At 44.3% G+C, this 135,087-nt stretch overlaps 3 protein-coding genes and 1 long non-coding RNA gene across 8 annotated transcripts; 3 read left to right on the top strand and 1 right to left on the bottom strand.

Moving 5' to 3' along the window:
• Positions 1 to 3,484: 3,484 nt before the first annotated feature.
• Positions 3,485 to 6,632, top strand: LOC127470731 (TLR adapter interacting with SLC15A4 on the lysosome-like). 2 transcript variants are annotated; one of them, XM_051786557.1, is made up of 2 exons: positions 3,485 to 3,688; positions 5,046 to 6,632. In XM_051786557.1, the coding sequence occupies exon 2, from the start codon at positions 5,093 to 5,095 to the stop codon at positions 6,026 to 6,028; it is 936 nt and encodes a 311-aa protein (XP_051642517.1). In that variant the 5' UTR covers positions 3,485 to 3,688; positions 5,046 to 5,092; the 3' UTR covers positions 6,029 to 6,632. The 2 variants fall into 2 exon arrangements, with proteins under 2 accessions (XP_051642517.1, XP_051642508.1); XM_051786548.1 differs by having other exon boundaries at positions 5,040 to 6,632.
• A 7,881-nt stretch (positions 6,633 to 14,513) lies between these two features.
• LOC127471429 (sodium/hydrogen exchanger 2-like) lies at positions 14,514 to 39,932 on the top strand. Its single transcript, XM_051788329.1, has 12 exons — positions 14,514 to 14,763; positions 15,916 to 16,379; positions 17,138 to 17,388; positions 20,241 to 20,458; positions 24,037 to 24,233; positions 27,508 to 27,597; positions 29,757 to 29,827; positions 30,955 to 31,119; positions 31,565 to 31,679; positions 32,917 to 33,051; positions 37,451 to 37,517; positions 38,354 to 39,932. The coding sequence occupies exons 1-12, from the start codon at positions 14,514 to 14,516 to the stop codon at positions 38,497 to 38,499; spliced, it is 2,169 nt and encodes a 722-aa protein (XP_051644289.1). The 3' UTR covers positions 38,500 to 39,932.
• Positions 39,933 to 45,844: 5,912 nt separating this feature from the next.
• Positions 45,845 to 112,779, top strand: LOC127470752 (transmembrane protein 182-like). Of its 4 annotated transcripts, XR_007904385.1 has the most exons (6): positions 45,848 to 46,137; positions 48,682 to 48,799; positions 50,673 to 50,771; positions 53,325 to 53,462; positions 60,948 to 61,399; positions 112,662 to 112,779. XR_007904385.1 is itself a non-coding variant. In XM_051786608.1 (5 exons), the coding sequence occupies exons 1-5, from the start codon at positions 45,985 to 45,987 to the stop codon at positions 56,348 to 56,350; spliced, it is 711 nt and encodes a 236-aa protein (XP_051642568.1). In that variant the 5' UTR covers positions 45,845 to 45,984; the 3' UTR covers positions 56,351 to 56,613. The 4 variants fall into 4 exon arrangements, 3 of the variants coding, with proteins under 3 accessions (XP_051642568.1, XP_051642576.1, XP_051642557.1); XM_051786608.1 differs by lacking the exons at positions 60,948 to 61,399; positions 112,662 to 112,779 and adding an exon at positions 56,148 to 56,613 and having other exon boundaries at positions 45,845 to 46,137; XM_051786616.1 differs by lacking the exons at positions 60,948 to 61,399; positions 112,662 to 112,779 and adding an exon at positions 59,527 to 60,296 and having other exon boundaries at positions 45,846 to 46,137.
• Positions 67,344 to 84,299, bottom strand: LOC127470816 (uncharacterized). The gene is made up of 4 exons (XR_007904401.1): positions 84,190 to 84,299; positions 83,720 to 83,811; positions 80,205 to 80,242; positions 67,344 to 68,632 (listed from the first exon to the last, which is right to left on the bottom strand). It is a non-coding gene; the product is annotated as an uncharacterized LOC127470816 (long non-coding RNA).
• Positions 112,780 to 135,087: the final 22,308 nt, after the last annotated feature.

The raw sequence follows: 135,087 nt of genomic DNA, 5'->3' as shown, positions 1-135,087 counted from the left end.
TAATAAACTTTTCTACCAATTCCTGTGGGATTTTATTAATTTCTCATATCCTCAGTCTCTGTGCCGTGGAAAGTTCTGGAATGTCTGATTATATCCCTCAGCTCATGTTGTACCCATTTCATGGAAGGGTTTGTGTTCCACCTTCTCTGTACCTACACATAATAACCCACTCCACAAATAAATCATATATTTTATTGTTTTTTCCCTGCAGAAGTACTCTGTGATTTATCCATATTACATGATCTTGGTAAAATGTTTTAGATTGAAAAGTTCGCTATGAAAATTTTGAAGTTTATCGTTAAAAATTTGGACTGAATGGGTAAACTTTTGGAAGTGCAAAAGGATTCTGAAAGTCCAAGTGATGAAGTAGAAATTGCTGTGTTACTGCAGGAGGTGAGCACAGTGCTGCTGTGAGTACTGAGTATCCAAATCCAGGTGTTTAGTACAAAATACATTTATTTAGTGTGTTGTATTCATGACCTATCAAAATTGGTCATATATTGCAATATACAGTAATTCCTTATATATGTTAATTATATATATAATATATATAATATATATATTATATATATACAATTATATATATAATATACTCACAATATAGCAATATATAGTGATTTCTTATATATGTTAATCATATATAATATATATACACACACAATATAGCAACATATAATATTTCTTTATGGTGATTCCTTCTCTCAGAAGTGGGCTTATTGAAGATATCATCAGGAACTTGGCGATGTCTTCATTTTAAGTCGCTTGGTGTTTCAAAATCCCTAAATAAAAGGAAACCGGCACATCATTAATACAACGTGAGCAGCACTAGAACTCCCAGTTCTGTTCTGAACCCTTTCCCCGGCACGCAGGGCAGGTTATTTTGTGTTTGTACAACCCGAAGTTATCAGGCACACGTTTTACAACCGGGAGCATCCATGGAATCCATGAGTTTATCCGTGCAATCCCTGCGCTCCAGGTCCTGCCCGGCCCCGCCGGGAGGGGCCGCAATGGCGCCCGCGGCCCCTCAGCGCCGCCGCCGCGCGCCGTTGCTGCGGCAACCGGCAGCCACTCAGCGGCCGGGCCAGGCCTGTCCCGCCTTCCCATTGGGGGAGAGCGCCGTCCGTCAGCGCGAATTCCCGCCCCCCCCAGGTACTTAAGCCTCGGGGGCCGCGGCGGTTGAGGGTGGTGGTGTGTGAGGGTTGGCGGCCGGTGGTGCTACCGGAGGTCTCCATTGCGGCCGCCGCTGCCTGTGCACCTCGGACCCTCCCCATGCCCTCTGCTCGCTGCCGTGTGGGGAAAATGGGCGGTTTTCTCTTAATAAAGCTCTACCCTGTGTCAGCAGCGCGGGGCTGAGCTCACCTGAGGGCGGGCAGGGGCTGCTCTGCGGAGGGTGCTGGAGGGCTCGGCTGGGCTGCCCAGGGGAAGTGCTGGCAGTTTAAATCCAAACTAAAGGACTTGGGGCAGCTGTGCTTGGAAAAAACAAACAAACAAAAAACAATTAAAACACTCAATGTCTGTTTCATGTTTTTATGCGTGTAAAATACACAGGCTGTGCTGAAAAACAGGACTTTGCTTACATGTTGTGTAATATAAGTGTGGTAACATACCATGCTGTAGTATTTATCTTGGGCGTCTGTATATATATATATGTCTTTTTCATATATTCCACAGCTGATGAACGCTGTAGTAGTTTTTTTACCTCTGTATTGTAACATCCTTGCCTTGCTGTTTCTCCCAACTGTGCTCAGCTTCTGAAATAACTTTGGTTCTGGTTTTATTTTTTGTCAATAAAAGGGCATTTCTTTTTGATGGAATTGATAGAAATGCATTGATTTCCTTGGATATTGGTGCATTTAACCCCTGAATCTCAGAATACTTTGAGTTGGAAGGGACCTTTAAAGCCCATCTCATTCTACCCCCTGCCATGGCAGGGACACCTTCACTAGACCAGGTTGCTGACACTGCAACTGGAATGGGAGGTGATTTGGTTTTAATCACACAAGGTGAGTTATATGACTTGGTTTCTTTGTCTCCGTTACTTTTGTGTTTTGTTGAAACAGCTGCACAAAAATTCCAGCTGCAGCTGGCACTCATTACAAGCTCAGCAAGGTTTTAAACTACTTGGAATTTGAACCACCCTGGTTCCTGCCCCCCAAGACTCTGAGCAGTGGCTCTGCTGAAGTCCCAACCATAGCTTCTGTGCAGAAATTAGTAATGTAAAATGATTAAATATGAAGTAATTTTAAATGGCTTTTAAATGGGAAATGGCTCTTATGTAAATTCAGTGAGAATAAAAATAGCTGTAATTCTGCCTCCACAAAAAGTGGGGTCTTTTTTGAAATAGAGGTGAAAAGGAAGGGAGTAATTTTAGAGACTCCCTTAGACCTAAATGGCCAGAGTTACTTCAGACCTTACATTAATGAATTTCTAAGGCACAACATGGCTTCCCACTGCCAGAGGGCAAAGTTAGGTGGAATATTGGGAAGGAATTCTTGGCTGGGAGAGTGGTGAGGCCCTGGTACAGGTTGTCCAGAGAAGCTGTGGCTGCCCCTGGATCCCTGGAAGTGTCCAAGGCCCAGCTGGACGGGGCTTGGAGCAACCTGGTCTAGTGGAAGGTGTCCCTGCTCATGGCAGGGAGTGGGACTAGATGATCTTTGAGGTCCTTCCATCCCCAACCATCTGGTATGAACATTATTTTACTACCAAAACATGTTGTGTGATGGGTTGCAGTCAATATGCTGCTGTAAGGTTATCTTGACACTCCAGTTTTATTCTACATTTGTGTCTTGCCCTTGCCATTAAACAGTGTAGTTTTAGGATCTTTTGTCTAGTACTTGGATGAGATTCAGCTTCTGATTTATTGGGGGGTTTTTGTCTTCTGAGTAAAAGGAAATTTAGAAAAGGCATCAACAGAAAACTGTGCAGACTGTGTATGGACTGGATGTTGTGCTGAGCAGTGAGATGGCTCAGTGCTTGACCTCAGCTTCAGCTTGAAAAGGACACACTAAAACCCCCATGGAGGAGCCTCAGACGTACCATTGAGCCAGTGGCAATTTTTGAGCCCAGAAAAAGTGGGTTTGGTCCAAGAGAGACATGATTGTCCACAGCTGTCCCATGGCTGTTGCTTTCACAGATCCTCATATTTGTGTGTTATAAACACGGCGTATTTCATCAAAATCTTGATGACATGAAGTTGTCAAATTCTTTCCCACCAGCAGGACGTCACAAGAGTCTAAATTTAGCTGTGTCTCCGAAGGGGAAGTGGTGTGAATAGCACAGTAAGTCAGCTGGGTGGTGGAGCAATGCTCAACTCAGCGTGTCAGTGGACACGTCTGGTGGAATTTGGTTCCACTTTCGACCAGCACAGCCCCTCTGATCCCTCCCTGTGCCCTATTACGGCAGTCCCAGCTCACTGGCATCACACCGCGGTCGGAAATCTCTCAACCCAGTTTCCAACATCCTCTTTGAGGCTGGGCCTCCCTTCGTGTTCAAACCCCGCGCCCTTTCCCGCTGGGATCGCTTCTGTTTTTACAAGGAACAAAAAATGGGGAAGCACATCATGTGTGTGTCAGGCTCTTTGCTCACAGAGAGCAGTGAAGGAGGAGTATGTAAGAGTCTGTCCTCCCCCAGCAGCTGGAGTGGGACAGCTCTGGGCTCGGGGAAATCACCTCAGACCCCGCTGGGCTTGGTAAGTTGGGCTTTTTGTGCCTTGCTTTTTCCCTTATGCTTTGGCCCAGAGGGCAGGAGCCACTTATTTCATTTGAAACAGAGCAGTTTTGTTAAAATTACCCTATTTCAGCTCTACATGAGCATTTTCAAAGCAATAAACCAAAATTTATTAGCAGGGAAGGAGCTGGGTACCTCGAGGTCTTACAGACCAGGGTAAGGACCTGGTTACACATCCTATGAGGAACACAGCATTCCAAATTCCAGTGACCTTCAGCAAGATTTAAATTGCCAAGTATTCTCCTCTTTTTGGAAAGTGGTTTCCTAAGTGCCTGAAGTGCTTCAGAATGTGTTGTCCAGCTTTTTGCATATGTAAATGATACAGTAGATAACCAGTGATGCTGATGTAGCCAAGTGTGCTGCCTTTGCTGTCTGCTTTGGCCTCAAAATTCCAGGGTTCCCTTCAGCTCCAGGGAGGGACTCGTGCCAGTCTAGCTAAAACAACCCCCCCAAAAGAAAAAAACACCATTTCAGACCATGAGCACACTATGGGGGTGTGAATGTACTTGAATTATGCAGAGATTCAAAAGATATTTGAAGGATAGAATGATTTTCTTGTGTTCATCTTTCCCATCCCTCCACAAGGGGAGTGGTGATGATCTTCTCCTTGGTGAGTTCAGATCTGACTTTAAAAGTGAAGGTTCCCATTGATTTTAACAGTAAGTGAATTGAAAAGGAATGATAAGGAATCATTAAATGTAGATTATTTTGAGACACTTTTCACTACTTATCACTTCACTGTCGGGGAAGACAAATTAACTGTGTCTTTTAAATTCATCACTAAGAGGGACTCTACACACCTCTGTCCAGCAGCTCTGTGAGCTGCATTTTGGGTGCATTTTTATTATACTTGCAGACCTCTCAGCATCTTTTGAAGCTCCTTGGTACATCACAGGAGGGCTCAAGTCAGAAACAACCTCCAAATCTGAATTTGCTCTTTATATCCTTCCTGTGTCACTTCTTTAGCTCTTAGAAATTGTTGTCTTTCAATGGAAAACATTGATTTGCAACTGATGATGGTGACACAGAGAAGTAAGATGAATTTGCTGATTTTTGCAGCTTGTAAGTACTAAGTGTCTCAAGTAGCCATGATGCAGGAGAGACCTGGAAACAGAATGGATGTCACAGATGAAAAGCTGTTTAATGCCTTCCCTTTATCTTCAGAATGATTTTTGTGGGCATGGTAAAGAAGTGAAAAGAGGAAAAGCATGTTTGCTAAAAATAAATACTCTCGAGAAAAAAATAAAGAGAAAAATCACAATATTTATTAAATATGTTGTTATTATTATTGTTATTCTCTGCCTGTCTTTCAGTCCCAGGGCTCCATGGAACTCTGGTGATCAGGCTGTTACTCCCACTTGTCCTCATGTTGGCAGAAGGCATCTTAATGAGGCTCATCTATAAAGAAAGCTGTCATCAAGATAAGCCTCAGAAATCCCCTGCATCCCAAAAGGCTAAAGAGGGAATCTGGAGACAGAAACTTGTAGACATCCCAAAAATCAAAGGCTTTGCTGATGGATGTGAGAAGCGGGATGAGATCTCTGCTCGAAGCAGCAAAACAGACCCCGGGAGCAGCCCTGGCTGGGGATCCAGAGAAAGGGAACCTGCAAAAGATCAGGAAATGCAGGTTAAAGGACCTGTATCCCCAGCTTTACACATCCCCAGGAGAGGCCAAAGCCTATACCAGCTGGATTTGTACAGATCCTGGCCATGCAATAGCATTTACCAGAACTACCCCGACCTGCAGATCGGGGGGGACCATGTGGGGGAACACACGTGTGACTCGGGCTGTGTCCTGGACCACGTCTGTGATGAACTTCCTGATGGCCCTGTCCTGCTGTCCATAGATATTCCCCTGGGCCAGTCCCCTCCCTGTGAGCATCCTGAAAAGCCCAGTGTGACATCCCTGTCTGGGCATGAAGCTGAAGCTGAAGCTGCAGAGAGGAGCATTGTGCTCTCTGAGGAGCCTCTTTCCAACTCCACGCTCAACAAGTACATGGAAACCAAGGTGGCAGAGCTCTACAAGCAGTTTTTTGAAGAAAGCCTGGCCAGGTGTGGCTCTGTAACAAACCTCCTGACTTGCAGCTGGCTGAGGAACAGCCTGGAGCAGATAAGCTTCCAGATCTCTCAGGAGCAGAACATAGAAGCCTCCAAGGCCAGAGGAGCCCTCCTGCACTCGCTGGCTTTGTTGAGTGGGCGAAACGCTCCCAACAGGAACAGCTCAGAGTTCAGCACCCCAAACCTGCAGATCTCCAACCCAGCGGGGGTGAAACGGAGCTGCAGGGTGCAGTTCCCATCCTGACTGAGCTGGGCTGAAGGGATGGATGGCATTAGGGTACGAATATTTCACTCCAGGGATGAGCTTGGGAAGTGGGAACATTTACACACTACACTTTTTCAAATCAGTGTTTAAAGGCTTAAACCGTAGGGGAAGTAAAAGGCACTGGTTTCTTTTTTCTAATACAGAATTTGAAATTAATTTCTCTCTAAAATACTAGTTAATCATGTTTTCATAGAATCATAAATTCATCAAGGTTGGAAACAACCACTAAGATCAAGTCCAACCATCAACCCAGCACCTCCACCATGGTCACCATGTCCTCAAGTGCCTCATCAACATATAAAACTGTTTAATTTTTGGCAAAATCAGCAAGCAAAAATGACTGCAGCATTCCTGAAACAGTAGTGCAAGGTTCCTGCATCTTTGGAAATTTAAATGCAGATTTTGATATGGAAATCCTGTTACTTTCAAACCCGTTTTCTTCCCTTTCTCTTACTTCTCAGTAAGCATGGAAATGAATCATTGTGTCACCATTGTAAAATGAGAAATGAATTGGACTGTTACCTGCCCTGCAGAAGTTTTTTTCTAGTAAAGAACGTTTTTTCTTGTTGTGTTTTGGGTTTTTTCGCCTGTGGTTTTGTTTGTTTGTTTTAATCCAGCATCTTTATTTGTTGGGAGTTTCTTAAAATCATCTCTGAGCTGAAAGAAAATACCAATAGGCTTGAAAGAACGTTGAGAAGATCTGAATTCACAAGGGATTCACCTTGAAGCTCCTAATTCAAATAATATAACTTATTAATTAGTGGCATTTACTGTAATAGAAGCTGTGTGATGGGGCTTAGAGTTAAAATTGGGCCTGTTTTGGTCTGTACAGGGATGGGAATTTGCAGAATAAAGGAATATGGACCCTTAATAATTAATTTCCCTCAGCTGCCTTCTCAAATCTCATTCCTGCTCTTGCTCTCATCTTGAAACCCTAACTTCCAGTTTTTCATGTTATTTTTTAAACAGCCTTCACCCTGAGGCAGACTTTGCCATGGTATCACTGTGGTAGGGTGGGCATTTTCAGATGGAGGAAAGAAAAGAGGGATGGCTGGAGTTTGGGTGGCAGGATTGAGAAGAAGCTGCTCCTGAGGGAAAAGTAAGAACTTCTCTCTCGTGAGTAAAATGACAGGCAAAGACAATTCCCACTGAGAAAATAATTCCATAAAATCAGACTCATACACATCCAAGACCTAACTGATCATTGCCTGATCAACAATTCCCATTTTCTACTAACTCTAATACTATATCTAGTCCTTGTTTTCCAAGAGGATGACAAGGAAAAGGATGACTTGCTTCACTATGGCTTGCCCTAATTCCACATGTGCCTCATGAATGCCCTTCTCAGCATTCCAAATCAAGTCAGGAGTCCTTAGAAAGAGGCCAGATGACTTCATTAAACTCCAGAGCAGTCCAGGGTGGGCAGAACTCCTAAGTTTTCCTTGAGAGAGAGAATAAATTAACTGAGGGTGAGAACATTCCGAAGGGCACCAGTAACCCAAGGGTTTGCAGCTCACTGGAGAAAAAAGTGCTCCCTGGCATTTGAACTGCCTTTGGTTCCCCCTGGGATCTGTTTATGGTTCAAACCAAAGTCTGGAAAGACATTAATTGCACAAGGTTCTTCCTCAGGAAATGAGAAAGTCAGAGGTTAATCCTGAGGCCCACCCAGGCCATGGTTGTTTTCTGTCCTTCCCGGGGCTGAGAAATGTGTTGGAGAAGCCCCACTTTGCTCTGCTGGTTCCCTCAGAGCCAGCCCTTGGTGTTCAAGTCAACAGATCATCATCAGCTGTTTCACTGGGAGAATCCCTGATGGATCTGCTGCTCCATTGCTGTGGCAGAGATGGAGCAGCAGAGAAGAACATGGACATCAAAAATGAGTGTTTGGCACAACCTGAGGTTACTGGGAAGCTCTGTCCATCCCATCCCTTCTCAGGGTCGGGTTCAGAGCTTGTTTTTTTAATTAGTTTTGTCAAATATGTGGACAATTTTAGCTGGAATGAAAAGAAAACAACACAACAGCAGCGTTTTGAGGAAAATTAAGTAATTTATGTGGCTGCTCAGCACAATGATCCGTGTTTTCACAGCGCAGTGAAGGTGTAGATAAATGCACTTGGTTAATGTAAAGCACCACAGACTGTATTTTTGTACTGATTTTATGTAGTTTTGTCCATGGGAAAATATCATCCATGTGCTCTTTCCACCCAACATTTGTGACTCTGGTTTAATCCAAAATTTAACTTCTCCAAATTAACTTCTCACAGAAAGAAAGATATCTGAGATGTCACTGCAGAGTACATTTTAGGAGCAAAATCTGGTCATTTCAGGAAAGATGAGACTAATTCATTTATTACTCACTCAAATACTATTTTTATTTACATTTTATTTTAATTGACATGTTGCAATCCATTATATGCCTTGGATTTATTTATATTTGAAAGATGCTGAGCCCCATTCTGAGTTTAACTCTGGTAAAACTCCATCAGCTGCACCAGAGCTGTGCCTGTTTTCACTAGCAGGAAAAATGCCTCAGTGAACTAAAACTCCTTAGAGAAAATCCCTGAAAAGGTGCTTTTCCAGCCCTCTGAAGGGCAGCAGCTGGATTTCATTCCAAAGGAAAGCAGGGCCATATTTTACAGGCCAGATTCTGCCTGGTGCTGATTTTTATCCATGTGCCAGAAAATCTGATATTGAAAGGGAAATGCTGGCAGGGAATTTTTACCTTTATATCCAGTTCTCATTCTGTGTTCCCACAGAGGAATATTCACCAGGTGCTGTGACACAGACCTTGGAATAAGCTGGACTCTTGAGTTAAATCTCTCCAGTTAACTGAGTCCTGTAGTCAGGATATTGTTCCCAGCCTGCTCCAGGTTGTGGGATTTAAGCCCCTATAGGAGGTGACTTCATCTGCCTGGAGCATAATTGGGATTTTTACACTCCAGATCAAGATTAACAATTTTTCTGAGATTTATTGAATAGTCAAATGGTGATATCTAGTGGTGGTTTCCTTTAGTACCTTTCAGGTCAGGATTTCCAGAGCTTTACAACCATTTTGCAACTGAATCTCAAAATCCACCTTTTTTTTTTGAAGGAAGGATTAATTCCCACAAAAAGGATGCCAGGTTTGCAGAACAACAGTTTCCATCAGCTGATGTTCTTCTATTCTGCAGGTTAAAATCTAGAAGGACTCAAAACCTGGAAGACCAAACCCTTCCCTTTGGGACTATAAAAAATGGAATATCAGATAATCAGAAAAATCTCAAACACTAAATACCTGCATTTTTCATTCATTTCTCTTTTAAATAGGAAAATGCCATTTGCTTGTCAACTTGGCATGAAACTAAGTGTGAGTGGCTTATTTTTTCACCCAAAATTTAAAATACTGAGCTGCTTTTAATGGGCTGAAATCTACTTTTTAGCAGCGTTCCTTCTCTCTCTCCTCAAGTTTATACATGACATTGCAATACTGATTTTTTCCTCTCTGTTTTGCTCCTGCTTTACATAAAGGTTTCCAAAATTCAGCTGTTTGATTGTAATTAACCTAATTTTCTTCCTCTTTAGGAGAAGACCCTCACAATTTAATCCCTTCCTGCTTTTCCTTTGCCTTAATTTATTTGTGGTAACTCTGTCAATCTGCTGGGAATATAAATCACTTGTGAGGGGCAGTGGTTGCTTGGTAAATGAGTGCCCAGGTGGCAACAAACCCTCCCACTCCCACATGTGACATCCTGGCTGCCTCCTATGAATCCTAAGAGGGCCAAACCCCTTCCTTCTTCCCTCCTGTTCCACATAGGGGTTGTGGATATTCCCTTTCACTTGAGGGAAGGCAAAAAGTCTGGAGGAATATTTGATGCTGTGGAGCAAACTGGAGCAAATTTGTCTCTGGAGCTGAATTACTGGAGCTTGCACAGAATGTGTTAGGAATCCTGTGTAAGTATGTCCATCAGGGCTTTATTTTCCTTGGGATGCTTGTTGGGGGCTCTCTTTAGGGAAAACATTTGTAGCTGTTGTTGCAATATTTAAATTGCAATTCCTTGGAAACAATCTGGCATCTCACCAACTTTTCCTGGGGCTTTTTTTGGCTGATGTTTAAGTGCTCAGAGAAGGTGAGCAAAGGGTTGAGCTTCCCTTGGGGAAGGGTGACTGCAGGGGGCCTGAGGAACTGGGACTTTAAAACCAGCTCCAGAAGACTGAGACTTGCAGGGGGTTCCCGTGTCTCACCACTGCTGCTCCTCCCCCAGGGGAAGTGCTAACAGCATCTTTCCTAAACACAGCCCTAGTTGTGTGACATGGAAATGTGGGCTCTGGACTCTGTGGAACTCTCAGTGGGAATGTTAATTCTGCAGGCTCAAAGATCTGGGGGGGTCACCTGGAGAAGAGAAGGCTCCAGGGACACCTGAGAGCCCCTTCCAGGGCCTAAAGGGGCTCCAGGAGAGCTGAGGAGGGACTTTGGGACAGGACAAAGGGTAATGGCTTCCCACTGCCAGAGGGAGGGTTAGATGGGATACAGGGAAGGAATTCTTGGCTGTGAGGGTGGTGAGACCCCAGCACAGATTGCCCAGAGAAGCTGTGGCTGCCCCATCCCTGGAAGTGTTTCCCTGCCTCTCATCCCTGTGTTGGAGCACCAAGGCTTTGCTTGCCTGGGCTCTGACTGACTATTTAGGGATCCTTGATCTTCCTCAAAAAATTTCTAATTTTGTGCAATAATTCAGTTTCTTAATCTGCTGTGTTGCTATTTTTTGTTCTCATTCCCATCTGTGATCACACACTTCTACTTTCCAGTGCCAAATTTGTGAGGCACACGAACCATTTATTCACTTGCTCTGCCTGTTGCTCAACTGTGTAAAGTTGGTGTTTCAATAATTAATGACTAATTTGAGAGGTAACAAAAGTTAACAAAGAAGAGCGAGAGAGAATCCAGACTCTCATTTTTGCTTTGTGTACATAAACTGTATTAGTGCTTTGTTTCAAATGAATGAATCTGTGAATGTAACGGAACAGGGAACAGGTCTGCAAAGCAATTTCCTGAAAATCTCAGCTTGATATTTTAAATTAACAAATTTTGTTCCTCTTTTCTGTTAGTCGAATCATAAAAAAACCCCCCAAACTTTCTTGGAATAGAAAGTGAAAACGTTCCTGTCGCACATGCAACGTTGGTGCAAACTGGGCTGTAAAATATTCCGTGTGGACACTTGTGCTGGTGGTGCTTGGAATGGAAACGGGCAGAGCTCCCTTTCCTTTGCTGCCCAGGCACTGCTCCAGCCCAGCCATTAAACATCAGGGACAGGTCACTGCTCACAGGCAAAGCCATGGCACTGAAAGGGCTTTGGGGCAGATTTATTGAATATCCTTATATAACAAATACACCCCAGGAAGTGGCCACCTGCTCATGTTTATTCCACAAGGAGAAACCAAAGCCTGCATCCAGCAGGACTTCAAGGAAAGCACAGACATCCAGAGGGGCGTGTGTGGGGCCAGAGTGGGTGTCCAGAGAGCAGCTCATAAGTGGAGACTGATCTCCACACTGAGCTGAAATCCATGGATTAAATATCCATGGTATCACTGGAAGGAGGCGTGAAGTGCTTGCTCCTCTGAGGAGGGAGTGTGTGCAAAGAGAAAGCCTTATTCTTTTGATTTATTCTCATTGATGTTGCATTTACTCAGGGTAATTTCGTTCAAATTCTCACTAAACCCAGATTTTTGAGAGAAGTCGCTGGTGTTACATTAAACCCCCATCCTGCCTGGGCTCTGGGGGGTTCACCCCCCCTCACTGCAGCACAGAGTTACTTCTCGGTGTCTTCATGGCCTGTGAGGTGCTGAGAAAACCCCCTGTTGCAGCTTTGGATTTTCAGGGTTTTTCCATTGCTGCTGCCCAGAATGGCTGTGGTTGTGATCCTGCCCAGAAAGGGAAGTGGGCTGAGGGGCGTGGAGGCTTTTCGGGTAAACTGGAAAAAAGGTTTACTTCTAAAATAGGGAAAAAAAAATATGGTAACACTGAAACATCATCTGGGTGCTCCCAAACATCATCTGGTGGATCTCTAAACTAATTAATAGAGTTCAGCAAGGCCCACTGAATGGTTTCCCAGGGAAAGCCAGGAGCTTCCACAGGGATAATCCACAGTGTTACCTGTGGGGCTGCCTGTGGTCAGGAATGAGTGTTCCCTGGGGGAAAAAGATGCAGAAATGTAACATTTTTATTGCAGCAGCCTGAATTTTGGTCACTGATCCCATATTACCCAATACTCTGTTCTCCTTTCAGTCTTCCTCATTCTACCAGGTGCCTGTCAGTACAGATGTGGAATCAGAACCCTAAAATGTGGCAAAGAGCATTACATTAGGGAAAAAATGAAAGCCTGTCCATAAACACTGGATCAAATGGTGCTCACATGAAAAAGTGGTTCAATAATGTCAATAACCATTACAAGAGGAACAACATTTGTGTTTTGTTATCACAGAACTTTTGGAAAAGATTTTGTCCTTGGCTTTTGGTTTATTCATAGCTAATGTGTGTAATGGACAGGGGCAAAAATAAGGATTTAAGGGAATCAACAAGGTTATTTGGATAGAACTTCAGGGTAAAATGATGCAAAAGGGAAAAAATGAGCATATTTTAATATTATCCTCTCTGCTGACCTTCCTCAGGTACTGTTCCAACTCTGTTGTTTTTTCTGGTTCCATTATCAAACAAATATTGATTCTACACACAAAACCATTTTCCAGAGCCCTGTCGAGCTCCCCTCTGTGGGTTTTTTTCCCCTCCAAGATCCAAAGGTTTAATTTTTGGCTTAAGGTAAATGTAGGTGAATATTCATTTTCTTGCCTTTTTTCCCAAACAAAAAAAATAAATGATTGTTTGGGGGTGGAGGGGAGTGGGAGGTTCTCAGAACTTTTTCCATGCCACCAAATAGAACAAGTCCTCAAACTCTTAAATTTAGCACCAAATATTTCAGCAGAAAGAGGAAATATGATGGCTTGGGATGTGAGCCCAGGCTCAGAGCTTTGGCTGCTCTTCGCTCTGGCTGAGTAATGTCTTAATTACTTCTTAATTACTGTTAAGAGCACTGTGTTCTCACTCCTTTAGAGTAACGAGTGATCCCTTCTGAGATACTGGGAAGAGATTCTTTCCTGTGAGGGTGGGGAGACCCTGGCACAGGTTGCCCAGAGAAGCTGTGGCTGCCCCATCCCTGGAAGTGTCCAAGGCCAGGTTGGACAGGGCTTGGAGCAACCTGGGCTAGTGGAAGGTGTCCCTGCCCATGGCAGGGGTGGGACTGGATGGGCTTTAAGGTCCCTTCCCACCCAAACCATTCTGTGATTCTGTGAATTCAAATGAACCACGATAAAGTAGAAAGAGGTCACTCCTGGAGGGTATCCCTGTCTTCCAAAATTTATCCTCCTCTTACTTCACAACTGGCATCAGGAACAGGGAGCTCCTGTGCTGCTGAGGCCCAGGAGCTGTGTCGGGGTGATGCTGGGCTGTGACTCCCACATGGAATTGGGTCACCAGCCTGTCTCTGGCAGCTCAATTTTGGTGTCATTTGGGTGGCTGAAGGGAACAAATAGGCCATCGATCCGTCTGGACACAGCCCCGGGCCCCTGTTTTAATTGCCTGTATTCTCTGCACTAAATTTATCCCTCTTGAAACATCATCAACCTAAAAGGAGCTTCACAGCAGAGGAATCTGACCCCATATGTTGGGTTTTTTTTCCTCTGTGTTATTAAAATCTATTAAACGCTGTTGCAAATAATTTTATTTTTCCATCTCTCCAACTATTCTAAGCAGCTCAGTTTTTGATGCCATTTTCAAGTGGTGAAGAGAGATGAAGAGAACTTTTCTTGTAAATCCCTCTTATAGGAAGAAGCTTTAAGCAATCTTTGAATCTTATTGGTCTCACACAGGTGACTTCCACCTGCATGGGTGACCTCCATCCCTGCAACTCTGTGTTTAGCACAACAAACTGGGTGGATTGCATGATTTACTGATGAAAACTGATTATCAGAAATGTTGCTGCTGTGTTTCCTCTGCAGAAATCCAGGGAGGCCCACGGTGAGATGGAGCTGTTTCTGGATGGGGCTTTTTTATGGGACCCATTCTGTCAGGTCTGGCTGCTCTGACAGTGAAGATTAATTTTGTTCCCCTCCAAGAAGGGTTTTTGAGAGACTGGGAGCCAAAAATGCCCAGAGTTAGGACTAACATGCCCCTTGTGCTGTTGGTCTGAGGGTTCACGAGGCTTTCCTTCAAGGAAGCATCTGCAGGAGGAGCCTCTATTTGGCCATGTCATTCCAAAGGGTGCGAATCTGAGTGGGATCTCCCAGCTGGAAGCTGATGGACCAGGGAAGGGAGTCTGGGAGGTGGAGCATTTGCTCCTCCCTTTGCAGCCACCCACATGATGTGTGTGTGTCCAGCAGCATTCCCAGCTACTCACCCACTGGAGCCACCAACTGGGAGCAGCCAGAGGCTCCCAGGGAGATGGAGGAGCAGGGAGCAGCCGCTGTCCTGGCTGGGTCCTTGCTCTCCTGCCTTCTCCAGGCCCCTGGGGTGGGAGCCCTGCAGGAGCCGCTGCTGGAGGACGTGACCCTGGAGAACATCAGCTGGGCAGCCGAGGAGGCCCCGGGGAATGAGTCCTCGGAGCACACGTTCTTCTCCCTGGATTATCAGCACGTCCAGGTGCCCTTCGAGATCACCCTCTGGATCATGTTGGCATCCCTGGCCAAGATAGGTGAGGGCTGGACAGGGGAAACAGGGATGGGATGGAGTGGGAAGGAGTGGCCTTGGCTTCAGATCCTCTCCAGTCTTGGAGCCTGAGATAATGTGCCCAGCCCATTAATGGGAAGTATTAATATTGTGTTTTGTATGTATAATTCTATCTATAACACTCTATATAATTTTATATATTATATGTTATTATATATTATATAATTCTGTCTATAATATTTTATATAATATATAATCCATTATATAATATTTTATATTTACAAAAAAAATTTAATATATGTTATGTATACTGATATGTATATTACTGTATTTATATTTACTGTAATTAATTATACAATAATATAATTACATAAATTATATATTATAATATTACTATAATGCAATAATAGCAATAAAATGATACATAGAAATAATATTACTAATATTACAATATATAATATAAAATGTATAATATCATATATCATCTATTATATATATTTTTGTTATATTTTTATATATTCATATAGTTATATTACATACATATGTGTATATACGTATATATATTTATATATACACAAATATATATTTATATATTTATATATATACACATATATATTTATATATATACACATATATATTTATATATATACACATATATATTTATATATACACACATATATATTTATATATACACACATATATATTTATATATTTATATATACACACATATATATTTATATATTTATATATACACACATATATATTTATATATTTATATATACACACATATATATTTATATATTTATATATACACACATATATATTTATATATTTATATATACACACATATATATTTATATATTTATATATACACACATATATATATAACATATATACATAAATATATATATTTATATTTATATATTTATATCTATTTTTATATATTAAATATATAAATATATATGTGTGTATATATAAATATATAAATATATATTATATATTCTCCATAGACCCATATATTTTGTTTTTTATATCTATTTCTGAGGGACTTCACCTTCACTGGGTGCACTTATTTCTGCTGCTCCAAGCTGTAATTTGCTGATGGTGGGAGAACGGGGAATTTCCTGACCCAGCGAGGTGGGACAACCCAAATTTTTCTCTCTCCATCCCCTCCCAGGGTTCCATCTCTACAACAAGCTGCCTTCTGTGGTTCCCGAGAGCTGCTTGTTGATCTTCGTAGGGCTCATCATGGGGGGGATCATTTACAGCCTGAACGACAGGTCCCCCCCGGTGATGGACAGCGACATCTTCTTCCTCTACCTGCTGCCCCCCATCGTGCTGGACGCCGGTTACTTCATGCCCAGCCGCCCCTTCTTCGAGAACATCGGCACCATCCTGCTCTACGCCGTGGTGGGCACCATATGGAACGTCTTTGGGATCGGCTTCTCCCTCTACGGCATCTGCCAGGTGAGGGCCTTCCGGCTGCAGGACGTGTCGCTGCTCCACAACCTGCTCTTCGGGAGCCTCATCGCCGCCGTGGACCCCGTGGCCGTGCTGGCCGTGTTCGAGGAGATCCACGTCAACGAGAAGCTGCACATCCTGGTCTTTGGGGAGTCCCTCCTCAACGACGCCGTGACAGTGGTGAGGAACAGCCTGGTTTGGGGTGTTTGGCGGTCCTTTAATGTTTGAAGGAAGGGTGGGCTGGGGCCGAGGGGTGGGGTGTGAGATCTCAGCCGGGAGAAAAGGAGACTTGGGGGGACCTTCTGTCTCTCTGCAGCTCCCTGACTGGAAGGAGGTCGGGCTCTGCTCCCAGGGAACAAGGGCCAGGACAAGAGGAAACAGCCTCGAGCTGTGCCAGGAGAGGTTTAGATTGGATATCAGGGAAAATTTCTTCATGGAAAAGGTGGTCAAGCGTAGGAACAGGCTGTTCTGGGCAGTGCTGCAGTCACCGTCCCTGAAAGCCTTCCAAAAATGTGTGGATGTGGCACTTGATTAAATAGTTTAGTGGTGAACATGGTGGTGGTGCTGGTTGATGGTTGGACTTGGTGATCTTGAAAATCTTTTCCAACCTTAAAGATTTTTTTGATTTGCTGAGGGAAAAGGCATCAACAGCCTCTTCTAGCAGAGGGCTCCCGGTCCAATTCTCTGTCTTGAGGTCCTGAGCAGCTTTCAGGTGAACACAGAAGCTTTCAGATGAAGAGCTCTTTGTATGTGTGGGGACAGGAACGCTCAGGAGTGTCACAGCAGGCTCCTGGTGGGACCCAGAACTCAGGGAAGGATGGTGACCCTGCACTGTCAGAAATCCCAGCAGTGTGTTTGGTGTCATGACCACGTGTGGCCACATCTGGTGAATGTCTCACTAACACTCATTTCTCTCTTTCATTTTCCCCCCCCCAAAGGTGCTCTACAAGCTCTTCCGGTCTTTCTGTGAGATGCCAACCATCAAAAGCGTGGATGTTTTCGCAGGAGTTGGGAAATTCTTTGTGGTTGGGCTGGGAGGGGTGCTGGTGGGGCTGAGTTTTGGGTTCACGGCCGCCTTCACCACGCGCTTCACCAAGGACATCCGCGTCATCGAGCCGCTCTTCGTCTTCCTCTACAGCTACCTGTCCTACCTCACCGCCGAGATGTTCCACCTCTCAGGGATTGTGGCGTGAGTACCTGTCCGGGAAAAAACATCTGTCCTGTCTGAAAATGTCCTTTCCCTGGCTGAAAAAAATATCAGACGAAGTTTTCAACTCTGCCGAGTTGGAAATCTGTGTGTGCTGGCCATCAAAGCCCGTGGCAGAGCCCTCTCCAAGTGCAGCTCCATTTCCCAAATTACACGTCAAATTGCAAGTCACCAGCAATCCTGCTGGTGGATTTATGCAGGTTATTGAGGAATGTTTGTTTGAGCTCCATGGTTTTTGTCTGGAAAGCCTGGATGTTCAAGCAGTGAGAGTTTGAGTAGGTTTGGCAGAGCCAGAAGAGGCTTTCTTGGCTTCTTTAGTTATTTTCCGTGTGGCCCAGTCAAAACCAACATGGGAAGGGTTACAAGGGTTTAGTCAGATCCTTGGAAAGGTTTGGTCGTGGTTTATAGCACGTCTGCTCTCACATCCCCCTCCATATCTGCATGTCCTGCCATCAGCCCACCCTGGGTGGTGCTCCCAGAGGATGCACAGCCTCTGCGGGCACAGAGCAGAGAGGGATGGGATGGGAGCTGTGCATTCCCTGTGAAGCCTGAAATATTCCTGCTCTTTGGGAGCAGAGGGCTCTAATGGAAACTTCTGACTTGGCACCAGAAGCTCAGACACAGCTCATGGACCTGCCTGGGCTCCTGAGGGTCTCATCTAGCACCTCCCTGTCTCCAGTAACGTTGGAAACCTGACCAATTTCAGTCAAAGTTGTCAGAGGTCACTCAATTAATTTATTTTTCTTTTTACTGGGTAGATCTTTCCATAAAATGAAGGATTTGGGGCCAGATCCTCCAGTTTTAAGAAACTAACTTTGTGCTTATCTTGTCATGCATTTCCGTGGTAGGGCAGGTGCTGAGATAAAAATTAGATATAATGACCCCAGTGTTCACCAAAATCTCACCTTGGGAAGCAGAGAGGGATGAAAACCAGAGTGATCCAGCCCTCCTGGTTTCTGTGGGCTGAAATCTGTTGTGTTTGGTTCTCCCACCAAAACTGAGTCAACTGGTGCTGAGGATCACAACCACCTAATATTCCCCCAAAGACTCTGAGCCTGCATCAGTAGCTGCAGTGTAAACAACTGTGCAGCTGAGAATAATGAAGATGAGAAGAAAATAATAAAATGAAGTGGGTTCTGAGCTCGGCACAGGAGGATCTGAGAGATCTATTTTAAAAACTAATGATGTTGCTTTGGATATAAACCATTCCCGTGTCTTGCAGATTTTGTTTCCTCAGCTGGTTAATAGGAGCAATATTCGAGTGTTCCTGCAAACAATTCTAGCTCTGGGAATAGGTAGGAAAAGCCTATTTATAGGAGTGCAAGACAGAACAGTGAAATAAATATGCTGCATAATCATCGTGGAGCAGAAAACATTCAATCCTAATGGTGTCTCCTTCCATCAATCACAATCTGCTGTACCCATTATGGAACCCATTTGCTGTTCTTTTGAATAATGCATTTTTTCTAAAACCAAACAATGGCAAAGGCAGCTGATTCCTGCCCTGTGCCCTTCTAATTGCCAAATTAGAAATGCCTCTCTTACATATCTGGAGTTCAAACAATTTGTCCCGTCGTGCCCAGGGAATACTGGATTATAAAAACCAGATTTTGGCACTTTGTTTCACTGGAAAATAATTTGATTGCCAAAAAAATCAATTCTGCATAGCCCAAAAAATATGAAAACTGTGACTGCAACCCAGTCTGGGAAACAGCTCTGCAAATGGGTTTTAGTTTGATTTTGGTTTTTTTTCTTTTCCCTTTTTTTTTCCCTTGCCCTGGTGGCAGTGTCCATCTTTGAGGCCCTGACAGATCAGGTTTATTCCCTCTCTGTGTCCCTGCTGTGACCCCATACCATTCTCCATTAGGCATTCCCAAACCACAGCTCTGGAAGTCACTTGCCCATAAATACTTGTTGAATTTCTTAGCTTCTGACTGGAACTGTTTTACTCACTATTTATTGAAGCAGATACAGAAACTGAAGAATTTATTGGTTTTTTTAGACTGTGGTTCAATCCCTGCTGCTCCTTCTGGCAAAGAGGGTCAGTCTAAATAGGATAAATCAAAAACAGACCAGTTTTGGAATATCTTTAAGCATTTGTACATTCCCTTAGGAGGTGAAAGATGTGAATTCAAACAACATTTGGTGAAAAAGGGATTTGAATCCTTGTCTCATGCTCAGGATCTCTTTCCACAGCAAGAGCCATCACAACTTTACAATTTTAAATGCAATAAAAATGTGGATGCCTTACAAAATAGCTGTGGAAATCAGATCTTGGAAATTTAGAGCCATTTTGTTATTGCTGCTACAACGTTTAGAATGAAATATTTTAGTCCAGGTTAAAATATAATAAAATGGAGCTTCGATGCTTCGAGCGCTCAATTGTTTTGACCTTCTAGGATTGCTGATCTGAAAATGTATTGATTTGGAAAGCTGATGAATCAGACTAACCACATGTTCCCTGGAACTTGAAGAACCAATTATCCATGAAAAATTACGAGGCAATTGCAAGGTCAGAGTTTGGCAAAGTGAAAGACCCGAGACCAGTGCGTGGTGATGGGAAGGGTTGGGTGTTGTTACTTGTGGGTGTTGGTGTGTGCTCTGATCAAAGGCAGAAGGTGATGAGTTTTTTGGCTGTTCAAAACCAGATTCAGGCAGTTTGGGCAACCTGTCTGAATTTTATCGTCCTGGTGGTGCTCTTGATGTCCTTCATGTAGGAAGTGAGATATCTGCAAACATCCAGGGCTTGATGAAAGGTATTTTTTTATAAATGACAATGAGTCAATTTTCAGTGCTTAAGGAGAAAAAGTTATTATTTGTTTTAACTTTCTCAGCATCATTGCCTGTGCCATGGGCATGAAGCGTTATGTGGAGGCCAACATCTCCCTGAAGTCCCACACCACAGTGAAATACTTCATGAAGATGTGGAGCAGCGTCAGTGACACCCTCATCTTCATCTTCCTCGGAGTTTCCACCATTGGAGAAAACCATGAGTGGAACTGGCCCTACATCTGCTTCACTGTCATTTTCTGCCTCGTTTGGAGAGCTCTAGGTAGGGCTAATAACACATTTTATTTTTTAATGTGTATTATTGTTTATGGGAGTGAAAAATGTGGTTTCATTAGAGAATGCTCCTGCCCCTCTGTCATCCTTTCCTCTTTGCTGTGCATGTGTGACTATCCCCGATGGGAATGCAAGGCCTGAACTGGGACATCTCAGCCAATGCTTCCCTCATCCATCCTACTCAATTCCAGGTCTTTCATTGTACTGCAGTTTCCTGCTCTGGGCACTCACTGGTGTTAAATAGAAGTGCTCGTGACATTTTATCAATATCTCTGTCTTTGATCCCTCTTCCACTGCCGTGATCTCCTCTTCCATTTCACTGCCTCTTGGTCCCTTGTTATCCTCACAACAGGAGGGAAATTGCAGGTACTTTGGGATCAGAGATACGTGTCATATTCTGCAAGGCAGAGATTGAAGGGATTTAATTAATAACAAGCTCATGTACAGCAGCATCTTTCCATGAGAAACTGCAGGAACCTTCCAGCAGCTGTCCCTGGAGATGCTGATCTGCTTTACAGAACAGCATCTACCCAGGTCACTGCTGGAGAGATGAGATCTGGGACGTAAAATGTGAGGATGCTTCTGCTCCTACTCAAGAGCTTCAGGTCAGGGCTGAGAATGGCAGAACTGGGGAACTGCTGAGGTTGGCAGGGACCTCTGGAGATCATCTGGTCCAACAACCCCTGCCTGTGGCAGGGACTGTGTCCAGATGGATTTTGAATATCTCCATGGATGGAGACTCCAGAGCCTCCCTTGGAAACCTGCTGGAGTGTTTGACCAACCTCAGAGCAATAGAGCCACCAAGACTTGGTGATAACAAGAAGAGAGAAAGGCATGAAAATAGTCTCCTGATGACTCTCTCAAGGGTTTCTCTAGCCTCAATTATAATGAAAACACAAATCCTGGTCCCAGAGTTCCCTGGGATCCCATTTTCATGCATTGTAAATCACCAGAAAAATGGATATTCTGTGTTTCTGTCATCCCCAGTTGTATTTTGAGCTGATTTGGTGTTTGGAGAGGCTGAACCTCCCTTCCTGTCACAGTGTGCTGTCACCTAATGAGTGCACAGTGGCTGTCTCCTCATTTATGGATATTTTTATATATTAACTGTATTTGTGGATATAACAGCACCCACTTTTGGCAGAGAATTTGAGAGCTAAAAGACATTCAACAGGATTTTGTTTACAAACCACTGAGTCAAACAGTGAACTCGAATTTTGACAGACACTTCAGGAAATTGTATAAATAGGATGTGCCATGATTAGCAAGACAGGGCAGAATGGGGTTTATTAGCTGTTAATCCGTGCCAAGGTTTGTTTTAATAACTGCACCATCCTTGGAAATGTGCTCATTAGTTATTTGTACATTCAAGTGTTTTATTACAACTGAGTGGTTTTGTCCTGAATTATTTGCTCAGACAAAAGGAGTTCTGAACGAGTTTGACTTTTTTAGCTCAAAAATTCTTCATTGCAAGACATAAGGAACACAATAATGCTACAAAAGCACCCCAAAATTTCTCTCTAAGCCCTTCTGAGTACAGCTCAAGTTATGTGGAACATTATAAGGGAAGGTTCAGGCTGCAGCCAGGAGAGAAAACCCTCCTGCTGGTCAAAATCCCACTGGGAATTAAATAAGAACACACAAACCATGGCTGGACATGGTCTGAATGGTCCCTGTCCTGCAGCACTTTCCTGGGGAGCTGCTGGGGAGCTGGGAGGGTGAGAACTGGGCAGGAGCTGCTCCAAGCTGGGCTGGGAAACTCCTGCCTTGGGGATGGTGGTGGAGATTGGACCTTGACCTTCTCAGAGCCATCCAGCAGCTCTGGATGAATTAATAATTAATTAATGTTTGGATATTTAGGAAAAATTTCTTCATTGAGAGCTGGTCAGGCATTGGAACAGGCTGCCCAGGGAAGTGTGGAATTATCATCCCTGGAAGTGCTCAAAATACCTGTGGATGTGGCACTTGGGGACATGGGTTAGTGGTGGCCTTGGCAGTGCTGGGGGAGTGGTTGGACCTGATGATCTTTGAGGGCTTTTCCAGCCTTAACAGTTCTAGAATTCTGTGATTCTGGAGGTGCTGGAGGCACTGATCCAAAAATGGGAGGTGCCACTGGAATTGTACTTGCAGGAACTGGGGGCTTTTGGGTGGGCAGGGCTGGGATTAGTGTGCAGATGGTACCTCAGTCCTTCACAGGACCCCCCCCAGTGCTCCTAAATATTTGAGAAATCATTCTGCTGAAGTTTAGGGAGTTACTTTGATATGAGAAAGATCATCTAAAAAGGAAAATACAGCCATTGCAGGACAGCACCAGTATTACCCAAGCCCTGGGGAGATTTCTACCTGCTCCTTCCCAAGGTGTATCTCCAGAAAAACATCCACTCTGCTCAGAGTGATTAATTGTATGTCATCTCTTGCAGCAAACTGGCCTTGAATTAGTTTAGGGCATGCTAATAATAATTTATGAGGAAAGATTAAATTAAGACAAAGGCCAGGATATCAGCTCAAGTAAATTTTGTTCCTTTAAATCATCAGCACTGCCTGAGCTCTGCAGTAGGTGCAGATGTGATGCAAGGAATGCTTTATTTTATTTATTTGGTTGGTTTTAAGTTTCAAAGAACTTTGATACTGAAGAACTGCTCTGGACACCAGCTCTGTGGAGCTCTGGACATGGGGGAGGTGTTCCAAGGTTCAGTTAATTGAGTTGTTCCCAAACATCCCCAGCTTTTGTTTTCTTCAAACTGGTCTGATGTGCACTCAAAGTTCAGATACTTTTAGCTGTAGGTGTGTGGGAAGATGTTTGATATGTACAAGTGCACTATTTTTATTTCTCTTACAAACCTCCTCTAGAAAAGCAACAGTGCTGTTGATACAGCTAATTCCTGACAAAATTCAGTGTCAGGCTGTGCCATCACTTCTCAAAATGGCCATTAATCTTTGGGAAATAAGATGTTTATCACATCCATTGGTATGGAAATCACGGCTGCCTGATTTAAGGCCTGACTTTTTGTACCTTTCTGCATCTGTTTGTGTATTTGCAAATGGCTTTAAATCACAGCAATTGCTGTGTCACCTCACACAGCCTTAAATTCATCCTGTATAAATCTTTGAGGGGAAGAAATAACATTAACACAGGTGGAATGTAGCTACTTATCCAAGCTACTGCTTGGAAACTTTTGGAAGGAGGAGGGTAACTTGCAGCTAAATTGTTGCTGATGGTTTTCCTCGAGAGCATTTATAACCCAAGCAATTCGGTCACTTGTTGTCACTAATTAGAATAAATCAATATTTCAGGACTGTGACCAGTCAATATTTGCAATCCCCTAAACCAGAAATATGTTGGGGATTAATTTTTATCTGGACAAATCAAATTTCAACCTGTTGGACCAGGCTGGAATTAAAATTCTCCAGTGGCATGTTGGTAACACACCCCCTGGGGCCCTGGGCAGTTCCTCCTGGTTGGTGTTTACCCATCCCAGGATATTTTACTGTGAAAAAGAAGATAATGAGTTTTATCCAGTTGTTCTGTTTGTTTGCTGTGCCTCAGTCTTCTCTCCTGCCTTCCAGGGGTTCTGGTGCTGACTTTCTTTGTGAACAGATTCCACGTGAACACCATCACCAGTAAGGACCAGTTCATCATCGCCTACGGGGGGCTCCGGGGGGCCATTTGCTTCTCTTTGGTTTTCTTGCTCCCTGAATTTCACAGAAAGAAGCTCTTCATTGCAGCAACCACCGTCGTCATCCTCTTCACTGTGTTTGTGCAGGTAAAACTAACACTTTGAATGAATTCCGACTTGGGACCCCTCCAGGGGGACCATGGAGAAGGTTCCTCTCCCTCAGGTTGGGGTTGTAAGGAGTTCTGGGGCTCCGGGGCTGAGTCTGTAAGGAATTCTGGTGCTCCAGGGCTCGGGAGGAGCAGCAGCAGCCTCGGCATTGCTGTGACATCTAGTGGTAAAACCATTCCTGCAGCCTTTGTGGGATGAGGAGCTTGGATGTCTCTTCTCTGCCCAGCAGAGTCTCCAAGGGCTTCTCTGAAATACACCTGGCAAAGGGGGGGAAACGATTTCCAACACATTTAAAGGAGGATGTGGTGGAAAAATTGGGGTCCTCTCATCCTGAAGTGAACCAGGCTGACATTTATCCCAAAAATTAAGTGTGGGTCTCCATAGGGCTGAAACAAGTGAGATAAGGGGGGTCTGGGACAGTTGCTGTGCAGAAAAACTCCCTGTGGGCTCCTGGTCAAGGACATGAGGTCCATGTGGAGCTGCTGACCCGGGTCTGCCCTTCTCCTGCCCTGGGATGGAGGGAACAGAGGGGTTTCTGGAGCTTTGGGAGATGGTGGCTCGTGGTGACAACTAATGAGTGGTTCTGTGGCTCGGCATCACCCTGAGAGCAAATTCCTTCCACTTGGGCTCACTGAAGCCCTCAGTGGATGTACTGGGCCCTGGGGCAATGTGGAGGGTTGGGATTAACTCTCTGCTTCCCCACATCCACCTGAGCTCATCCTGAGCTGAAAAAGTGGTTGAGGAGGGGGACGTGCTGATGGGTTTGGAACTGGGACCCGCAGGGCAGTGGGACTGGGCACAACCTCAGCCTGAGAGGAGAGAGCAGGGGCCAGGGCTGGGAGGAGCAGCCTTAGATAGAGGTTGACAAGTTTTAAGATGCAAATGTGGGTCAGGAATTGAAAAGCCCTGGTCACCAGGCACGTCCGCTCACGCAGAGACGCTCTTGAGCCTCACACAAAGGTTGTTCTAAGGCAGCAGCTCCTTTCTGCTGAGGCTTCAGGAAATCCTTCCCAGGACTGGGAAAAGGGCTTTTGTGTAAGCTCAGAGCTCAACTGGTGATGTCACCTCCTTGCAAAAGGGTGAGAGTCAAACAGGGTCCCTTCTGGGTACGTGTGGATGGGGCGACCCCTTGACCTTCAGCCATTCAGAGGGGATGTGGTGTCTGTAAAGCCAGGCTTTGCCAGGCTCCAGGTACCTGCAGTGCCAAGGGGAGCTGAGGCCACCACCAGAACAGGGGAGGAAAAAACCAGGAAAGTTGCTCAAAAGCTGAGGAGGAAAGATATTGCTGCAGCTCAGCACAGGAAAGGTGGGGAAATGTAATAGGGGCAGGAATTCAGATGAACCTTCAGAAGCCTGGGTTAAAGTCTATGGCACTGCTGCCAGACACATTGATGGACTGAGGACTGAAAATCTTCAATATCCCAGTGTTTTTCAGGGTGCACATCACTGGGGGTGGAAAGGACAAGAGAAACACTGGGTATGAAGCAACTTCTGTGCATGGTGGACGTTCTTGTTGTTGTTTTGTGCAATGAGTTTTCTTTACATTCACAGTGATCTCAACACAGATTTGGTGGGTGGTGTCTGTGTTAAAATAGGACAGGAACTAAGGGAGAGATGATTTGGGCCCTTCTAGGCTGGTTTGGGCCAGCAAAGCATCTTGTCAGAGCACAAACCCACTTCCTTCTATGATTCCCTCAGCAATGCTGACCACACTGCTACAGAGGAAGGACAATCCTGTAAAATAGCTGGGCTTGTCCATCCATGGGTCTATCACAGCACTGCACAACCCAGCAAACTCCTCTCTCTTGGCCTCTCTAACCCAGTTGCACAAGGCTCTTCCCACAAAAAGCCTGGTTAATAATTTTGAGAAGGTTGACTGAGCAATTGTCAAATCCTCAGCGCTTCCAAGCAGGCTGGAGATGAGCCATGTAGACCAGGAAGCCCTCCAAGGAGCTGTGGGCTTGGCTGGAATGTCACAAAAAGCCCTCATTGTTCTGCCTCTCGCTGTGGTTTGAAATGAAATGCTGTGCTCTCTGTTTGAGGTTCACTCTCCCAACTCAGTGACCTGTGACCTCTTCCGTGGAATTCTTAGCAAATATAAGAGTTGTGAAGAGGTGGGTGGGTTTGTTTGCTGCCCACATTGCCCCTTTGGATGGCTGGAGGTGGAAAACGTTGTGTGGGCCATGGCAGAGCCTCAGGTGATGCTCTTGCTTTAGCTGTCCCTGGTGAGCGGAGGAGCATCACCAGGGACCTCCAGGTGTGCTGGGAAATGATATGGGATCCCCACAACGGTCCCAAATGCTGTTTTATAAATCCAAACAACTGCAGCTGATTATCCAAGAGGATAAGCAGCATAGTCTCCACCTAATTTTTGTAATATCTGTTATTTCTGAATTTGTGAGTTCTGTGTTGTTGACCCTGAATAGCAATGCATTTTTATTGCTATTAGCTATTAAAATGACACATTAATTGTTTCTGCAATTAAAAATGTGTTCAACTCTCCTCTGTGCCAGCATTTGTGACATTCAGAAGTCATAAACATCAACTACTCCATCATTTTTGCTGTAAACATGTCCTAGAAAAGTCATTTACTCCTGAAGCCAGACTAAGAAACACACCACGGCAGTGTTTTAGAAGTTCTCTCACGAGGCTTAAAGGACATTAAAACTTTTCCCTTGACCCTTCCCACCAGGTGGATGCTTTGATTAGCAAACTTAGCCACTGGCTGGCCATCAGAGATTGTTGGAGTAATGGGCTGTGACACATAAAGCTCCAGAAGTGAGCAGACAGTTGCTGGCAGAGGCTCCACGCTGAGAAATCTCAGGGATTATCATCGTTTCAGGCATTTGAACTTTGATCATTCCAAGCCCCTCTCCATTTGGGAGGCCATGAGCAATGTCAGACCACAGGCTTGACCTTGGAATTATTGGTTGGCTTTCTGTGGGCTCTGAGCTGCCAGAGGAGGCGAGTGGAGCGTTCCCTCTGTGCCTCCCCCATCCCGAATTCTCCACGTGAGCTCCCGCTGACAGGCTGCTCCCACAAGCAAACCCTGGGTTTGGTTTGCAGTTGGGAGAGCAGGTTCTAGTCTTGTTGAAGCTTTGCAGGTCATATCCTGCCACTGAAGCAGGGCAGATGAGAGGTGCTGGCTCAGACAGCAGAACACGGCTCATCCCCATGCTGGTGGTGGTTTTGTCCCACCAGGAACATTTGATGGGAAAAAAGGCTGATTTTTGTGTTTGTGGTTGTTTTGCAGGGAATGACCATCCGTCCTCTCGTTGACCTGTTGGCTGTCAAGAGGAAAAGGGAGAGTGCTCCCACAGTGGGAGAGCAGATCCACATCCGGGTAAGGATCAACACGAGGCCGGAGCTTTCTGATATCTTTGCTGATAGGATGGGCCTTCTAAAATGGGGGTGTCTCCAGGGACCCTACAGATCTGCAGTTTGACCCAAATCCTCCTCAGGTCAGTCCCTTTGCAGGTTGGAAGTCCTGTGCAGCTTCCTAACCATGGGCTGTTGTTTGTTTTGGAAGAGCAACCACCAATCAGGCTGATGTTCCATCAGATAATGCACAAACATGATAGAAAAAGATGATCCCTTACCCAAAACTTTAAATTTCAACTTAACTCCAATTTTTCTGCTTCTCTGGAAAGAGAGATAGAAAGAAAATGAGGCTTGGTAGCTTTCAGGGTTGGGATCTTCCGTTTGTTCTCCAGTCCCATCACCACCAATGGTTTGGATATTTTTGCAAAAAAATCAGAAAAGGGAGGATGAGGTTGGGGTGGAGGAAACCTCTGAAGTGGTTTAAAGCCAGGTTGGATGGGGTTTGGAGCAACCTGGTGTAGGGGAAGGTGTCCCTGCCCATGTCATGGGGTGGAGTGAAGTGATCTTTAATGTCCCATTCAACCCAAACCATTCCATGATTCTAAATCCATAACCCAAAGGTGGGATTTCAGGATTTCAGTCACTTTGTTCTCACCATCCAAACATTGGTATTTCTAGTCACAGAGGACTTCAGAGGGAGGCTCAGCTCCAGGAGGTCAAGGGATTCCACCCATCCAGCTGATGCTTTGCGTTTGCATCTGCACCCCATGCACAGTTAGGATATTTCTGAATCCAATTGTTCAATCCCAGTCACATTTCTGTGGGTTTGGCTCCTTCAGGAATGTTATTGTCATTGTCTTCTTTAGAAATAAAGCCATTAGGGCTGAGGACATTTACAAAACCTGTTTGGCACCCTCACAATGAGGTTGTTCTGCAGGGCTTTGTCTGAGGTGAACAGAACAGCTCGAGGGGCTGAAGAATCTTTTCCTACCGTGAACAGAGAAGAGTTTCTTCTTTTGTTGCTGTGTGAATAGTAAATCATCTCTGGGAATGTGTTTATTAGGAGGTGGGAGCTGAAAATGACTGTGTACCAATTAAGCTGAGAAGGTAATAATGCAGATAGTTGGAAATCAGGGATGCAGAAGCCAGGATAGCTTTCCTTCTCAAATTTATTTCTCCATCTGGATGGTCGGGACACTGTTCCTCACAGGAATGATGATCAGCATGTGGGGGTTTAATTTCTTAGAATTGTAGAATGGGGCAGATGGGAAAGGACCTTAAAGCTCATCTCATCCCACCCCCTTCCATGGGCAGGGACATCTTCCACTAGCCCAGGTTGCTCCAAGCCCTGTCCAACCTGGCCTTGGACACTTCCAGGGATGGGGCACTCCAGTGGTTTTGGAGGTCCTCAGAACATGCAGCTGCCAATGTGAGCACACTAAACCCCCACCAGGCTGCAGGGCTGAGGGAGCCACTCTGAAATTTTCTGTCTCTGACCCAAGAAAAAATAATTAAAAAAACAATTAGAGCTGGAGGAAGCTTGGGGGTCATTGATACCTGAGTGGGGAGGGGCAGCAGAGCAGAGCCCTCTCCCCATTCAGAGATGCCAGTAGGAGGGAAAACAGTTTGGGAAACTACAAAGATTTAACTTCTATGTGAAAAAAAATCAACCTGTCTGGGATTTTAAATATAATTTTAATATTTTAAACAATAATAAAAACCTCTGTATGAGACACGATATGGCCAGTGAGTAGTGGGAAGTGTCTGGGGGAAGGCAGTATTAAGTAATCAAGACAAAACATCATTTATGAGTTATCTGCAGTGATATCCTGATTCCCTGAGTCAGATTGTCCTCAAAAACCCCAATAGGAGCATTTCCTGCTTCTCAAGGCCCAGTGGGCAGGACATGTGAGCCCTCAGCCATCCTGCACAATCAGGTGCAGGTTCATGTCCCCCAGCATTTATTCTCTGCTTGCCCAGATCTGAAAGCAAACCACTTATTGTACTCCAGAACCAACAAATCCACGTGGATGACTGGATGGGGAACTACCCCAACCCCCCTCTCCTTGTTTCCCAGCTCCATATTCCGAGCTGGAAGCATCCCCTGTGTTGTGTGTGGCTCTTGCTGTTTGCTGGCTGGGTTCATCCCCGGGGTACAGCCAAATCCTCTCTTCTCTTTAGTTCTTGGATCATTTGCTGGCTGGCATTGAAGATATATCTGGACACTGGGGACAGTATTACTGGAAAGACAAGTAAGGATGTGCCAAAAGACAACTGTGGACATGCACAGAAAAAAAAAGGAGACTGGTTTCTATTCCCAGAGTTTCTGCTGTGGGCAGCTGAGCCTTGTTCATCCTTGTGGCACAAGAGAGCTGACACAGGGGCAGCTTTTCCTTGTCCAAGGTGGCTCCAGGTTCTTGGAGCGCTTCCCTGCTTGCAGACACCTCTGGTACCTCACCCTAAAAAGATCCTTTCTCCTCTCCTGGGTTGTTTGTCCCTTCTCATCCACAGGAATCTGCTGGCAGTGGAATGGCCACGACACACAGCCCATCCCTGCCTGTGCCCTCCTGCCTGTCTGGCCAGGTGGGAGCTGAGCTCCCCAACCCAGGCTTGGCAATTAGCATTAAAACATTAAAAATTGACATTAAAACTATGAGTTTGCAGCACTGCTTGTTGTGGACTGAAATTACAGAGGATCTCTACAGATTTCTGTAGCCAAGTGCTCAGTTTTCATTAAATTCCCATAGTTTGTACATTTTAAAATTTTAAAAAACCACAGTGAGATTTAAAAAAAACCCAAATACAAATAACATAAAATATACTAATAGCAATCTACCAGATTTAATTCATGGGCTGTGCAGACACAGATGCAGCTGGTAGATTTTATTTTTTTTTTTTTTTTTTGGAATGCCCATGCTTGGAAGTGCCACTAGAGGGTATGGGAATCACTGCTACTGAGGAGCATCCTGGCTCCTTTAGAGATACTGATTTTAGAGGTCTTTTTCAGCCTAAATGACTCTATGATTTGAGCTGAAAGCAAGAAAAATGGCTCAAAAGAGAATCTGGAAGTGTTTAAATCTGGGGCTGCTGCATGTGCTTGCAAGACTTACAGTGGAGTTCATGCTAAGTTTGGCATTTTGGGGAGTTTTTATTATATTTGGGAAGGTTTTAATATTTTGGCTCATGTACTGGAGTGCAGAAATAATTAGGGATAGACCTCTTGGACCATCAATTTCTGGATAGAAAGTGATTGGATATAATGTAATATAATGGAATATGGGACAGCTGTGGGCTATGAACCTGCTGCCTTGCTCAGGTCTGGTTTGGTGCTGGGGAGTCCTGGAGCAGACTAAACCCACCTTTCTTTGTCCTCAACCAGATTAGAATATTTCAACAGCAAATACCTGCAGAAGATCCTGCTCAGGGAGTATGACCAGCCCAAGTCCAGCATCGTGCTGCTCTACGAGAAGCTGGAGAGGAAACACGCCATCGAGCTGGCAGAGGCTGGGCAGCTGGGCCATGGGCCTGCCCACCCCTCCCTGCTGTGAGTAAACCCTCTCAGACCTCCTAAATCTCTTGAAGGTCAGCGGGTGGGTGTTACAAATGCTGGAGGGGCATCTGCTGACACTGATGACATGGAGCCTCACCTGAGTGACGTGGAAACAGTGCTCTGAGGAAAAGGCTCTTGCCCAGTTTTTGAGGGTTTTGCACCATGAGGTGTCCTGGAGGAACCACCAGTGAGACAGCAGGGATGAGTGTTTGAGTGCCAGAATGGGCACTTCACCCCTCACAGATGGTTCTGCTCTGCCACAGCTCTTCTATCCACCAAGGAGCACAATGCCAGCACAGCTCTGATGTAAATACTAAATTCCCCCTCTGCAAGGATGAGCTGTTGGTCATGTTGGCTGAAGGGCTGCTGGGGGTGCTGGGATTTGGGGATGCACTGGTTGTGTCCCTTCTAAAATGAGGGCTCCTGGTTTTCTTTGCAGCAGCAACGACAGGACTGTCAGAACAGACCCAAAACTGGAGGACACTCAGAATCCTGATGTCCTGGATAATATGCAGGAAATTTTGGCGAGGAACCTGTACCGGATCAGGAGAACGGTATAACTTTTCCCTCCATCTGTATTTTAACTGTCCAACAGCACAAGTTACCTCAGTCATCTGAGCAGCCTGAGCAGATGTTATGAATGTTTCCATAATTACCCATGATGTCTCTTTGTGAGCAGAGAATAGTTGGCTGTGTGGAGCCAGATCCAGTTTCCAAGTCAGTGGCACATTTCTGTTTGCACATGACAGCTTTTGAAAGGTTCACCCAGTCAGCCTATAATTTCCCGGAGTATTTTCGGCATCGGTACCCGGCAGCAGAAAGGAGAAAGGAGGAGCACATGGAACTTCAGGCACATCCAGCAGCAGCTCCTGGTTACTGACAGGGCAGAGCAGGGGTGGGTTATCCTCACACTGCACTTTTTCCCATGGAAGGGGACACACGGTGGGTGAGCTGTGAGTGAGAATTGATGTGCAGAGGCTTCGAAGCCGCCCGGCAGGTTTGCCACGGAACTGGTACAGCTGGTGAAAGAGCACAAACCCTGCTCTCTGTTTACAGAGCCACTCGGGGATCATGGCTGGGGTTTTGCACAGCACCAGGGCTGTGCGTGGTAATTGCTGTTCACGTGGAGCCTTATCCCTAAAATCCACCCAAGCCTTTGTTTTACGGATTACACACGGAATGAGGAGTCCTTGGGGATGGGGCTGGTACAGGCACTCAGCACAGGGGGATCAGCCACCCCCTCCTGTCCCTCTGCTGAGCCAAGGGAAGCAAGGAAATAAGGCTGGGAGGAAACCTATAGACATGGTGAAAGGGATGAGGATAAAGGCACAGCTCCTGTTTGCACTTACTCCTGCCCAAATCGAGCCTCACCCCTTGTAGTGACAGAGCTATCCCAACTCCCACAGATGTTAGTGGGAGATTTCACTTTGGGGTTTATGGTACCTGTTTGCATGATCTATATAGGAAGGTGGGGCTGATATAAGATGCTGTAGGGCTGGACAGAGGGGCTGGGGCTGAAGGTGCCTCGAGCAGAGTCGTGGCACTCATTCCATGTGTTACCTGGACTATCAGAGCTGTTTCTCAGTCTTGTCATTCAGTGATTTCTTGGGAGATCTCACCTAAAAAAAGCAGAGTTTGGAGCCCCTTCTCCCCTCTCTGTCTTTCCCTCCCTGCCCACCTCCCATGGATCAGTTTATCCCCATAAATAGGCGGGATGGTTACAGGGGTGAAGGCAGTGAAGTGAAGGCTGGGACGGTCCCACATCCAGCTCCTCTCTGGTGCCTCGTGCAGGGCCCGGCGTACAACAGGCACACCCTGCCCGGCGAGTCCGAGCCCTCGGAACATGCCAAGGAGATCCTGATCCTCCGGCACAAGAGCCTCCTCGTGGAAGTGAGCGGGAGCGACGCGGGCAGCTCCAGGAAGGAGGTAAGAGGGAGCAGGAGCAAGCAGGGATCATGCACAGGCTGCTTTCCCTGGGCAGATGTAACTACAGCCTCTTTATTGCTGAGGGTATTTCCTTTAAAAGACAAATCTTGGTACCTTAAACTAAAAAATAAAGGGTGTCTTAATCCCAAATCACATTCCAGTGAGTAGGAAACACTGAAGCAAAAGAACCCAACCCAACTCATGCCAAACCGAGGAGCCATCCTGGGCACAGCCCCATCCACTGCCTCGTGGACACAGCCTTCCATGCTAGGAAGGTTATTTACTGAGCAAATGTTATTAATTGGGCTTCACTCTGTGCATTCCAAGGTCTGTTTTTCCCATGTTTTCTGGGCGATTCGATCAAAGACAGGAATTTGGTTCCCCCATTGTCAGTGGTCCAGGTGGACTGTAAACATTTGAAACTGTTTGGTGGTTCCCCACCCCCCCCAACTCTTTCCAAAGGACTGCAGCATTTTTGGGAGCTTTCTTATTTATTCTGGAGGTGGGGTTTTTGTTTTTAAAAGCAGCTACAGTTCCGGAGAGAAAATAGAGAGAAGTTTTTGCTCCCTGGATTCCTGGGAGAACCAAAACTTTTTCCAGTTTACTGCTGGCACAGTTGGTTCATGTTCTGCATCAGAGGAGAAACAAGGTGAATACAATGTCTGTGCTGAAGACTTTTCCTGACTTCTTTGGAAGTCAGTGAGAGAAGCTGGGCCAATTTCCTCACGGAAAGACAAAATAGTCCAGGGATGGTGCATGAGGAGCAGATTTGGTCTTTTCAGTTCCTCCCATCCTCTGTAACTCCTGTTCTAGAGGAAAAGCATTTAACCCCTGCCAGATTCTGTTGCCAAACCTCCAGGTCAGCAGCATGGTAGAATCATGGAATATTCTGAGTTAGAAGGGACCCACAGGGACCACCAAAGTCCAGCTCCTGGCCCTTCACAGGACAGCCCCAAGAATCCCACCATGTACCTGAGAGTGTTGTCCAAGGCTGTCCTTGAGCCCTGTCAGGCTTGGTGCTTGCAGTAATTGCTGAGCCATCCCTAAATTTCACCCACTTCTCCAGATTTTAGGTTGTGATGGCTGGAGCACTGTCCAAGTGTGAACTGTGATCTCTAACCTGGGCAGCAAGGCTCCATCATTAAGGAGAACAAAATGACCTTTGAAAAAGAAATAGATAACCTTTCTTTAGGTAGTATTTTTTCACGACAGCACAAGAACTTGGGGCTGTCATGGGCTTTCTTCCTCTCCATTTTCCTTGTGGAAATACCAATCATGGAGGAGCCCACCCAGGACAGCAGCAACGCCCCAAAAGCTGCTGCTTCTCAGCCCTTCATTCACAGAAAGGTGCTCCAGCTCTTGCAAACAACTTAAAAGCTTTAATTTGATCATTTACATGCTGATTGGTACTTACAATTCAAAATAGATAGGCAAGAACATGGCATGTTCCTGTAGAACATTTGGTATAATTAAACTTCAAAAGAGCAACATCAAACTCCGGCTGATTTTCAGCAAGACGTTCCTGCTTTAAGGATATTTGATGGTTAACCCTTGTGCTCCTGCTTTCCCCTTTGCTGCTGCATGAGGTGGCAAATTTAGGAGCTTTGGGAGGGCTTTTACTCCTGTTCCTTTGTATTTTTACAGCTGGGCTTTCAGGGAGGAGAATATTTTTGGGGAATTGCAAAGGCAAAGGAATTGCTCCAAGCCCTGTCCAACCTGGCCTTGAAGAGAGAGATACTAAACGTTGGGAGCTGATCCCAGTGACACCTGCAAGGGTGACTCTAAGCCAAGAACCATCCAGCTGTGCCCAAAATAAGCCAGGCCTGTTTTGTGACATCAGCAGCTTATCTGGTAATTTATAGGAATATCTGCCTTGCTTTGCTGTGAATAGAAATAAGGCAATGCCCCAAAGTGATGAGAAAATGTTCTAACAGAGCCCTGGAATATTAACATGGTATTAATTATATATATATATATAATATTATATAATATTAAGGAGGGTGGGTGAACACTGCTACTTCCTGCTGTAGGAGGACAGATTGCAGAATTTATCAGCAGAAAGAAGGAACACTGTACTAAAAAGTAGATTTTAGCCCATTATAAGCAGCCCCATACTTTAAATTTTTGGGCAAAAAAGCTGCTACTTATATTTAGTTTTGTGCCAAGTTGACAAGAAAATGGCATTTTCCTGATTAAAAAGAAAAAGAGATGAATGAAAAATGAAGGTAGTTAATGTTTGAGATTTTTCTGATTGTCAGACATTCCCAAAGGGGAAGGCTTTGGCCTTCCAGGTTTTGAGTCAGCCAGAAAAAACTGGCTGCTGTCACTCCACACGTGCTTCTATTCTACATCTCACCACGAGATGGAAGCATTACAACTGTGTTTGCACATCCAACTGGAAATGCAGGGATGGGGAAGGAACTTCCAGCAAAGGGCCACTGAAACCCCTCTGGAGCTGCTGAAACTCCTGCAGTTCTGTTGCCAGCCTGTTGGAAAAAGCTTTGGTGATGCATCCAGTCGGTTAAGTGTTGGGAGCTGAGGGAATAATTAAAGAATCCCTTCGGTTCAGCAGAAACCCCGTTTTTTCTGCTTGCTGTGTGTTTACATATATATTTTTCTTTCTTAATGAAGCTGGTTAGTGCTTTGCTGTTAAAGATGAAGGTGGTGGAGCTTGGATTCATCTCATAATTTATCAGGTGCTGGTTGGTCTTTCCCCCCCCCCCGTGTCAGTCACCACAAAATAAGGGATGGGTGGAACAGCTTCCTTCTGTAGGTCTGTGGCTTCACCGGGCTGGGGAGGAGCCAAATTCCTCTTGGCTCATGGACAATCCATCTCCTTCCACAGGAGAAACCAGTGCCCAGGCCAGGATGAACACCAGGCTTCAGCCAGGATGGACTGGGATTGGAACTGGATGATCTTAAGGGTCCCTTCCAACCCAAAGCATTCTGTGGCTGTGAATCACCTCTCCTGGGTGCCTTTAGGGGTCTCCTGCACTTTAGGTGTCTACCTGGGCTTTGGCAGTAGCTAGAGGGGGTTCTTAGGCTGCCTTTGGAGCCCCTGCCAAGGAGAGGTTGGAGAGAAAACCGGGAAAAAGCAGAGAGAAGCAGCAAGAAAAGAACAGTCCTCATCCCCCCCGGAGCCAGCGGCGCAGGTTAAATGATTTACACCAGGCAGAAAAACCTTGGCAGGAGTTCGGGGTGACTTCAGAGCTGAACCGTAGCCCAGAGGATTAACTCCAAGACTATCTATTTCCAGCAGAAAGTTCGCCTTCCTCCGCCTCGGGACAAAATTCCTGCCGAAGGCTGCCGCTTCCTGGAGCCGCGCATCCCGCTGGCTCCCAGCGCCGCCCGCCTTTGGGGCTCGCCTTATTTTAGGCAGGGCTCCAGCCCAGCCTAGGCTGGCAGGGCGGGGGCCGGGACCCGGGATAGCCTTTATTTCCCGCTGAGCACCAGCAAATCCCCGCACCTGTAGCCAGGCAACTTCGGCCTCTTTTCTTCTGCCAAAACACGGGTGCGCTCCCCCAGGAGGAGCCGATGTGGAGCTGCCCGTGAGCCCCGTGCGTAAATGACACACCGCCTTTGGTAATTATGCCCGAGCCCTTTCACGGAGCAGGCTCCGAGAATGTTAAATGCCCCTGGGAATGGCTTTCCAGGGAGCCGGGAAGGCATTGTTATTAAAATGGTCCATAAAAGGGAGAACAAGGGCTGGAGGGCAGCGGTCCTCGTTAGGGGAGGGAGGAGAACGAACCGAAACAAAACAGCAAACCAGGCTGGGAGGTGTCCAGAGTTATTTTGGCAGTCTGGGCTGCTGGACCGAGGTGCCAAATCACAGCTGCGTGAGAGACTTATTCCCAGTTTACGGCGGCACCGAACAATCCAGGCGGCATTGTGCTACCTGATTTGGATTTTTTTTTAGTTCTATTTGTTTTGTCCTGGAGGGTGGAGATTAGCACTGGAGTGAAAGGACGGGGAGCTCGTTAGTGCAGCTCGTTACCTGCCTCCTTGGCCTGCAGCCAAGGTGGGGAACAGCCAAGGTGTGAGAAACAGCCACATCCTGGGGACAGCTTTGCTTTCCCTGCTCCATCCTCCCAGCTCCAGGGCTGCTCCTTCCCATCCTCCCAACCACTCCTGGAGAGCCCAGACCTCTTCCGCCAACTCAAATCAGTGTCTGTAAATGTTTCCTGCCATCCATTCGGTCTATTTTTAGCAATACTTCTTTTTGTTTGTTTGTTTGGTTGATTTGCTTTGGTTTGTTTTTTTTTTTTCATGGCAGAAGTTAAACAAATGGGTGTGGAATCCTTGGAGGTTGCAAATGCTTGTTTATGAGGCAGGAGTGTGGCTCCCAGACTTGTATCCGTCTCCATAAATGCACTAAAGTCCTTCTCTCCCTCAGTCCCAGAAGGATGATTCCTGCTCGGCACAAGGTGATCCCACCCCCCAGCTCAAGCTCTGCCGCTCCTTCACTGGTAAGTTGGGGGGGGGCCTGGGGGTGATTCCCTGCCCTCCCTGCCCCCTCCTCCATGTGGGATGACCCAGCAGGTTCAGAGAGGATGTGTGGACAAAGTGGGGCTCTGTAGATGAGCATCAGGAATGAGCAAGAAGAGCCTTCACAGCCCAACCCGAGATCAGTGGGAATAGTTTGAGTGGGAAGAGATCTTTCAAGGCCATCTAGTCCAACCCCTCTGCCATGAACAGGGACATCTCCCACTAGATCAGGTTGCCTCATCCAGCTGTTTTAATCCACAGCTTACTATGAATATTTCAATGATGTTCTTTCTGAAGAGCAAAGTGATCAAAAATAATGTTTCTGGGTAGGCTTTTTATCACCCCAGGGAAAACGTGAGCACCGTGGCCTCTGAGACAAGCTGGTGACAGGACTGAAGGAGACTGTAACCCTTCCAGGGTGGTTGCATGTACATCCCTTCCCCTCCTAAATCACTTAATGTGGCAAGGTGATGTTCCAGGTGCTCCTGCACCTTCCAAAACTCTTCTAAGGTGGTCGCTGATGGGAATTCTTGTTTTGTAAAGTTGCAGGGGGGGACTGACAGAGAATGATGATATTGATCCAGATATGTAGTGTATTTCAAAGTATAAACCAGGGGTTAAATTGTCTTTTTTGGGGTTTTTCTTCCGTTGAAACACTGATCATTGGTTTTATAACTGAGAAGCGATCCTTGGGGTGGAACAGCTCATCCCCAGTGAGCACATGGCCACCTTAGTAGCTCCTGGGATTTCCTCATTCCTGTTGACCCACAAAGATGAATGTTTCTCATCCCAGTTGGTGGTTTTTCTCTTCCCACAGTGGGGAACACGGAAAAGGTCCGGGAGGTGAAGGAGAACCGGTCGAAATCCGTGTGCGTCATCCCCCCAGCACAGCCCAGTGGGACCTGGGGAGAGGGGAGAGACCTGAGGAAGGGGCTGAGTGTGGAGATATACAGGCACCAGTGATGCTCTGCCTTCCCACGAGGGCCTGGCTCCTCCTTGGGCAGCTGCTCAACATGTAGATAATGTAAATAAGGTGCATATTGGAAGGGACAGCATGGACAGGGCGGAATATCCGAAATGGCTTGCATGGAAACTTGGTCTTGTTGCCCAACACGGGGTTTTTCCCAGGGAAAAGATGCTAAGCTGAGCATTAGCAATGCAAGGGAGTGGCTGAGAGACAATTTCTAAGGAATTTCTAGGAAAAACGAGCCTGTTCAGACTGGGAAAACTGCTGAAACTGCCTAAAACTGCAAGGAAGGTGGGATATCAGATCTTCTCATTAGGTGACAGGGATAGACTAAACAGCAGGGAGAATTTAGGTCATAGGTTGGGAAAAACTTTGATAATCTCAAAGGAGATTTTATTAGGGGGTGAAGGAGAGAGAGCAGAAACAGCAAAAGATCTCTTCTGCTCCTCAGGAACTGATGGATCCTGGCTATGAACATTCATCATGTGAAGCCCAAAGGTAAATGACAATTAAATAAGGTGTTGTGTCTCATCAGAGGGGCTATCCCACACCTAGACACAGTTCTGATGAAAACTTACCACAGCTGCATTAAAAGGGAGAAATGTATTCTTGCTGATTTTCAAAAATTTACGTGAGAGGGGTTCACCTCAAAAAGTAAAATGAGGAAGCTCCAAATCCAGTGGTGACACCAGGAGATGAGTGTGCCAGCCCTTAAACAGATGGGAGAGTCTTCTGACAAGGTTGGTTGGTGGCAGCAAGGCTGTAAAGGTGCTCTAAGATGATCTTTACTGCCCCAGCCGGGAGTTGGGGGGTCAGAGGGGGTTTGAAAGTATCTTCCTAAAAGGTGCAGCAGAGAGGGACCCAAAACCTCCCTGCTCTGGAGGCACTTCTGCCAGGAGAGGTGTGACCTCTCTGCACAGCACACACAGGGAGCTCCCCAGGAAGACAGAAATCCCCATGTTTGGGTAATTTTCTTTGAAATTCCAGGTAAGTTCAAGCCTTTGAATTCTTGTCCTCAGCTGAACCCGGCAGGGCAGATTTGGATCAACATTTTTCTTTCTCTTCTCCTTCCTCTGCATTGAAGGATCCAAGAGTATTTAATATGAAACAAATTTTATTTTGAAACGAAATTAAAAGGAGCTGTAGGAGTTCACATACTTCCCTCCATGATATTTTTGGGCTTCCAGAGCAACCTCCTGAAGGTGTGCAGAAATGCTCCGTGAGGAGACCACTGCCTGGTACACCTGGGCTTTCACTTTAAATTAGAGACACAAAATTGTGTGTATTTGCTTTGCAGTGAGCAGAGGTCTCATTGTCACCTGAACAAACTCCTTTACAGTGTCCTGCCATAAACTGAGGGGGTTCCTGGTGACTTGAAGGCCACTCCTCACTGCCCCACCCCTGGAAATTCACCTCATTGCAAAGGAAAATTGGCCCTTTTAGGCTTGTATTGCATTTCATGTGTGTATATACATAGATGTACATATTTATTGATTTTAGTATAACTTCATTGTCATCTTCAGTTACTTTATTAAAATTTGGGTTTGTTTCCCGCTTTAATCCATCTTGGATGGGAACCATATGGATTTGGCTGTGCTTTGTTTAGAAAACTGCCCATCTTCAATAAGTTGTAATATATGATATGTATGACATAATATATAGCATGTATGAATATGTTGAGGTGTACTATGGCTTTATTTCAATTAAATGTGTTGTGTTATGAGCTCATCTCAGAGTTATTACCTCTTTGTACCCCAACATGCTCATGAGGATGTCACTGAGGCTCATTCAGCTTTGCCTCGTTCAACCCTTGGCCAGTGATCACAAGGGGACGAGGGAGGAGAGGGATTGGGATGAGGGAGAAAATGGGCTGTTCATTGGCAAAGGAAACAAAATACTGAGTCTGAAGGTGCTCAGCTCTCTGGGGTTGAAATGTCCCTGTTCACCTGCAGTTCCATGTCCTCAGTGTTTAAAGTGTCTCCTTAAATTCTGCACAGTAAATATCTAGAGAAGGATTCTCTCAGGTGGGTCGTTTTTATTCTGTAGATTGAGGGCTAAAAGGAAAATAAATCAAGTTGCTTGTCTGGGAATCTTCAATCAGGGACAGAAAGTGTGAGTCCCATGGCTAATTCTTGCTTGGGTTTTGTTTGGTGTTTTTTTTGGTTGTTTCATTTTGGTTTTGCGGTTTTGCATCTCAACTGTGTTGTTTTTGTCCAGAATACCTGGATGTCTGAACCATCTTTGTCTTGTAAAGCATCTGTCATAATCCTGGGCATCAGGTACTTAAATAATGAGCTTTTCCCAACTGAGTTTCCCATCATGTAAAATCAGCTTTCTGCAATATCATTATGGGCTAGTGAGGACCTTATCAAACAGTGGCTGTTTTGGAATTTTGTGTTACTGTTGTAGGCAACAGTTGGGAAAAATGAGGATGCAACCAGAAAATGGAACTGAAATGTTATCTGATGTGGAAAAAAGGAAAAAAAAAATTCCTTGCATTTTGTCAGGATTATACATTTTCAAGTCACTTCAGAACAACAGGAGATATTTTGATAGCAGGATCTCCCAGGTTCTGGCAATTCCAGGTGTTGTGGCTCGTGGCTGTGGAAGTTGTTCCATCCAGCCCCACATTTCCATGCACTGGCTGGATCCTGCACACATCCCAGCCCATCATTCCCTTCCAGACCCACTTTGCAGTGCTGGGTCCATAAATACCCCTCTGCTGCATTAACCATTTGCTTGATCTGCAGAGAAGACAATATTCCCTGCAGCACATACTTTTCCAATGAGTCACTCTGCTCCAAATTTAACCTTCTGGATACTTTGGAGTTTTTCTTAAAATTTCTTTACAAAATATAAAAGCCCAGCTAAAGCTTTCATGAAGCATTTTCCAGCTGCTCAGTGGCCAAGCCCTCTGACTAGTTTGTATTTCAGCCCAGAATACCTTTGATAATCTTTGCCAGTATCCAGTGTTGGTGGTCTTAAAATTCTACAACTGAGTGGAAAACTGTTAAATGCTCAGGCTTCAGAGCGTGCCTAATTAATTCTTTCCAGGGTTTTAGTCCTTTAAAAAGTGTTGAAAACACGGATTCAGTGTATCATTGAATATTGCATGGTTCTGTGGAAATAAATTGCATCAGTTTGATTCCTTCAGGAGTTCAGAGAGTTATTGCTCTGTGTTTACTCTGGAAGTTTACAGGAGTCTTTGGAAAGTTCAGGTTAAAACGGGCAGAAGTTGCTCCTGATGGCAAAGTGAGAGCCCAAAAGCCACCTCAGAAAACTCAGAAAGCACACAGACCAAGCAGCCCCTTCAAAAATCAGGCAAAATCTCCTTAGCACTCACAATTCCAAAAGGCATTTCAGCACGTGGACTTGTTTTAATATTTGTATTTTGAGCAGAAAATCACTCTTGTGTTTATTTAATTTCACAACTGCTTAAGGAGATTATAATGGCTTAATCCTGGAAAGGCCCAGCAGTGCTTAAGAAGCAGGTGAGGCAAATTTGAGCTTTTTTCTCTTTTGACATCAAGTCCTGCAGGGGATTCAACCTCCTAGGAAACATTAAGGATCTTTCAACATCCAGGCTTATGTGCTTCTTCCCAGAGACGTGGAGACGGGAGACATGAAAAAGGAGCATGTGATGGAGATGAACTGGAGATTATAATTGCAATGCAGAATTAAAGGGGCAAATGTCAACATGGGTATCTGTTCCTCTCCCTTCCAGCACAGGTCAGACTGGGGGATTGCTCTTTGTGACCATCTGGGGATTTTGGTGGCTTTTCCAAGGCAAAGTTGGAAGTGCTTGGGTAGCACTTATGGTCTGGTTGGCTTTGCTGTCTTTGTTTTCTCCTTGTTCTGAGGTTTGTGGAGACAACAGTAGAGGAAGAGACTCATGAGAGACGTTCACCTCACCTACCTGTGGAAACACTGCGTGGAACATCCTTCAGAGTGTGATAGATCATGGAATGACGGAATAATTGAGGTTGGAAAAGACCTCTAAGATTGAGTCCAACTGTTCCCCCAGCACTGCCAAGTCTACCACTAACCCACGTCCCCAAGTGCCACATCCACATGGCTGTTAAATCCCTCCAGGGATGGTGATTCCACCAGTGCCCTGAACAGCCTATTCCAGGGCTTGACCACACACGATCATCAGGCCAAGCTCCAGTGCAGAAAGGTCTGAACATCTCCAAAGGGACCTGGGGGAGTCTCCACAAGCAGCCCTGAAATCTCATCTGTTCATCAAATTCCAAGAAATTTCTGCTTTCAGCAGGAAAAAGTGAAAATATGTTGCTCTAACTACATAAAATGTAAATTTTCCTGTGAGCACGGATCAAACCACGAGAAATAACGACAACACAGACTGTGCTGATGGAGCCTTTGATCAGTCAAAAGGTAAAACACTGATTCTGGGAAAAATCTGAGCTGACTTGCCCCAGCTTCTTGCTAGAATGTGTTTGTTTTGGAGATTCACAATTTCAGCTGAAATAAGTGGGAAAAAAATCATCAGGATCAAATAGGAAGTAATAAAATGCTCAGGGTTATAACTTTGCCTTCCTTCCACCTAAGTCCTAGGGCTGTCCTTGGTGGCACCAGAGTTTGACCTCTATGGATAACAGGATGCTGAAGGCAGGTCCCTGCTGGCACCACAGGAGGTAAGGGAGGAAAGGGTGGGTTGTTTTCCTTGGGAATTAAAGGGTATTTGTGTCTGAGTTTGCACGGATCATGGTGGTGGTCAGTTAATACACCTCCCTAGCTTTGGTGTAGCATTCCAGAGGTCCCAACACAGGCTGCAAAGGACAACCAACATCACTACCAGTTTCTACAGGCTGTGGGAGAGACCACATGGTCTCATTGTCCATCGTGTCCAGGAATTTTTCAGACCCTGAAGGTGATGAGCACGTGCTTGAGGCTGTGCCAAGGAATCATGGAATCATCACAGAGCGGTCTGGGTTGGAAGGGACCTTAAAGATCATCCAGTTCCAGCCCCCTGCCATGGGCAGGGACACCTTCCACTGTCCCAGGTTGCTCAGAGCTCCATCCAGCCTGCCCTTGAAAAGGAACACCCATCAGGAGTGGGACAGTCATTGCACGGAGAGATGTTTCGACCTTGTGAACTCAATTCCTCTTCCACAGCCCAGGAATTTGGAAGATGTTTGACTGGGCACGAGGCAGCCCGTGAGGAGCCAAGGCTGGGCAACAGCAATGCTCTGCCTCAGCCATGCAGGGGTTTCTCTGCCAATGGGACCCAGAATTGCTGAGGACACCTTCCAAATGGCAAACAGCACTAACTGGGAACGTGCATAAGCATAAATAGAGCAATGCCAAACACAGCTGACTCAAAACACACCCAGAAACGTGGAAGTGTGCATTAATCCCCTTTTTTTTAAAAAAAATAATTTAAATGCACAAGTGCCCACTTTGCATTTTAATTTGGTGCAATTGCAGGGTGATCTACAAAAATGCAAAGCCTTGTCTTTGCTGAGCTCCTTCAAGTGTTGCCAAAGCTCCTCTGTCAGTCGTGTCCAGCTCTGAGGTGGAGATCAGGAGGATCTCTTCGTCACTTCAGACAGGTTGAACCAGAACTCCATGTTACTTAAATGGTGACTGAAATTACACTAATTGATGATTTAGGTGATAGACATGTTGTGATTTGTATTTCATTAACCCTTTTATGCTCAATACAAGGAGCTCATCTCACTGCAGCTGTGAAGTACTGGATAACTGAGATGGGTATGTTATGGAAAAAGAGTGGATGTGCTGGGATGGGTTGGACTGGGAGAGGGTTAATATGTGTAGGAATGGGATGAGTGGAGGTGTAGGGAGAGCTGACCACAAGCACCTGCATGGGAACCCATCACGGGATCTGGGAGTGCTTCCAGTGGAGGTGGCAGCACACCATGGAAGGGTGAGTTCAGTGCCCACGGAGGGGCAGTGTGTGTTTATTCCTGCAGAATCACAGGGCTGTGGCTGAGTTGTGACCTGTCCCACCTTTCCTTTCTCCCTGTTTCAGTTTGGGGACTTCTCTGGGCAGGGATCTCCCTCCTGGATCCTATGGGATGCCTCGTGCTCACGTTCAGGTCGAACAAACAGCAGCTCTGCCCCTGTGACACTGAGGAAGAGAGAGGTATGACGTGCTGTTTAACAGCTACCTCTGCAATATTTAAGTACAAACAATGCAGAGGATAGAAGAAATTATTATAATTTGTCTGTATGTGCCTATAGAAGACTGAGTATATCCATCAGTCCATAGGCCTCAACAGTTGGCTACAAGTGTAGTCAAAATTATACCCAACCCTCTCCAGGTTCCATAACCAGTGTGCAGTTGCTCTAAGATACCCATATGATCATGGGTAACTTTAAATATTAAATTGATTTGGAAGTTAATTTGGCAATACAAATTCCCATAGGATAGGGAAGTCAACATTTCATCCCTCCCCCTGTTTAGAACAGGTCGTGATTTAGGCTGAGGTTAGAAAATCAGAACTTGATTTTCACTGTCATTTGAATTTCCTCCCCCAGCCTCCTGGCATGTCACAGGAATATAGTTATTGCCCTACAGAAATTATAATTTTCCTAGTCTGGCATCCCATTCCTGGCAGTGATCTACAGCAGATGCTCCAGCAGGAGCCAAAAATGTTAGGAACCAAATGGCAATGAAATTCCATTCAGGAATGTCCTCGTCCCCAGGAGACACTTCTCACTGGTGGCAGTGGAATGGGTGCTGTATAGGCCACTCTTCCATGGCAGGAGAGGGACCATCATCCTACAGCTGCACAGCAAGACACCCCAGGTGTGGTGGTGTGTCCACCTGCTTGGTGTGGCTTGATGTGGACCTGCCTGGTGTAGAGGTGTTTGCATTGGTTGAGTGCATCTCTTCCAGGAGGACTGGGGTATTTAGGATATCACCAGTATTTCAGGGTTATTCTTGGATCTCTGGGGCTACTCTGTGTGAAAGGTGTGTTTTGTTCAGAGGAAGAAGGAGAAGCACGTTCCAGAAGTGCCACTTCTACTGCACTTGTGAGGACACAGCTGGAGGTGTCTCACAGCAAAGGCTGAGGACACTGAGGGCTCCAGGGTGTGGTGTAGATATTTTAGTTCATCTCTGCTCACACCAGGCTCATCTTCTGTTAATCTGTGCAGAAAGGCTGTTAAAAACTCCCTGGTGTCCGGGGAGTTGTGCACCGTGACTGAGGGCTCCCTGCTCCTCTCCTCTGACACGAGCAGCCATGTGTTCACTTGGAACCCTTCCTGCTCTGCCTCCAGAGCGATTTGTCATGATCCTTAATGCCACAGCTGTTTGGTTCCACCAGGTCATCTGCTTTTCTTAGTCCCGTTCCACCACCCACTGAAACTCATACCAGCCAGGAGATCATCCCCCATGGCCAAAAATAGCACTCCTCTCACCCCTCTCTTCCAACCACCCAGGAAAAATTAGGGTTTTTCTTCTTTTCTGATCCCCCATTCCCTCGTGGTGCCCCATGAAGGCTGGCATAGCTGCCCTGGCAGCCGGGATCCTCGGCGGCACCGGCGTCTTGCTCTTCCTCGTCGCCTTTGGGACGGATTATTGGCTCCTGGCTACGGAGACCTGCGGCGTCTTCGAGCATGAGAACAGCACTCTGAGCACCGGGGAGGTGAGCTCTGGGATCTTGTCTTGCTCTGGAACAATTAACTTCTGTAAATAATTTAAAATTTTTAAGTCCGTGACAATGTTTTTGCTCAAAGTGACCTGTTCATGTAAAACGTCAGCCCGAGCTAGAACTTTCAATTTTTTAAAATGCAAACAGGCTTTTCCATGGCATTGAGCATTTTGACTGAAGTAAAGTGTGTCTAGGAAACATTAAGACAGCACCTCTGTAATCTGGCAGATATGAACATTAGGGAATGAAAGGCAAAAATGTAAGAGCTTTAGTTGTTGACAGCATTTCCCTCTAAAGACAAAAGATATCTGCTGATATTTGCCATTAAAAGATTTCTCCCTCTGTAGTTTCTTCATTTAAAACTAGTTCATATTTAAAAGTGTGGGGCTTGGCAATCACTTACATCTGAAGTGATACAACTGCAGCAGAGACAGAAAACAAAAGTGAACATCAAATGCACAGCAGTGTTGACAAGTTCCTGCCCATCTAACAAGAGGAGACCTGTATATTTTCAAATTAAGGTTTATTGAGGATTTTAGTTAGTGAAAAATGTAATTTCTGAAGGACAGTTTGGTGTTTTAGTGCCAAGGACTGGTGTCACTCGTTCACAGATCCTTTCTAAAGGTGGATTTTCACTGCACTTGCTGTTGTCTGACTCCTCAATGAAATAACAACCAGCTCAGTTCCTCGAGCCACCCACTCCTCCAAAATGTTTTTGTGCTGATCAATGTGTGGCTTCAATTACAAAATGACAGGAAGATCCTTGTTGTGTGCAGACTTTTTGTTACTTCAAAGTTCAATCCAATTAGGTTTGATTTTTTTCCCTCGTGTGGTGACTCACCCTGGGTGAGCATCATGATGCCAGCAAGAAATATTTTCCTTTCATTTCAGAATCCCACAATCAAACATGGGGCACTGTTTGCTTGAGTCATGGTTCCAAATGACTTTCTCTGTTGAGAAAAAAAACCATTATGATGGAAAAACTGCCTGAAGAGGTGAAACAGGGAGGGGATCTTTACCATTTCAGGCAGCACAGTAAAGCCCTGGCGATGGCAGAGTTGTGGACAGAGAAGTGCTGCTGTTTTTGAGCACTTGGGAAGTGACAATGTTAATTGTTTCCCATTTTTGTTGTCCTTTAAAGTGGAGAGAGCAGAGATGGTTCACTGCACGCCGTGAATAAGCATCTCAAACATTTCAGATACGCTCTTGGCCAAGTGCTGCCGTGCCTGTCACCGAGGCAGAGCCACTTCAAAGGCACCAGGCAGAAATAGGAGCTGCTCTTACTCTTCCCTCTGAGCTATTTTATTTCTATTTCAGACACTGTTTCTATTATTTCTATTTTTGTTGCTGTGTTTTTACCTTCTCTGTCCTTTCTTAAACCGTCGAATGCTGTTCCCCACAGATAAGGATGGGCTGAGTGGCTGGCAAACAGTGGAATTGCTGTGGATGCACCAAGTCAGCAGCCACCCAGCTGAGGGGGATCAGGGCTGAATGTTACCCTTGTCACAGTCAGTGTTTTATCCTGAAAGGAAAAGGAGAACCAGGTCAGAGCTCTGGAATCTGTCATAATGCATGAAAACATTGAGGTGAGGGGAGTATAAATTCTCCAGGGAGACCTTAGAGCCCCTTCTGGTGCCTAAAGGGGCTCCAGGAGAGCTGGAGAGGGACCTTGGACAAGGGTCTGGAGGGACAGGACAAAGGGGAATGGCTTCCCACTGCCAGAGGGCAGGGTTAGATGGGATATTGGGAAGGAATTCTTGGCTGTGAGGGTGGTGAGACCCTGGCACAGGTTGCCCAGAGAAGCTGTGGCTGCCCCTGGATCCCTGGAAGTGTCCAAGGCCAGGTTGGACAGGGCTTGGAGCAACCTGGGCTGGTGGAAGGTGTCCCTGCCCATGGAAGGGATTGGTCTTTAAGGTCCTTTCCAAGCCAAACCATTCTATGATATGATAAGTTCCTTCCAGCACCTCCCTGTTGAGTCCCATCTCCTTTCTGTAGTTCACAGGGTCCATTCCCATGTGGACATTCCCCACCCTCCACAAAACATAGTTCTGTTGCAGTCATGTTTCCTTTACCACACTGTGTATGATAAAGATAAAATTGATTTTGACTGTAGTTTTAACAATTTTTTTGACAAACAATCCTTGGCTAAACTTTACAGTATCTTCCCTTCTGGAAAGACCGAAACCTTGTGCTCACAGGTCTGGTCTGGGGGTTGAAGGAAGGGGTTTAAGAAGTAGAACACACCCAGATGCTCAGCTCCCTGCCATACCCATCCAACTCTGGCCATCAGTGGTTTAAGGATATTAAAGAAGAAGCTGGTTTGTGCAGGTCTGGATTTTGGATAATTTGTTCTCAGAACCTTTTGGAGCTGTGATACAGAAAGCCAAGAACAGCAGCTGCCTCCTTGTTCCCCAAAACCAACTGAAACAACAAATGAAAACTCTGTCAGAAAATGAAAGCAACACCTGTCCAAGCAAGAAAATACACACTTTGTACCCTGATCTTCCCTGTGTCAGCTGGACTTTTGTTCCTCCACAGGCTGAAATGCCAACAGAGACCAGGAAGGAGATCCTCACTTTCCACCACGAGGGCTTCTTCTGGAGGTGCTGGTTCTTTGGTGAGGGCCACCCAGAGACCATCTGGACCTTCTGGTACAGTGAGTATGATGCCACCACCCCGTACCCACAGCATTTGCTCATGGTTTGAGTGGGAAACAATCACAAGGAGGGCTCCCAGGGATGCTGAGATGGTTTTATTTCGTGGTTTTCATTCTCATTGTCTCCCTCCCAAAAGCAAACCTGGCTCACCCTTTCTGTGTCCTTTCTGTGCTCTTTTTTAAACTTGGATTTTGCTCTCAGAGGGCTGTTCACAGAAATGTAGAAACATTTTTGTGCCATTTAATAAATCATTTTCAAAATCTTATGGAGTTGTGGCCTCATAACCCACCTCATGTACCTCCACAACCCTTCCTCACATACCTCTTGATGTTTGTGTTCAGCTAAATTTGCTAAACTTGAGCCCATGCCCTTCCTGGTCTTCTGTTTTCCACCCTATTTTCCACCATCAGGGTGCTGAGCATTCCCATCTCCCACTGATTTTAGCACAGGGGAGGCTGGACATGCACATGTGTGGTGTCTGCATGCTCAGAACCAGTGGTGGAGGGCCATAAACACGTGTGTTTATGCTCTTTATTTTAAGATCTTGCCTGCTTTGCTTTTTTTAAGGTCATTCAAATTACACGTGAGAATAAACAGAGAGGGATATCAAATAATTATTGTTTTTTTTCTGAAAGCACATTTACTCTTGAAAAAAAAAAACAAAAAAAACAAACTGAAGGAGAAGGTGAAACCTGTTCTGAGACCCCAGCTGCTGCTGACTGGTGGCCCTTGTGCAGTGAAGGGTGTTGGAGTTAAACACCACTAAAACCTTCACCCTGTGCCCGCTGGGGCTTCGATCCTCTCGGAGGTGCTCACGTGGTTGTGGAGCAGCACAGTGGCCTCGTAGGGCTGCAAATAATGCAGGTTCCCACAATAAATCTGCTCTGCGTTGATTAAAATTTCAAATGACTTTGCTGTCTCCCCCAGCCCCTGACCTGTTCCCTGTAAAATCTTGCAGGAATCGTCACTGCCACCATTCAACTGAACCGCGTGAGGTTTTTCACACAAAGTTTTTGATAAGGAGAGGACAGGCTGGAGAGAGGGAGTTTGCTATCAAATTACATTGTGTAAAAATACGTAATGTAATGTCACCTGAAGTGAAATGACTCACTCTGATAACTGGCAGATTTGTGCTGCTTCTTTATGTATTTATTATAATAGGATTGATCATGGCAAATTAATTTGCTGCTCTCGTGGATGTAATAATTAATTCAATAGGTATTCCATAGTCAATTTAGCATGAACTAATGTCCACCTATTATAAAGTGTTCCTTTGAGCTGGGGAACATATTTAAATAAGTGGCCAGCCATTAATTAATTCATTTAACATTCATTCTATTACTGTTAATCATGATAAGCCTCAGTGGTATTAATATTGATGGGGCACTTCTGTTCTAATTGTGCTTTTCCTTCTCACCAACTGGAGATCTTGTAAGGAGCCCTGTTCTGGTACCCAAACACCTTTGCCACTTCCAGGTGCTCTGGCACATTCCCTGGAGGAAAACAACAACGGGAATATTTACACTGATTTCAGTTGTTCCATCTTTCGTGATTTACATCCACCTAAGACTCAGATTATGAAAATGAGAAGATGTACCAGGAGCAGACTGATATCCCCCCTCTCTCACAGTTTTTATTTATTTTATTTATTTTATTTATTTTATTTATTTTATTTATTTTATTTATTTTATTTATTTTATTTTATTTATCTAACCAAGATTTACCCTCCTTCTTTCCTCCTCAGCCTTCTGATTTTAGTGAGGGTTTTGCAGGTTTTACACGACAGCACGTCCCCATGTGAGTGCTGTAATGGTGATTCTGCAGAAAACAAAAGCAAACAGGGATTTAATGAATTTTTTTACTCTTTTTCAGCCAGCCAAGCACACCCCAAGTTCTGCATGCATGGATACCTGTTCCCCATGCCCATTGCTCTTGGACCTTTTCCCCACCCCTCCTATGACACAACTGCAGGTGGGTTTCTGTCCTCCTCCCCCAGCAGCTCCTTTCCCAAGGGATTGGATAGAGATTTGGGATGTGTGTCAGTCCCTTGTAGCTGCCTGTGGCCAAGCATGGGTTTTTGGAAGACTCCTTTACACACTGGCCTTGCTTAGTTAACTGCCACAAACCGTGGGCACATCAAGATGTTCTCCCACATCTTCTCTGCTCCAGACCTGCCATTCCTGGCCATGAGCTGTGCACCCTCCCACTGTGTGCTCAGCACCTACTCCCATGAGCCAGGCAGGAGATTAAATCCACTCTGTCCCACCTCCTCGCTCACTGGGAGGAGCTGGAGACAAAGGGCTTCATCCAGAAAACCCAAACCCGTCCCAGTGCTGACTCATTCCTAGAGTGAGGCTTCCTGGGAGAGCTCTGGTGTTGATTTATTGCAAGACAAAATAAACAAACACTGGAAAATCAGTTAAAGACCAAATTGTCAGAAGATCCCCATAAGTGACTGGCTTATGTTTAATACCCTGAACACGGAGTGGTTGGAGAGCTGCCTTTCAACCAGCTCCCTTTTTATTTATGTTTCTCTATATTTTCTGAGTTCTTTAATGAATCAGCTGCTGTTAGGAATTTTAATTTGCTAAATTGGTGGCAGCAGCTAGAATTAATTCAATGATCTTTTTTGAAATGAATTGATTTCTTTAAATAGTGTGCATCAGTCTGCGCTGCCTCCGGGGATGCAGGGCAGACGTTCTGCACAAACAAACATCTTGACCTTTTCCTTAGCCTTTAGCAGTACCTTTTTTTATTTTTAGGTTTTTTTTTTTTTTTTATGAGAAATTAATTAAAAAAAAAAACCACATTGTCAGTAGGAGAATGTGAGGGAGAGCAGCCAGTTTCTCTTGCTGCACTGTGCAGAATTCCTGCCCCGGGGAACACGCCGTGGTGTCAAATGGATACGAGGGACCTGTGGATGGGAGGAGGTGGAGGAGCTGGGTGCAGGATGTGCAGCCAACACACGGATTAAGCAGTGGGATTTTTCCTGCTTAGGAGAGGCAGGAACGATGTCCAGTTTCTGAATGGTCTTGCTGATAAACACACTTTTTTTCCCGTCCTAAATAAAGGGCTGGAGGCATCTGCCCTTGTCTGTCAGCCCCTGCTATGAAACCCTGCCCAGCTGCCTCTCTTGGGACAGGTCCCAGGAAGATCCCGATGTTCATAGAGATCTTTTCCAACCTTAATGATTCTATGGAGGTGCTGGGGAGGGAGCTCTGCCTGCCACCCACCCCTGTGATCCCTGGGGAGATGAGGGGGGTGTCTCAGCCCCCACATTTAGGACAGTGGGAGCACCGGGATCCTCCACTGCCCCAACTCCCTGCAAAGCACCCACGGGGGCTGCAGAGAGCAGTTAACACTCCTTTCATTTTTAACCAGTCCATCCTCATTTGCAAGTGCTGACAGACCAGGAGGCTGTCCAAGAAGAAGGGTCCTCCAGCTATTACCTGCTCCAGAGATAATTCTGCCTTATCTGCATCCTCTGAGGCTCCCTGAGAGAAACGGGTGACGGGAGGTTAAACATGAAAATGAATTCAGTGGTTTTGGAGAGTTCAAGATACTTATCTCTGCCTAAGTGGCTCTCCTGACAAAATGGTTTCAAATGAGGAAAACGCATCTCCTCGGTATCATTTTTCTTTCAAGTGTGAATCATTTCAGCATTACCCACTTGCTCGTGCTCGGCTTAAATCTCTCAGACTAGAGCTTCTGAAAAACAACAGGAGGAGTGAGATGTGCTGGTCTGAGGGGATCAGATAAATCAGGGGAGCAGCAAGTGGGGAATGGGGGGGTCTCTGCTAGAAGACACCACCTTTGGCTAAGGTTTATAGCAGTGACTGGAAGAGACTTGGCTGCAGGGAGGCTGAAAGAAGTGGACTGAATCCCACCCTGTCCCATCTTGTGGGGTGTGATGGACACAAGCTTGCTCAGCCCTGGGTGGGGTGGTTGCCTGAAGTCACAGCAAAAGCCCCAAACTCAGTGGATGAAGAGCTTCCCTCTCCTGTTCTGTTCAGTCACAAAGGCCATTAAGGGGGGAAATCAGGAGTTCCCATTTTCCCTGCAGTCCTGCCAACAAACACTGCCCTTATTTTAAACCAGGAACCTGGCACCTTCCCTAAGTGTTAATTAAAACAGAACAAAGCTCTGGGCTGATTCCACCTCTCCAAATTTTGCCGTTTTCTTTCCTTTCTTACCGAGCTTTTCCACTCTCCTCCAGGCCCAGCTAAGCACAGTGGCCTTTCCTCTCCCCCCTTTTGTGGCCTGCTTCCCTGGCAAACCCTCCCAACCCCTTGTACTCATTCCAATCCCATTATGTAGGGCATGACATTCACCCTGAACTTGCACCAGCTCCAGGCAAAGCAGGAGCCTCAGCTCTGCCTGACACGACACCATTGCAGGTGGTTGTTTTTGCTGTTGGTTAAACACAGAGTCATTAAGGTTGGAAAAGAAGTCCAAGATCTTCGAGGATGGACTGAAGAAAGCCTCTTTTGCTGTCCTTTGCCTGACTCCCCTCCTGTTGTGCAGTGTACAGAGGGTTCTGGACGGCGTTCATCCTGCTGGCCGTGGCTGCTGCCCTGGTGGGGGGGCTCCTGCTGGTCTGTGGAATTCCCTTCGTCAGCCCCCGCTCCTACAAAGTGGGAGGTGGATTCCTCCTGCTCTCAGGTAAGGGCGTGGAATGCAGGGGAGGCAGAGGGGGATGAGGTGCTGCCGGGGGCTCTGGTGGGAGCTGCACTGCTTGGAGTAAATGATTTCCCTCTTCCCCCTCCCTGGAATTAAACCCCTGTGAGCTCTGAGCCATATGAGTGGAAGGTGTCCCTGGAAAGAGATGGCCTTTAAGGTCCCTTTCAACCCAAACCATTCTGGAATTCCATTATTCTCTGCTCAGTCAGGCTTTAGCAAGATAGTCCTTCACAGAATCCCAGAATATGCCAAGCTGGAAGGGACCCACAAGGATCATCCAGTCCAACTCCTGGCCCTGCACAGGCCCATCCCCAAGAGTCACACCCTGTACCTGAGGGATCATCCAAACCCTCCTGGAGCTCTGACAGCCTTGGTGCTGTGCCCACTGCCCTGGGGAGCCTGGGCAGTGCCCAACCAGCCTCTGGGGGAAGAACCTTTCCCTGAGATCCAACCTGACCCTGCCCTGACACAGCTCCAGCCATTCCCTGGGGTCCTGTCCCTGGTCCCCCAGAGCAGAGCTCAGTCCTGCCCCTCCTCTGCCCCTCTTGAGGAAGTTGTAACTGCAATGGGGTCTCCCCTCTGTCTTCTCTTCTCCAGACTGAACTTAATCCTATCAAAGCTGAGATTTTTGAAAACTGCTTTTTTTTTTTTTCTACTCTTCTATGCAACCCAGACAGGCAGAGCCTTTTATTTGAGTAAAGCTGTGTTAAGCCTGTGCAGCATCAGCCCCACTCTGTTCCCTGAAGTCAGGCTTTGCATTTAGGCTGCTCCTGCCTCTGTTGTTAACATCTGGAAACCCACAGAGGGATGAAAGGCAAACCCTGCCATCCAAAATGGGAGGGCTGGCTTAAGGAGACCTGAAAAGATGAAGCGGTGGCACAGCAGGAAAATGAATTAAAAATAGGCATTTATTCATTACTCCCACTGCAGTTACAAATGATTCCATTGAATTATCACTTGGGCTTTTTCCTTTTCTGTATTTGAGAGGAATAACTGGCTTCACTACCGGGAACTCAAACTCAGAAAAAAGCTCTTTTGCCACTCAAGCAGCTCCAGACTGGATCTCAGCTGAGCTGTGCCAAGTGAAGAACTTGGTAATGAAATCAGGCCTTTCTCTGAAAAACCACAGCTTAATTACAGATCCTCCACCCGGTCCTGCTTCCTCATATCTGGCATAAATCAACCACGAGGCAGTGTCTTTGCTCTCAGTTTGGGCTCTAAGTGTGCCCAAATTTGGGGAGAGCTGAAAACATTAATGAAAATATTCAATAAGAAAGGTCCCAACACTGATCTGTGTCCCCAGATGCCACATCTACCTGTCTTCTAAAGCCCTCCAGGGATGGGGACTCCACCACTGCCCTGGGCAGCTGTGCTAGGGCTGGGCAGCCCTTTCCAGGAAGAAATTCCTCCTGATGTCCAACCTGACCCTCCCCTGGCACAGCTTGAGGCTGTTTCCCCTTATCCTGTCCCTTGTTCCCTGGGAGCAGAACCCGACCCACCCCGGCTCCCCCCTCCTGTCAGGGAGTTGCAGAGCCAGAAGGTCCCCCCTGAGTCTCCTTTTCTCCAGGCTGAGCCCCCCCAGCTTCCTTGGCCAGTCCTGGTGCTCCAGCCCCTTCCCCAGCTCCGTTCCCTTCCCTGGACATGCTCCAGCCCCTCTTGTCCTGAGGGTCCCAGAAGTGCCCCCAGCACTGGAGGTGCCCCAGCAGTGCCAGCACAGGGATGGGCACTGGGTCTGTGACACTATTCCTGATCCAAGCCAGGTGCCCTTGGCCTCTCACCCACCCGGGCTTGTGTTCAGCCACTGTCAAGCACCCCCAGGTGCTTTTCCCCCGAGCAGATTTCCAGTCTGCCCCAAACCTGTAGCTTTCCATGGGGCTGTTGTGACCCCATAATGGATAAAAATCCAAGGGTTGTACCAAGGCAGGAAACTTTCTCTTCCCATCGGTAACCCAGGCCCCAGGGAGGGAGCAGATGTCCCCAGGGAATGTGTCCACTCTGCACCTTGGGCAGAGATATCACAGAAAAGGGTGTCGAGTGAGACTGAAAATCTTCTTTCTTTTTCTTTTTTTTTTCATTGTTTTTGCACTTTATTTGACTACTTCTTGATTAAAGGGCTGGGGCGTAGAATGTGACACTTTTTAAGAGAGCTGATTATGCATCACATAAACCTCTTGGCATTAGACAAAGATGCTGCTGTTAAAACTGAAGTTTGTATTAATGCAGCTTCAATGTGAACAGCAATCATTGTTATTAACAGTCGTTAGGGGAACGAGTTCAGCTGGAAGACACTTCCTGCTGTATTTTCAATCCAAATGAGAGCAGGAGGATGCAAGATGTTTTTCAACAAAGTTTCCTTAGTGTTCCAGCTGTTCCTTTTATTTTGGGGGGGGGCTTATCCTGAACTCAGGCCTCTGGATCCTGCTTGGCCTTGGCTTCCTGATGGATTCAGCTTCCATCCCTCCGTGGCTATTTTCTTGTTATCCTTTCCAAAAATCTTTTGCATAATTGTGCTAAGCAGCAGGAACAATAGATTCACCACAGCTTCAGCTCCCCAGCCACCCCTTTCCCTGGGACAGCGGGATGTGGAGGGAGGGATGATGCAGGAGAAAGCGCTTCTTGTCTTCTAATCATGGCCTGGGGGTCAGTGTTAATTAACCTCCCTTGCAGAAATGATCTCTCCTCGAGGAAGTGTGAAAATGCTGGCAATCTGTAGAGTGGGAAGGTGGGCTGGCAGTCGGGTGGTGAGATGGGGCACCACGTTGACCTCTCAGGGAATCCTTCGTAAGCAACTCCATTCTGCCCATGAACCCCCTCCTTTTGGTGGAGGTTGTGATGGCACAGCCATGGTTAATCACTGCAAAATGATGTAACTTTTGCCACCAAAAGGCTCTAAAAGTACTGAAAACTCGCTCCCAAGCATTCATGGATGACCAGCCTCACATGGTCTTGAGGAGTCACACGTGTCCCTCTGTGCCAGGGGAATTCAGTGCTAAAGGGTAAAGGTTGTTATTGTTCAATAAACCCTTTGGGTTTCCTCTCTGAGAAGCCTTTTTTTTTTGTCCTTTCAAGGGGACAAAGTGACTGTGTGCCAGCACTGTAACCAATGGACTGCTCCATGGGAGGTGTTTCTGGGAGCCCTTTCAAAGGGCCAGAGCCACGTCCCTTGATTTCCTCTGCTGGGTGACTTGGGAAAGGCAGCCAGAGCCCATCTGGCATTTGCTGCTGCTGCATTTGTGCATCCACTGCCCCAGCTGGGCAGCTCTCCCTGCCAGCCTGTTCCCAAAACCTGGAATACACGAGTAAATAGCCAGTGTGCTGCTTCCCTTCCAGTATTTGCCATCCCGACCTGAGCTTCGGCGCTTCCGAGGGGGTGGCAGATCCTGCCTGGTGACTAATTGTCCCCTTGTTTCAAAAGTCAGATGACAACATGATTAATTATCGCTACAGTGTCAGCGAGAGGGGTGGGTGAACTCTGTGCTGCAGCTTTTGGAACCTCTTTGAAATGCTGAGACAACTTTGCTTGTACTCCTTCCTTTTCTCTACCTTGTGCTCCTCAGTTTTGATTCCTTTCAGACATTAGAAGTGAGGCCCTGGCACAGGGTGCCCAGAGAAGCTGTGACTGCCCCATCCCTGGAAGTGTTCAAGGCCAGGTTGGCCAGGTCTTGCAGCAACCTGGTCTAGTGGGTGGCATCCCTGCCCGTGGTGGGACTAACCTGTTCTTCAACATGACCCAACAGCATGAAAAAAAGAGGCAGATTTCCCAGTCCTATGAGTTAAAGTGCTGAATTTTTTGCTCAGATTATCCCAAATCCAGCAGCACTTTGGCAGTCTGAGGCTCCCCACAGGCAGTAAAGGTTGACACTTCTGGAAGGGCAGCTGAAGGTCACCCCTCCATTTCCTCATTATTAACATCCCTAAGAGGCAACTGGTGAAAGAGGAGAAGGAGTCAAAGTTCATTATTGTCATAATTAGCAGATTGCACAAAAGTTCAGTAGCTTCCACAGAATAAGAGTTAAAGATTGAGTTCACTCACCTGTCCCTACAATTAGCAGCTATAAAGGTGTCACAAGGAAATCAAGAGAGAGAAAGGAAAAGCTCGACTCCAATTTACCCACAGGGAAGATGCAGCTCTGGGAGGGGGGGATGGACCACCGGGGTCCCTTGTTCTGCAGCGTTCAAAGGAGACAGATTTAATACCCCACTTCAATTTGCTTGCAATTAGCCCCTCCCCAGAAGATGCCATTGACCTCATCAGCACTGAGATGGAGTTTCACAGTTAATTTTTTCCTGTACCATCCTGATGAACAGAGGCAGAGAAGGAGAGAGATCACCTGGCTAATTTTCCAGCGGTAGAAACCACAGGGATGCTGAGAGCATTGTAAGGATGGTTTGGTTTGATGAGGTCTTCACTTCCCCTTCCCCAAACCCCACATGCATCCTGTCTCACAGGTGTGGGTGCCGATGCCAGTCTCATTTTCAGGGCAGAAAAACTGCGTTTTCTTCAGTTTTTCATTTTGCTGCTCAAGGCAGGAGGGAATCTGTCTCTGCACACCAAAAGCTGGCAGGAGACGAGGATGACTTTCCAGAGCATCCAAGAAAGGAGGTGGTAAAGTGAGAGACCTGTTCAAAAGATGAAAAATCCAAAATAAAACAGTATTTTGAAACAAAAATGCCAAACACTTTGGTAACATGGAGGTGAAAGCTCCTAGTTTTGTTGTTATGAAGAGCCTGCTGATGGCTGTGAGGGTGACAAATTTAAGGCACTTTCATGAATACCTGTGAGTGTTCCAAACCAGCATTTTTAGCTGAGCAATTTTTGTTGAGCTGCCCTTTCTCTGCGCTCCCACTGTCCTTTGGCTGCACCTGCCCTTCTGATTTTCTCTTCTCGCTGAGGACATGGTGCAAATCCCAGGGACTCTTTGTCACTCAGCTGTAATTATTCCGGGGAAGAAGGCTGCTTACTTTACAGTTTCTTGTCATTTTCCCAGAGTGTGAAAACATTCTTAATTTAGATGCCATGGCCGTGCCATCACCTCCAGTACCTGTTTAATAATAAATCCTTCCCTACCAAGGCCTGGCACTTCTCCTGGGGCAAGGGGAGGGATCAATCCCAATCCTTAGCTCCTGGAGAGGTTGGGGATGGGGCCACCACTCGTGGGGACTTTTCACACCCTCCTCAGTAAGAACTGGAAGGTTTTGATCTGATTACTTAAAAAAAAAGGAGACTTGCACCATCTAAATTGTCCTGGGACAAGTCAGCACAGAATTCCTGGTTATTTAAAGAAAAACAGGAGAATTCCAAAGCACTTTCCCAGGCCACGTTCTCTCTCCCACTGGGGCTACGGTTTCATTTGTGTCTCTTACCATAGGTATTATAAGTTAATGAAATAGAAATTGATCTTTAAAAGAGCACTTTTCAAGGTTCAGTTGCTATCTAATTAATTTAATTTTAAATTACATCGGTAATAAAGACTTAATTGCCTTCTTATCAATACATTGTATTTTGTAAAGGACATGCGACTATTTAAACACACGATGGTTTTCTTACAGTAGAATAATTGGTATTTTAAGCATACAACTATCATGGTAAGTGTAAAATATTTATTTGTGCACTTAATTTCAAGTGGTATCAAAACCTCAATGAACATGCAAATGTTCCAGCAGCTGCTGTTTAACTCCTCGCCTGCCTCTCCAGCGAACACAAGGACTTCTCCACATCAGGGAAAACCACTTGAAATGACAGTGTAGGGTGAGGTAAAGGATATTCATATGGTTGTGCAGATTTTTTGTTGATAAGATTCCATTTTTTAGGGTGTGGGAGGCAGTGTAATGGATGTGACAGTTTAGGATGGATAGCTTCAACTTCTGTATAACTCGTAATGAGCACTTTGAACCCTCTTACCTTCCTGTAAGTCTCATTTTTGGCTGTTTATATCCATTATAAACAGAATCACAGTAAAACACTGGCATGTTTTCTCTGACTGAGGATTCAGTAATCACTAAGCAGATAAATCAACATCAGGCTTTACCCTCTTCCTTTCCTCAGCAAAAGAGTTGGATTTTGGAGTGTATAAGCTGCCAGGGAGAATAATGAAATACGCTACAACTACCTTTGATTTAAAAATGGCAAGGGGAGAAATTAAATCCTGCAGAAGCCACAACACATCCACGGAGCTGTGTGGTAACTTGTCAACCGAATTAATTTTGAGCTGTTCACTTCTACCATAAAAATATTATAAGCTGTGATGTATTTCTTTCATATGTGTGTGTGTGTGTGTTTGTATCTATATGTTATACAGCACCTTTTAAAAATAGTAGCTTCTGGCTGTGAAGTACCAAGATCAGATATTACTGAAGTGCTTTCAGACCTGTCATCACACCATCACTGCTGACTGCAGTTTAAATTCAACATATATTAAGACTAATATATATTTTTAATTTTATGCTGTAAATAGTATTTGGGCCACTCTAGTTTTTGTCATCTGCTTCATACAGGGGAAACCAAACCTCCAGCACTTGGATTATGGGGAAAGGAGGTTCCTATTAAGGCACTGAAGGCCCCAGGTCCAGGAGGTGCCTGTTCACCACGTGCTTTTCAGATGTGACCAAGCTCTTCCCGCTGACCTTCGATGGGAATGCAGCTGGAAATACGAGATGGGGAGGTCTCCTGGGAGACCCGTTTGGGTCATGGGCATCCTGCGAGGCCAGGGAGGCTCCAAGGAGAGCAGACCCCTCCAGGAGAGATGCTGACCTTGCACTCACTGCTCAGGCTTTGTGTGGCCTCAGCTCTCCTCTGTCTGGCTCCAGGAGGGCCAGGAGGTCTCACTCACCCATGTGAAGTCTTTGTAGCCTCCTGGTAAAAGCTGCTTATTATTTTTTTTTTATTACTCTGTTATTTTGTAGCCCATCTAAGATTGGTATCTCGGGGCTACATGCCTTTCCCACCCTATTATGTGTTATTTCCTTGCAAAATAGGATCATCTGTACCTGCTGGGGGTGGCAGGTTCAGTTGCCATCAGCAGGACTGATTCCCATATCCTTGCATTTCTAAATTGGAAGTTGGATCTAACACTGCTTGGAAGGGTAGATATAAAAAAGGAAAAAGTGAGTCTTGGTGTCTCCTCATTCATCTCAGAGAAATTCAAAAGGCAAAAAGGCACCATTGGGAGAGGAATTCAGGTCCCTGCTGAGAACATGAGTGGTGTTCACAATGGCTCCTCGTGCTCATGTCCAGGTGTAGCAGAGCCTGATTGTCAGTGGGCAGGAACTTGTCACAGTGTGGTCTCCTCCAGGACAAGAGGGCTTGGCTTCCACAGGAACCTGCAGAGAAACACCATGGGTAGCAATGCTGCAACAGTATTGGCTGAAGGACCTGCAGGGATAACTGGAGATCTGTTGAGATCTCTTCTTACTTTTACTCCCGTATTCCATGTGCAGACAATAACTCATCTCCGTCTCCCTTTCCAGGAGGTTTATTTCTCCTGCTGGTGTTTCTCTTCGTGATGTGGAAGGAGTTTGCTGCTGACTTCCAGAAGTACATCCTACTGGAGAGGAGCGAGAGGTGCCTGGACGACGTCCCCGTGCGCGTCTACTACGGGTGGTCGTTCATGTTCGCCGCAGCCGGGGTGCCCCTGGTCCTGCTGGCTGGACTCCTCTTCTTCCTGGTGGGCAGAGACATTATGGAGTCCCTGGAGTAAGACAAGTTTGGAGAAGGCTTTGGTGATGTAAAGAAACAGGCGCAAGTTTTTGAGGACTAGATCGTTTTTGTGGCTATAATCGTCAGGGTAAATTACACTCGCTCTTGCGTGGAGGCAGGGCTGGAGCACTGAGCATCCATAGAATAGTTTGGGTGGGGAGGGACCTTAAATCCATCTCATTCCACCCCCTGCCATGGGCAGGGACACTTTCCACTAGCCCAGGTTGCTCCAAGCCTTGTCCAACCTGGCCTTGGACACTTCCAGGGATCCAGGGGCAGCCACAGCTTCTCTGGGCAACCTGTGCCAGGGCCTCCCCACCCTCACAGCCAGGAATTCCTTCCCAATATCCCATCTAACCCCACCCTCTGGCAGTGGGAAGCCAGTCCCCTTTGTCCTGTTCCTCCACACCCTTGTCCAAGGTCCCTCTCCAGCTCTCCTGGAGCCCCTTTAGGCCCTGGAAGGAGTTCTCAGGTCCCTGTGGATCCTTCTCTCCAGGTGAACACCCCCAGCTCTCCCAGCCTCGCTCCGTTGCAGAGCTGTCCCAAAACCAGCCCCAGATGCAAACCCAGCTTCAGCAGTTTTACATTTTGGAGAAGTTTAGGGGTGGGTGTCTGTGGGCTTTGCATGAGCTTTCTCTGCAGCCCAAGGAAAAGCAGCTCCATGGACTGTCAGCAGAGCCCCACATCCATATTCAGCAGAGCCGGAGTTTTATGGCATTCCCAGCATCCTTGTTTCTTGTAAAAGGTAATCGAATCTGGCTGCAAGGGGGACATTCTAATGTCTGTTTCTGAAAAGCAATTAAGGATGATTTTTTTTCCTTAGCTGGCTCTAATTGACGTCAAAGGACAACCTTTTTAATGGGATGTCGGGAAACACGAGAAACTTTTTTTTTTTCCTTAAAAGCCCTGATTCTGAAGATACAAATTTACCTGGACCTAACCTAACTTTCAATAAGGGAATAAACCAATTTCTGTGGCATGAAACTTAACCTGAATTAATTAGTATTTCTTTACAACAGTGTGTTACTCCACATTTAATATTTTCCCTGGACACAGTGTTGTGGGGATCCACATCCCAAAAACTGAAAGATGGTCGGGGTTGAGGGAAAAGGAGGGGGACAATGAAACCATGGGTTATGCCTGTGCTCCATCAGTTCTTATAATTTCTCACTATAAAATCCCTTTGAATAATGTTTGTCCTTACTCTGAATTGAATATTTTCCCTGCAGACAGTTTTGTGAGGTTTCTCGACCTAAAACCAGAAAGATGGCCAGAATTAAGGGAAAAGGAGGTGGAAACAATAGCATGGTATCATGGTATCTCCTTGGATTATCTGTGCCCCATCACTCCTTCAAGTGATAATTTGTCACTATAAATTCCCTTGGAATAATTTTTGGCGTTACTCTGAATTTAATATTTTCCCTGGACACAGTTTTGTGAGGTTTCTCAACCCTAAGCCAGAAGGATGGTCAGAGTTGGGGGGAAAGGGGAAGGGGACAATAGCCCTGGTATTTTTTCTTTGCTTGGTTGTGGTCGACCCTGTGAGCCAGCTCAGCGTGGGATCTTGTATTCCACGGACTCTGCACAGGAGTCAGCTCCACAAGGACAATTTCCATATCATTTAGATATATTTCAATTCTTCCAATCACTCAGGTGCCCCTTGTCTGACGTGGCAGTGTCAGAAGAACAAAGCATCCCTAATTCTACACCAAACCATCCAGGTGCTGAGGGGGGGGGTGTGTGGTATAATTTACACTGAATATGTGGAGCTTTGGAAAGACACTTGAGAGGTGACAAAGATTTGATCTTGTCATGTTTTTCGGGCTGGATGGGGATGCTTTGAAGTAGTTTGTGGGGTCTTTGCTTGCTGAGCTCGTTTGCATAAATTTTAAATCAAACTTCCTCCGAATGTGTGCAGTTCTCCTGAATGTCAGAGTCTGTGCTAAACATACATCTCCTGAGCTTTATGTCATGCTATTGACTCAGTACAGTTAATTAATAATGGAATGTAAATCTCTTCTAGAAGATTGTTGGCAGTATAAAACTGTTTGTTAATGCTCTTCCTAAAATATTATTCAAGTCTGGCATTTCTTTCCTTTTGGAGCAAGTTCTAATTATTCTTTTACAAGATTCATGGCATACATAGAGTGAGAAATTGTAATTCCCACATGGAAAGATTAGTTCTTTCATATGAATAACTGGCTTGGTCTCCAGTTCTTAAGCACTATTCACACTGTTTTCCCTTCATAGAAATTTTATTTGAACAGAATTGGGATATGCAGGTAAAGATCGTGTTTTTTCCCAGGAAATGGATGTTTTCATGACGTTTATAAATATACAGATATTTCAGTGTTTTATTTGGCCATTCTAAACTGGATTTTTTCCTGGTATCTCCTTGGGTTATGCCTGTGCCCTATCAGTTCTTCAAGGGATAATTTCTCACTATAAATTCCCTTTGAATAATTTTTGTCATTTAATTATCTATTCAGTGTGGAGACGAACACTTATGGTCACAAAGAATAAAAGTATATAATCCAGGAGCAGAGGAGGTCAAGATTTACAGTCACTTGCCTTTCCTTGATCCCATAAAACAAACCAAGCATGCAGAAATGATGATCCCATAAGAGACACCAGGGCAGAAGAATGAGAATGCAGCAAGAAATCCATCAGACTTATTGGTATCTGTGAAGCTGAGCATCCCTGAAGTTGTGAATATAGAAGTGAGTTTTATATTATAGAATGAAATATTTATTAACTTTCTCCATCTGTTCTTTAAAAAATTTAGTTTAATGTCATCAAGGCATTTATGGAATACATTGAGCTGAATCATGCAGTCATGCCTTAGGGAGTAAACCATCCCTGGAGACCTGCTCTTTCTGGATCAGCTCTAGAACAAGCAGTAGTTTAAAACTCCATCATTCTTTGGAAACACAGGTGGCTTTGAATCAGTCTGGAATAGAGAGTGTTTTGTTTTAAATATCTTTGGTATTGAGCACAGTCCCTCCAATAGTCATCTGGTATTGAGCTTTTGGGTAACCCCATCAAATTCCCCTATTTCCCATAGGTTTGACAAATCTCCCAGTATTAGCTATAGATATACATCTAATAGTCACAACAATAAGAGAGAATGATATTATAGAGCTGCATAACTGAAGAATTGACTCCTCTATCAAAACTCCACGTTTACAGCCAGCACAAGGTTAACCAAACACACCTTTTTGGTGGAAGGAAGAGTCCCCTTTGCTCTCAAGTTTCCTGTGACGAGCAGAGCTCAGGCAGACAACATTTTGTGCAAGAATCATCATTTCTGGAGGAGAAATTTCAAACCCCAACCTAACGAGCTCAGTGGTGAGGTCTGAAACTGCAGAAACCACGTTTTTGCTTTCATCTGTTGCATGTGAGGAAGTTTGATGAAAGGATATTATAGAGTAGTGACAAGGACCTAATTCTGATCCAAGTTTTGTCATTATAAATCACGAGCAATTCCGAAGATGCAGCAGACCCTTATCACTGTTAAACATCTGTAAGTCAGATCAGAACCGGGACTAATAAATACATTCAAAGATGCATAATTAAAACAGTGATTTCACATCACTCTGATGAATTTTAGTCAAGGATTTCTTCAAGGATGCTTTTCTCAGATTAGCATTTGATGTTAGTAAGCAATGAATAATTCCATTTTTTCTTTCCAACATCTGGGACACTTCCTGCTTTATTTGCTACTTACTGAACACTCTGCAGGAAATATTAATGAATCCTGGGTGTTGAAATGCAGGCCCTGTGATCGTGCTCAGGAGGCAGAGTTACGTAGGGGAGATGATGTGTCTTGAGATTAAGAGGCTGGATTTTGGTGAAGTTGGAAATTGGGAGATTTGCCAAACCTGAGGGAGAGATACAGGGATTTGAGGAGGTTACCCAAAAGTCAAGTCCCTGTAGCTCCTTCTTTCATAGCAGGGAGATTTTCCCTCATACCTGGTAGACAACAATCGATAATAAAAGTTTTTCCTTTTGGTCAGATCAGCTCTTTTACCAGAAAACTGACACCCAAGGACTCCCTGAGGCTGGGAAGGTGCTGATACCTGGGACCACCTGACTCAAGGAGACCTGGACCAGGAGACCAGCACTCCATGAGGGCATCACTGCCATGCCCAGCTGCTTTCTCACACTCCCAGAGGCCTGGAGGGTTTTCCCTTTCTTGGTAAATTATAAAATTCTGTGTTTGGAGAGCTCTGCTGGCTCTTCAGAGAAACCTGCACAGACCTGAGCTAAGAACCAGAGGCAGGAGAGCTTCCAAAGGAGGAAAGAAATGTCCTTCTGTATTAGTGTGGAGTGAATTTGGCAGTTCAGATCTGACCAGGAGGGTGAAAACCCCCTCTGCCATGGAAAACAGGTTGCCAGGAATTTACCAACCTTCGTTCCAGCCACGTGTATAATCCCCTCTGGGATTGCTTTGACCCAGCAGCACTTAAACCTTTCCACTTTTTCTTTTTGTCCGGAAAAATCCGTCTTCTCTGGACAGGAACAGTGTTTTCACCTTGGTCACACACACTCCTGCTGCCTTGGTGGGCTCATGGAACAAAAGGTGGGTCTGCAGAACAAGGATCTCCCCCCAAAATGTCCCTCCATCCCCTGAGCTCGGGGTTGCAGCCCCCCTATGCAACACGAGAGGTGCCGAGGCTTCACATCCCCATGGAAGACAACCCAGGCAGATTCCCAGGAGCATTCCTGCCCCAGCCCTCATCCTGCTAAGTCAGCACCTTCTGCAGTGCCTCTTGTCCCTCAGGCACCGCCCAGGGAGAGGCACAGGTGGGGTGCAGCAAACCAAGACCCAAACCAAATTAAACTAAATGAGGAAATCCGGGCTGGCCCCACGCTCTGAGCACCGGGCTCTGCATTAGGGCAGGATTAAGCCCTATCAGCCCCAGCCCCTTTTACAAGAGTGCACAGCACCTCAATCCTACAATCAATAAGCTGTACATGCTGCAGCACAAAGAGCTCTTATCTGCAATACCACTTTGAATTTAGTGAATTTATTTAATCCCTGATGCCTGCAGAGCATCAGTCCTGTCGGCTGGGTTAATTTATTTATTCCGGTGATGTATTTTTAGTCTTTCAAGTCCTTGACATTTGAGAAGCAGATTTTCTTTTTTTCCCCTCCTGTTTCCTAAAAAAAACACCCGTCTGAATTGGAAAAAAATTATTCACAGAAATGTGTTATTTTTTTTCCTAATTCATTCCCCAATTTTTCTCTTGGGAGCCAAGGGAAATACTATATCAATACTAATAACCATACACTAAATGGGCTGGGGAGGGCTCCTTTTTCCCCTGCTTGGCAGAGCCTGTTCCTAAATCAATGTTGGACATTCACTGATCTTCTCTCTTTCTTCTCATTTTTTTTTCCTACTAAGTTTTTCTCCTCCTCTTAAAATAAATTAAAAATCACCTATTCTTTAGTTATATCCAAAATTCTCTGCTGCATTTAGTTTAGGAATTGTCATGAGTGCACGTGATGCTCTCTTGGAACTTGATATTTCCAGGTAGGATCAGAACCTTTGGCTTGACCCGAAAGAACCAGTGGGTTAAACAGTGTGACCACTGTTAAAAAGAAATATCAAATGAAAAAACAGTCTACAGCCACTGCTGTGGTGCTGTAGTAGTGATTATTATCAGAGCTGTAAAAAATGCACTTTAATTAACCCACCTGGTAGGTACTAAACGTTTGGTTATGGAAGAGTAAATTGAAGCTTTATAAGGTTCAGGATCAGTAGAGAAGGAAAAAGTCTCACCTGGCCTTGGCTGACTCAAGGATGGCTTCAGAAAAGCCAGAAAAATTAAAAATAAAGTGGCATGAAGGGCAAGCATGTGAAAAACACAGGGTTAATTCTATATTCCCTGTCTATTTATTTTCCCTATCCATTATCCAGTGTTTCCCTGTGTTTACATTAAAAGAAGCAACAAATGTTGAGCAGAAAGAGTCACCCCTAGAACAGGGGCAGGGACATTTCCCTGGCAAAACATATCACATGTCCTCAGAAACAGTTCTGTAGAGTCACAGAACATGATTGTTTTTCCATTTGAGATGTTGTAAGAAACTTTTGGGGTTTTCTTCTATTTAAAAACCAGTCAGGGGGAGAAGAGGTTCACCAAAGCATTCAGGGCTCAAAGAACATTGGCTGAACTGGCTGATTTAAGATTTTATTACTGACTAAACTTCACTGGTTACAGGCTGGAATAATCGCAGGGCACTGTGAATAAACATGTTCTGAAATAGGGGCATCGATTCTAAATATTTCCCTGCCAAAAAAACAAGGGAAATGTAACAATTTAGACAAAATCACCCTCAAAATTGGTCCTGCTGGGTGTTGAGGTGGAGACTTTGCATCAGCCCACCTCAGGTGCTGCCTCCCACATCACACCTCGTTTCCACAAGCGAGGTCCTTACGTTGTGAGTCAAATAATTAACCCCCAAATCCATCAATCAAATTTATTGCATTTCTCTTGCCTCACATCCCCAAAATAAGCTCAGGGGGGTTATTCCAGCTGCCCTGGCAGCTCCCAGCCAGAACAGGCACCCTCAGCTACTTTGCTCCTGGTGTTTCCATGGTGGCATTTCCATGGTGTTCTTTGATGGCATTTTTCTAAGGAAATTCCTTTAAAAGGGAATCCTGATGCTGGGAGAGGTGAGAGCAGGTCCTACAGGCACTAAAAGAACTGTTTTGGTCCCTCTGAAGGCCAGCAGATCATTTCAACTGCATCCTCAGGAGGATGCTGAAATAACCTCATGGATGAAGGCTGGAAGATCTCAAAGATCTCTCAACAAGACAGTGATTTTTACTTGAATTTTGTTCTGCAAGTCAAGATTTCTTTTCCATTTTCCCATCTGCCTGGTGAAAATCCACGTTGTAGGAACACAAACACACTCACACACACTTTGCACATTAAATATATATAAAATGAGGGGTGTTCTCTGAGGAGAGGCTCTTCCTGTGCCACAAACACTTCAAAGGCTTCAAAGCAGAGGTGCCTGCAGGGAGGGCTGGAGCTGAGAGCAGAAGTGCCAGTTTCAGCTGACACCAGAGGTTTCAGGCTCTTAGGACATAAAGCATTTTCCACTCATTTTAAATTAATTTAATTGGGGGGAAAAAATGAAGGAGAAATAACTGGAGAGGGGTTTTTTTGAAGGTTTTTGTGCCTGTGTGTATGTGATTTTTTTTTTTTTTTAAAGTGGAAAATGCCATTTGGAGATTAAACCTGCCTTTAAGTGGATATTTTTAAATGAGAATATCTTCAGTGTTTGAGAAGTGACTGCAGAGACCTTCTCTTTGCAGCCATCTGAGAGAGGTGTGTTTTTTCTTTCTCTTGCATCTCTGCTGCTCAAACCCTGTTCCAGCTGCAGGGTGGGCAGTGGCTCCAGGCTTTCCTTCTGCTGCCCCTTCTCTGAGTTAATGCATTGGTTCTGCAGGCAAAAAAAAAAAAAAAAAAAAATCGACATTTTTAGTATTCCAGGAGCCAAAGGCTGGCTGCTGGATGGAGGGATTTGCTGTACATCACAGGCAGGAGATGAGGGCTGATGCAAATGCAGTTTTATGCCCTGTGCCCCGAGAAACAACTCCCTGCTGCCCAGGGAAGGGTGAGATACAGGGAAGACATTCTGCTTTTATTTTTTTACTATTTGTTTTTCAAATCAATGTGCTGAAAGAGTAGAAATACCTTGCTTTTACTGGTCATGGCATGAGAATCTGCTTAAATTTTTAAATGTATTTATTTAGCTGCTTGCTCAGAGGTAGTCCCTCGACTATCAACAGCGAAGAACACACAAGGTTTGGGAGCATTTTTCTGCTGCTTTCTTGTGTTTTCAGGTTGTTGGATGCCCAGGGGAAAGAAGTGAGAGGGGTTTGGATGCTTTTAGTGGGACAGGTAAAGATCTCTGCTCAAGGGGCTCAGGTAGGGCAGCAGGGGAGAACATAGTGGTTTCCCTGGAACAGCCAAAAGCAGCTCTTAAAAGAAGATGAGCTATGCAATCTTGAACCCATCATTTCCATAAAAATATAGCCTTTAATATAATCATAAGAATAATTAAAAGTGTGTGAGCATCACAGGGGGCAGTGCTTCCCTGAGCCCCTCCAGGGCCGCATCCCACGGTGCCCATCGCAGGGAAATGTGGATCCTCTCAGCACAGCTTCCCTGTTTTCCTCAGCCTGCCCAGCAGCCACGTTATCTGTGATTCCATGTGCCCTCCCAACGCTGTGTGTGCTGCCTTTTAGGCCAAACCCTTGGTTAGGGAGAATCTGCGGAGCGTCACGGCCTCATTGATTTAATTGATTGGGATCGTCGGGCTCGGCCCAGCACCTCATCCCCTCTCCCAGGCAATGGTAATCAGAGCAAAAGATAACACAGCCTGCTCCAGTTGCAGCAGGGATGAAAAGATTTCTTCCCTAGGACTCCAAAGTGCCTTTGGAAAAGAAGAAATTCTGCCTGTGCTTTCTGCCTCTAGCCCAGGGTTTGCCAGCGGGTGCCCAGCACAGCCTCTGAAGGTCCCTCTGGACCAGCTCATCTGCAGTGCTGCAAGGAGGCTGCTGGAGTTCCAGGAGGTACAGCCAGGCTGCCATAGGCTTGGAATTTCATCCCCCAGACTTTATTATTTTTATCCAAGATATACTGTGGAAAATCACAGCTGGGTCTCGGCAACCGAAATTAGCAGCAAAGACATAAAACCTGGTGGTGAGGGGATTTCGTTCCTTACTTTAACAAAACTTGAGTGTCTCTCAGTGTGCAATGATGACATTATCCATTACAAATGGATATCCATGATAAATGGACCCATAAAATTAGGGGAAAGCAGGGCTGCTGCAGCAAACCTTAATAAATTCACATATTCAATATATAGTCATCCTAAATAATCCCCCCTCCTGAAGCAGCTCTCCAGCCCAGAGCCTCCAACCTCTCGGAGCTGTTTGACCAAAGGGTCGGTGTTTCCACCCCAATAATGAACAATATACAGCCAGGTTTGGTCTTCTAAAATCAATTCAGAATAAAGAATCTTCTCCTGATCCCTCCTTGCTGAGGTGTCCTAGTTTGTGTCAGAAATAAATCCTTATCTTGGAGCTGCCTAATGGTGATTTGTCTGCTTGGCTTGGGCACAGCCAGGAGGGCACAGGTAGACTCACCTCAAGCTTTTTTGAGTAAATACACAGGGAATTTTTCATGGGATCATCCAGTCATGGAATCATAAAGGTTGGAAAAACCTTCTGAGATCGAGGACAACCATCCCCCAGCACTGCAAGGCCACCACTACCCCATGTCCCCACGTGCCACATCCACACAGCTGTTAAATCCCTCCAGGGATGGGGACTCCACCACTTCCCCAGGCACAGTCTGTTCCTCTACACATCCTCTAAACCCCTCCAGGAATGCTGACTCCACCACTTCCCCAGGCAGTTTGTTCCAGTGCTTCTTCCTTTGTCTTTTAGACACAACCAAAGCAGGGCTGGGGATGGCCAAGGGCAATTTGGCCACTGCCTACCCGTGGGTGGATAAAGGGTGAGGAGCCCTCAGGATGGAGAGTTTGGGAACAGCCTCAGCAGGAACAGATCTTGTGCCTTTCTTTGCCTGAATGTGCTTCTGCCCTAAATTAAATGCAAAAGTAAAACTCAGGGCAAAAGCTGAATCACTGGCTTAATTTAGCAGTGAAATCATGAGTGAGGCACTACAGTACCTGCTGAAGGGTGCAGTGATTTCTAATTATGGATTACACAGCTAATCAGTACCAATCAACATTTTATGATCTTGACTTAATATTTAATATAATGTTAATTATAATTGCTTTTGCCACAAACTGTGTCAAATACGAGGCGTGATTTCCCCTCCCGGTGTCCCTGGAGGCGCCGGGTGGGCTCTGGGATGGGGCAGCTGGAGGAGGGACCTTCCCTGCCCAAAATCCCACCCAGCAGCACAGACCCACCTCCCTGCTCATTCTCCTGCCTTGAGTTGTGATGCTAATTAAGTGGTGGTGAGTCTCAGCGTTATTAGAATGGAGTTTTTTATCTCACACAAGTACCTTCCAGCTACAAACAGGGGAAGTTCATTTAATTAAAAATAATTTTAGTGTAAGTTAATGTGAACACAGTTCAATTACTCTGAAATACGTTTAATATTTTTTCCCCCTTTTCTTCTTTCAAAGTCTAACAAGAGGCTACAGAAAAACAAAACCCAAACCAACAATAACAGATAATCAAGATGATTCTTTCTGGTAATTTCTGTGGTTTTAGATTCTCACATTTCCCTGCTCTGATTTCCACCCCTTTGCCCCCAGAACACTGGGTGTGACACTGGGGAGCTCTGGCATCACAGAAGCTGGAAGGTTTTGGGCAGTCAAAACATCACATTTTAAAGCATCATCACTATTTTCTCTTTCCTTCTCTCCTTCCGTTGTTTCAGCTCTTTGCTCACAGGGCTGAGTGAATCAGTTGAAGTGAATAATTCCTCCAGTGCATTTCACCTCTTTTTTTCACTACACAGTTTCCTTTGATGGATTCATTATTCCCAATTATTTGCTGAATAGCTTTAGTAAATAATTCTCTGGCTGGAGACTGGTGGTGAGTATCTTGCTGGAATGATTTAATGGCCAAAATTTAACCTCTGCTGGGGAAGTACAACTACTCACAGGAGTTGTGATGATGTTTTTCCCTGTTCATGGGAGGCTCATGGAGGGGGGACCAGGCTCTGGACTGGCAGCAAACTCAGGCAGATGCTCCTCTATTGTTTATTTTCAGGCTTTTTCTGGTAGTTTGAGGCTTAGAAACTTCTTTCAGGACTTGTTTTCAGGGCAGGACACAGGGCTGGGGGCTGGCAGCACCTTCTCTGCTCAGGAGTGTCCCTGGTAGTGCCACAGTGACCAAAATGTCACTACAAGGAGGAGCAGAAATGTGTAACAAGGGCAAAGTCACATTCACAGCGTCATTCCTGGTATTATTAATTGAGCATCCTCAGGGTTTCTGTCCTTAAGTGCCTTTCCAAAGTCCTTTTGCCAGCTCTAACAGTGTCTATGCATGACAGTTCCAAAGTCCTCAGCTCTGCTGTGCACACACCACTTAGGACCATCTTCACAGGCCTGGTAAGCTTTGATTTAATTTTAACTTTATTTAGGGAAAAAAAACAACCTAAAAAACTAAACCCAAAGCAAATCCAGAAAGTTTAAGGACATAATTAACACTCAGGCAGTTTTTTAATATTCTGAATGCTCTGTATAAATACCAGCATGACTTTGGTGGCCCAGGCACCTAATTTAACCTGCACATTCCCAAAATGCATTTCCGGCTGGGCTTGGGCTCTGGTCCCCCATCTCAGCTTGTCCTGGAGTCTCCCCCGGGGCTCAGTTGGGGTCTCCTCTTGCAATTAATAATATATCAACTTCTGTTTAAAAAAACCAAACTTATTCCATTCATGTTTTGGCTTTTCCAGTGTCAGTGGAGCTACAGTCCAGTGTCAGCAGCTGGAGCTGCTGGTTTTACCAGGGGGCTGCTCAGAGAAAGGAAGGAGTCCTGGGAGTTAACAGGAATGGGGACAAAAGGGACACAAGCACAGGAGCCATTTTTGGGCTGAAGATTCCATAAATCAGCTGTTGGGATGTTCCACCCAAAGCCCCTGAGCTTCACCTCCTGATGAGGTTAAACTCTGACCAAGTAAAGCAGTTCTTGAAAGTCTTTGTTGATTCTTTATGGTGTAAAAGCACCCAAAAGAAAATCTATCTTAAAAAAATGAAATAAAATCAAGAAAACAAGTGACACCCCCCCACCCCAGACTGGTTCCTGCAGGGACAGACCCTCCTCAGGCAGCAACTACAGCCTCAATGGATCTGGTGGGGCAAATCCTTCCCCTCCATCCACCCCAAAGCCTTTCACAGGGGTTTGACCTCCCTGATTTGGGAAGACAAAGCTCCAGATAGAAGACAAGGTCCTTACAGAAAACAGCAAACCCCATTGACTTTCAAATGCAATCTTGGTTTTTTTTCTCTATAACTCTGCTGTGTTGCATCTTGTTTACTTTCTCTCAGCACCCATTAAGTTAATATTACCATAAAGGAAATTAATTCCACCCCCCCAGACACACATGGAAACACCTCCCATCAGGGCAACTTAACATCACTCACGTGGGGATGGAGAGTAATTATCCCACCATAATACCTCTGGTGCCACTCCATCAGGGACTGATAGGTAAAGTCCTTCCATCCATTAAAGATCTTGTAACCTCTCATTACATATGTAGTTACATATGAAGTCCTATTCTCAGAAAAGGTTAATTAAAACCTGTGATTCCTGTATGAGCTGAATTGTGGAGGGGGAGGTCAGGCAGGAATTTCTCCCTTGCACAGCCCCTCTCTCTTTACTTAAACATGAATTAACTTCCCAGAAGGACTCAGAAGGCCAACCCGACCTCTCCTATGGAAGGGAGGCATTTATCAACCTCAGTCTGTCTGCCTGTACAGCAGAGACTGAAAGTACCTGTGTAAAACCCTGTTCAAGACCTGGAGCCCACCCTGGTGACCTGCAGGGACATGTCATACCCTCCTGTGGCTAATAATTCCTAAAATTGCCTGGGCAATTTAGGGAGAGAGGATCTTCTCTCCCTCAAGGAATGTAAAGTAAGAATACCCCGATTTGGCCATCCCTGCCCATTGCAGGGGAGTTGGACGAGATGACCTTTAAAAAAGTCCCTTCCAACTCAAACTATTCCCTGGCTCTGTGTTCCCAGACTGAGTTTTTAAAAGCAGATGGAGTGGTTGTCCCAGCACCCACCTTTCCCACCCCCAGGAAGAGACACACTGGGCAGTGAGAGCTGGGGGAAGGGAATTTGTCTGAGTATCTTCAATGGGTTCACCTCTTTGCTGAAATTAGGCAATTAGCAGAGAGGGCTAATGAACCTCAGAGTGTTATAACACCTCCTCCCTCAAATAGCACTGCTGTGGGGAAGGTGGACTCCTAAACCACCCAGAACTAACACATGGAAGCTGTTCCAGTGGGAAAGATCCCACCTATTTACTTAAGCAGGGGGAGGTTATAACAAACATGAGGCTCCTCAGAAATGTCTCCACAGGCCCCCGTGTGTGCACTTAATGGAAAATAGAGGTGTTGGAAGAGACCACCAAGCTCCAAGCCCGGATTTTGCCACTTCCCTGCGTGCTGGTGGTGAGGAATGTGCAGGGCCCGTGATAAAGGCGGCGGTGCCGGGGAACCATCAGCGCTACCTAAAAGCAAATGGAACTGGCATAAATAATTGTGCTGTAGAAAGGCTTTCTGTTGCACCTTGCCTATCACTGACAATTTACATATCTTAGGAAAACCTTTGTCAGCTTCTGTCATTTCTGCACTATTATGTGCCTTTCTGGATAATTACCAGTTAATGTGAAAAAGCAGATGGAAAAAACCTTGAAATTTCTGATAGAGAATCCTCAAACCTCTCCCCTTATCTGTGCACAGCAGCTTCCTGATTTCAAAAGAAGTTTGAAAACCTTTGTTAAAAATGTCCCTGATTCCCAGTTTGAATGAACCAAATGACATTCAGCTAAAATTATTCAGCTTTTTCCACAATTAAATTCCATTATCGTGAACTGCCAAAGTAAAATGGAAGGTCTCTTAACTAATGTGTCGGTTGTTTGCTTGTATTTTCGTGGTGTGTATTGTATAAAGCTGTGTGAAGTAGAAGGAGGATAAACAATAACTGTAATTTTGCATCAATGAGTGGGGCATTTTTAGACCCTTCATTATGGGAACACACTGGGGTTGGTGGGTTTTCTCTCTTCTTTTTTTTTCCCTTTTTTTTTTGTGTGTGTGTGTGTGTGTGTGTGTTATTTTATTTATTCCTTTTCCCTCAAAAGCTCACTGAGACTGATTGGATATTTCACCAAACTTGAGGGGCAGTGTCAGTTTGGTTTTTAGCACCAGGAGTGATTTCTTTACTCATATCATGAGAGCTCAGGACTGAGCACACCCACTTCTCCTCTCCCTCTAATGAGGAGGCAGCACAGCAGCACATAGGGGGAATAATTCCATTTAAAAATACCATTCCCACAAGCAGGGGAATTGTCCTCATGTTGTCTCAGTTGGTTTTTCCCTTGTTCTTCTGGAAGACTTAAAATTAAGCTGCCCATGAGAAAGGCAGCACAGTTAATCACAGAATCCTTCAGTGGTTTGGGTTGGAAGGGACCTTGAATATCATCTCATTCCACCTCTTGCCATGAGCAGGGACACCTTCCACTAGACCAGGTTGCTCCCAGCCTTGTTTGCTTGTGTGCAGGATGGAATAAAGCAAAAATAACCTCTAAATCAGCTGAACCCACCATGCTGCCCGTCTTTGAAGCCCATAGGGAAGTTATTTCTGGGAGCTTCCAGTCAAAAAAAAAGGAGGGAACTTTCTGACCACTGATGACAGGGATTTATGCTGGAATTCTCTGTACAAAATGCTTTTAACAGGTTGGTGGGCTCAGATTGAATTTTACCCTGTGAAGCCAAGCCTCATCCAAGGTCTGTTGGTAACATCTCCCTGCAGGTGCACTTTGCAGTCAGAGAATTATCCTTTCATTTGGCCAAGACCCTTTAAATCATCAATTCCACTCAACAGGATTTTTCTGAGCCCTGAAAGCTTCTGGCATTCACAACCCCTGTGGGCAAATGCTGAGCCATCCCTGCCCTGGAGCTCAAAACCAGCTGGAGGACGAGGACAAGGCTTGGGAATGGACAGAGGAGAGCCAGGAGAAAACCTGGCACTGCAGTGGCACTGGGCAGGGGGACAGAAGTGGGACAGGGAAGAGCCACAGGGACACTCATGTTTCTGCTGGGACACCTGGTCTCCCACACACCAGGAACACCCTGGAGCACAGGCAGGTCTGCAGTCACACCAATCCCACTGCAGAGGAGTCACTCCTTTGACATCAGGTACAAAACCCCACCTAAGTAATCCAATGCCAAACCCATTTCTCTTCACACGCCCTGAAGTCCATCTAAAAAATGAAACAAAACAAAAAGCTGGCTCCATGTTGGGTGATCTAGACAAAAACTCTCCTCAGAACAACATGATACCAGTGGATACCTCGTGGCTACTCCCTGGAGTCAGAGACTGGCTCAGTGGGAGCTGTGAGTGTGCCACAGCAGAGAAAAAGAGAACTCCTTTATACAGAGAATGAAAGCAAAGAAGTGTTGCTGAGGATCAGTATAAAGGGAGCTAAAGCACCTCAGTATCATGGTGTTGTATCAGAAAGCTCCACAGACAAAGGCCACACAGCTCTGTGGTTGCCCTGCTGGTTTGTGTTGATGGTGCTTCTCTTCCTGCCTGGCATTTACCATCTCCAGCCCATGGAATGACATTTCAGATCCTGATTAAAATCATTGTCTTTCATGGCAGAGAAAGTTTGTTCTTCAAAGTAAAGAAGATAAAAAAAAAAAAAAATGCTGTTGCAAACAGTGCTGAAAACCAGATGAATAAAAACAACCAAAAAAGGTTTTAATTCCATTATTTTCAATTAGCTCTTTAATTTGATTTAAGTCACTTGCACTTGTTGCTTGTTTTACATCTCTTATTGTCCAGCATTTTATTTCACACATCTAACAGTATTAAATCAAACTGTTTTCTAGTCTTTGCCTTCTTTTGAAGCCTCTTGAAAGTCTAAAGCGGACTTAAAAAAACAGATATTAAAAACGAACTTTCATCTCTCTGCAGGTTATTTGTAATCAGACCTTTCTCATCAAGGGCTCTTTTCATATGTGTTTGGGATCTGGGAATTATTAAAACTGCCAATCCATCTTGTTAAAAACACTGCCCAGGCTTCAGTGTTTTTAAAACTTCAGTTCATGTTTGAATTCATCAGCTGGCGTTGGAGAGTTGGTGCTCCTGCTTGTGGATACTTACATGTAGTAATGATTCAGTAAATCATCACAGGGTCATACTGGAGACTCCTGTTTATTCACACCTGGTTCTGAGTGGTTGGTGGCTCACACTGAGGACTGGGATATAAAATAATTTATTATGACAGGGACATTATTGCTTCCCCATTGCCTTCAATATCATCAGATTTTACCAAAATGATCCCAGAAGTATTGAAATACTCCAAGTTTTCCCCACGTTGACACATCAGTACTGGAAGGCAGAGTGAGGACAAACTGGTGACGAGCTGTCCCTGGGCAAGCACAGTGGGTGGAAAATGTTAATTCGCCTTCCTTAGAAAATCACCATTGGGATTCACATCTTGCAAATAAGAAGGTTTTCAGTGGGGTCTTAAAATTGAAAAGGTGCAGCTTTGAGTGTGATTATCTGCCAAGAGGTGGGAGCACATCGTGGACCCCGTTGTGCTGCCCTGCTGGGATCTGGCCGGGAAGCCGGGAAGGTCTGGAGAAGGTCGGGCACGAAGTCTCACTTTGATGGAAACATCCAAAATTTCCACTTCGCCCCCGAGGTTCAGCTCACCTGGAGCAGGCAGAGGAGGTGCTTTTTTCCCCCTGTGTGTCCCTCAGGAGGAGGTTCCTACTCAGGGTGGGTGGACATCCCGTGGCAGCTCCTGAACAAAGGAGAAGCCTTTCAAAGCAGAGCCATCTTTATCTCAAAGGCAGCATTCCCTCTTTGATCTCCCGATGAATCAGGCTGGCTTTGTGCTCCTCAATGCCTCCTTAAATAGCACCTCTCTCCAAATAGGAAGAGCCTGAATAGATGCAAGACTTGGGTGTTTAAAGAAACCCTTTTTTCTTCCTAAAGCAAAACTGGGCGGTGGGGAAGAAACCCTCACGTGCCACCTCCAAACCAACCCCTGCAATTCTCCCAGACCACGCAATTAAAATTTGCCAGGTGTTTTTTCCGTGATGGGAGGAACTGTTTACATCCATCAGAGGACTGGGAGACTTTGTGATCTCTCAGTGGGTTCACCAAAGTGAATTCCACCACCGGCAACGTGCCAACATTACCTTCTTCCAAGACATCAGGGTCCTGATTAAAACTGTGGCCTGTTGTTTGATGAACCAGCAATCCACACAGCCTGTAGTTTTCCTTCCTTCCTTCCTTCCTTCTCTTTCCCTGTGTTTATATGTCATATTCAGTAAAGTCTCTTTTATTGAACATCTGTTTGGTACAGAGAAAGCTTATCCAAACTCGGCAGGAAAGCACCTTTCCTCCAAAATAAATTAAAACAATGTATGTGCCTCCGGCCAATAGATCATTGGATGGGAGTCATGAATGTACATTTGTGGATATTTGATGGGAAGTTCATCATTTAAATGATGAAAATACAGTACTTCAACATATGGATCATTCCGAGCTCCTCTCTTTCCTTTCCAGTTGAAGAATCATTGTGCATTTAGAGGAATTAGACAAAATTAAGACTTTAAACTGGGCTGGTAGCAAAAGCTATTATCCAGGAGTGGAAATACAAAAGTAAGATGCAGGGATGGAATCTGACTTTGAGGTATAGATGGATTAAACTGGTTTAGTTTTAGGTGGTGGAAACAATGAGGAAAACATGTAATAAATGAGCAAAGAGGGAATTAAAAAGTGAATTGAAAAATTGAAATAGAAATTAAAGCACACAGAACCCCTCTGCAACGATGCTAGTGACCAAATAAAGTTTGGAACTTAACATTTTGTGTATTTCCTTCTGTTTTATTCTGATTATCAAGGTGGGTGCAAGTGGCCTCCTTGGGGTTCTGCAGTGGACTTTTACCATGGCTCTAGAATGATTTTTTCCTCCCTTTCATACAACATCTATGATAATTTCCATAATGAGAGATGCTTTCTGCTCTGCAGAGTTGTGCTGGCAGGGGAGTCCTCCCCCTGCTCTCAAAGCATATCCTAATTCCTGAGGCAATCGAGCAGCAGCAAACTCTGAGCACAATTATCAGGAAATAAAGACAAGCATGTTGAACTCCAAAAAGTGCCTTGAAGTAGCAAGGGTTTCAAGATCATGCTGCTGTTTGATTGTCAGTTATTAAGACACCTTTTGGTGCCTGACAGTGTGAAAAAGATCTGCCCCTCCACATCTGACCAGTTCATACCCGTGTCACCATCGTGGTGTTGACACCAAACATACACTGCAATATGAGTTTTAAAGCAGACTAAACTAAAATTGCCCCAAAACTAAAACTTACTTTCTGGCCTGAATTTTCTTCTGCCCAGACATCAAATCTAGACTGACTGAAACTATTCAATAGAACACATTTTCTTCTCAGAATCAGTTCCCCAAAATTTCTCACAACCTTCCCCCCCGTAACCTAAGAGATTCCTGAACTACATTTTGCAGCTGTTTTTAAAATAGAAATTATTGTCTTGTGTTCCTTTAGTGAACTTTGGCCGTTAAAGAAGCAAGATCATGTCTAGTAAGGATAAATATATGCTGGTATATGTGAGTATAAGTCCAAATGCTGCCATGAAAAGAGAGGTAAGGGTTCAATGGGTTGATAAACCCACAGGAATGGAGCTGCTAATGACAAAAACTAGTATCAGAAACAGAAGGGGAAAAGAGATGCTGTATTGCATTTCTCTCCTTCATGTGCTATAATTTCTAAAGCACAATATGCCAAGTAAGATTTTTGCTCTTTTTACACGAGTACTTCAGCCCAGTTCCCCTCTCCATGGGTTTCCCTCCCAGCCCACCCAAGGGTGCCCATAGGTGTGGGAAGATGAACTGGGGGTGCCCAGCACCTCCATCCTGCTCCCAGCTGGAGGTCTGAATTACTCCTATTCTGTTTTTGCAGTAAAACAAGAGATTCTACTGCCAAAGTAGTGCAATCTCAGGCCATGTTTCATTTGTGTTTGCCCCTGGGACTGTGGAAAGCTGCCTCTGGGGTGGTTTTTCCATAGGATTTGTTGTCAGAGGCTTGCAGAGATACTACCAGTCTTTGAAAGAAGACCTTGCCTGATAGTCCTCTGGGCTGTGATCACCTGCCAGAGAGCAATCTCACCTCTGAGGGGCAGACACTTACCAACCTATTATGCCCTAATTAAGTTTGGCCATGTTTACACTGCTTGATGATGATGCATAAAGATTAATTTACCTTTCCAGCCTGTTGCCAGAATGCACTGCCATAGTACCCTGTTCAAAACAGAAACAGCAATAAAGTCTCCAATTAATTTATATCCTCTTAATTCTATCAGAATCCATCATTTTATGTGCCTTTAATTTATTGGTGTATCATCTATCGAGGTGGCAGCAGTTCTCACAAGTCATTCCATAAATGGTTTTAAACACAGTGATAGAATCTTCTGTGGAGAAACAAGCCACGAGAACACCTTATTTAGTTTGCCAAATTAAGGAGGCCAAAGAAAGCCTTTTAATTGCTTTTGACTAAAAAAAAAAATCCTGCAGAGCCACAGCTAAAAACGTTCCTCTGACTGTCATTGGAGTTTAGAATTAAACAAGGCTGAGCTCTTCAGTGTGACCCTGGTGAAATTAAGTGCAATCAGGATGAAGACAGAAACACCATTATACAGGTTGAGCTTTACACTTTGATTTTCTCGAAATATTGATTAGAGATCTGAATATGAATTAATGATCTTGGCTCTGTTTCAGCAGAAGATGGAAATTCACAACAAGCTTTTGAGCACGTTCGTTTTCTCTCCAGTTTTAAAGGTTTTGGAGTTTGCAGGCTGTGCTCAGGTCGTGGCCAAAAAGGCCACGGAAGAAGCACCATTCCAGCTGATTCCTGCAGCCTGGAATGCAAAACGTTCACCTTGATGCAAAGACACTGCTGGGCACATGTTATTTGTGGGGGAGTTCTGTGAATAATTACAGAAACTGCTCCTGACAGAGGCTGTCCCTTCCTCCCATGGGGTCTTGAGCTCTTCTTGGTTTGGTCTGGGACATCTCATCAGGGTCTAGCAGGGCTTAGTTTGGGAGCTCTGGGAGCCAGGGAAGGATGAAGGCTGAGGACCTTTTTTACCACCCCAGGAGCAGGATTTGTCTAAAATTGTCTGAGGCACCTCCAAAATTCCTTAGGATAAAGGGGCACTGCCAATTCCACTACCCCATCCCATGTACCTAAGTGACAGTGATGGACATACCCAGGAGCCATGGTCACCACAGCTTCAGAGGGTTTAAAACAAGGAAAAAATCCTTAGAAAAAGGAGCATCATTAGCTCATAAATTTTGTTTCTCGGTGCTCATTCCCTTCCCCTGTGACAGCACCTGTGCCTCCTCCTCCTATGACTTTCTACACATCACTCATGGCTTACTTTACTTATTTTTAGTGAGTTTGCTCCCTACAACTGCCCCTTTTCTTGCCCAGTGGTGCCAGCAGGACATTTCAGAGCAGCTCAGGTTACTTAACAGGAAAACACCCAAACAAGCAGCCCGTGTTTCCACACACATTATCCCTGGTGCTTTATGGGGTTGCAGCAGCAGCACATGGACAATAAACCTTCTGACCATATGGCACAGGTTTTATGAGCTGGTGCCACTGAGCTCCTGGTGGGCTCAGGTGCACCTTCCCAGGACCAGTGGCTCTGGAGAGCCTCAGGCATCATTTATCCCACCCAGTCCATCATCATCCCATCATTTATCCAACACTGCAAGCTGGAAACCATAAAAGACTCATCCTTTTACCCGATCCTTGCTTTTTTTTCCCCAATAAGGCAAAGTCTTGGCCTGCCACGGAGTGTGAGAAGCCACCCAGAGCTTTGGGGCCAGAGGATGGAAACCTGCCTGAATCCACAGGTCCCAGAGCATCGCTGGATAAATATTGGTGGGATCCTCCCAGAGCTTCTCTGCTCCTACGAGGGGGTGGCCAGGTGATGGCACCTTCCTGCACAGGGATTATAACTGGGACCTGTCACTAAATAATGAACAGGCCAATGGAGGGAATGTAAGATACCATCCATGGTATGCACAGTGGGTAATAAATCCAAGGGGAAACAGTAAATCTCCAAGGAGTTACAGAAATCCAGATAGATACCCTGGTGGAGGTGCATTTATTGTGGAGCACTACAAGGTTTTCCTCTTATCTCTAATTTTATAGATCTGTGCAGCTGCAGCAGTCCTTGGATAGGGCACATATTTGAAAATACTATAAATTTCACCTCCTGTTTATTTCAGATTCATTGGCACTCTCTGTCTTTACTATCTCCTGGTATTTTATGCGTCAGTAGTTGGAGAAAAAATGCTTTGTTTGCACTAGATGTAATATGAAAACTCTCTCTGACATTTAAACTTTAGTATCAGTTTGCCTACAGTGTTAATATCACTGAAACTGCTTATATGGATTAAATTGCCTCCAGTATATAATGCCAAAATATGAACACAGCACATTTACTGATTCAAGCCCTTGAAAGAATTATTACCATTAAAATATTTAAGGTCACCTTTACAAATGCAATAAATCAGGAGGATGTCAAACAGAGAGAGTTTAAAGCTCTCAGTCTGGAGTAGCCCACTGGGAAAATGATGGTTGATTTATTGTGATGGGGGGGGAAAGGGGTTTGGGGACAACCTTGGGGCTCACAGCCTTTTTGGGGACAACCTTGGGACTCACACCCCTGTGGGTGTGGAGCACCAGGGGGACACCACTGCCCTACAGGGTGGTTCTCACCCAGACTCTCACGTTGTTGCACAAATTCTCAGCCCAGTCCCAGCAGCTCTGAAGGTCTCACAGGAGGAAAGAGCAGCAAAAGCTCATTTTTGTCATTAAAGGCAGAGGCAGCAGCTCGTGTGCCCTCGGGAGGCAGAACTGATGAGTAAGAAGATGCCATTTCCATGCAGTCACTTTTTTTTTTGCACAGAACAGCCTATTCATGCTACAGGTCCAGTTCTGCAAAAACCCTTATTGAGGTCAACATAATTTACTGATAATTGAAGTCAGAGGGAAGTTTTGCTTCAGTGAGAACCAGCAAATCAAGCCTATCAGACAATTCTTTAAAAAAAAAAAAATCATCCTTCATTATGCTTTCATCTTAAATATTAGGATTCAGCGAATTTCCCCAGAACAACCACTGTGTAAAACTTTAATCTTTGGAGAATGGATTGGGACTGTAATTGCAAAGCCCAACATCCTCCTCCTGCACCACAGTCCCTCTATGAAAGTCAGCATTTACTAGCACGTTTGAAATGGGGGATAAATTTGCATGTGCTTATTGCTCACCCTTTTATTTGTTTCCAGGTGACTGTTTCTAATATTTAGTACAACACCCTTATCTGCAGTAGCCCATCCTAATTTTTAGCATGAGGAGACAGACTAATGCTCATCATCATTGCCTGAGGCAAAGTAGTGAGCTTAAAAATACACCTTTCTTTTTAAATTCCGCACAAACAATTAAATGTAATAATTGATCAATGCCTCCTCTATAAAAAACTTGCCAACATGAGTGCATGGGAGGTGTCTCAGAGCTTTCTAAACCAGTGGTCAGTGCTTATTTAACCAGAGATGTTATTACAGGAGGACTTACTATAGCCACAGGAATTCATAGGAATTTTTGAGAGGCCTTGTAACTTAAATTAAATGGATTCCCTCCATTACTGACAGTAAAATGATCTTAAAATTCATATTTTTTGGGTGAGGTGGGAGAACGAACAACCCACCTTTACTGCATTGGGAATTTCTCTCCAACTTTAGAGACTGTTCCCTGTCTGATGGAGGCAACAGGTCCAAATCCCAGCACCAGGTCACAGATCTGAGGGGAAAAAGCACAGGAAGACAGAGAAAATCAAGCTCAAATGGGATGGTTTTCCCAAAGGGTCTTTCAGAGGAAGATGAGTTTTTGGGCTGTCTGTTAGGAGACACCTGAGTTACTAGCTATTAAAATGCTCTTCAGTGAAGGTGATCTGGCTTTTCCTCCCACTTTGGGGCTTTGTTAAAGTACAGGATCTGTTTTCTGCCTGCTCAAAGAGACCAATTTGGGGAGCACTGGGCACAGCCCATTCCCACGACCAGACATTCAGGCTGCACCCAGGGGAATCCAGCAACAACACTTGTGCCCTGCTTTCCATTTTTCTCATAGAAGGAGACAGAATTTCCCAAAAAATACTATTAACCCTGAAGAAACTCTTACCACAGGCAGAGAAGGAGCAGCTCCTGAGCCTTAGCAGAGGCTTTGCAGCAGGAAGGGAAGATGGGCCTGCCCATCCCTGGCCTTTGGACTGCTCAATCCTCAGATTTAACAGTTGACTAACACCTCTGATAATTGAGCATGTTAATATTTTGCAAGAGAGACTGACAAGCAGATTGTTGTCAAACCCAGGAGCCGTCAGGCTGTGGATATTGGAGTTGGCAGAGCCCAGTAATTTACGGCTTTCTCCTTCAGCTTCTCATCATTTACTTCCCAGCCACCGAAGGGAAACCTGCAGCCAAGGAAAATTGATGGACTCATCATGCAGACATGACACTCCTGAAGCCTCCAATTGCTATTTTATACACATGGTGTGAAGAGGAATGATCAATGGGGACCTGGAAACTCCTCAGTTACAGGAGCCCTGGAAAAGCTGCACCAAACCTGTCTGTTCCCCTGCTTTCCTGGGACTTCCTGGTGTACTCCAAATAGTTTCCATTTAATATCTTCTCTCATTTTTACTAATGCAGCTACTGAATATAAGCTATTAGTTTATACTGCTACAGGGTCTTAGTCCCAAGTGGGTGATATTTTGGTAAAAACACGCACAAAGTCACTGTGGTTCAGCCCAACTTTTGTTGACTGTATGGTCTCACCAAAAGTAAAAAACCAGATGATTATTTTCAGGCTCAGGCTTAAGTTTCTGACTAAAGTCGTGCCTTGACAAACTGTTTGGGAGTTTCTCATTGCACATCATGACCCCCAAAGGGTCTCCATCAACCATATATATATATTTGTGGAAATTGTTTCCTTTCAAGTACCATAATACACACCTGCAAACATGGGAATACAATGTTTAAAAGTTCCTCTTTTCCTTCTTTAGAAAATATAAAAACAAGAGTTGTTTGTATACATAATAAAAAAACCCCCAGAAACAAATCAACAGTGGCCTCCAGATATAAAATGTGAATCCTGGGACATAACAACAGTTACTAAAGGCAGGACAGGGCAGGGGGTGATATTTCCCAACTGAATAAAGTCAATTTTTAAAGGCATTATGTGCACAGTGTTTTTAGAGTCTGTGTGCCCAAATTCAACATTATTGGCTGCAGATTTATCTGTGTTCTGGGTAGAAACCCAAGTAAAACTTGGTGCTGTCACTGGGAAGGAACTGAAGGTGGTGAATTGCAGCCAAGCTCTCTCCAAATCCTCCATCAGCTGCTTGGAGAGAGGCTCAGGCAGCACTGCCACAGAGGAGGGTGGGGAACTCGCTGCCATTCCAGAAACACATCCAGAACCTAAAGAAAAATACCACTGAACAAATTTTCCTAAGAAAGGAAGCCCAGAGAGAAGTGAGAAAATCACTCATTTGCTTCAGCAGTGAAATAAAGAGAAGGGAATAAAGGCTTTGCTCACCAGCCCTCAGCTTGGCAAGGGGTTTGTACACACAAAACTGGGGGTGCATGTAAATAAACCTGTGGATTTAACAGGGCTATGTGCACATTCAATAACCTCAGGCTCAGGTAGCTTGCTGAACTGAGCTTTAATGTGTATTTAGGTTTTTTCCTGTGTATTCAGGTTTTTTGTGCTGCTTGGGGCTCGTGTAGAGGTATTTGTATTTGTGCTCATCACACACAACTAAATAAACTTGTGCTCAGACTTGTTGAAATGGGACGTTTTACAAGTTTGGATATTTTAACTCTGCTGTTCACTGGTTGGCTCTGTGGTAAAATTATCATTCATTTCTTTTGGCTTGTCAGCATTAGTGAAGATGACGTGGGATAGAAAGCACAGCTCAGCACACAGAGGAGGAGGATTCTCACTGTCCAAACATGTAAGTCAGCAGAAAAAATAAAGCAAAAAAGCATTTATCTGAAAAGGCAGAATCACTCCCAGTCTGACCTGACAACCTTGTACCCCACTGATATTACAAAAACAGAAGGAGGAGTTTGGAAAAACATAAATAAACTTGGAAATAACAGATCCTCAACCCCTATTTCACCGAGCGATTTTCATTTTACTGTGTTGATCCACCCCAACAACCAAATTGAATCTGGCTGACTCAAACTGCACATTTAAAACATATTTTTAACAATCATAGTATCAAAGACTATGCTGAGTTGAAAAGGACACACAAGGATCATTGAGTCCATCTGCTGTCTCTGCACAGGACAACCCCCAAAATCACGCCATGTTAATAAACACTACCCCATATTTTTGCACTATTTCCAACAGAATAAAAGACACTTTTTTCCTTTTTTCAAATTTCCAGAGAGCAACTGAGGTGAACCTGCTTCAAACCCATGGTAAGCTCAAATCAAATACCACAGTTCTAAGAAATCCATTAACTGTTCACATCATCCTTCCTCGCTTCACCCTATAATGCACATTGTTGTCAATTTTTGTCTTATTTACCCCCTGCTAATAGCTGGGCTCAGTGCCAAGAAACTTAAGACAATTGTGGAGAGATGCAGATCTAACATTTTTCAAGTTGACAGCCAATGGTTCTGAGCATTTAATTCCCGAGACGGAAGAATCTCCAAATCCTGCTTTTGTAATTCACCCAGGAAAACACATCAGAGCCAAGCCCTGTCTGTGCAGCCTGAGCAAAAATGTTATTGTTTGATCCAAGTTGTATCTTTCTTGGCAGATTTGTAGGGATTGATCCTGGCTGAGAGTGGGATTTTAATAGGAAGCTTAGCACTCAACAGCTCTTGATAAATTAAACATCCAGGTTGTAACCATCGTTCTGTCCCCGGCAGTGCAGCTCAGGTAAAGGTTCATTTAATTCAGCCTTGTTAAAGTTTAAGCAGCTCTGCCAAATTCCACCAGCCTTGGCATGTGTGACGTGACTAATGACTCCACTCAACCTGGAGTCAAAAGCTTCCACTGGAAAATGCCCCATCTTTATGGATTTGCCCCCGAGCAGAGGGAGAAACAAATAAATACCATTGTCCCAAATGCTCAGGTGAGAAATTTAAGCAGCTGAACACAACTCTGGAAGTTGTTTAGGCATGGATTTGATAAGAGGTTTATGCTCAAAGCAGAAAGGAGGAAGGGTCAAGGATCTTCCTCCTCCCCTTGAGGAGAAAACACCAATGAAGAGTCCCAAAATATTTGCTGGGACACTCTGTAGCCTGGAGCAAAGCAGGTCCCTCAGGGCTGACCTTCAACCACCGTGGATCAGGTGGATTTGCCCAAACCTCACACGATCCTTCTGCCCATCTTGCTTCTCTCCTGGTCTTTCTAGTCCTGGTGTAGCTCTTGAGTCACCTATGCTGGCTCAATATGATTTAAACAGAATTATTCATCTTTCTTCCCAAGCCTGATTATGAGAGTACTTAAATATTGTGTGAAACACCACCACATTATCTGCCTTTTCAGCCTTTAGCTTGTATTTATGTAATACTGACTTTATATTCACTGGTAAATCTCCTTGTGTTTGTGCCTCCAGGCTCTGCTGAAGTCTCAGATTTTTTTTTTCCCTCTATGATACGACTAAAACATGGCTTTTTCTGTTCATCCATCAGCAAACCAGTAGCATTTTGTGTCTTCACAGGACCTCCAGAAGCCCCCCAGGCCAGTCTGCTGCTGCAGCAGGTCCAGCCAGAGCAGGTTCCTGAGGAACTGCTCAAACTCTGAATTTCTCCCCCTCACCCAATTCAATGTTGGGAAGCCAATATTTCAAAAAAACCCCGTTTTTTACCTTCATCCAAACAACTCCACACGGGTGGGAAGAACAACTGGATTATTCTTCAAATCCATCTGCGAAATTTTCCTTCCTTGGCTCAGCTAAAGGATGAATGTCACAGGCCAGATTTATGACATGCAGGCAATTAATATTTTCTTCACTATTACCAATTACATCCCTGTTTTTCACCCCAGACTGAAGTTTGATTTCCTGCAGCACTAACACAGACCCATCCCAGGCCACTGCTAAAGCACCCAGGGGTGGCCCTGCTGAAAAATAATGATTCACCCCATTTTGCAAGCGAGGCATTGACTGCTGACACAGGTTTTCATCCAAACCCTGAGTTTCTGGGACACTTCACATCAGCAGTTGGAGACTCTGCTTGGCATTTTCCTTATTTCAGTATCATGAGCTGGATTAATTTTGTGTGCTTTCTTCCTTGTACAGTTCAGTATCTAGACAGATTGTCAGGGGTTTTTTTCCCGTGTTTATGCAGGTCCATGTTTGTCTGGAACATCTGTGCAGGGTTGTTATCGTGTTGGCAAACACAGAGGTTTAGTGTCTCCTGGAGGAGCCTCAAACTCAAGCTTCAATTCCTATCCTACGGTAAAAAAAGAAAATAGTTTGAAAAATTTACCTAAATTGGGGAAAGGTTTTCTAATGAAATATTCAGAAGCCTACAGAATGCTTTGTTTACTGGAAACAAATGTTTTGCTTTGCTTTATAATGAAATCAAAGCTTTGGTTTGGGGGAAAAAAAGCAGGATAAATCCTTTCTAGAGCAGAATATGCCTGATGGTGTTTATCTGTGAGGAACTTGCCCTTTGCAGGAGACCCTGTCTTCGCCAGCTCCTGACTCCTGCTGACTGCACAGCTTGGAAAAGAGTGTAAAAAAATTAATATATCACTGAAAAGCTGCCAGCTGGATGCTCAGCCCACCTCTGGGAATCCCTTCCTTTGATGAAAAATAAATATTTACAGTTAAATAAAACCTTAAATGATTTTTGAATGATTCTTTTGAACAACAGTGCTACTGTACAGCGTGAAAGGACTCAAGAAACCCTCTCTGGTTCATTTTTTAACTTCAAAGTTTGATGGATGTGTTCTAAGTCCAAGATAAAGTACATTTAGGCCAAAAGGTTTGAAAGGTGATGTCTGATCTTAGCACAGTTGTCCATCATCAGTTCATTAAAATACTTGGCAAGGTGTTCAGTGTCTGTTGGTTCAGTATCTATTGGTCTGTTCCTTTCCAGAGAACTTTTATGGGGCTGATCCAGTTCCTACTAAAATCATAAGGGAATTTGGTGCTGCTTTACTGCAAATTTTGAGAGAGAAAGGGCTGAAAGTTTCACCCCGTGCAAATCATTCTGTTAAATCAGCATTTGGAGTCTGTTCCTGGGTATTTGGGGTTTATCAAATAAACCCTTAATTTCCTTGAGAAATGCCAGGACTTCAGAACCAAAAGAAAATAAACCTGATTTCTGCTGAAAGCCAGCATTTGTCAAAATAATTCTTAAAATCCAGTACTGCAAGGTGTAAAGATATTTGAACACCATCAATTCTGCCTTGACTTACATTATACCACAAGAAACACAAGCAATCCAACTGATATTAATATCTTCATCTAACAAAATACACTGTTGAAAGAGTGGTTAAATTTGTCCCTCAGCTTTAGGTATGTTGGCACAAAAATCAAGAAGATTAACTTCTCTATAAACATCTCATTTAAGATCTTAAAACCCTTAATAAAGCTGACAATATTGAATAGTTTTCTGTGGCCTTCAGTAAATCAGGAGCCAAAAGAGTCAATGGAAAGGCTCCCAAGCTCCCTGTGCTGAGTGAATAAGCAGGATGTCCCATGGCATCGATGACAAACAGTGTAAAGGACATTCTGCCACCACAGTGAGGTGATTCAAGGAGTTGAGTGCCAGGTAAGAACTGCAATATCTGCTATTTCCCCCTAAATCTGTTGTACTGGGATATTTTTTTAAAGGATTTTGCTGATCACAGCATGTTCATGGTGGTTGGGCACCTGTTCTCATGAAAAAAACCTTTGGTCCTACCAGGTCTTTACTAAAATCAAGGTGGTTTTTCCACTCTCAGAACACAAATGTGTGTTCCAACACAAAAATTTGGAAGTATTTCTTGCTGCTAAAGCCAGGCTGCCCCTCCTTATCTCAGAGCAGTGTATTCTCAGAGCAGAAGCATCACTAAATGAAGCTCAAAGATGAACTGTGAGGTAAAGGTCAGATCTCCTTTCCTGGAGGTTTGGAGGACTCACACAATTCTTCCTGGGGGGTTAAATGGGGGAGATTTTATACAGGTGGTTTCTGAACAGCGTTTCTGGATCTCCAAAAGGTCACTGGACTTGCAGCTTGCTGGGAGTGTGGATTAGGAAAAAAGTACCAGTTTGAAGAGTTTATAGAGCTCCTGCCCAAGAGGAGGACAGGCTGTGGGGGATGATGGTGGGACAGGGCTTAGGGAATCACCAGCAGGACTGGATCTAACAGGAACACTGACCAAAGGGCTGAGGGCCTGATTTGGGTCTCACTTTGCTCCCAGCATCAGGGATCTCATGTCTCTGTTGGGTATGGAGAGTCTATAGTTCCAAAGGCAGTGTCATCCCAAAGATAATACCCAGCCCTAATTCTTACTCCCATGGCCAAGGACTTGGAATATCTCCTGAATTAATTACACTGGTTAAATTCTTGCCACGTGACATGAAAACAGCACAGTGACAGCCCATTATCTGAGATGAGGCTGGCACAGCACTCTTGGATCAGCTCTGATGTCCCACTTGCAAATGCTGTGTCCCCATGGCAGGGGGGCAGTGTGGGTGGACATGGTTTGGTCCTCATCACCACACCCTTCACACCAGGCATCGCTCACAGCCTGCCCTGGGGACAAAGACATCGAGACTCACCAGCAACAACACCCTGGCAGCAGAATAACAAATATTAAGTGGTTTCAACTGTTATTTTTCAGCTAAAGCAGTGAAAAGGAGCTATCTGCCCACTGACTTGTCATGTCAACATGTCAGAGGCGGCAGTGTCTCTCCAGGATGGAGCCCTGCTGGTGACAAACAGCTTCCCTGTTAAACACCAGCTGGGAATCTGGTCCACAATGCTCTTGGTTTAGGTTTATTCATCCTTCTGTGCTGGCAATTTAACCCCTTGGAGTTTTGCTGTAGTTTTTTTCCCCCTCAGGTTCAAGTAACCAGATTAAGCACACGTAAACTGATTTCCATTTCACATTCAGGTTGGTATGTATTGTTTTTATGTGTGTCCATGTATGTACAGACAATGTAGCACAGAAACGTGTGTGTGCTGGAGACAAAAGCCACTTGCAAAATCCACGGAGAGTTCAGTGCTCTCTAGCACACACACAAAAAAAGAAATTTCCTGAAACAACACATCTGAAATACCCTTACAGATGTTTCTCTGCATTACCGAAAAAACCCATCCCCTGAGCTAAAATGAAAATTGATTTTGAAAAAAAAAAAAAAAAAAAAAAGGCTGAAGGATATGAGTGGATCATCATAATTGGATCAACATGCTCCAAAAGCTTCAGGCTACTTCAGCTTCATTTCTTAGCTGACAGCTTTCTTTTGGAATTCTTCAAACCAAACACAAATGGTTTGACTGCAATATGTGAAACATTTGACCATCATATCCTTGACAGTCAGGCCGCTGCAGGGGAGATTTGATAACTGTTGTCAAATGCAGAACAGCCAGACTAATCCAGAGAACCAACAAAAAAACACAGGAGCTGCTTCAACAAAACCAGAGACGATATTAATGGAAAGTGACACCATTTACAGGGAAAATAGAGAAAAAGGTTGTATTGGGTCTTTTCCAAACAGTGTTGCAACCACATGAAATGATCTTACTGGCTCGTAGCTGGTAAATACAAATTAGAGCTGTTTGAAATCCACTTGGTTTTCCATTCAACTGTCACGTGAGGAATTAAAGCAGCAACAACAGCGAGTCACCCACACTGAGCATGTGCTAATTTATGGACACAATTGTCTGGGTGGATTAGAGCTGAGTTGTTCCTCCTGAAAAAAGAGGCATTGCAGGCTGGATGTTGGGGTGATTGGCAAATCTCCCTGTCTCAGAACAGCTTCCAGCATTAAATGGATGAAAAAGAAATGGAAAAGCCACCTGAAAAAAGGAACAAACCAAAATCTAATGGCATCTTCTCTGGTTATTTTCCATGACAGGCAAAAGTGAAAACTGCAGCGCTAATTGGCAGAAAAGAATTGAAGGATATCATGGATAAACTAATTACTGGATGTCAATATTATATTAAACACCTAGTCAGAAGAGTTCTAATAAGTACACGCTTTTTAAAGTTGAAGCTGCAAGATCTTGATGAAAATTTTATGGAAGATTTAATTCATAGTCCTGGAAACAGCATTTTAGGAGAAAATATCCTTGATTCCCACTGTGGTAATGCAGGGTTGGGGAGGACGGGGAGGCAGGAGTTTGTTCTTCAGCAAGTGAAAATTAATTTTAAAAGAAAACCCCTTTTTCCTGACAGATCTCAGGCTCGTGTTCTCAATTATAGGGGAAGTGATAACTGTCAAACAAATCTCTCTCTGCAGGAAGGTTTCCAACACTTGACTTTACCAAGACTGAGCTTTGGCAGACCTGGGGTTGATCTCACTCTTCAGGGCAGGGATGAGCTCCCAGACCTCCCCTTTTCCCTTTCCCCACAATAAATGGATTTACTCCAGAGTTTTCCCTCACACAATTATCTCCCAGCAGTGGGTTGGGATTTTTTTTTCCTCCCCATTCTTTTATCTGTTTCTCTCGGCAAACTCAGGAAGCAAAAGGGATAAAGTTTAACGACTGTTCACAGTTCAATGTCCTGCAAAATTAGAGGAACATCTGGAAGTTGTTTTTGCTTCAGGATGACTCTTAACTGACTAAATTATCTCATCTGCAGTGCTGTGCAGCCTGGGTGAGGATGGAGAGCAGGAGTTGTCCCTTCCTACCTGAAATCCACCACAAATCAGATTCCAAGAGTTTTTCTAGCTCCTTAAATCCTCTGGAATTTTCTTTTTCCCCTACCATTTAGGAACAGCCTCCATTAAACAGCTATAAAACTAAATTAAGAGAAAGCAATAACGTCTGATTAGAGCCAAGAAAAAAAATCAATGGCTCAGCATGAACAACGAAGTAATAGAAAAATATTCCAGACACTTCCAAAAGAGGAGTTTTAGCATAAAAATCTACGCTCCTGGGAAAAGAGATGTTATGTGAGCTGGAATTTGAACAACTGGGATTAATAAATCTTCATTCTCTAATTCCTCCTCTAGCTCTTAGTGCCAAGCATTTTGCATTTCTAGTATGGAAGTGCTGTGCAGAAAAGTGGTGCAACGTTACCCACTTTGCTTCTCCTCATCCCATTTTTCCTACATGTCACTCATGAAGAAAGGATGTGTTTCTTCTTGGAATTGTGCAGGTATTGGGCACACTCAGTAGCACCAACCCGTGGAGGATCCAATATCAGAGCCAGACTCTTATGGACTGAAGGTTGGGACATACAAATGTAAATACAATTAAATTTGGACGTTCCTTGGGAATTTCAGCCAAGAATATCACCCGGGATGAAGGATGGTAAGGAAAGAGAGCTATAAAAATTATTTTTCTTGAGAAGGCTGACTATAATTTATGTTAGAAAAGTAGTACTTATATATATATATAAGTATTTATATATACTTATAAAGTATATATCTATTTAGGTATACTATTGATTTATATAAACATATATAATATTTAAATTTATAATATATATTATTCAAATGGTATTTAAAAACAAAAAAATTGGGACTGGAGTGATAACCATTAGGAGATGGGTGTATGACAGTATTATTTTTGATGTGATAATACTGAGTAATAATTTTATTTAGGGAGTAAAAAGTTCTGTGGAAGGAGCCAAGTTTTTTCTTCTACCACTGAGTCAGGAGGCTGGAAAACTGTGCACAGAGATCCGAGTCTGGTATTTCCATAATCTCTCTCCATCTGCTCTACTGGATGTACTTTCCCTCTTTTCCAATGCTCATGCTGTTAACAAGACAATCTCCCCTCTTTGTGGGATTCCCTCACTCTTTGCTCAGGTCACTGTGGAATCAAAATAGCACTTATGGGCTTGTCTGCACGTGTTGGAACTGGGTTTGATGGCCATTGCAGGAGACACCTTTTCAGGTGCAATAAGTGGGGAACTTCTGCCTGGATTCCTGGAGACAACAGAATTCCTCTGCTGCCCCGTTTATTCTTACCAGATGGCACTAGAAAGGCCCACGTTGTGTTTCTGCCCCGGGAAGGAACTTTCTTCCTAAGCAAATGTGATGGCTGTGTGAAAAGCCCCAATTTAGCCCATGTGCAGCACACATGGGCCCGGCACCTGCAAGCTGTTAGTGCCCGGGAGCACGGGGTGCTGGGAGACTCCAGGGAGCAGATGCAGCACATGCCTGGGAGTGTCCTGCAAACGGGGACCTGGAGGGAACCTGGACCTTCAGAACCAGGAGAACAAATGAAAAGCAGAGATTGTTTTCCACTGGAAGCCTCGGAGAAAAGGGCTGTACCCTCAGTGAGCTCGGCCTGCCAGTGACCACAGGACTGTCTGAACAACAAAATGGTGTGTTTTGGTAGAATCACAGAATATCCTGAGCTGGAAGGGACCCACAAGGATCATCCAGACCAACCCCTGGCCCTGCACAGACACCCCGACAATCCCCCCCTGTCCCTCAGAGCGCTGTCCAAACCCTCCTGGAGCTCTGGCAGCCTTGGGGCCGTGGCCACTGCCCTGGGGAGCCTGGTCAGTGCCCAACCGCCCTCTGGGGCAAGAACCTTTTCCTGAGATCCAACCTAAGGCTCCCTGGCACAGCTCCAGCCATTCCCTGGGGTCCTGTCACTGTCACACAGAGCAGAGATCGGAGCTGTCCCTCCACTGCCCCTGGGGAGGATGTTAAAGACCCCGGTGAGCTCTGCCCTCAGCCTCCTCCTCTCCAAGTGCCCTCAGCTGCTCCTCCTAAGGCTTCCCCTCCACACCTTTTCCCATCCTCCTGGCCTCCTTTGGAAGGTCTCTAGGCTCAGCTTACTGCAGGCTTTGCCTGGTACATGAAGCAGCTTATTTGCATTTCAAAGCTGGCCTATATTTTGCTGATTGAGGGTAAATAATGCAACATGCATATGTATTCCCTGCTCGGAGGTAACAGCAGATCACATCGAGATACCTCCTTCTGGGATGGCTGCAGATACATCAGTGGGTTTTCCCCTGGTTTGGTGGAAGACATCCCAGTGTCCAGCCAGGTGTGAGAGCACCTGTAGCAGACAGGGATGTGTCAGGTGGTAGAGGAATGGTTGCTGAGAACCAACACCACCAACATGTTGATGTAGGAAGATCACAGAATCATTAAGGCTGAAAAGACCTCCAAGGTCACCAACCTTCAACCAAATACCACCAAGGCCACTAAACCATATTGAGAGGGGCCACCTGGGCCACAATCAAGTGTCTACTTGTCTACATTTCCAGGGATGGGGATTCCAACACTGCCCTGTGCAGCCCATTCCAATGCCTGACCACCCTTCAGTGAAGAAAGTTTTCCCAGTATCCAACCTGACCCTCCCCTGGCACAGTTTGAGGCCGTTCCCTCTCCTCCTGTCCCTTGTTCCCTGGGAGCAGAGCCCGACCCCCCCTTGGCTCCCCCCTCCTGTCAGGGAGTTGCAGAGCCAGAAGGTCCCCCCTGAGCCTCCTTTTCTCCAGGCTGAGCCCCCCCAGCTCCCTTGACCAGTCCTGGTGCTCCAGCCCCTTCCCCAGCTCTGTTCCCTTCCCTGGACACAAGATTCCCAAGGCCTCAAAGTCCAACTTAGAACTCTTCTCCCAGCAATGGCAGAGGTGGATGATTATTTATCCAGAACAATTTATCACATGCATTCGGATGAAACTTAATGAATTTGATGATAAATTCAACTATGAAATTAATTATGCTAAACCCCAGATATTAAATATAGACCTTGAGAATCCATGATTAAAAAGCTGTGAGACCTCTTTATTTTTGTGGCCTAACAAAGACACACAGTTATCTATATTTCTCCCAGCTCTAGTTAAGTTTTCCTCCCACTCAAAATGTAAAATTGATTTGTTGCATTGGGGAATAAACAACAAAAAATGATGCTTATCTTAGTTCTGTTATATGGCCATGATAAAAATTAATTGGTCACCAAAAATTAGTATTCAAAGCACAGAACACTTAGTATGAAAAAGAAAAGATGGCTAAAATATCACCCCAAAATGGAAATCTTAGTCTAGAAAGGCAATTCACAGCACCAAGTTCTCTAAAGTATCATTAAGGTTCACAATGGAGATGGAGAGAGGTCCACAAACACTGGGCAGAAATTTAGCAAAAGGACTTTAGGTATGAGCAGAAAACACTTGGTTTTTTGCTTAACCTGTTTCAACCACCTCAGAAGGGGCTTTGGGTCATTAGGATATTTCAGAACATGGCACAGACTCCTCCTCCCTTCTGTTCCCAACCCCCAGAAGCAATTTGGTTCCTGCAACTCCCCCACTCAGTATATATATAAATATGTATATATATATATAACATCCAGAAGAAGAAAAAGCCAGACAAACCGTGATAAAATGAGGGAAATTAAGGCAAATACAATAATTCCTCTGAAATATTACTGTAGAATATTAATATACCCACTTGCAGTTTCTCCCCCCCCCAAACTAAACTAATATTTAAATCTTACATAAAATATTCCCATTTTAGGATTTTATGAAATAAAAATCAGACATTATTTGAAGGCAAAAAATAAAAAAAAGCAAATATCCAGAGACTGGCATAGATTTTGACCAATCCTGCAGCCCTTAGGGGAAATTATTACAATAGACATCAAAGACAGTTCCCTCCAATTACACTTAAGAGAGGATGTTAAAATGTGTTCTGTGTACAGAGCAGGAACATCCCATGCCCTTAAATAACAAATAGACTTTTGAAGTCAAGAAAATTGAAGATCTCCAGAGAAAGCCATGGTGGCTCCAGAGGAGTTCGTGCCTTACAAAAGGATTCAAGGACATTCCATGTGGGACCAGCACAGGAATAGCTCAGTTTGGGAAGAGTAGCACAGGGAAGTGACTTACAAAAAAAAAGAATCTCAGGGAAAAATGATGGAAAATTCTGTATTAGCCTGAAGTAGATGTTATAATCCAGCAATAATTGTTATGGAATGTGAACAGAAACAAAGGCACAGAAAATAAGGACAGGATAATTCCTGCTGGGTCTCTTGAAAAGGCAAGAAAAAGAAATTAAAAATTCTATGAAATGTTCAGGCACATTGATAACTGCAATTAAAGACAGAAAAACATCAATGACAGGGAATCTCTGAGACCCAGCTCTGCTGGGACAGACTGGTGTGGACTCAGCAGCCACCATGGGAATGTTTCCTGATCTGTAAATGATGACATCGGTCCTTAAATGTCACAGGAATTTAGAAACAACAGATTTCAGGGGAAAATGATGCCTGTAAATCATGAATCCCCTCTATATTTTCTCTTTCTTAAACTGAGAAATTAATTATTCTCCTCTGTGCCTATGGCTCTCACTCAACCCTACTGTGCCCACCTTGCCCATCCCACCACTGGCAGCATCCCGGAGGGAGATGCCAGGGCTTCATTTCTGGGCAGGAAGGACCTCATCCACAAGGAAAGGACACGAGGGTGTTAAAGCAGAGCAGTGGAAGCTGAAACATTCCCATCTGTCAGCTGGGAAGGCTGGAGGAGCTGGAAGCTCTTACCCAAGTGGGAATAGTTGAAAGACTTGATGCATCTGAATAGATTTGCCTATAGGAGCATCCCTGAATAAATTGGGCTGAATTCCAAGGTGTGCCAAGCTCTGTGAGCCTAACGAGGTCATTGTGGTCCATATTCAGCCCTTGCCACCAGCCTAAGACCTTCTGGCTGAATTCAGTACAATGAATTCAGTGCTGGACTTTAAATGCTTTTATTTTAGATGATAATATCAGAATCCAGCCTGGTTTTGCCCTTCAAAAGCTGCTTTCTGCTGCTCAACAACCTGAGTTATATTTATTAACCTTTATATATATATATTTGTTTATTAACCTTTCCTGATTACTAATTTTGCAAGCTTGTGGCATAGCTGGGGTTATGATTACTCTTTTAGGATATAATGAAAAGATCATCCAAAATCTGGTCTCGTTCCTAAAGTTGCCATTAAAAATGAATATAAGAGAATATTGATCAATAACTATTACTAGTACAAAGCAAACAAGTTGATTCTTTCGCCTTGAACCTGACTTTCATACACATGTACAATCCAAAGGAACTATTTTGTCATTTAAATCTTGTAATTTAAACCTCTGAGCCCTGCTGCTGATCCACAAACCACACAGTGAAGGATTGCTGAGAGTTGCAATGACCCAGAGCAGAGACTTGGCCCAAGAACACTGCAAAAATCATGCACACACATATAGATACACATGCACACACACACACAAAAAAGGAAAACTGATGGAAAAAAACAGGAAAGAAGAAAAATTATGGATTGGAACAAAGCCACCAATGCTGGGAACCATCAGAGCTCACTGCTTTGCCTTGTGCCATCCCTCAACGTTCCCTCCTCTCCTCCTGCCACAGGGTTGGGAATAAAAACTTTGACTGAGAGGAGTTTTTTAAATTCTGAGGAGGGTTATAGTGATAATGTAATTCAGAAATTGTAAATGTGGAGCATACAGAGTTTCTTATATATTCCTCATTCCCCCACACTTACCTCTCCATACAGGGGATGTAAGAGGATGAGAAGATCTATTTTGATTGCAAAGATATACACACACACATGTATATAAATGCACACAATATATATTATAGTTTAACAGATGTGATCCCTTGGCACTTATTTTACTAAGAATTTCCAAATCCATTTTAACCCAAATTAAGAATTCCCTGATCCAGATTAGCACTGAAAAGCAAACGTAACCTCGAGGTGTAATTTGAAAGGTAATTTGCCAAAGTAAAGACCCCGTTGCACTGAGAGAGCAAAGTAAAGGGCTCCACTGTAAATGAGAAAGGATTAGGCCCACAGAAAAGTATTGCTATAGCAACAAAATAATTTAGGAGAATATGTGTAACAAAGCCAGAGCCACAGAGATGTGCCAGGAAGGGGCTCGTACGCTCCTCAGTGACATCCCGCTCCCCTTCGGCACAACCAGCACACCAAAAGAAATAAGCACAGCTTTGTTCTGTGCTTTTGTCTTTAAACCCCTTTTATCAACACCAGTTGGCAGGTCTCAATCACTGAAAAAATATCCTGGTAGAAGAGAAGAGGCAGAGGGATAAACCATCCCTAACCAACCCTACTCTGATGGACAATCGGGGCTTGGCCGATTTGTGTGGACACAGAACCGGCCCCGCTCAGCCCCTGTGCAGGATTGTGAGGGATGACATGGGGTGCACAGCCTCCATCACATCCAGCAGAAACCCTCCTGTCCTGGCAGGCAGCTGCTTTCCCTGTCTGTTTGGCTAATTGGAAGCTCCAACAGTGGCTTGCAGTCCCAGCTGAGCCGCTCTTCCCGCTCCACAACCGGGCAGCAAAAGCTTTCTGCAGCTTCCTTTGGAAGATGGCTTTAAAAGTTAGAAAAATTTATTAGCAGCACCATTTATCCTTTCAGGCTATAAAAAGCTGCCAGTGAAACCCCCCCAAAAGGCTTAATGCATTACCAAAGTGCTAATTTTATTCTTCATTATTCCCCCAAACCTCCACTGGAAAGCGAAGCTCCTGCTCTACGGAGGGCTCCTGTTTAATGTATCTCTGTATGTAGATCCTTGACAGAGCCCATTTTTCTTGCCTCTCAGGTGGCTCATATAGCAAGATTTATGTCCATTATGCATAAATTCCTTGCAATATTGCTCCAGCATAATCAGCAGAAAATCTGAGAAAGCACCCACAGCAGCCACAAACCACCACCACCGACAGCACAACTCAGGCCACCTTCCTGAAGTCCCAGGGACTCTGTTGCCATTGAAATCAGGGGCTTATTTTGGTCCCAGCAGGTCTGAGTGGCCACAAGGGTCCACTTGCCATGCTGAGTCCCAACATTGCCCTTGTGTGGCCTGAAGGCAAATGTCAGTGTGACAGCCCAGTTTAGATCCTAACCCCAGTTTAGAGCCTAAACCCACTTTAGATCCTAAGCCTTTTATTAGATCTGGCCCTGAATTTCTGTATCTAAAAATAAATAAATAAATAAATAAATAAAAAATTAAAAGGTCAATTCCCATCCTTAATGCAATGTCAGCATCCTTCTCTCTGGCTTGTGCTGGTTACTCCTTATTTACACATCCCCCAGTCTGACCATGTGAACGTTGGCTCCTTCCTGCTCCTGTTCCTAGGGACACACACAGGCTCTTCCTGGCCCTAATATTTCTAATACTTCAATGGTCAGGGCACAGTGAGGAGCCTGGGACACCCCTAGATTGGGACCTCACCACCAAGGCTGGTCTCACCTCCCCTGAGAGGGCCCTGAGCCAAAGCACCCACACACAGAAGAGCCAAAAAGAAAGAAAGAAAGTTTTAAGAGCCAAACTCACCCTCAGTGACTGGCAGGAGAGAAACAAGCAGGCAGGTAAAACATCTCCTGCATCAATGCTCTGCTTCCCTGGCGTGGATCTGCTGAAGGTGGGGTGGGATGAGAACAATTCTCCCAGATCCTGCAGCACATCCATGTTTAGAAAACGGCTTTTGTAGGAATAACACAAATTCAGCCAAAACACCAAAAAAGGATTGTTTTCCTGGTAATCACTGAGTATTTTTTCCTTATTCTAGCCCACTTCAAAGCTTTTATAGTCAGTTGTATGTCTTTTCCATTGGGCTGTGAGAGCTTGTATTGAGCAAAGTCTTTAATTCTGCAGCACAAACACGTACAGATCCTCAAACCCCCAAATCCTCCAGTTCCAGTTTGAGCATAACTAGAGCCTTCAATTAGAATCCCAGAATGGTTTGAGTTGGAAGGGACCCTAAAGATCATCTCATTCCAAGCCCCAATTAGGGTTAATATAAACAAACAACTGGTAATTATTACGTAGGGGTTGCCCCTATCTGATGTATCCTGGTTTCAGCAGTAAACTCATCCTGCAAGACCCAAAAGCTCATCAGCATTATACAAACTGCACACCAAGCTGGCTGTTCAGGAGCTATTCCTGATTTACACTGCAGTGGAAGAAAAAAATAATCAGCCAAATTGGTTTGGGCTCTTTCAAAAATTCATTAGTTTATTTATCAGCAACACTCCCCCTTACATCTTTCTAGAGATCCTCCAGCTCTGCTGAGTGAAGAACCAGAATTTCAAAAAAGATGAATAGCTTTTGGGCAATGGAAATAATTGCTGTGGTGAACAGGACTCTCTGTTACCCCCTGGGGAAGGGCTGCAACAGCCCACGAAGGGATTGTCAAGAGGGATGAGAGAAACTGCGCCTAACTTGGGTCATCCAAAAATTAGGCACTGACGTCCCATCCGATGATGAACTGCAGCTAATGAGCACCCTCCTCCAGAACATGACTCATCCCAGCTCTCAGCTGACTGGGAGGAAGCCTCAGCCTAAATTTTAGATTATTAAAACTGGTGAAATGAATCTCTGTGCCCCCGAAGTAAAAGCGAGATCTTTGAGAGCTCTGCTTGACTTCTCCCACCAAACCAGCCGAGGCATTCAAATTCCATGGGCTGCCTTTCAATTTCTGCAATTCCCACTTGTGCCCCTTGGAAGACTGTCCTTTATATTTTGATTGAATTTATTGATTTATATTTATTTATTAGACCTCTTGTCTTCTCAGACTTTCAGATCAATACCGGGTCAACAGTGGCACAGAATGATTCTCATGGCTGCCTGGCCACTAAACAGGGGGAAATTCCCACTGCTCTTGTTACTGCAAAAACAAAAAACATAAACTCCCCTGAAAGTCCACAACAGTGTCAAATTAAACTGAAAACTCCAAATTCATGTCAATGAATTTTGTTTAAATACTGTATCACAGCAATTAAACACTTCTGTGTTTCCATTTCAGCAAACATTGAAATTAAAGGCCTGATGTTACACCCAGTTTTCTTCTTTGCTCTCTGCTCTGGGGAGTATATCCATGTCCCCTCCCCTGACCTCACACTAAGATGCATCAGTGATCAGCAAAGCACCCCCTGGAAGAGCAGACAGCAGCATCCACCTCCAAAATGCCTAAGGATGCTCTGGAGGAGGGTGATGGGCACGCAGCGAGGGTCTGGGGGTGCAGGAGCAGTGTCACCTCTGCCCAGGCTGGGGACATGGCACAGAGCAAGGACAAAACCCTCGAACCTTCATCCATCCAGCAAAAACACATCAGCTCATAGTCCAGCCTCCTCCTAGCCCAGAGAGGAGGCAGGAATTTAATTTCTGCCAGAAAACCTTATTAACATCTAGCTTTTAAACTGCCTTTCCCGCGGGCACTCGCTCGGGGTCACGTTACAGCCCCTACACGCTGAGACTCCTTTTTTTCTCCGACACGGGATCGCAGCAAGTTTGAAGCCTCCTCTGGCGGGGAAAGGGGGGGGGGGGGGGGTTCATCCTCGTCGAGAGCCCCTAGAGGGAGACATGACCCCGATTTTGGGAGGAGGCACGCTCGGGAGGCAGCAGCGGCTCCACATCCCGGCTCCCGGGCCGGGCTGAGACGCGGGAAAGGGATGCTCCGGTCACAGCCTCGCCCCGCGATGGGTGCGAAGGAGTTGATGACCTCCTGCAGGAACCATGGGAAGCACTGACCTGATCCACGGAGGATCCAGGGATAGCGCATCCCACGGTGTGCCAGAGCAAGCACATGGGGAGGCACGTGAGGGAACGGGAAGGGAGGGATGTGGGAAGAGCAGCTCCCAGCCTGGGGAGGTGGCAGCTCCAGCTTCTCCCTCCGGGGAAATTACGGCCGTAGTAACTACAATGTGCCGCTTTTTTAGCTAAATGCATGACGGTCCTCTTTATCTTCCTTGTCCACGATACACAAATTTGAATAAAGAAAAATAACTCAAGAACACCACAGAAAGAGCAGGACTGGATGCTCAGTATATTTGCACGGACAATAAAATATCACCAAGTCACAAAGATAAACTACATGGAAGATTAGCCTGAACTGCCAATTCCTTAAAATGTTTCTCATTTCTTGGTTATGGCTATTTTTTGCAAATTTCCCTTTCAGAAATCACATTTCTTTCCAATCAGATCGTTGCCCTGGGGTTGTTGACCTTTATTTCGCCCATCTGGAAAACAAATGAAGCAGGAAGGATAACAATATGAGATCCTAATCAGAAGTGCTGTTGGTTTTTTTGGAAGCTTGATTTCCAACTTATGTATTTCCCCCTAAAGGCACTGCCAGCAATGCACTGGATAACCCCACTGGAAGGAAAACCAGGAGCTTGGCCAAAACTTGGGGCACCTTATCAGCAATGAAATGAAGAAAAGAAGAAGTCAAATTAATAGTAAAAACGAACACAGATGTAGCTGCAACAGCACTCAAGGGCCAGGTGAGGTGCCTTGATGTTGCATCTAAAGCCTTGTCATCCCAGATCTCGCCTAAAAAGTTTAATGGGAGGTTAAAGGTTTAGTGGGAGTGACAGGCAAGGACAAAACAAACTAATTTTGGTCAAAGAATATTTGTAAATAGAATTATGAGAATAAGTCTGTGTGGGGAGGGTTCATTAAGGTGGCTGAGCCAGAGCAGCCGAAAACCAACCACATTTTGGGTTTTCTTATCAAGCAATGCCAACTCCCAGGGTGAGGGTGCACATGAACACAGCATTTTGTTAGATTTGAAGAGGAATTTGTTAATTTGGAGGATCCAATCCCCACAGTTCTAACTGGAGAATTTCTGAGCTCACTCATGCTGGAAATAAACCTGATTTGGGGGAATGATTGGAAGGCTTTAAATTTTTTATTATTAGAAATCTGTGGGCAGCGAAATCAATAGTTTTTAGGCAGCTCTGTTAAAAAGGGAATAATACATTTCAGTGTTCATTAAATGCTATTCTTTTCTCAACAATCTCGTTGTTTTTCTCACCTCTACATGTCACCCAGGTATTGAATTAGCCTTAAAGCCAGCCCTGTCTTGGACTCGGTGGTCCCTGTGGGTCCTTCCAACTCAGGCTGTACTTTGATTCTGTGATTCTAAAACTGTGCAGGGCTTTGGAGAAAAACCTCATGAAAAACTAGGTGAGTTTTAAGGTCCCTTCCAACCCAAAGCAGCCTGTGAGCCTATGATTCCATGAAAACCCCTCGAAACAACTGTGGCTGAGTGAGTGCTACCTGACCATGAGAAAGGTCACAGAATCCCAGACTGTGCTGAGTTGGAAGGGACTCACAGGGATCATCGAGTCCAACCCTCAGCCCTGCACAGGCCCATCCTTAAGAGTCACCCCCTGTGCCCCAGAGGATCATCCAAACCCTCCTGGAGCTCTGGCAGCCTTGGGGCTGTGCCCACTGCCCTGGGGAGCCTGGGCAGTGCCCAACCACCCTCTGGGGGAAGAACCTTTTTCTGAGATCCAACCTGACCCTGCTCTGACACAACTCCAGGCCACTCCCTGGGTCCTGTCCCTGGTTGCCCCAGAGCAGAGCTCAGGGGCTGCCCCTCCTCTGCCCCTCCCAAGGAAGTTGTAACTGCAGTGAGGTCTCCCCTCAATCTCCTCTTCTCCAGCTGAACACACCAAGTGCCCTCAGTGTCCTGACATGGCTTCCCCTCAAGGCTCTTCACCATCCTCACTGCCCTCCTAAAGGTGGGTTATCTAAGGAGAATCATATTGAACCAAGGAGAAGAACCTGGGGAGAGCAGCCCCAGTTGCCCAGCAGGGCAGAGCCAGAGGGAGCAGCGGGTTTGGCAGCACCCACAGGGATCTGCACCGAGTTAAACCCACGGGGCTCCAAACAGCAGAAACATTCCGTATGCAGCTCCTGTGCCTGCTCACAACCTTGGATATCACAACCTGCTTTGATGATAAATTGTGTAAGTGGTGCCTAGGACACCGAAATACCAGGGGAGCAGCAGCATCCCCCTGGACACGCCACCGACGAGCACAAGGGCTATTGGTGCAGTCTCCTCTGAAGGACAGGCTGCTTGTATCCCATAATAGCAGATCCCATTTAAAAATAGCAAATGATAGGCAGAGGAATAATAAAAACTAGAAAATCATCCCAAAACCCAGCAATACATCAAAGGCAGCTTAATGGCCCTTAATACTGCCACTGTCGCAGCTCCTGTACTGGCAGGGCTGGCTGATGGAACAGGCAGAGGTTCCTGGGTTTGCATCCATTTCACCCAAAAACTTCACTGCTTCTTGCATGTAAATTATAGATAATGGCTGTGCTGACAAGAGGTTGCACTTGGCTGACTTTGCTACAAGGTAAAATTGGAAGAAAATACCTGGTTTGAAGAACTTTTCTCGTTCTTTCCCCGTGGAAAAAAAAAAAAGAGACAAGATGCAAGGAGTTAATTGCAGGGGCCTCTTATATGTCTTGGCTGGCTACTGAGCAGAGCCATAACTCAGAGCTGCTGGATACTCAGGGAGGAAACGTTATTTGATGTAGTAGGGGCAATCCTGTGCTTATCAAATCATCTTGCTTGCCTGTAAAGCTAAGCTCCAATTTATGATGTTTTATGAAGCCCCAGATTGAGCTAAGGCTATAAAAATTGGGACTTAATATTCAGGAATAAAAATGCATAGAGCACCACTGAAGTGACTTTTTTTTTTTTTAAAGGACTTGTATCCTCCTTGCATTAAATATAACCAGGGAGTGTGAAAATAATGGGATGCTGTCCACCAGAGAAAACAAGACAAACAGCACAGGTTTGGGACTGCTAAGCCACAGGAACTTGCTGCTGTGTGTATTTTAAGGCAGAATGATGGGTCATACACCCAGAACAATGGCTAATAAACCACCATGCATGGCATTGCCCTTAGTGAGTTTATTTTTAAATATTTTCCCTCTGAGAAAGCTCAGAGAAGTCTCTCAAAGCACATCTGCCCACCAGACAGTTTTTTTTAATTCAAATGACCAAATGCCCAGAAAGAAATTGGACATTTAGGTGCAGCTGTTTGGAGAACAGCCCTTTCATTTGCTCACCTGAAAAAAAAGGATGAGATTCCTATTTTATAGGCTTGAAAAAGGAAAGTAAGAGAGATGGGAATTTTTTTAATCCATCCCTGCACTCTTCAGAGCCACCACTGCATCTGACACACCACATTCCCTCACTGATCTCTTATTAAAATCATTGGGAAAAGACACCCATCTGCTTAAATTACATATTTGAGGTCTGGGTGGAGCAAAGTACAGAGATATCTGTTTAATGTTAAATATCTATTGAGCCAAAGTTTTATGCACTCCCATAACTTCCAAAGGTGTTCCTGTGACTGAACAGCTGCTTGAATTATTGCTGTGCAGAGATGAGGTTATTTACATGCTTAAGGTTAAGTGTGATTTCCTAAATCCAGGCTGGAAATCCTCTGGAAAAAAAATTAAATAAATCAACCAAGATAGCAATTATACAAGAACTGGTTAAAACATCACTGGATTTTTACTTGGAGATTTTGGGATCTAATTAAGAAGCAGGATTGATGTGCTCAGCTCTGTCCTGCTGGCTGCCCAAGGGATCCCTCGTTTGAACAGTCCAGCCTTGATCATTAAAGGGATGTGCTAATGACAGGTGTGGGCACCAGGAATCAAATGACTTACAGCTCTGCAACACCTGAAGTCACTTTTCATATGATTTAAAGATGGAAAAATGTGCAGTCTCTTAAAATGTCTTAAGGATATGCATGGATAACCTCTCTAGGAGCAGCCTGTGCCAGGAAGAAGTTGCTCCCCCAGCTGCTCATTAAAACCCTTTTGCTGGAGGTTCTGAACAGATCTGTTGGCAAAGCAGTTCAAATGAGCACTTTAATTCTCTTCAGGCAGGAAAAAATAATGAAAAAAAATAAAAATCAGCTGGGGTAGCTGGGACCAGTCATTCAAACAGTTTAAACCAGCCTGGCTGAGAGGAGTTAGGAGCAGGGGCACACAGACCTGGCTCAGCTGGCACCCAAATCCTGTTCTCATTCCTGTCCCACATGAGTCAATCATTTGTGTACTTAAATACAAGTGTTTATTACCAAATAGGTCCAGAAACACTTAATACATTATTTTAAATATTTTCCCTCATTAATTAGTAGGGATTTCTAATTTTTTTTCCCCCCTTGAATTATGGATTTCTCCGTTTTTGAATTGCACATGACTCAGAAGACACAGCCCAGGGCTCAGAAGACAAGACCCTTTAGATCCAGCATCACTGCCCATGACTCTTTATGTGATCCCAGCAAAACTAAACACATTCCTTGAACTAACACTGTGAATCTGCAACCAAATTATCGGGCAACACTCCAGGGTACAAAAACCTGCCTGGCATTGCCACGTTACGTGGGTGGATTCCTGGCTCTGCCACATGAGTTCCTTTTCACCAGGTTGGAATTTCACCTGTGGATGCAGGATCTGTGCATGGCAAGAGGTGTTTGGGGTCTGAAGTTATTTCTGACCACAGACAGAGGCTACTGAGCAGTAGCCCAGGTAATGTCACAAGTAATCAAGTACCACAAGTAATATCACTTAGGGAATATTTTTGTTTCCTGCATTTTAAAATCCATGATACAGCTGTGTAGTCAGCATTTACAACCCAGGATTTCCTTCACACTCTCTCCATTTACTTCCCTGCATCTGACAGAGCTGGGGGAGAAAAAAATCCAATCCATGCTGAGGCAGAAAAACAACTCACTAAAACACCATCTAAAACAGGAGGTTTGAACTCATTGAAACTCTATTATATGCTTGAGTAAGTCCTTGGACAATAGAAAGCTGGGTGTGATTATGCAGGCAGGCAGAAATATGCCAGGCAGATGTTGTCCTTACTGCCACTGCTTGGAGTCTCACCACTGGCCTGGTCACCATCATCTCTCCAATTGTCCATTTGAGGTGGTCACACCAGGATAAGAAGGTAATGTTGCATCTGTAAGTCAGGTACTGCTGCTTATTTATGTTATCTATATGATTTAAAAAAAAAATAAACATATGTCTCTCACATTTTCAGAGAAAAGATCTAAAATATGGACCTTTAAGGACGTTGTAAAAAAGAAAGTAATTGGCTTTTTATGTTTAAGCCCAAGTCCTAATGTGGGAAAGGTCTGACTAATCATTTCTAAGCACTTGGTGATGGGGAATTCTTACAGGTGTAACACTGGAAAGGCACATGGGCAAAGGGAAAGCCATCAGTAATAATGTCTAAATTCCCCCCAAAATTTGCATGAGTAACGTGGGAGAGGTGACCCTTTTGTGACCTCTCCCATAACTCACCATATACAGAATGCACACCTTTGCACCTGCAACCCACACAGATCCCTGCCTAACCTTTCCACCTCTGACCATGGAAGTGCAAATGGCACAAACACACAAATAAGGCTTTCAAACTCTCTCTTGCCCCCTCTTACCCCATAAAAAGGGCGACTGATGGTCACACCAGCAACGTCACCCCCAGAGCAACTGTTGTGGAGGCATCACTCTGCCCCAGGGGCTTTCATCCTATGGGAAGAACCCTATGGAAACCCCGTGCATGGCAGAGTGCCTGTGACACCTTGATGTGTCTGCAACCCTCCAAGAAAAAACCCAGGACCTGCAATTAGCACAGAGCAAAGCTGAGCACAGAATTTGCACAAGCTCTTCCCTTGTGTTGTTCAGACCAAGCTCGCGTTTTTCTTCCCTTAGGTAGAAAACTCTGCTCAGGGAGGAGGTCCTGGCATGGTTTTTGTTTTTGTCCTCACATGTTTTATTTCAGCCAAGGGATGAAGTGCAAGTGCTGTATCAGCACGAGGCACATAAATACAGGTATCACCCAGTTCCACAAACGCTGCTCACTAAAGCAGGAAAGCTCTGCCTTCATTCAGGGAGTCCGTCATTTCAGAAACCCGAAGAGTTTACAGAAATGATTGTCAAAGACCCCATCATTTTGCAGTTAGGATAATTAATAAGGTGTGCACCAAATCTAAGAGTGTTTTAACACATGTTTGCAGCTGAATTGCATTATTGTTATGTTACAATAAAAGAGAGCCACATGGCAACAGAGCACCAGGGACCCAAGCTGATGCAACTGTTAAACATCAATAGGAAAATCAGAGGGGAAACATCAAGTTTTTCCTTTAAAATCAGTTTGGTTTTCAAGAGCTGTGACTTTTATTTAGTAGATTTTGTGAAAGCTTCTGTTTATAAAAATTATTGGGTAGTGTTGGCTGTCAGAAAACACAAACAGGCAATTAGTGCAATAAGTAGAATGAGAGAACGAACTCCTCCTGGCAGCCTCCTCACTGGAGCCAAGCAAGGCCCCAGTTCCATGAAAAATTAGGCATGTATCTAAGTCCACAAGATCATTCTGGGAGTCTGCTGGGACTGCTCACACATTAAAGTGCGTGTGAGTGGTTTGTAAAAGCCCAGAAATATTTCAGGGAAACTGGATTTCAGGGACTGTCAGTGATTGTATTGTGATGTGGCACCACCTAAAAACCATTTCAGAAAGTCTCCTGGAAGTGTTGAAAATGTTCTGCACACAGTTTGGATTAACTTTAATGGATGAATTCTATTTGGTGGCCTCTGAAAGTCTGGTTACTTCTCTGCCTCCCTATTCCGCACCCAAATTCTACGCTGTGTTTTCCTGTGGAGTCTCAGTGGTGGAAATAGCTGGTTCTGTCATGAAATAATGACAAGTTTAGGTCTTTGTGGTGAGTGTGAGCTTATGGACTGTGGAAGCGAATGAAGGACAGAACAGCCCTCACAATAGAAATGTGATTAACTACACAATGTCACCCAGTTACCTTCATTTCTTCCACTCTATAAAAATCAATGGACCCAATTTCCTGCACGAAAACCTGACCATCAGTGTGTTCTGAAAGCGCTCTCATTATCTTTGCTCCAGACCTGCACATCAACTCCTGCATGTGCTCATTCCTTAGAGTTACTCTGATGGACCCGAAGAAGCAAAAAGAAGAGCTAAAATTAACTCCTGCTGTGATGTTTTAACTTGGTTTTGGAATTATTTTGAGGATGACTGAGCAGGACCAACACAATTTCACTCTGGACACCTCCCCTGAGATTGCTCCCAAAGGACATTTCTACTGAGCTCATTCTCAGAAACAGGGGTTGTTGCAGGGATAACACATGAGGGATGATGAAACAGATTTCTGGATGGATTGTTCTGAAACTGAGCTGTTCATAAGGAATTCTTACAAAGGGGAAATGTTCTGGAGGAAACTTCCCAACAGCTGCTGAAAAAGTGGGCAAAATTCACCAACAGAGGAATAAATTATGTCAAGAAAAACGTCCTTTCTTTCTCCCTCTCCAAATAGTGGGTACAGCCACATCTTCTCCCAACACAAGTCCACCAGAGCCAGGGCAGTTATTCCTGCTGTCTCCCTGTGTGTGACAATGTAGAGTCATGGAGGGGGGTTGAGTTGAAGGGCAGCACTGACACTTAGATCCAACAATAACAACAGACTCTTTGCTTCAGTGACTTCTCACCAACTTAAGAACCATGTTTGATCAGGCAACTCCTGGGAGGTAAACCCAGGAGCAGGACTCTGCCTGGCCTTCATTAGCCAGGAGGCAGAGAGTGGGCAGACTCTGCCACCCTTCTCCTTCCCCCCCCCCTGTGTTTTGTACATACTCCACGCTGACCTAAACTGGTCCATCCTAATTGGAGCCTTTATGTTAAACACAAAAGTACTTCTAACCTACACTTAGAAAGGCTGCAAGTCAGGCAGTGAGGCACAACACTTAAACTCTGCTCATCTCTAATCTCCTCTGCCGTGCACAGAAAGCATGGCCAGTGTCAAATGAAACAGGCAATTAGTCCCCCTCGAGCAGGGAGCAGCTCGAACTGTAACATCATGCCAGCCGTGATTAAGAGTGATACAGCACATCATCATTGTCAACACTATTCAACCAATGTAAACCTTAGTTAGAAATGTACTTGTCAGAGAAAAATGCGCCTTTGATTTCTATTACACTTTCCCCAGTAATTGCTGTCATCAGTGGCAGGTTATTATTACAGTTGAATAGAGTTTCAGTAATTACTTTTGCACAGATTCTAACAGCTTTTAGATTGAATGATATTCTGACAGTTTGAATACTCTTGACAACAATTACCTTTTTCCTGGTTAACACTGATTCAGGAAAATTAAAAATTAAATCTGTTCAGAGGAAACACTTATGTATGGCACTAGTAAGTGGGCTGATACAAAAATGTGTAAATTACAGAATGACTTAGAATAAAAAGTTCTTTTGCTCTTCCTCTTGTGCTTTTTAAAAAATCAGCACTTAGGGTACATGCAGTTCATGCTGGTTAGATTACCAGTAAATGATGTGAAATGATTTAAAGCACTTCTAAATCCACTTCCTACTGATCAGCTTGAAATGAAGAAAACACTATTATGAAGGAAGGCTTGTTGCTCCCACCCTAATTTTTGTCTTTGGTAACAGTCAGATAATGGCTTTTAGCTTTCAAAGCATTGTTGTTAATCTCACGTCACCAGATTATTTAAAAAACAACAACAAACAAGCAAACTGTCTTACAGTGGTAGCCTAGAAAAAAAAACAACCAGCATGTTTGTTATTCCTGAAAAATTTATCTAATACTGCAGGGGTCATAACTCAAATGGCTTGATTAAAAAAAAAAGTCTCATGCACAGAGCTCTCCAATTTAATTTCCCTCTTTGACAGGATAACTGGCCTTATGGAGAAGGGAGATGCAGTCAATGTGATACATCTTGTTATTAGGAAGCTTTCTGATACTGTTTCACATGCCATTCTTATAATAAAACTAAGAAAATATGGTCTAGAACCAGATAAAATTACCATAAGGTAGAGAGAACAATTGGCTGAAAAACTGCTCTCAAGAAGTAGCTATCAATGGTTCACTGTCAAACTGGGAGGAAATTTCAGGTGAGATTCCTCAGGGATCTGTCCTTGCTCCTGCTCTGTTCAATATTTTCATAATGACTCAGTTAAAGGGAAAAGAGATTACATTTATAAAATTTGCAATGTTGAGGAGCTGGGATGGTGGGAACCCTTGGGACGTCTGGATCAAAATCCAAGAAGATATTAACAGTTTGGAGTGATGGTCTGAAATTAAGATGAAATTCAATAAAGCCAAGTGTAAAGTGTTGCACTTAGAGAGGAGAAATCAGATGCAAATGAGAAATTGCCAGTAAAGGAGCTCTATTACAGCTTCAAAGTTACAGTGGCCTGTGAGCTCTGCAGCAAACAAAGGAGTGAAACTGCTCCAGAAAAGGTGATTTCAAGGATTTGTTAAGAAACATTTAGACAATACTCTCAGGCATGTGGTGTGACTCCTGGGGAGGGTCCTGTGCAGGGCCAGGAGCTGGACCTGATGATCCTTGTGGGTTCCTTCTAACTTGGCATATTCTCTGGTCTTGCTGTGGGAATTATCCCACCCTCGTTAAGATGGGGCTCAGCTGGAATTCTCTGCCCCTTCCTGAGCTCATATTTTTAAAAAGGTGCAAAGAAGCTGGAAAGGATTTAACAAAGTCCAGCTGAGAACAGCAGGAATGGTCAGGTCAAGACTCATGGGAATAAGATCATGGAATGATTTGGGCAAGAAGGGAGCTTAAAGATCATGTCATTCCACCCCCTGCCATGGGCAGGGACACCTTCCACTAGCCCAGGTTGCTCCAAGCCCTGTCCAACCTGGCCTTGGACACTTCCAGGGATGGGGCAGCCACAGCTTCTCTGGGCAACCTGTGCCAGGGCCTCCCCACCCTCCCAGGGAAGGATTTCTTCCCAATATCCAATCCAAATGCTCCCTCCTTCAGCTCAAAGCCATTCCCCCTGTGCTGCCCTGCCTTCGGAGTCTCTTACAAAGCTCTGATTGAGCCTTTAGTTCCTGACACTTCTCCCAACTCTGATCCACTTGTGTATTAAAATATCACCGTCTTTTTCTTCCTGCACATTAGAATTATAGATATAGTTTATTGTTATACTTTCCACAGAGCCTTCTCTTTTTATTAGCATTGTACAATCTGTACAAAAGCAAAATTTAGTCCTTTCAGGGAGCTGAAAGGAAGCAATCGTTTACATGACAAATCCAACATTATCATATGTAAACCTCATTTACTATGTAATGTCTTCCTGTTTCCAGACCATTAATTGAATGAAACCTATTTTCACATTCTGGTAGGCAGCAGAATTCTCCAACTAAAAGAAACGGTGCTTTTAGGAGAAAAAAAAAATGTACTGCTAGAAAATATTTCATGTACTGACTGGTCTAAAATTATAGGGATTTCTGAACAATAAATTATTTTCAGTACACTTCTCAAAAATTAAAAGAATGGGGGTTTACCCAAGCCAAAGTTGTGCAGAATATTTGCATAGAAACCTGCCTGGTAAAGCACCACTTTTTAACATTCATTGTGTATTAAAATGACACTTGTAAGGCCCAACCACGCTACTATAAATATGTGGAGATAAACACAACCAAGGAGAGTCCAAATTCCAGCTTAATTTAAGATACAGAACACTTTGGAGAGTCAAGACTGATGTTTGTAATTGAAAGATGTTGACAATTATTTTGTTGCATTTCCTCACAAGCAAATCTGAAAGAGCAACGGCAATAAAGCTCCTCAGAGGTTCCAGATGTGCTCCTTTAGAAAAATAACTATTTTTTAGAGTTCTTTTTAAGTCTAAGGAAAAAAAAAAAGACTAAAAAAATACCCAGCTGGAAGGGGACTCTCCAGAACCAACTCTTGCTCAGTATTATATTGATGAAAAGTAAGAAAACACTGAGGATATTTTCTATGGCACAAAATAAAGCAGCATCACCAACTTGGAAAGCAGACTAACAGAAAAGGAGTGAAATTATGAAGAACAAACTTCAAGGTCTTTCCCTCACCCCACAAGAGGAACCCCTGCACCCAAAGTAGAGTTTGGACACCTCCAGGGTTTAGGCTCTGGTGCCACAGCTCCATCTGCACAACACAAAATTGATATTAAAATGAGAAAAATTGGCAATTTCAAATTGCCTACTACATTCCTTTGCTTTTTGACCTCGATCCAAAGCCTCTCTGAGCCAAAGAAAAGACAAGCTCACAATTAGTGAATATGACCAGTTAATGGGTCTGTTCTGAACAAGCTTTTAAATAAAACAATAAGCAAGCCTGGGAAAAAGCAACTTGCTGGGCTATCTGAGGCCAAGTTCTTCTAAGCACAGGTCAGGTTATTTTAAAATAAATTCCTTTTAGCAATTGTTCCATCAGGACCCTGTCATTCCAGAGGGAATGGACCCAAAATTTCTAGTTGCCAAATAGCTTAATCTTCATGCATCTGGAACTATATTTTCTTCAAATAAAACTAATTCATAATACAAGTGGGTTTGTTGATTTTCTGAACAAAATTGTTCCCTGACAACTTCAAAAGCAAATTACATATAGAAGGAAAAAAACAAACCCAACATTCAGTTACAAAGCTTTTTAAGAAATTCACAGAGCCATGAGAGGACTGAACCGGTAAGAAAATCAAAGTGCAGATGACTGGAAGGAAAAAAAAAAAAGAAATAGACAATTCCAAAATGTTTTTGAATGCCCAGGTTGCCAAACACTGGAAACTGGAAACATGAAAACTAAAATATTCCCTGAAAAGTAACTCCTGCTCCCCCTCTTGCTGTCTCCTGGCCTCAACATGATTCAAATTGTGGTTGTAATCCAACACCAAAAATGTTTCAATGCCATTCCCACCCAACCAAGATGAGGAACAGGGATGATGGGAGGATCCTTAGCTCAGCCTCGCTGTCCTCCCAAACCCCAGGTAAGGACCAGTACAGCACAGTAACTCCACACTCACCTGGCTGTGCCCAGCACCCTTCTCCTCTTGCTCTCAGCAGCAAACACTCCCCTCTCCCTATTTCCACAGCTAATTGCAGGCAAAACAAGGACTCTCCCAGGTGTTTTCCATGAGATTGAATAAACAAGTTGCATTTGTAACCCTCTAACCTGCATTAGAAGTGAGAAACATAACACAAGTTATCCAGGATTCCTCAGTTGTCCCACCATCCCTTTGCCTCTGGAGTGGTTGAAGGGAAGGCTCTGAGTGTGCTGATGGTTTTGTTTTACCATCCAGTGTGCCAGGAGTGTCTGATTAACAGTTTCCCATCCCTATTCAAGCATCTTTGTTAGGAGTAAGTCTTTGCTCTTTTAGATCCTGATCCAAAGCCTTTCAAGGCCATTGAAAAGTCTCCCATTGATGGGGAGGGGGGTGAGCCCTTACTAATTGTTCCTTTCACATTAGAGTGAAAACAAATTCTTCAGCTTTCATTGGAAACCCATGAAGTTCAATCCCTTGATATATTGGACCCTTATTTTAAGTAGGCTGATGAGGAGAGGAGGGAAAGGGGAGGACAAAGCCCAGGACGGGGCTGTGCATAGGTTGGAAGTGTGGATGTTGTACAACCCACAGGGACACATCACAGGGCTTGGATTTTACTGTCCAGAAAGGCTCCAAATTCACAAAGGGTTCTCCAAACTCACAAAGCATTCACAAATTCACAGTATTCTGCATTCAAGGTGCTCGTTGCTCACCAGCAGACCCGAGCTCAGAAAGCCACTCCAAAGCTCCCCAGTTGCTGTTCACTGGGAAGAATTTCTCTGCAGGAAGCTCATTTTTTAGTTTGCTGTTCTCCCACATCGAGGTGTCATCTCTGCTCAAGGCAGAAGTGCAGATGGAGAAAAGTGGAAGGTCTAGACAGCATGTGAGCTTTGGTTTGGGCTACTACAAGAAAAAATATTGAGTATTCACAAGGGGCTTATTCAAGACCAAGAAATGTGGCTGGTGAACTGAAAGAAGAATTTCTGATGGAAATGGAAAGTTAAGCACACATATGTTAGTGATAACGGAATTTTATAATTCCTTTAAACAAAACCCCTCACAATTCATGTAGTTTTCAGAAAGCTGAGTTTTAGCTGGGTACAGTCAAACATCTCCCAGGATGGCAAACCTGAGAACAGCTCCATGACGGAATAACCAAAGGTTGCTTTTAAAACTAGTGCCTTTACCCTGTGAAGGAGATGAACTGGCTGGAATTATTTCAGTTTTCCATCTATAGGTTAAAAAAAGCCTCTGTAAACATGACAGAAATAAAGACAGACCTGTAAGAGGAAAGGGAAGGCAGCAGTGGCACGTGGCTGATGCTTGGGGAATCCAGGAGAGAGCACAGTCAGCCAAAGATGTCCCCAGTTCATGTGTTTGAGGACAGAAAGCTGCTCTGGACAAACCATCCATCCCATCAGTGCTGCTGTTTTGGCAGAAGAAAGAGAATTAGCAAAGAGAGAAACAGAGACAGTGCCATATAATCTGGGAAAAATACCTTTAAAAAACTGTCTTCTTACAATGAAATAATTTTTCTTCTCTCCACAAAGAGGGATTTCACCCCGGAGTTGTTTCTAAAAGACAGTAAAACATAACAGATGAATGTTGCCTTGCACAAGGAACACACACATGCATTTAAATCACTTATATTTTACTTTTTTATGATGCAATTGCGAATTGTGTTATTTTGCATTTGTAATTAGAGGTTGAAACAGATGGTGGAGATGGTTTAAAGTGATGTACTGGAGGAGGCAGCTCTGGGGCTCGGGTCTCCTGCTCCAAAAAGTGCTGAGCATGGAAACCCCACCAGGAGGTGGCCAAACACCCAAAATGCTGCACATCAAAGCGCCCTGGAAAGGACCAAAAGGGAGCTTCTAAAAGGTCAATAAGCACTCGTGAAAATCTTTTTTTTTTTTTCCCCTAAAAAAAGCACTTACAGTGTCCTCAGTACCAGGCTCTGGTTTTGGGGTGTGTAGTGGACATATTTGACCCCTTACCCAAACCAGCAGTGTTTTGGTACAGCCTTCAAAGGAGGGAGAGGCCAAAGCTGGACCAAACCTCCTCTAGAAACCCCCCAAAGGAGCAGTGACCAAGTGACCACCAGTTCACACAGCTGTGGAACACCAACCACAGGATTAATCACGAGCAGCAGGTGGCTTTTCCAACTCCCCTTCATGCAGGAACAAAGACATTTGTGGGTACAAGGAGTCCCATCACACCCTTCCCATCACATGGAATTTGACACAAGACAACCCCTTTATCCCATAAAAGTTCCAGCCTGAGTGAGCCTTCTCTGAGCAGTGTGGCTGCAGGGTGGGGATCACCCTGGGGCTGGGACAGCTCTCCAAGCTGCTCCTCGAGGCAGAGAGAGCTTTTCCCAGTGACAGATCTTTGGGTGAGTCCAATTTGAGTTCTCCTTAAACTGCAACTGGGCTGAAGGGCAGGGACTGTCCCCTTGATGCCCCCCAAGCTTTCAGATTCCTTCCTTGAGATTAAGACAACCTTCCTTACCCCAGGAGGAGACACCTCTTTTCCCACAACACATCCTCAGTGAGTGACTGATGGAATGCCCAATTAACATGAATAAAAGAAATATTCACTATTAGTTATTATCCATTGGTATAGATACTTCCATTAGGCCTAAACCATTTTTCAGTATGAGACTAAGATTAGACCTAAGTGCACCTAAGCTCCATCAGTTTACTGATTGGTCATTTTCTGCCAAAAATGGAGCAAACCCTACCAAAAATACATCCCACTTTTTAGGCATCTGACAGGGTATTGACAGAGCAGCCCCAAAGTGGCATTTAGAGCTACGACCTTCAAGGACCCAGTCAAGGATCCTTTCACCCACAAGAATCCAAACCCATAAGCCCCAAATCAGTATTTTAAACCACTACAGAGCCCTGTATGGACATGGAAAAGAGTCATGCTGATATTATGTGGTTTATATTTGTTATTAGAAATATTCCTTCAAACAGCTTTTATGGTAACTACTAATATTATCTCCCCTATTAGGCTCTTATGAGAAGGATTTTAATAGTTTTCAATTTGACTTTTCTTACTAGCAGTGCAATATTTACTGAATGCTCAAATTGAAAAGGCAACTCTAGCTGCTGTTTTATCACTTAGTTTGGTTTCTTCCTATTTTTTTCTAAATACAAGAAGGATCTGAAGTAAACAGATCGTAAATTCTTTCTATAAATAATAACTGTTTACTATCTTTGGGGCTGGGTATGGACAAAGAAATGGAACCAGAATGCTGTAAGAACAAATTTTCTTTGGGGAATTCGTTCACATCTGTTCCTGTATCACAACAGGAGGAACAGAAATGATTAAAAAAAAAAAAAAGGCAGAAAAGAAAGGAAATGTAACTTTCAAAAGGAAAAATGGCTCCCTCTGATCTTTAGCTGGAGATTCTGATGAGTTTTTATTCTACCTGACCTGATTAGCCCAACGCTAATAAAGAGCTAATGAAGAAGGAAAGACTCATCCTGAAAGTTAATTCCTTTCTGGAAAGGAGATAGATGGGTTTCTGAAAACAGGTATACCTGGAAAATACACTTGTCTGATTACTTGCTTCCAAATTTTAATGCGTCCCCTTTCAACCTTTGCTGATGCACTGTGTGCGGGACTTGGCAAAAGAGCTTCTAGTCATGAAACTGAGCCAAATTTTAATGTAATTTATTTCAATTTTAACTTTAACCTGTTGCTGATGTGCTATCATCAATAATCAGCAAATTATGTATCAAAAAAAGAAGTCCCCTTTCCCTCTGTGTGAAGTGGGGACCTGGCACTGACCTCACTGCTCCGGGGGTGAGGGGGCTGTGGGAGCAGGAGCCCATCCCAGGATTTCCTGCAGCCCTGACATGGGATAACTCGCTCACTGAGTCGGTGCTGGGCTCACCCCACCTGGTAGGATTCAGGTCTGGGGAAGAGTGGGATGGCCTGGATCATTTATTGTGTTTGCAGAACCTCTTTGCACCCCAAATCTGGGTTCAGTTCTTTGAAATTCAGGTCAGACAGTGCTGTCATCAGCTCCTTCCTCCCCAGCCTTGGACCTGGGCTGTGCTCTGCACGTGTGGGATGTGGGTTTTGACAGTGGAAATATCACTTTGCTTTTAAGGTCTGTGTGCCTTCAACACAACCCCTTGTAAATATGGGATATTAGTAGTATAAAATCAATGAGACTCATGGAATTGATAACGAAATGCAAAGTAATACCAGCATGCCTTTTATAATTTATAATTAATCTACCCTGTATTAGCCTACATTTTCTTCCTGTTTGTGTGAGAACAGACCTGACACAGAATCAAAGGAAATGAGCAGAGGCTCTTTTTGACCAATATTTGCAATGGTAGTCTTTAGGAAATATAAGTATCGATGTAAATACATATAAATACATAAAATGTATACATAGAGATATAGATAAAACCACCTAGACATGATAGAAAGTTTTCTACGATAAATTGTATTATTAATTTCTCTGATTTTTCTATTTCTGGTCTTTCCAGCATGGAAAATGGTGACATAATTCTGGGATGTAGACAAACACCCTCTATTACATAGATTAATCTATTACATAGATTAATCTATTACATAGATTAAGATCATCAAGTCTGATCTGCTTGAATTTCCACAGCTTCAGTGCACACAACTAGAAGGCCTGGCAAGCACTGAATTCTTTCAAGAACTATTTATTTCAAAGTTACAAGGCTGATGAAGGTTTTAGAGCTACAAATTCCTGTTTTTCTTGGAGCAACATCTTTAAAGATATGCAAAGAGGGATTTCTCAGTACTATTCAGAAAGGAGTCTCAGGTGATTTGCCACTTTGGAGTACAGAGATTGTTTTCTAATTCAAGCAAACATTTTGTAAAAAAAAAAAAAACAAAAACAAGAAAAGGATGTGAGAAAATGCTCATTAGGAAAACAACACCAGGAATCTCCACAGGAATATTCAACCAACTTATTTGATTTTTGTGCCTTTAGATCTTGGAACAGCAGCAATGTAATTTATTTATTTTTTTTAATGTAAGGATAACTGTAAAAGTCACCGATGTAAAAACGAGGTTTTAAAGGATTTGGGGTACGTTTGGAACAAACCCACAATCAAAAGCCCACTAAGACCATGTTCCCAAAGCTGAAGTCATTCCAGCTGGTTCTCAAATTGCTCTATGTTCTTTTTTTTTTTTTTTTAATGTTATTTGGGTGCAGTAGGCTATGAAAATATGTATTATCTTCACTTACACAAACAGATCTATTTACATAGTAGATGGACATATTCAGAGGAAACACTTGATAGATGGATGCAGAGATCACATTTCTCTGCTTTGCTGTGTGCTGTGCATAGAAAATGCCTCCCTTTAGATAATGTATATTTGACTTCACCTTTTGCATATTGATCACCCTCTGAGTTGCAGATCCTTCACCATGTGGAAGTGAACCTAATACGAATAACTTGATTTCAAACTTGCACGTCTTAAGCCATATGTTCCCTGATATCTGAGCATAAATCCAGTGAAATTTACTGTTCTATACTGCAGATCAATAATCCTACAGGATTTCAGAAGTGCTCAATGTATATTACTTTTGATAGCTTTGAAGACACATATTTTCAGATATAATTATTTACACACAGGGTCCAAGACCAGGAGATAACCTTAAGCATTGGTAACATTAACACTTGCAAATAATCATCACTATCACTCTCACACTCCATAATCTGCTAACATATGTCTACATTTTCTATGTGTTTATGTAGTACTTTATATGGAAATGTTTCATTACTGCCCCCAGCAACACGTGGCATTTCTTCAAGAACATTTCAGCACCTTTTAACATGGTTTCTTCAAACATCTTTCTAATTGTGAGGATTTCATTCTACAAATGTTATCACTGCTCAAGCAGATCAATTTTCTTAACTGCTTAATATGCATGCTCGAGGCATTCCTACAAAATGCAAAATATACAGTGCAGAATTAATAGAAATAAACTACTACCAGGCTATTACAGATCAGATTTGAGGCAGCAGGGTTGGAGAGAACTCCATTTTAAGACTTCTTATTGTGGCAACATGTCATCTAAAATTTTTGTTTGGAATGTAAGGCATTTCTTCCCAATTAATTAGTATCAAACCTCTTTCTCTAAATGAAATTACGATAGTCTTAGTTACTAACACAGCGACTGCTGGTGCAGAGAGTGTTTACATTGGAAATTTCTGTCACAGTTCCAGGTTTTCAGTTGATTGTGCTCATGTTTTTTTGCAAGTTTCTGTCTGACCAAGCATCTTCTAAAGCTGCACAAGATCCAGTAGGGTGGAGAGACCTCCAGGCAGGTCCAGATGCAGAGAAAAATGTAACAACTCACTACTGCAAAGGCTCCTGAGCCAGCTCACCGTGGGCATATCAAAGGGGCTTAGACAAGACACTGCCATGGACGCTTTTGTTCTGTTGCATTCAGACAACACCTCAACCCTCTAAAAATAAGGGATCTGAATCCATCCAGGATGAAGGGTTTTCAGGTCAAACTTCTCTCTGTCAAACACCAAGCCTAGACTAAATTTGTAGAACTATAAGCGAGACCATTTCAAGCCCCAAGGTTTATTTGTTGTTTGGTTGGAGGCATTGTGAAGCTCAAATCCTTGTCTCAGTGGATCCTTCCAGCATCCTTTTCACCATCCACCCAGGTCTAAGTAGTCTGGTTTGATGTTGGGGAGACACAGTGTTGGTAAGAAAATACTTCTGGTTTATGCCTTGAAGCACAGACACAGGAGCAGGAGATGTGGACACCAGCACTGCCCTCACCTTGGTCACACCGAAATTCAGCATTTGCTGATGCTCATGTGGGTGGTGTTATAATTAATCTAATTGCATAAACAACTTGGAGAAGAAAAGCCTGGTAGAAAAGCACAAAAAAAAAAAAAAAAAAAGCACAGCAGACTCCTCCTGAGCCCAGAGCTTGCCCATCCCAGCCCTTTCTGCTGCACCACCTACCCTTGCCACGGACACATTCATCTCCAAACCACCCAGAAACCTCCTCTTTGACTAAGGAAATGGAACACAGCAATCCTTCCCAGAGGAACAAGCTGATTTCTTCCGTGAAGCCCATGGAATTTCTTTTTTTGCAGCTGGAAGAAATGCAGTTTCCCTGCTGTGAGCTTTGGTGCCAGTGCTGTCGGAGGGATGAGTCATTGTTTCCTTCCTATATATCAGCCGAGTACCTATAACTGTCTCTCATCTAAATGTTAATTGTATCCAACAGAATGACTTTAAATGAATACTCTGTCAATAACACTGTTATTAATGTTCCTTGATAGGCATGGTTGGAATATTTTGTAAGATTAGTCTAATATTTCCGCCAGAATCTGCTTCATGTGTTGTGTTATTTCGTCTACTTTGATCAAAACCTGCTTGTAAAGTCTTGGGGGCTTTTTTTTAACTCTCCTCCTAAGAATTCTCAGATTGCTAACTTTTGATGAGAACTATATGACTACATGCACAATAGCAATCCTCATTTATTTGGACCACAAGCTTAAGTTTAGCTGTTAAATTGATATTTTCTGACTGCTCAGCAGCGCGTTTTATTGCCTTCACCCGGTGCAGCTGGTACCGTGAGAGCTGATGGTATTGGGGGGTGACAGTGTTAGGCTTGGTTTAGTCATGTGAATATTTTGATTTATGCCAACGCTCCCTCTGTCTCTCTAAACGACCACAACATGAATCATTTGGCAGCAATCCCTCGGCGTTGGCCGCTCACCTACCTGAGACAAAGGGAGGCGCAGAGCAGAGCCCATGTGTTTGACTGGAAAACCAGACAGAACAGCTTTTCCCCGCTGCCCCGTGTGAATCCCTGATGGAATCCACGGGCAGGGAGGAGCAGCAGCAGTGCCAGGAACACCTGAGCAACAGGTGCTGGGATCTGGCTTTGATGGAGCCGCTTTGCCGGCAAAACCTGGGTTGAAAGCGCTCCCAGCCCACTCTGTTTGAACAGAGCAAAGAGCTGATCCAAAGCCTGAAAGCCTCTGGGTTTTTTTTTTTTTCTCCTCGTTTCTCTTTTTCTCTTCCCCCGCTGTTCCTTCAGATTTAGTCCTTTTGTTTCTTCTCCCTCAGACATCTGTCCTCTGCCTGGGCTGCTGTTCCGAGCAGCGAAAGGACAGATATCCCACCTCAGGTACAGCCCACTTTGATAGTTCACAATGAGGCACCAAAGCTCAAATAAACACAGAGGGGGAAAAAAAAAAAAAAAAAAGGTTAAATCCCTACTTGAAAACCTGTTTTGTGTTTTCTTATTTCTTAAAGTTATTTTTAAGTGTTTAAACCAGACCAATTATAGTCAGAAACTACTTCACTTAATCCATTCCTTTATCTCCTGGGAAAAATCACCAAAGCAATTCTCAAAATGTTTAAATCCCACAGTGTGCATAAAAGCAGCAAGTAAATCTGCTCCTTCCCAGGCAAACCTTAAGGATTTCACTGACATCTTTAATTAAACCAGCAAATAGGCCGGTGTCTCTTGTATTCTGACCAACACACTGTCAACAAGGAGGGGGAAAAAAACTGAAAAGGAGGATTTGTACTGAAAAATAGAACCAGAAACATTTGTATAATCATGATCATGGACTGGAACAGGAATGTAATCAGGAATTATTAAACATTATCAACTACTTCCTGGCAACACACTGCTGGGATAACACTCCTGTAACTACAGGAGAGTTAGTTATGAAATAATTAAGCCCAAAAATTGGAAATGGAACAAAAAAACCCCAACTGGAAACACATGAAGCTGTGCAAAAGCAAAGGAGGTTTACCTCTGTGAATTTATAAGGCTGGATTTAATTCCAAAAAGCAGAATTGTGCAGTTGTTATTAGATCAGTAATAAGCCCAGATGGCTGCAAAGGAGCCATTCTCCAACCCATCCTGCCATCCCTACCCTGCAGCACTTGAAGGAGAGCGAAATACAGGAGCAGGGAGCAGCAGAACTGGGAATTTAATGGGTTCAGATTTAGAAGACTAAGTCTCATCCTCCTGTTATTCATTATCAGCAACATTGCTGGCAAATTTGCCCAACACAGATTTTAACGCACGATTGTATAAGCTCGTTTCAGAAGTTGTACCCGATGCCACCGGGCAACTTGTAACAATCTTCTGGAGATATCAGCCCCTTGCATATTGTTTTGCTTTTCCTGCAGGAGAAAACTGATGTTCCCAGGGATGAAAAGGTTGCATGAAAAAGCAGGATCCAAAAATCCTGCTCTCAGCTCTGTGGAAGAAGGATTTATGATGCTCAACTAGCAAAGATAGCAATTAGCTGGAATACTCAAGAGCAGAGAGCTTGACAATCTGATGAGTTATTCTTTTGAACTGGGGCAACAACTCATGCATAAATTTCCTTGTAAACAATTATTACAGAAATGCACTGTAAACACAATTAATCATCTCAAGGTGTTATCTCTAGGTATTTTCCCCACAGATTATGTGCCACTTGCTCAATAAATCAAATTTTAACATAAAGACATCAATAGCTGGTATTATTAATATTCCCATTCACCCAAACATGGCTGGGTAGAAGCTAACAAGCTTTGATTACATTTTGAAAACAGAGAAAGTATTATAGAAAATAGGAAAAAGATGTGGATTGTGAAACTTTGAATGAGAATAGGATTAAAGAGGAGACATAAGAATCAGAACATTGGCTCAGATAAAATACGAGTACTTTGTAATTTAAAATGCATTTTCACTGATATGAATTGGAAATAGTATAGTACATCTTGTTAATAGGAATATTAAGTTTTACATCATCTTAGATAGGTTCTTCTTACAAAACAGTATTTACAAGAGCCTTACAATAATAGGCTGCCTAATGTTTCCATAAGATCTCTTCTTATGATATATCCCAAACACATTTTCATCCATTGTTCCTAATTATCAGCTGGGGATTTGAGTAGCGGGCAAAAGGAACAAAAGCATCTCACTCTGTTTCATCTCTTCCAGCCCACAGTGCATGAAACAGCCTCCACTCCAGATCTGTTTGAAAACCACCCTTTCAGAAGCCAAGCTCTGAGATCCCTTTGGAGATCATCCGATGGACTTTGGCAGGAGCTGAAAGGAAAAACTGGTTTCAGAAGAGCGGGGCAACCAAAGCCAGCCCAAAGTCTGATGGGGTGATGGGGAAAGAAAAGAGGAATAGCTGGAGCAGAGAAGAGGGGAGGAGGGATACAGGAGGCCAGAGAAGACCAAGGAGCTTTGAAATACTTTTGCAACATGGGAAAGATATAAGGGGCACAAAAAAAGACACTGGAGGGGCTCACAAAGAGTGCTCACAGGGATTGGCCTCCAGGAGAGGGAACAGGAGCAGCACAAAGGAGCCACCGAAGGGGTTTGAAAGGCAGAGGGGAGAGAAAGCAGTTTCTGCTCAGTTACCTTCCAGTCAACATAATTATTCCTGTTTACAAAAGAATGACATGTTTGCTGAGGCTGCTGCTCCTCTGCCCAGTGCCTGGTGCAGCTGGTGACACACACAGGGCACACCGAGGGAAGGGCACTTGTGCTTCGTGGTGTCCATGGAAAGAGTTCTGAACCACACCCTGGAAGCAAATCCCCTGGGAGAGAAGAGCAGAGTTCATGGCCTTGGCCTTGTGTTCACATGTGGAACCAAAGACATTGTGGGAAGAGGGAAAGAAGAATTTGCATCCTCTCCATCTCCTCTGTTGATTGTCCTCAGTTGGTCCCCAACAAGCAGATCCACTAAAAAGTGGGGAGTCAGGACAGTGGGGAGCTGAGGGCAGCAATTCCCTTTTTTCCCAGACACTTCTCAGTGATTAGCCCATGTAATCTAATCTCAGATCTCCGTATATTTGGAATCAAGACCACAGGAGACAGATACAGATGTTTCAAAGCCTTTTCATGCCAGTCTGCTTTATTTCTTAGACTTCATTCACATAATTTGATGGTATCCTGCACATCAGGGGAGACAGACTTCAAGCTTTTAAGAAGTTTGGTCACCTCTTCTCCTCAAGAAGCCTCCTGTTTTATGACCATGATGCGAGGTATTCATTTTCTGTTCACTTCCTGAGCAGGATGGTGGAAACCAGCCAACAGACAAATCACACTAAAATATTGACCTAATGGTCCCAGAGATTTTTAAACTGACACTACCCAACAAGGGTAGGAATAATGAATGTATTGCATGTAGAGAGGTTTCTTGATTGATACGGAGAGCAAAATAGCACCGCTCGATAATTATTTCAAAGATCAGGAAGTCACCTTGGGTTTATTATTTCTGGGGTGTTGCCAATTTTTGTTACTGCCCATTCCTGGTGTCCTGGACAGCCCTTCAGATAATTTGGTGTCTGCAAAGCTATTCCTTGCAAATGCAAGTGAAAATCAATTAAAAGCAGAAGCACATCTGTGGTGCCCAGAAAAGGGCCCTGTTTGGAGACATTTGTGCCTTTATGTCACCGATAGTCCTTACACAGCAAACTTCATCTCACTGGTGAACGTGAGGGAGGCAGCTGAGAGCCCATAAAACACGAACAAAGAGGAGCAAAATACACTTGATGAGCCACCTCAATTCACCTTACTAAGTTCTCCTCGTGGCACTCTGGCACTGCTGACGTGCTGCACACCCTCAGCACAGAGCTGAGTTTTCTGCTTATCAATGGCTTCTTTTTCTTTCCATGTCTGGCAAATTTCTAATAGTGGCTGATTTCCTGTATGCAGATCCCATTTATGGTTTGCAGCACTGTATTATGATGAATTTACACTATCAATGAACATTGCTGAAGGGCCTCATTAACTTGTGCAGGCGGTGGATTTGTATTTTTCAAAATGCCACTCTTTCTCTAAAGAAATCTCGCTGACAGTGGCAGTCAAGTACTTGACTGGTTAATAAGGCAGCTCAAAGGAAACAGCTTCACTTCACTGCGAGTTTTTGTCCTTGTTTAATTTCTCCTCCTTTCTCGACAGGTTTTGAGGATGTGCAAAGATAATATATTTCGGTTTTTAATCTCCCAGTCCTGCTGACTACGATGATATAAACAAAAGCAGAAACACAGAAAATTACAGAGATACACTTAAAACAGAGCCGGTAATAAAAAACCTGGGCTTCTGGCTGAGATTTCACTCAGGCAGCTCTGCACTTGGCATAATTAGGAAGTTTCTTCAAATCCCGCTGAATCCCAGCTCCCGTTTTTCGATGCCTGCAAAGTGAACAAGATAATCATGCCCATAATGCGGGGCCTAAAAACCTGAAGGCATCAGCACCCAGCCCTCCAGACAGACTGCAACCTGCAAACAGTTCAAAAAGAGAGCTTGTCAGACTAGCTGCGACATATGGAGCTACCACGAGAATACTTCCAGATATAGGAAATACCAGGCATTCTGTAAACACAGGCCTTGGGAGTGGTTTGTTTTTTTTTTGCAGAGATATTTTTGTGACTGGTTAAGTCGCGAGAATCTGTTCGCGGTATCTGCGCTCCCGGTGACCACCTGGGTTTTTCTCAGCAGAACGTGGCTAACAGGCAGCCTTCCCATGACAGTTTCTCTAATCCCATGCTGTGTCTTCCAGTAGCCCCCTGAAAGCTTTGTGGAACCTGCAGAGGCCACGTGGAAATCGTGTTCCTTGGATGTGACAGTATTGGGTTGTGGGAGATCTTTAAACGCGGGTAGATGTCGGCGAAGGGCGTTGTGGGAGGGGTGTCTGGGGCTGATGCATTAGGAGGAGTTTTGGGGAATAAGGTCGGCAAAGCTTGGCCAGACCAGTCTGGGTGAAGATGGTAAAACACTGGCACAGTGGTGGATGCCCACCCTTGGAAACATTCAAGGTTGGGTTGGACGGGACTCGAAGCAACTTGATCTGTTTGAAGATGCCTCTGCTCATGGCAAAGGGTTGGACCAGATGACTTTTAAAGATCCCTTTAAAGGTCCCTTCCAACCCAAGCCATGCAGTGATCGATTCCATGATCCCTCCTGCAGGCCTAAGAACCACTTTTGCATCATCCTGCTCCTCTCAGAAGGGTCAGCCCGCTGTGGGCTGTGCTGGCAATAGAAGGGTGGAAATGGGATATCCCAAATATTTTATCTGTGGTTAAAAGGGCTGGACTAGGTCAAAGAGATGTGCAGGAATCAGGGCTGACACTGCAGAAGAGACTCACTAGGTGTTGCAGGAGCCATATGGGCAGCAGGAACCACAAACTGTGAGGTCAAGCCTGGGAAATGGCAGCAACAGGCGAGACAAAAATGCATTTTCATTCAGCCTTATAACCCAAATCATACCACAGAGTTGGTATTTTCACTCTTTCTCCTTAAACATACATGAACACATATATAACAAATATGTCTCTCCACATACACACACTCCCATATAGATGTAGGTGAAATAAATCTGTAAAACATGAGAAATGACATCCACAAAGGTACATTTTTAGTAACATAGAAGAGAAATGATTGACAGAACAAAGCATATGGAAACGAAGAAGAATCTAACCCACATTTAGATCTAAGAAAAAAATATTTGCCTGAAGGGAAAATATTAATTAGTTTGTCTACATGCAAGATAAAAGTCTGGAAGACATATCCATCAAAAGGCAGCAGAATAAACAGCAAAATGGAAATTATTTGTAAATTGACAGTAAACTTGGCAAACATTGAGGGGGTAAACAAGTTATTTGGCATGCAAAGCACTCAGAAATCACAGCCTCTGTCAGGAGGCATCTGTGCATATATTCACTTATTTGACAGAAATTAACATTTTGCAGAAATCTTTGTTGCATGCTAAAGATTTCTTCACCCTCCTTAATTATTTTAATTGCTGCTTCAAAAATGTTCCATATAAACATGAAAAAAGACATTAAAATCCACCAAGTCCAGTCCCACGTTATCAATAACACACAGTCACTCTGTACAGGAGTTTAACACAAAACCCGCGGAGACACAAAATATTGACATGAAAGAGCCACATTTGTTTTTTCCTGATTGAAATTTAAGAAACATTTCCAGTGTCCTTTCAGGATTGTGAAAGGCTTGGAAAACAAAACACTCTTTCACAAACAAAATAATCCAGCTGCTTAGAGGCCCAGGGTTATGGAGATCCTTGTTTTCCTATTATTTTGGGGAAAACTGAGAAAAACTGGCTTGTGCAGGCTCTGTTTGTGTGCCCATAATTCAGGTGGAAATTGGAAGTGATCAGACCATAACAAACTCCAATATAGCCTTTTTTCCACCCCAGAATAATCCAAATTCTTCTGCATTTCAGAAATTCCCTTTCTTACCTGCAGTGCAACCTCCCACCCACATTGTTCACCTGCACCAGCAGCCCAAACAACCACGGGATTTTTGGGGAAAAGATGGATAATCTGAAGGTGTCAAGTTCAGAGAAGTCCTGGCACTACCCTTAGGTCAACAGAGCCACGGGACACAATTAGTTGCACCAATAAAACATCAGAAAAAGGACAAAATATCTTTGAATTGAGGTTGTCCTACAGGAAGAGGGACTTGAGCTGAGCTCCACCTGCCTCCTGCAACAAAAGCAGCCACTGCTGGGGGTGCACAGGCTTTGCCACAGGTGTTTTGGTGGCAGGACAAGGAGTTTTAGCTTGTTTTTCACTGAAAAAAGTGCTGATCTCCCAAATTACACCAGATTTTCATAAGTATGGCAGTGGTACCCCACTGTTATTATAGCCATGGATTTATGCAAGAAGTTACATTGCAAATCCAATGTAAAAATGTGTTTTTCAAACAGGATCAGAGTATTTTCTGCAAAATGTAGACCAACATATTGCACTTGACCCTCCCCAGGGGTAAATTCATGTCGTTCAAGCGGCTGTTTGATATCAGATGAAGATTTAACTCTTAACACCCCACCCCCCACATTTCTCTGATTTCTTTTTATCACACTGGAGCCAGAACAGAAATCCACCAAGGGTTTGCCAAACTCAAGAGGTCCAAAGAAAAATCACAGCTTGATAACAAGAGCTGGCCCTCGAAGCACTGGCTCTTTCTCCCAGTGCTGCTGATTTTCGTGTGGCCAGGCCAGCCCAGTTTGATTAAAACAGAAATAGCAGGAGGAGTTCATTCAGTCAGATCCAAGCACCTAAGGAAATCTCATACGAGCCCAGATTAAAACCCAACAACAAAAAAAAAATCCAAGTGCTCAACTCAGCCAAATCTGAGACAGTTTTTTCCTTTTCATTAAAAGAAAAGCAAGTCAAACACTCCACTTCCTCCACCAATCCATTTCCAGGTCAGCTCCCAAAGCCAAAATGTCTTGTTTCCTGCATTATTTTTAGGTATTGTAACATAAAAGTAATTTAGGGGAAAAGTCCAGAAATAAAACATAACAACAGCAATGGGAGATAAATAAGCCAGAAATTATTTGTACTACCATGACAACTCTGGAAATACTGAAGGGGAAGAAGTTTCTGCAGAGCCTCTGGGTTTTGTAGAGCAAATTTCTGCAGGTTCAGTGACTGTGACAGGCAGGGATTTGTAATGGTGCTTTCTGAAGGAGTTTTGCAGGAATTTTGAGGAGCTCTAGACATGGAACCGTAGATGCACATGGTGTGTGACACTCCTTGGAGCTCTTGGGAAGTGCAGTGACAGCAAACACTTACCCCTGATATTCTTTGCTCAAAAAACACGTCGAGTGTTAATCCACAGAATCATAAAGGTTGGAAAAGCCCTCTTGGATCATTGAATGCAACCATGAACCCAAAACTGCAGATACACCACTAAGCTACGGCCCTGAGCACAACACCACTGCCCTGGGCAGTCTTTGCCAGGGCTGGACAACCCTTTCCAGGAAGAAATTCCTCCTGATGTCCAACCTGACCCTCCCCTGGCACAGCTTGAGGCCGTTCCCTCTCCTCCTGTCCCTTGTTCTCTGGGAGCAGAACTCGACCCCCCCCCGGCTCCCCCCTCCTGTCAGGGGGTTGCAGAGCCAGAAGGTCCCCCCTGAGCCTCCTTTTCTCCAGGCTGAGCCCCCCCAGCTCCCTCAGCCTCTCCTGGTGCTCCAGCCCCTTCCCCAACTCTGTTCCCTTCCCTTGACACACTCCAGCAAAATTATCCATTTTATCCAAGAACATCCTTTCTCCACTGCTGGACCCTGATCCTCAGAACAAACCCACACTATTTTCTTACCTTCAGTCAGAGACTTGAATTGTAGATTAGAGATATTCCTGCTGAGCCCATTGGAAACCCAACCTTATATCTCTGCTGGGAGATGAGCAAAGCAGGAGCAATTCTCTATGTGGAATTCCTAAAAAAAAAATTATATTTGTTAGTTTTTTAAATAGCTGAAAACAACAGAAGGACATGTAAGCCATGCCCAGTGTTCCAGGCACAATGCCTATCACACACAGCTTCCCAAAACTGGCCATCCCCTCAGTTGTCCCAAATTCCAGGTTCCCAGCAGCCTGTTGCCTTCCAGGAAGGCTCCTGCCCATCTGAGGGAACACCCTGTTGAACATCCTTAGTCTTGCAGGACTAGATCTCCTTTTAACTATTTACAATTTTATCACCTGCTGAGCCCCAGCATTCCCAAAACAATCATTTCAGCTTCCCAGGAGGTGGATTAGGACCTTCTGCACTCACCTGGGACTGGTTGTCTCCTGCTGCTGCTGGTGAGGCTCCACACCACCACCACCAAAGCAAAGCCTGGACATGTCACCAAGCTCTAGGAATTATTTGGAATACTTTCCACTAGTAAGTTTTAATGTATAATCATCATGAAAGTTCAGTGTGATTTTCTGCATTTAGAAGAAAACGGATTTAAAGTGTTCTCCAGACTTTCCTGTGTGTACTTAAGAAAGATTATGGAAGGAATCAGAATAATAAAATAAATAAATCAATAAATGGAGGTGAGAATATGTTTTACCCTGCAATTTTTTGCCTGGGCTCCTGGCTGCTACCTGGTCTGTGCTACTCCCTAAACAATCCTCTCCCAGCACTGCACGGCTTTGACTCTACATACCCAGTTCTCACTTTAGCAGAGGAAAGGATCAACTCTTATTATCTCATGCAGTACTAACAGTTACCACTTTTCTGGGAAAATCAGAGCTGACAGCTCCTTGCCCCAGATGTTTAACTCTAGGAAGTGCAGAGCATCACTTTGAATCCAAGCTCCTACCTAAGATGGACACGGGAGAGTCTTACCCATAAAATAATTAAATCCCATATTACAGCTGGATGCCCTCTCTTTCCAAACCTTTATTTAAAGTGAATTACAGTCACACTCTTCTTTCTGTGATGGTCTGAGGTTTGCAGGGAGTGGTTCTGACTTCTCCAAGCTGGAGCAGCTCGGTGGAAGGAGCTGGATGTGCTCCCAGCACCCAGGGGCTCACACCCTAAATAATTTATGGGGCTGTTGACAACTCCGAGTTGTGCCAGGTGTTCTTCTGATACCTTCCTGTTGGAATCTATAAAGCTTGGACCTCCAGTTCTCTGTGCTCCAAAGCTGGTTCAATTTTTCCAGCTCTGTTGGCCACTCTAATAAAGGATCTTAGCTCACCCTACACCTTTGGCCTCTTGGGAACAACGTGGGCTCCTAAATATCACCTGTCCCTGCTAACATTTAGACCCTGGCTGGTTTACAGACCAGGTTGTGAAGAATATCCACTGCTAAGGGGCTTCTGCAAGTGCTCTGTAGAGAAAATATATACATAAAAATCCATGAATGCTATCAAATATATAATGGCTTAGGACAGATTATGGTTTTCTCTTCCCTAGCAAAAATATCTTGAATTCATAAGGGAAATATTTCTATTGGTGCTTATCCTTTAAACATGGGAAAGGAAAATATTTGGAGAGAAAAATCTCTTGAAGACACTCCAGTTCTTTTGTATCTTTAGTTTTCAGGCTGTCACTCACATTGTTTCTCCTCAGTCAGCTCAACAGCCTAATTCTATTTAATCCTTTTCTTTTTATATGTAAAATGATACAGTTTAATGCTCCACAGTTTAATATCTGTGAAGTTTTATCTTTATTTGTTTGGGAAATTTGAGGCAGATACTCACCTACTGTAATTTCCCAAGAACAAACAAATGAAAAAGGGCAGCCCATTTTCATGCAAATCCAGCCAGCTGTTTAGCTCGGGCTGCCCTTGCCTTCTGATGTGAGGATCTGCATAAAAACCAAAGTGGAGATATGATAAAATAGAAAAGGCTGACAATAACATGCAAATCGAAATCAGTCATTGGAAAACTGGCGACTCATTGTCATCAAAAGAATTAGGTGGCAGAACAAAACAAAAGAGCCCCACTGATAAAAGTAACTATGGCACGATGGCTTTAAAATCTCCAGATTTCTTAGACCACAAAGAAAATTGAAATTAAACACCTCTCTAGACTGCCTGCTTTTAATCTTTCCCTTCTGAGCTGCTTCCTGACATATTCTCTGTTAACTTTTTATCAAAGGTCATTTATAATCATATTTCAGAGATGAAATAAAAATAAAAATTGCATTTATTTCCGAAGTTTTAATCAAGTGCCCAGTAAAAAAAAAAAAAAAACCAAAACCAAAAAAAAAATAAAATGAGCAGCTGAACAAATGTAGTCCAGACACATTAAAATATTTACAGAAAGTATTAGTGGCCCCATATATTTTCAAATCCAGAACTGAATTTTTGGGTATAATTTTGCTGTAATTTAGACTTATAGTTACATCTCACAGTGAGTTTTGGGTGGTTTTGTGGCCACACAAAATAGCAGCAACTCCCTGAGTTCTGCTACACAACGAGGCAATGATGGCAATAGAGGGACTCCTGCAAGGATAAGAAGTGTCTTTTCATTATTAGTTATATATGAGAGTATTCCCCTGTTTAAGAAGCTGAGAGAGAACTTCGGTGGGTTTTTTTAGAGGAATTTTCTGACAATTTTCAACAAAATATTCAACTTGGTTTAAAGCTTTCTTACTAAACTCATTCCTCCTCACAGAAAGAAAAAAAAAAGTTATTTCCAGTGAAATGTATTTTTCATTCCAGAGGAGCAAAAACTGTCCCCCAAAAATTCCAAAATATTTTCATAACTAGGCCACCCCAGGAACAGAAACTTCAGGATTGTGCTCTGAAGCTGAACAGGAAATGAAGTCACTTTTTACTTTTTTTTTTGGTATTGATATTCCATTAATGTTGATAGGGTTGGGGTTTTTTTCAAAGATAACATCGAGAATTCGGTGGTAAAGAGAGAACTAAAAATAAGAAGTTAAAAAATAGTGGAAAAATCCGAAAACACCGGTTTTTAAGGATGCTGGCAAGCCACCCTTAAACCAGCCTGAGTTTGGTCCACATGCTGGCTGGGCTGCTCCACTTTGGACCCCCCTCCCAATTAATGTGGAGCAGAACCAGCTTCCCACTGTGGTACATCAACACCTCCCACAGTTTCCCTCTTTTCCTGTGCTTTCCCTGCCCTGGTGCCTTCGGATGCAGCATCTCAGTTCATGTTGGTACCTCCTTATCTCCAAAACTGGGCTAAAAGGCTCCTAATACCACACTCTGCAGTGCTCAATAGGAAATGGGAAATGCTGGAACTAAAGGTCCCTCTGCAACTTTAATTTGGCCCTTGCCTGTCTTTACCATGATGGGGTTGTTAATTACTTGCTCATAGACAGCTTTTCTTTTGTTTTTTTTTCCCAGAGAAACCCAGGCTTGTAAGTGCCTGGGAATGACTGTGCATGGAAATAAAGCAGGATTTTTGTTTTGTTGCTGTCTGCAGTTGGTGAACACACCGTAAATTGTGGGATCACAGGATGGTTTGGGTTGGAAGGGACTTAAAGCCCATCCCATTCTACCCCCCTGCCATGGGGAAGGACACCTTCCACTTGACCAGGTTGCTCCAAGCCCCATCCAACCCGGCCTTGGACACTTCTGGGGATGGGACAGCCACAGCTGGAATCATTAAGGCTGGAAAAGACCTTTAAGATCACCAATCCAACCACCAACCAGCTCCATCCCTGTGTTCACCACTACACCATGTCCTCAAGTGCCACATCCACAAGCTTTTTGAACACTTCCAGGGATGGGGACTCCACCACTGCCCTGGGCAGCCTCTTCCAAGGTTTTACAACCCTTTCCATGAAGAAATTTTTCCTAATATCCAAACTGAACCTCCTCTGGTACAACTTGAGGCCGTTTCCTCTCATCCTGTTCCTTGTTCCCTGGGAGCAGAGCCCGACCTTCCCCTGGCTCCCCCCTCCTGTCAGATATTTGTAGAGAGCGTTAAAGTCCCCCCTGAGCCTCCTTTTGT

Source organism: Manacus candei, unplaced genomic scaffold (assembly GCF_025592945.1).
Source record: "Manacus candei isolate 608988 ecotype Guabito, Panama unplaced genomic scaffold, ASM2559294v1 h1tg000003l, whole genome shotgun sequence".
NCBI lineage: Eukaryota > Metazoa > Chordata > Aves > Passeriformes > Pipridae > Manacus > Manacus candei.
This window is presented reverse-complemented; position numbering and strand designations above follow the sequence as displayed.

Coding starts and splice junctions, on each gene's coding strand:
- LOC127470731 (XM_051786557.1), top strand. CDS start 5,093: ATGTTGGCAGAAGGCATCTTAATGAGGCTCATCTATAAAGAAAGCTGT.
- LOC127471429 (XM_051788329.1), top strand. CDS start 14,514: ATGGAGGAGCAGGGAGCAGCCGCTGTCCTGGCTGGGTCCTTGCTCTCC. Junction 31,120..31,564: donor CCTGCCCACCCCTCCCTGCT/GTGAGTAAACCC, acceptor TTTTCTTTGCAG/CAGCAACGACAGGACTGTCA. Junction 33,052..37,450: donor CGGGCAGCTCCAGGAAGGAG/GTAAGAGGGAGC, acceptor CCTCAGTCCCAG/AAGGATGATTCCTGCTCGGC.
- LOC127470752 (XM_051786597.1), top strand. CDS start 45,985: ATGAAGGCTGGCATAGCTGCCCTGGCAGCCGGGATCCTCGGCGGCACC. Junction 48,800..50,672: donor CATCTGGACCTTCTGGTACA/GTGAGTATGATG, acceptor ACTCTTTTTCAG/CCAGCCAAGCACACCCCAAG. Junction 53,463..60,947: donor TGGATTCCTCCTGCTCTCAG/GTAAGGGCGTGG, acceptor CTCCCTTTCCAG/GAGGTTTATTTCTCCTGCTG.